General features: G+C 42.7%; 3 protein-coding genes across 11 annotated transcripts; all 3 read right to left on the bottom strand.

Annotated features, from left to right (window-relative positions):
- MTCH2 (mitochondrial carrier 2) lies at positions 11,725 to 33,948 on the bottom strand. The gene is made up of 13 exons (XM_003353877.5): positions 33,693 to 33,948; positions 30,751 to 30,835; positions 30,481 to 30,587; positions 25,329 to 25,355; positions 25,097 to 25,159; positions 23,187 to 23,244; positions 22,655 to 22,706; positions 22,169 to 22,228; positions 20,767 to 20,860; positions 19,363 to 19,410; positions 17,771 to 17,838; positions 15,603 to 15,678; positions 11,725 to 13,232 (listed from the first exon to the last, which is right to left on the bottom strand). The coding sequence occupies exons 1-13, from the start codon at positions 33,777 to 33,779 to the stop codon at positions 13,146 to 13,148; spliced, it is 912 nt and encodes a 303-aa protein (XP_003353925.2). The 5' UTR covers positions 33,780 to 33,948; the 3' UTR covers positions 11,725 to 13,145.
- AGBL2 (ATP/GTP binding protein like 2) lies at positions 45,523 to 83,751 on the bottom strand. 9 transcript variants are annotated; one of them, XM_021083064.1, is made up of 18 exons: positions 83,255 to 83,751; positions 82,977 to 83,091; positions 82,364 to 82,427; positions 81,022 to 81,156; positions 77,159 to 77,209; positions 75,870 to 76,055; positions 75,160 to 75,267; positions 67,994 to 68,147; positions 64,572 to 65,354; positions 62,545 to 62,701; positions 59,877 to 60,003; positions 57,962 to 58,062; positions 55,203 to 55,333; positions 50,995 to 51,061; positions 49,834 to 49,959; positions 49,232 to 49,339; positions 48,189 to 48,278; positions 45,523 to 46,215 (listed from the first exon to the last, which is right to left on the bottom strand). In XM_021083064.1, exons 2-18 carry the CDS (start codon positions 83,010 to 83,012, stop codon positions 46,042 to 46,044), a joined length of 2,598 nt encoding a protein of 865 aa, XP_020938723.1. In that variant the 5' UTR covers positions 83,013 to 83,091; positions 83,255 to 83,751; the 3' UTR covers positions 45,523 to 46,041. The 9 variants fall into 9 exon arrangements, with proteins under 9 accessions (XP_020938723.1, XP_020938725.1, XP_020938726.1 ...); XM_021083066.1 differs by having other exon boundaries at positions 81,022 to 81,151; XM_021083067.1 differs by lacking the exon at positions 48,189 to 48,278.
- Positions 84,752 to 121,406, bottom strand: FNBP4 (formin binding protein 4). The gene is made up of 17 exons (XM_021083063.1): positions 120,441 to 121,406; positions 119,358 to 119,450; positions 115,576 to 115,712; positions 115,092 to 115,275; positions 113,256 to 113,403; positions 113,019 to 113,139; positions 111,202 to 111,537; positions 108,443 to 108,653; positions 105,212 to 105,336; positions 104,225 to 104,329; positions 102,763 to 102,896; positions 101,595 to 101,779; positions 95,792 to 96,102; positions 95,525 to 95,669; positions 94,781 to 95,124; positions 87,094 to 87,251; positions 84,752 to 85,817 (listed from the first exon to the last, which is right to left on the bottom strand). Exons 1-17 carry the CDS (start codon positions 120,670 to 120,672, stop codon positions 85,727 to 85,729), a joined length of 3,060 nt encoding a protein of 1,019 aa, XP_020938722.1. The 5' UTR covers positions 120,673 to 121,406; the 3' UTR covers positions 84,752 to 85,726.

The raw sequence follows: 125,106 nt of genomic DNA, 5'->3' as shown, positions 1-125,106 counted from the left end.
CCCCAGTCAGGACCAGTTATTTAATTTGTAAGGTCCAGCATGAAAAGGCAGATGAAAAGGCAGGGCCTCTTTAATTTAGATGGTGACAAAGAGCATTAACTCAAACACAGAGCCCTTCCAAGTGTGGGACCTTGAGTAGTTGCACAAGCTCATCCCACGAAGCTGGGCCTGACCCAGCTGAGGTTCCAGTGTCAACTGCTGGCAGTATGGGTGAGGAAACCACCCAGATGGCTCTGGGCCCAGACACCATCCGACTCCTACTGTACACAGGCCTCTGAACGAGAATCACCTGGCTGAACCCAGCGCGCCTCCAGCCCCACAAGGGATAAAATTGATTTTGGTTGATTTAAACCAGAACCTTTTGGGTTACTGCAGCAATAGAGTTGGAACACTGAACCAGAATTTATCAAAACTGGAGTGAAGGGAGTTCCCGTTGTGGCTCAGTGGAAACGAAGCTGACTTAACCTGACTAGTCTCCGTGAGGGTGCAGGTTTGATCCCTGGCCTTGCTCAGTGGGTTAAGGATCCTATTTTGCCCTAAAAAAGCAAACAAACAAAACTCCTCCTAAACCAACAACAACAACAACTAAAGCTGGAGTGAAATGCAGTACAGTTATGGAGTTTCTCCCCAAAACCAGGCTCTTTACCTGAGCTATTGTTGTAGGTCTTTTTTTTTTTCTTTGCATTTTTAGGGTCCCACCCGCTGCATGTGGAAGTTCCCAGGCTAGGGGTCGAATCAGAGCTGTAGTGGCCGGCCTATACCACAGCCACAGCAATGCAGGATCCAAGCCCCTTCTTTGACCTACACCACAGCTCAGGAAACGCCGGAGTCTTAACCCATTTAGCAAGGCAAGGGATTGAACCTGCATCCTCATGGATCCTAAGCAGGTTCGCTAACCACTGAGCCACGATGGGAACTCCAGTATCTAGCACATTTTAAAATGTGTGTGCCAGAGTTCCCTTGTGGTTCAGTGGAAATGAACCTAACATCCATGAGGTCGCAGGTTCGATCCCTGGCCTCGCTCAGTGGGTTAAAGATACGGTATTGCTGTGAGCTGTGATGTAGGTTGCAAATGTGGCTCAGATCTGGTGTTGCTGAGGCGTAGGCTACAGCTCCAATTCGACCCCTAGCCTGGGAACCTCAATAGGCCGGGGGGTGCCGCCCTAAAAAAAAAAAGACAGAAAATGTGCCTGCCCTTCAACTCAGGGATTCTACCACCTGAAAAGCTGTTCTTCAGATAGAAGTCCACTTGTTTGAAATGACATATTCTTAATTGCAGCATTGTTCGTAACAGCAAAATACTGGAAACAATCTACATGTCCAGCAACAGAGGACCCATTCAATAAATTCTGATACATAGAATACTATGCAGGCACCCTTTGCAAAAAAAATGAGGGGTCATTTTGTAATGTGAAATAATGTCTTAAGATTTACTGTTAAGTGAAAAAAAAGTGTACAGTATGCTACCATTTCTGTTAAAAAAAAAAAAGTATGCATTTGCCTTTTTTTTTTTTTTTTTTTTTTGGGCTGCAACCACGGCATGTGGAAGTTTCCAGGCCGGGGATACAGGGATAGAAACTGAGCCGCAGTTGCAGCCTGCACCACAGTTCCAGCAATGCAGCCACAAGGGAAGTTTCTGCATTTGCTTTTATGTGCACAGAATACCTCTGAGAGGATCTTCTAGAAACTGTTAACAGCAGTTGCCTCCTGGGAAGAGAAATGGTTCTGGTAGAGAGACATACTTTTCACTGTTTCACCCTTTTGCACTTAAAACTTTAAAAGGCGGGGAGAACGACTATCTTTCAAAGCAGCTGCTCGGTTCCTGCTGGCTTCTATTCAACCTGAGTTCGGCTGAAAGCCCTTAGCCTTTTCACATGCACCACTGTCAAGTCAAACTACTTTCACCCAGTGCTAGTGCAGGTGATTTTTAAAAATATTTATAAATGCAGGTCTTTCCACTTCTTTTAAATCCATCCTGTTGGTTTCAGCCCACTGTTTCAAGATACTTAAAATCTTGCTTCTGACATCCAAATATTAGCTTTTCCTCCCAATAGGGGTGCCTTCTGCACTGTGAGTGTGGCAGACACGAAAACCACTGAGCTGACCAAACGCAGAGTCCAGAAGCATTAATGGTAAGACCTGTCCCCAGATTTACATCAACTCAATCACCAACTTGGGTGGAGGAGTACATTGGTTAAATGGGCTAGAAATCCACCTGAAAGGGCAACCCTGAGGTCACTGTTTCATTGTGAGCCTGGCCAGGGAGGCATTCAATGTCTAACTGGAAGTGACCAAGGAAATTTTCCTAGTGGACTTTCAAATAAATAACAGCAAGTGAGATTATTGTTGGTATTATTATTTACTGTATCTTGTTCTTGGTGGATGTACCGATTCTTTTCCTAGGTATTCTCAAACCCACAGTGTAATATATTCCAAAATAAATTTTGGAATTCACCTGAAACGTACCCACTTAGAATTTCCAGAATCTACCTTTTCCTCTTTTCTGATACTAGGACACTTGCAGCCATCAGGCACTGGGGCCCCCTTCCCTTCCTCCATGGCTTTCTCAGTTACACTGGCAAGGGTTCCAGGATCTTCTCTGCAAAGGTTTTTGAATACCTTGGGATTTGCAACTCATTTAAAATGGCTGGGTGCTTAGGTGTGCTTATTATCTTCCATTTGGAGTTGCAATTTCCTTGAAACTATTTTGCTTGACTCATTCCAGCTTAGAAATGCTTTCCTTTGGGGGAGAGTAAAGAAAACCGAGGTTGAGTATTCTGCTTTCCAGTTGCTAACGTGACACCTTCAACTCCAAGTGGAACTCTAGCCTCTAATAATTCCTCTTGCTCTAAAAGTAACAAATGATGTCTCTTATTGTCTGCACTTTTTCCTAGTCTCAACTTCAAGATGAATCTCAAGTCCTTACAAGGACTTCCATCTTCCTTTTTCTTTTTTGCTTTTTAGGGCCACACCTGAGGCATATGGAGGTTCCCAGGCTAGGGGTCCAATCGGAGCTACAGCGGCCAGCCTACACCAGGCCACAGCAACGCCAGATCCAAGCCGCGTCTGCAACTTATATCACAGCTCACAGCAACACCAGATCCCTAACCCACTGAGTGAGGCCAGGGATCAAACCCGCAACCTCATGGGTTCCTAGTCGGATTCATTTCTCCGCTGCACCACAACAGGAACTCCCCATCTTCCTTTTACTTACTTTTTTTTTTCTTTTTAGGGGTGCATCACGAATATGGAAGTTTGCAAGCTTGGGGTTGAATCGGAGCTGCAGCAGCCAGCCTACAGCACAGCCACAGCAACACCAGACCCGAGCTGAGTATGCAACCTACACCACACCTCATGGCAACACTGGATCCTCAACCCACTGAGTGAGGCCAGGGATCAAACCCAAGTCCTCATGGATACTAATTGTGTTTGTTACTGCTGAGCGACAACGGGAACTCCTCCCTCCTTTTCTTATACAATTTTTTTTTTTTTTTTTTTTTTTTTTTTTTTGGGCTGTGCCTGTGGCATGAAAAAGTTCCAGCCAGGGATCAAACCTGCCCACCACAGCAGTGACCCAAGCCGCTGCAGTGACAATGCTGGATCCTAACCTGCTGTGCCAAAAGGTAACTCCATACCTGCTTTTTCAGTTGTGAGCCTGTCAGAGTGCCCTCTTAGAGCCACGCTGGTTTCTTCAGCTCCCCTTTTTCTGTCTGAGGACTTCCTATGAATGGGCTGTCCTCATTTTCTGATGCCAGAGCCTCCCCCCTTTCTTATGCCACACTCCCATGTAAATCTCTAAATGTGAGATAGTAACTTTTCTCTAATTCCTTCAAAGTATGTTTCTAGGACTGTTTATTTACTTGCTCACTCACTCATTCCATGGCCAGCATGCCCTTCTCTCTTGATTCAACTTCCTCCTGTGGTTCCTGTACCACCGTCAGCACCAAGTAATTCTTTTCCATGGTCAAAATTAAGGTTGAAGTTGCAGCTCCCGGGTAGATGTGTCTTCCCACTGAGAGGGACTGGTTGCTGATGCATGTGGAGAGTTGCTCGCCTGCTCAGCTGGTGGCTATGCAGGGTTATGGTTGCCAGGGCAGGGGAGTGGTCCCCCAGCCTGTGGTCATCCTGCCCTCAGAGCATCACTGGGCAGGCAGAAGGGGACTCTCGCCAGGACATGGCTTCCAGGCGCTCACCTGTCAGTCTCACCCAAAGGCTTCTTCCAGGCCAGCAGTGCGCTGTAGTGGAAAGCGTGCAGGATTCAGATTCAAGAATATCTGGGTTTGAAATCCAGCTCTGCTCCTTCCTAGCAAGTTGTCAAATCTCTGAGCTTCCGTTTTTCTCACTTGAAAAATGGAAAAACTGGAGTTCCTGCTGGGGTGCTATGGTTAAGGAACTAACGTCTCTGCAGCAGTGTGGGTTTGATCCCCTGCCAGGTGCAGTTGGTTAAGGATCCAGCGTTGCTGCAGTTGGCCCAGGGACTTTCTTATGCCATGGGTACCGCAGGAAAAAAAATGGGGATAGTATATGGTTGATGGGGTGACTGATAAACACCCCCCACACACACACCCCCATCAACCCCCGTGCTCATCTCAGGTTCAAGAATTTTCACAGGTTATATTCTTGGTGGACTGTACTGTTTTCTTTCCCTTTCTGGATAAGGTACTTCTTTTGGACACATTGCAGTATGTGTCTTTGCCTGGTGAACCTTCCTTCGATGAGCCACGCCCCTCCAGCCCAAGTACAAAGACCCTTGAATCTGGTTGGTTGACCCTGAAGATATGGAGGGCCAGCTGCATAGTTTCAGTGGGGCTGACCCTGGATCCTGGCACCTTCAGGTTGGGCCTGTGACTCAGGTCTGGCTAGTAGAGCATTCCATCCCCCAGACACACTGAACAGAATGGTTTACAGATGGGACATGTGTTTCAAGCCAGAGCCCTTCAGGGGTTTCTTGCTGGAACTTCCCTAAGAGATATTTACTCATCCTCTGAAATTACAAGCTCTAAGAAACCATGTGAGTAAAGCTGCCATTTATCATCTTGGTGCCAAGTGGAGTGAGGGAAACCAGGCAGAGGTGGGCCCAAGGGACACTGCCTTTGTTTGCACCATCAGATTAACCACTGGCCATTTCTGTCGCTTGAGCCAATAAATTCTTTTTCTAAATTAAGCCAATTTGTTGGGCTACTGAGTATGCAGCCATAACACACAGCTTGACCCTTTTGTTGTTGTAAAATCACAAGCTCCCCGTCATCAAGGTTCATTTTCAACTCCTTGTTTAAATCTGTTCCCCTATTTGTATGTACAAAAACAGAACTCAGTCCATGTGCATGACATACTAGAAGCTCACCAGACTTATAGACCCAGGTCTGAATTCTGGCTTTGTCATTTATCAGTCTTGGGCCAATCACTTAACCCTTCTGAAATTCACTTTTCTATCAGTAAAATGCAGCTGTATTTTATTTAGTTGGCTGTTCTATGGGTTGGAGCTAATGCATATATGGGCAGGTCATATAGGAGACCACCAATAGTCCGTTATTAGGTGGTGAGTACATTTATGTTACCCTGATAGCTTTTACTCTGCAGTCTATAGATGCACTTTTTAATTTTTTTCTTTTTTTGCTACCCCTGTGGCATATGGAAGTTCCTGGCCCAGGGACTGAATCTGAGCTGAAGGTGCCACCTACACCACAGCTGCAGTAACCCTGGATCCTTAACCCACAGTGCTGGACCAGGATCAAACCTGTGCCTCCACAGAGACAAGCCGGATCATTAACCCACCGTGCCACAAGGGGAACTCCTACATGCACTTCTTTCCAGGTCACATCCATCTCTTAGCTGTCATGGTTTCCAGGTTTATCATGGACTTGACCAAGGAGAGAGCAGGAATGCACAGGCTTTTGGAAAAGATGGAAGATGAGGGGGTGGACAGGAATTTCAAAAATCAAATGGAGAAGAGATGGAATTAGTCTTTTTAAAAACATGCAACTGCAGAACTTTACACCCACTTTCTATTTATATATATCCTTGTCTCTCAGCTTGGCTCCTCCTGCACAAGGCTCCAGTGGAAGATAACAGACACAAAGAGCAGCTGCTATTGAGGTACAAATATGAAGTGCAGAGGAGGCTGTAGGAGAATTGGGACTGTGGGCTTAGGGTGTTATGGATTTAGGGATGCTAGGGCAAGAAGTCTTAAGAAACGTAGGTCAGAAAGTATTTTGTCCCTTGCCGGAAGCCTGTATAGGCAGAGGAAAGTTGGAGCCATCCTCCATATCCACGTCGTACCCTAGAGCTCCAGCTTTATCTACTGCCTACCGTCCTGCACTGGTGGCAGGAAGAGAAGATAGAAGGCTGCCGAAACAGCTGGGCAGAGATGATGTACGTGGCAGTGGGGATGGAGGAAGGATGACAAATTCAAGAGGAATTTCTGAGAATCTAGCAGTGACTTCTTAGAAGAGGGAAGGGCAGAGAGGAAAGTCATTTCCAGGGTTTTAGATTGGGAAACAGGGTGATCAGGAAGTGTTTAATGAAGTTTGAGAATCCAAGTACCACTGCAGGCTTGGCTCAGAGAAGGGCTGAGATGTAACTAATTGAATTTGAGGATCCTGAAGGACATCCATTCATTCGACAAACATTTGTTGAGTACTAGGTGTTAGGTACTTTTCTCGGTGCTCATTATATGGCAGAAATACAGCTCTGAAGAAATGTTAGGACTGTCATTTGAGAGGCAGTGCCACTTTCTCTCAATTCTTGGCTTTTATTAGCTCCATGACTTTGCCTATATTATCTATACTTATAAAGTAGCCCTTCTCTCTCTTTTTGTCTTTATAGGGCCACACCCGTGGTATACGGAGGTTCCCAGGCTAGGGGTCGAATTGGCCTATGCCATAGCCACAGCAATGCCAGATCCTTAACCCACTGAGCGAGGCCAGGGATCGAAACCTTATGGATCGAGTCCTTATGGATGCTAGTCAGATTCATTTCTGCTGAGCCATGATGGGAACTCCTCTAATTCTCAAATAACCATGACAGCTACCACATACCAAATATTTACTGTGACACTGTACTCAGTTTAATGTGCCAATAAAAGAATTATCTTCCTGAGGCTTAATATGATCAAATAACTAGTCTGAGGTCACACGGCTAAGTGACAGAGCTGGAAGTTGCTCCCATTCCACCATCCTGCCTCCCAGTACCCTAGCCTTAAAAAAAAAAAACTGCTCAAGGCCACTCCTTCATGAAGTCTCCCCTGAGTTCCCCCAACCTGATGTGAGCTTTTCCTCTTGTGGATGCCAGGGATGTGGTTTCAACCTCTCCTGGCACACCCTGCCTGTCCAAGAGCCATCACAGCAAGTGTTCAGGAGACGCAGCGAGGATGCTTTCATGCACCAGGCTTTTTGCTGTTTTACATGCTTCTCAATTTACTCCTCTCCAAATTCCTAGCTTTTACCTTCTCATCAGACCGCATCTCCTTCCCCAGAGCACAGGAATGCCACAGGGGCCAGGGAGAGAGTTCTTGCACCCTCACCGCCTGGAGCACAGGGCTCTGCACACTTAGTAACTGAGGGCTGTACTTACAGACTCTAAATGTGGGCCCCTCAGGGGAGGAAGGGCCTGAGATGCTGAGTTCCAGGGTGAGGTGAGCAGTCCCAAGCAAGCTGCGGCTCTGTTCTGTTTTCACTCTCCTTTTCTGTTTCCAGCCAAAGGACATTCTCAACAATCTTGGTGATGCCAGGAGGCCCAGACGGGATGGAAAACCAGTAGGCACACTTCTGCTTCTTGTCCTTATCTCCCCTCTGGCTCTTCATGCGACTCCATTTGGAAATAAACTGCAAAACCTAATAGATTTTCCATGGAAATGTGGCACATACCAGGGAACAGTCCATTCTCCTGGCTGCCTTAGTGAGGCCAAAATCGGTGCTAGAGAAGGTTCTCTCAGCCACGGTGTCATCCTGGAGACTTTGAGGGGGTGGGGGTGGGCAGGGTTTCTTTCATTATCTGCTCTCCCTCTCAGCAAGTTGGTGTGTCTTGAATAGCTCCTCCAGGTCACAGCTTTGTTCCCTCCCCGCTTTTCCTTGACACTCTCCAAAGCACTGTTCTCCAGCCATATTTTGGTGTTTGGAACTAATAACTATGTATCTGAAAACACTCTTTTTCTGGGTGGCAGTAAGTTGATTCCAGAACAATTGTGGTGCTTTTCTGTTTTGGTTTGTTTGTGTTTGAGAGGGCCTAAAAAGCTCCTGGGCCTTGGATTTTTTTCTTTCTTTTTCTTTTTAGGGCCACACCTGAGGCATATGGAGGTTCCCAGGCTAGGGGTCCAGTCGGAGCTACAGCTGCCGGCCTATGCCACAGCCACAGCCACATCAGATCTGAGCCACATCTATGACCTATGCCACACAGCTCACAGCAACACCAGATCCTTAACCCACTAAGCAAGGCCAGGGATTGAACCCGCAACCTCACAGTTCCTAATCAGATTCATTTCCACTGTGCCACGATGGGAAATCCTGAGGCCAGGGATTGAACCTGCACCTCAGCAGCGACCTGAGCTGCAGCAGTGACAATGGTGGATCCTTAACCTAATGCGCCACAAGGGAATTTCAGAATAACTGTGGTTTTAATACAAAATCTGCCCGATTGGTCCCAGACAGGAGATTTGGGGCCTGGACTGCAGAGGAACCCTTTTAGGAGAGCATGACAAATGGGTATTTCAACATTTTGTCTCAGGGCCATGGAATCATGGCAGCGTTAGACCCGCCTCCCCACCAAAGCTTGGGGAAGCAGCACACAGACGAAGAGGCTGAGTCATATGGACAAAGCTGGCTGTAAGGGAAACACTTTCAGTTGCTTTAGAAATCAATTTGTTACCATCTAAGATGTTCTCCAGAAAAGTTGTTTTTTGATTGATGGCAAAAAACCCCCTTCCATTTGCAACTTTTTCCTTCTAAGACAAAAATCAGAGGCCAAGATCCTGACTCTCTCAAGTCTGAAGACTTAAGATGAAGGATTAATAGAGGTGGAAAAAGTTAAATGAGAGTTTACATGTGACATCCTTAAAGAAGCCTTAAAAAAAAAAAAAAAAAAAAAAAGTCTCTCCAGAGGAGATAAAATACACATCTTTATATTTAAAAAATAAACCAAAAGGACTTCCCTTGTGGCACAAGAGATTAAGGATCTGGCCTTGTAGCAGTGTGGGTTGCTGCTGTGGCACAGGTTCCATCCCTGCCCCTGGGAACTTCCATATGCCACAGGTAGAGCCAAAACCAAAAAAACCCCTCCCAACCAAAATCCCAAAGATAGAGTATTCTGGCACTTAGGGAGGCAGCCTGAATGAACCTGTTCAACATGCAAGGCTTTTCTAGAAGAATCCACAGAGAAGCTGACATGTACATCACTGTCAAATGTTATCCTTCAAATGTAGCACAGGTTCCAATGCATTGGACTGATGGCACTCCTGGGAATAAATCCTTTGCTTTCCACATCTGCATAAACCATAATAGTCCAGAAAAGTAAGAGTGATCATTTCTTTTCAGTTGCTTTACTTATTTTTCATTCTGAAGAGGCAAAAACTATGTCTTTCCTGATTTAAGACGATTCTACTCTATTGTGAGGGAGGTTAGTTCTTTAGTTTACTGATTTGATTAGAACACACAGCATTGCTCCTGAGATAGACCAATCACTTATCATTTGGTTCACTGGCTACTTCTTTCTCAGCATTTCATTGCTTCTATGAAGCAGTAAACATGTCTTGGAATTCAAGTCAGGTTTGAATCCTGCTCTGAAACTCACTAGCTCTGTAATTTTGAATGAGTTACTTACTCTGAGTCTCATTTTATTTTTCAAGTAGGACTACTCACTCTACCAAAGACTGTGAGAATTAGCACTTACACCTCAGGCCTGGTAGTCATTACTCACCATTATTCTCTCTTCTGGCTTCCTCACCTGCCATAACACCTTAAACTGACCAACTTTATGTACTGCTACTTCCCCAGCTACAGTTTTTCTATACAGCCCATGAGGCTAATGTTTTAGGGGTCTGTTTTTTTTTTTTTTTTGTCTTTTTGCCATTTCTTGGGCTGCTCCTGCGGCATATGGAGGTTCCCAGGCTAGGGGTCTAATCGGAGCTGCAGCCACCAGCCTACGCCAGAGTCGCAGCAACGCAGGATCCGAGCCACGTCTGCAACCTACACCACAGCTCACGGCAACGCCGGATCGTTAACCCACTGAGCAAGGCAGGGATCAAACCTGCAACCTCATGGTTCCTAGTCGGATTCGTTAACCACTGCACCACAACTCCCAGGGGCCTGTTTTTTTGGTCTCTTTAGGGCTGCACCCGAGGCATATGGAGAGTCCCAGGCTAAGGGTCAAATCGGAGCTGCAGCTGCCAGCCTACACCAGAGCCATAGCAACGCTGGATCTGAGCCACTTCTGTGACCTGCACCACGGCTCACGGCAACCTCAGATCCTAAATCCACTGAGCGAGGCCAGGGATCAACTGTGTCCTCATGGATACTAGTCGGGTTCATTAACCGCTGAGCCACAAATGGAACTCTTTAGGGGGCCTGTTTTAAAGGGCTAAATATAGTAATTTTTTTCCCACAGACACCAGAGAGAAGTAATGCCACTGTGTAGGCCTTGAACTCGGTGCTGGATGTAGTCCCCCACCCCCTTTTACTTTTTGCTTTAGGGCCACACTTGAGGCACATGGAAGTTCCCAGGCTAGGGGTCACATCAGAGCTACAGCTGCTGGCCTAGGCCATGGCCAAAGCAACTTGGGATCCAAGCCACGTCTGCAACTCACAGTAACGCCGGACCCTCAACCCACTAAGTGAGGCCAGGGATCAAACCTGCATCCTCATGGATACTAGTCAGATTCATTTCCGCTGCACCAATACGGGAAGCCCTTGTAGTTTCCCTTTTCAGTTTAGTGCGCAGTATTATTAGCAGCCTTGGGGGAGGAAGAGTTTGAAAGCAAAGATCTCATCAGGTTGGGAGGACTATGAGACTTCACTAAAAGATGGCACTAGAACTGAATTTTACTGTACAGGAAAACTTCAATGGGAAGAGGGGAGGGAGGATATTTCTAAAGTAGGAGATCACTGCAAGGCGAGGGTATGTTTAGGTAACAGTAAGAAGCTGGGAAATAGGACTCTGTTTAAAGTTTCCTTTATCCTATGGTTGCTTACCTACTCTGGCACTTCTACAAGTACCCCAAAATTCCAGAACACCCCCCCACATTCCTTTCTTCAATCAAGCTTCAATGACCATCACTGCCCAGACGGAATATTTCCTGGCAACTTAGCTCGGTACTGCCGAGGCAAATCACTCGCCCAGTTTCTCAAGTGCAGCTTACTAGATAATTTGCATTATGCTTACATTATTTACACATATAATGGGACAGTTCATTATTTCTTGCAAGTGTATCTTAAGAGTACCTACCTGCATTTGCCAGCCCCTCAATAAACTTCAGATTTCTGAATATGTTAATGGCTTATAGAATTTTATGTAGGACCACAGGTATAGTACCTTTAATGGACGTATAGCTTGGATGCAGTGAGATTCATTAGCTAGTACTTTGAATAATCCCAGGCCTTGTTTTTGAGCCCAACTTTCATAGGCAAAAGCGAAGCCTTGGCGCCCTCTAGGGGAAGACTGGTTCTCACAGTCAGACAAGCTTCTCAACAAGGCAGGCGTGTGTGAGAACAGAAGCCACAGGATAATAAACATGGCACATTTTCCTAGATCATCTTTACTTGGAGATTTTTTTGGGGAAAAGAAGTAGGTAATGCAAAACATTTTTATATTAAAACAAATGCAGATAAAATTGAATAGAATATAAAATTTACATTACTTTTTGAGACAGAGACATCAAAGACATTTCAAGGTAAGCTACCCATGAGCTTCAGGCTATATTCCTAAACCTGGGGGAAGGAGGAGACCCTGCATGCTCTAATGTTGTGGGTGCTGTTGCTTTGATAGGGAAGTAGCAAATTCTTCTGAGAAACAGCAAATTAAATGCTTACTCATTTGGCAACATCCCAGCGGATTACTTAAATAAATGAAACCAAATGCTTTCTCATTTTTGAGCATTTTAACCTGCTTTTAAAAGGCCTGAGTAAATAAGAGCTTTATGCTTGAGTGGAAATTTATTTCCATCAAGAGTGATTTTTTTCCCCCTCCTGCAAATGTTAACATGCCTAACAGAGGGTATGACATGCGAGGAGGTCAAATATCCTAAAACCCTGTGGACTTAAGTCTGTCTGCATTACCAGATATGAAGTTACAAGAACACCTTCCAAGGGTGTCATCAGGAATGAAAAACAAACTACTCACCTTCTGCAACAAAAAAGGAAACAAAATAAAAAACTGAAGATTATATACAATTAGAACTGTATAATGATGTAATTTACGGACTGACAAAGACTTAGCTCTTAGAGAAGGGGGCTAATGCTATAGTATTACGACAATAAGAATTGCTTTTGGAAAAAAAAAGTCATTATGCTTCTTTCCCAAATCTTACTTATTCTCTATAATTGTACTTTTTGCTGTTGTTGGTGACAATTTCCTGCTTTGCAATAAATAGACGACCAAAGGCATGGGTGCCTCATGCGGAGATTTTCTAAGGTAAGTCAGCAGTGTATTGTCCATTTTTGAAGTTTGAGAGACAAGGTTAATCAAATAAGCATAGAATGGGAGGCAGATCCTGGTGGATTCTGCTGAGTTTTTAGGATCTACAAAAGAAAAGGGAATTTATAACCTCCCATATCGTTTGCCTTATTAATTTTCTTAAGTTTTACAGAACCATTTCTCTTTCTTCTTGGGACTATACTTTTCATTTTAAAAAGCCTTAAATTATGGCTCAAATCACAGGACGACCTGCCTATAACTTTAGGTAAATGCAACATTTTTCTTGAAGTAAAATAGTCTGGAGCAAAAAGGTCCCATCTCAGAATAGTTAAAGGGGGAATCTCAGTAGTTAATTATGTTGTACTGGAAAAAAAGAACAAAAAAGGCAGACAACAAACACCTCCATTTTCCCAAGATTAAATGATTATTAAAAAAGCGCACCACACTGTATAGAAATCAACATTCTCTCCCATAATTCTGTGCATCTGGGACTATAGAAATGTCACTGTCCCTGCCCCACATCTTCAAATTAACATTCTCAGGTCACAACAATAAGTCTTCCCAAAGGGGACCTTCCGGAAAAACAAGCTATTTCCTCGGCTCATATTTCCCTGGAAAAAAAAAATAAAATAAATACAAATAAAGTCTAGTGTGAAAATGAGGTCAGCCAGTCCAAATCAGCAGAGACATCCAACTGGACATGTTTCTGGGAGACGTGACTAAAATGACCCGGATAAAACTGGGACCATCACCAGAGTAGCAATTTCTATTCTCCGACACAAGCTGAGTTTGCATGGAACTAACTGCTTTTACCACACAGATTAAGGCAAGAATTTCTTTTTTTTTTTTTTTTTTTTTTGTCTTTTTGCTATTTCTTGGGCCGCTCCCGCGGCATATGGAGGTTCCCAGGCTAGGGGTCGAATCGGAGCTGTAGCCACCGGCCTACGCCAGAGCCACAGCAACTTGGGATCCGAGCCGCGTCTGCAACCTACACCACAGCTCACGGCAACGCCGGATCGTTAACCCACTGAGCAAGGGCAGGGATCGAACCCGCAACCTCATGGTTCCTAGTCGGATTCGTTAACCACTGCGCCACAGCAGGAACTCCAAGGCAAGAATTTCTTACTTATCTAAACAGAATTCCCAGTTTGGATTCTGGCTCTGCCGCTTGCTATCTGGGTTATCAAACTGGTCAATACATACAAAGTGTGGAGAACAGTGCTAACACACAGGAAGTGCCAGTTTTTATTTGTTTTGAATGGAACGGTCTGGTTCCTAGGGAATACTTAAAAACTTGTAAAATTAAAGCAGTAATGTTGTGAGCTTAAGGGAGGAGACTCTCAAGTCAGAGAGCCTGCATGTAGATCCTACTCTCCCAAAGACAGGCTGTGTAACCCTGGGTTACTCAATGGGCATTATATAACCGTTCAAAGTCCCAGTTTCTTCATAAGTGAAGTGGGCTCATCAAGAACGGTATCATCCCTCACATGGTTATTCTGACGGTTACCTGAGCTGATACATGAAAAGCTCTTAGCATGATGCCTGATATACAGCAGATGCTCAAACTATGCTGTTGTCTTAATCACTTCAAGGACCAACTGTTCCCTAGGTAAGGTATCAGATACTCTAGTAATTTTCTATCTGCTTTCTTTCCACAGCGAGGGATTAGTTAGAAAGTTGGGAAAGAAGGACCACTTTACTTTTAAAGGGGGACCACAAAAGGAGACTGTCCAACAGAGAGTGTAAAACTCAGAAGGAAACCCAGAGTGTTGCTGTTAGGTGTGTCCAGCACCCATTTAAATGTCCTTCCTGTGTACAGAGAGGGGCTTGCTGGGCATGATGAGCAAAAGTCCCTCCAGCTGCTGGCAGGCCTTTCCATTCAAAGTTCAGGCTGGGAAGCCTGAGCCCTGTGAACAAAGGCCTTTGTCATATGTGTCATTAGTGGTATAATACAATGTAACAAAGAGCTTCCTCATACACTTTCTTCTACCTACAGTCCTTTAAAAAGTGCTTCCCACTCAAAAACCGCTTTCAACTGAGGGCCATTTTAGGTGATTCCATATTAAATTTAGCATACAGCCATTCATCGTTTTGGTTCCTGATAAAGCTTTGCCTAGACCGATCAAGAATTGTGGGTTGTAGATGACTTACTTCATAGCAATGACAAACAATAAATTGGAGCCTGAAGAAAGTCATTTACTATTAAGACTCTAGAAGTAAGAGATCAGCTCTATCAACATCATTGTGATAAATAATGTCATAAATAACTTCTTATTCCTCAGTTTCTCTATATACTACAGGAAAATGCTTGAATATATTAGGAGATTCTGAAGTTATAAAAAAGTGAGGCTGGAAAAAATAATCTGAAATCGAGGATGTCTTTTTTTGTGTGTGTCTTTTTGCCTTTTCTTGGGCCGCTCCCGTGGCATATGGAGGTTCCCAGGCTAGGGGTCTAATCAGAGCTGTAGCCACCAGCCTACGCCAGAGCCACAGCAACACGGGATCCGAGCCACGTCTGCGACCTACACCACAGCTCACGGCAATGCCGGATCCTTAACCCACTTAGCGAGGCCAGGGATGACACCCGCAACTTAATGGTTCCTAGTCGGATTCATTAACCACTGTGCCACGACGGGAACTCCAAGGGCATCATTTTAACATCAGGATAACCGATTCCTCAGAACTTATTTGTAATTTGAATGTGATCTATGCTGAACCGTCTAAATCGAATAGTTTCTAGATCACATCTAGGGATTTCTTATTTCTTTATTATCCCTTCTGATGATTTCTAAGCAACACATTTTACTACTACGCCAGAGGGACACATGGAACACTGTAAAAGATACATTAATTGGTAACCACAGGATGACCTACAAGAATTAACCTGGGGTTCCAGAGACATTTAAGAAAACAAACAAAACCAAAATAAAATAAGAGGAGCAGGGAGAGAGAGCGGGAGGGAGAGAGAAACAGAGAAGTACCTCTTTTTGTAGCATGCACCAGCAATCTATCCAAGAAGTATATATTGGGGAATAAGGAGGGGATCCACCAGCAAGCCTGGAATAGAAAAAAAGATTAGCTATTGAAGGTAATAGTTACAAAACATTCTCTCAAGAGTTCAATAAATTTTTGTCAAAATATTCTACCTAGAAGGTTCCCTGAGAGGCAATTTAACTTCTAACGAAACAAATTCTATTGGAGCAAGGGAAAGACTGAGCATCCAAAAGGCTTCTCCCCTGTATACATATACGACGTTATATGTTCCGACACACTACATGATTTATAGTGCCTGTCTCTGCAGTGTTGAATAAAAATATTATCATTTTCTTCTCTTTTCTGTATTTTCTAAATTTTCAGCCATGATTATGTGTTACTTGAATAATAAAATAAATCAATATTTAAAACAAAACCAAAAAACCCAAAAAGGTTCTCCCTCCCTTATATTTAGGTTTTGAATCAATACATAAACAGAACTTTCAATCCAGCATGTATTTTTAAAAACATCTACGTTTTAATTTGTGGACAAATGAAGTTCTAAAACACAGAAATTATAGGATGAAAGAGCAGGGAAAAATGATTTAAAAACTAAGTGGTATTCAAAAGATCCAAACGTGACCATGGATATAAGCGGGCTCCAAGCTCTTACTCAGGTATAACCCATAATCAGTTCCTCTCTATAAGACTGTAAACAGCAGTAATACATCTAACTTATCCTTCAAGTCTGCTCTGGGCTAAAATGTGGCAGGTGTTCCACAAATCACCAAACCAACAGAATATAACGTGGTATGTGCTCAAAACTCTATCCAGCTACCTATTTGGCATCTTGTTTGAAAACTGTCACATGTCTAATGGTATACTGTGTCAGTCACTGTATTGGAACAGACTTTTGAATTAAATCAAGAGGCAAGGAGTTCCCGTCATGGCTCAGTGGTTAACGAATCCAACTAGGAACCACAGGTTGCAGGTTCGATCCCTGGCCTCGCTCAGAGGGTTAAGGATCTGGCGTTGCTGTGAGCTGTGGTGTAGGTCGCAGACGTGGCTCAGTTCTGGCGTTGCTGTGGCTCTGGCGTAGGCTGGTGGCTACAGCTCCGATTGGACCCCTAGCCTGGAAAACTCTACCTGGCCCAGGAACTTCAGCATGCCACAAGCACAGCCAAAAAAACAAAAGAAAACAAAAAAAAGCCAAAACTTTCTCCATGAAGCCCCTGTAAAAAACTGGTATGGGCTGTTGTTCAATCCCTGACATGCTTTTTGACACTTTCACAAAAGAGAAAATAAAGATTTAAAATAAGGGGTGGGGGGAGAAGGGAGTGGGATGGACTAGGAGTCTGGGGCTAATAGATGCAAACTATTGCATTTGGAGTAAATAAGCGATGAGATCCTGCTGAACAGCACAGGGAACTATAACCAGTCACTTATGATGGAACATGATGGAGGATAATGTGAGAACAAGAACACACACACACACACACACACACACACACACGTATGTATGTATGACTGGATCACTTTGCTGTACAGTAGAAATTGAGAGAACACTGTAATCAACTATAATGAAAAAAATAAAAATCATTAAAAAAAAAGATTGAAAATAAAAGAAAAATGTGAAGGGAGTTCCCGTCATGGCTCAGTGATAACAAACCCCACTGGTATCCAGGAGGACGCGGGTTCGATCCCTGGCCTTGCTCAGTGGGTTAAGGATCTGTGTTGTCATGAGCTGTGATGTAGGTTGCAGACGTGGCTCAGATCTGGTGTGGCTGTGACTGTGGCTGTTCCAATTCAACCCATAGCCTGGGAACTTCCATGTGCAGCAGGTGCAACCATAAAAAGCAAAAAAAAGATATAAAATAAAAATAAAGTAATTCAATAATTATCCTATCCTTTTCAGAAAAGAATCTATACAACTGGCAAGTGCACATTATTTACAAGCACTAGGAGAAATATTATTTATGCCCTTCTTTATTCCAAAAAAGGATATGAAGTAACTGTTTATAATGTAAATTGATGGCACTGCTGATACATGGGACAGAGAAAAAAAATCAGGAAATCTAATCAACTGTACTTTTCTTACCCAAATTCCTAGGACGACTGTTTGGCCTGTCAGGCACACAGACAGCCAACTACAAAGTAAGAAATCCAAGGCACTTACCCACAGTTGTTGACAGCCATAAGGTTAGAGACAAGCACAAAAGGATATGTCAACATACTGGCAAAAAACTGTAAAAGAGTAAAAAAGACAGCTGAGTTACTAGGTCATCTCTAATCTCTTCTCTCCTCTCCCTTAGACCTAGTGCCACTGTGGTCAAATACTCCCACAGTGGCTTGCTTTCTCAGTATTCCAGGAAAGACTAAATTATCAATGCTCCCTCCTCTTAACATACCGTTGCATGCAACCTTTTCTTTTTGTCTTTTGCCTTTTCTAAGGCCGCTCCCGCGGCACATGGAGGTTCCCAGGCTAGGGGTCTAATCGGAGTTGCAGCCATCAGCCTACGCCAGAGCCACAGCAACACAGGATCCGAGCCGCGTCTGCAACCTACACCACAGCTCACGGCAACACCAGATCCCTAACCCACTGAGCAAGGCCAGGGATTGAACCTGCACCTCATGGTTCCTAGTCGGATTCGTTAATCGCTGAGTCACGACGGGAACTCCTGCATGCAACCTTTTATCCAAAGACCAGAAGACTTCTTTCTCTGTGATTGAGCCCTAATTCAAGTAAGACTGACGGAGTTCCCGTTGTGGCACAGTGGTTAACGAATCTGACTAGGAACCATGAGGTTGCGGGTTCAATCCCTGGCCTTGCTCATTGGGTTAGGGATCCGGTGTTGCCGTGAGCTGTGGTGTAGGTCGCAGACGTGGCTCGGATCCCGCGTTGCTGTGACTCTGGCGTAGGCTGGTGGCTACAGCTCCGATTGGACCCCGAGCCTGGGAACCTCCATGTGCCAAGGGAGCGGCCCTAGAAATGGCAAAAAGCCAAAAAAAAAAAAAAAAAAAAAAAAAAAAAAAAAAAAAAAAGACTGAACTTCATCACTTAAGAGAAAAAAGTAAATACAACTAACTACAATAAGCATTTCAAAATACCCCCGAAGAAAATAAAACACACGAGTATGTTTCCAAAGACAATGGAAACTACTTTAGAAGTCCACTACTGGAAGATTCCACATGATTAAAGAGGGTGAAGAGGAGTTCCCATTGTGGCTGTGGTTAACGAATCCGACTAGGAACCATGAGGTTGCTCATTGGGTTAACGATCCAGCGTTGCCGTGAGCTGTGGTGTAGGTCACAGACACGGCTCGGATCCCACATTGCTGTGGCTCTGGCGTAGGCTGGCGGCTATAGCTCCGATTAGACTCCTAGCCTGGAAACCTCCACATGCCAAGGGAGCAGCCCTAGGAATGGCAAAAAAAAAAAAAAAAGACAACAACAACAAAAAAAGACTAAATAAATAAATAAAAACAAAGAGGGCGAAGAGTCCAGTACAGGATCATCGGGATACAGGGAGAAGGGGTAGAGCTGTGATAAGAAATGCCCACACACTCCCCTGGAAGCTGAACAGCACCAAACCACATGGGCTTGTTATTACTGTTACTGTGACGCAGGGGATTCTGGGTGATTCTTACCTCTGACAAACAGTAACAAATTTGAGAGACTCCTGAGACTTTAAAGCAGTGATGACACAGACTGAATTTAAAACAAAACCAAACTCCTAAAAAGTTTAAAAAGACCTGAAAAAAAACTCACTCCTGTGACAGCTTGGGAATAACTCTTCATTTCATTCATGGTGGAAACCTAAAATTGGAAGAAAGCCTTTATGAGAACGAGTAAGAAAATGAAACAGCTAACTGTTCCCAACTATACCAATATATTCTATTTCTAAATTACAAGTTTTTTTGACAACCTGAAAGTTAATTTAGAGAATGAAAACATAAGATACTGATTATGAACATAAAAAGGCAGTGGCCCAAAATGATCAATCTGATTCAATACACATATATTGCTAACCCGGTTCAATATTAACAGACAAGTTAGTGTTAGGTTAAGATGGCTTAGGAACAAATGTAATAGCCCCAGGATTTCAAAAACAAAGGGACGTGAAATTGGTAAGCTCTTTCCATGTCCTAGGAATATGATCCCTGGAAACCACATTCACTGCATATACTCAGGGACAAGTCATCACCTCCATATACCCCGAGCTGCGTACCAGATACTGTGGAGACCAGTCTCCACACTCAAGAAACCCAGCACATGGATTTAGTCCCACCCCTGGATGTGTTCTATTCTCCACCAGGCTATGGGGATGCCTGTGCACAGAGAGGCCGAGGCTGGAGAAAGATTACTTGTAGGGAAGGCTAATTCTCAAAACTGTCCAGGAATCCCCTTAACACTTCAGATTAAACGAAATACCTGAATATACTATAAAACTGTCCTGCTTCACAGTGTCCTCTAAAATAAGTTATCAATAAAGAAGTCATCTCCTTGCAGCATGGAGACAAGGTAGAGCTCTTGGGCTCACCCTGCCACACCCTAGGGACTTTCTAGGTACACTTCTCCACGGAAAACAGTACAGGCCATTCTCTTAGCCTTTAAAAACTTGACTATTAGGAGTTCCCGTTGTGGCACAGGAGGAAACGAATCCAGCTAGGAACCATGAGGTTTCAGGTTCGATCCCTGGCCTTGCTCAGGGGGTTAAGGATGTGGTGTTGCCTCGACCTGTGGTGTAGGCCAGCAGTTATAGCTCTGATTAGACCCTTAGCCTGGGAACCTCCATATGCTGCGGGTGAGGCCCTAAAAAACACAAGACAGACAAAGAAAAAACACCAAAAACCAAAACCCAAAAAACTTGGCTATTAATATTTAGCTATAGGAGGTCCCACTGTGGTGTAGTAGGTTCGATCCCAGGCCCCGTGCAGTGGGTTAAGGACCTGGCACTGCCACAGCTGTGGCGGAGGTTGCAGTTATGCCTTGGATTTGATCTCTGGCCTGGGAATTTTCATATACCACAGGCTCAGCCAGGAAAAAAAAAATTAGCTATATAATGATGAGTCTGGCACGTATCCAACTACTATCTTACTTTACAGCTCATCTAGCTGCCGGGTGAATACAATGCAGTTAGCACCAGAACATTTCATCAAGGAGACAACCTACCCCACTGTCCAGTGCATAGGTATTGACGAGGTAGGCCAGTGAGTTACAGAGCCACAAAGAAATGATGTCACCTAGGAGGCGAGGAATAAGACCCCTACATGAAGAAACAATAAAAATAAGAAGAACCAAGAAATGTGATCAGTAAAAAGATATTTCACTTAATATGATCACTTCTCAAAAAATTAATTTCAATTTACTCTAGAGAACTGAAAGGAAGTCAAATACCAGAATCTAACTAGTTCATTCTAGTTAATATTAATTATACTTGAGGCTAATCTCTAATGACTCTCATTCTCTTTTTAAAAATGCAGGTCAGCTACACCCCTCTAAGCTAAGGCTAATGACTCACTTTACCAGTCATAACTCTAAGCAGGACGTTGAAAAATTTGCCTAACTTTGGAGAAGAGAGTTAACAATGATTTTTGCTAAACTACTTAATATTCCAATTTGGCGGTAAAATGATGAGAAAGATTACAAAATGAGAATGGCCCCAATACAGATACACGTGAGAGGCATCAAAATCATGTTTCCAGGGCCTGGGCACCTTCGGGGAGGCCACGAGGAATAGTGGGACGAATATTACCGCACAGACTGAGGACCAGGGTGCAAAGGCCACTTCTACCACCCATCAGCTATGTGACGGGCAGCAAATGGACTTCCCAGAGTATGTATGTTTTTTTAAAATCTCTAAAATGAAAATAATAATAGCTGCCCTGTCTATATCTCAGAGTATTCAACGGTACTCAAAAATAAAATCAATTATGTGGAAACACTCAGAAAATTAAAAAGAACCATTTAGTTAATAACGTGGTTTTTGCAATTTACAGAAGAACAAGGGTAGTAGCCTAAGGTCTTTCTTCCAAAGAAAACTCAAGAGAATGAATATAGTGCAAAAATGTATTCTCTCAGGAGTTCGCATCGTGGCGCAGCAGAAAGGAATCCGACTAGGAACCATGAGGTTGAGGGCTCGATCCCTGGCCTCGTTCAGCGGGTTAAGGATCTGGCATTGCTGAGAGCTGTGCTGTAGGCCAGCGGCTGTAGCTCCAATTCAACCCCTAGCCTGGGAACTTCCATGTGCCACACTCGAGGATCTAAAAAAAGGCCAAAAACCAAAAAACTTTCTCATTTTATCAGCTATACATAATTGAGAACCTATTATAAGGGTAGAAACTTGGAATGACTTAAATTGTCAAAACCCCCATTTCAAACATTTTAGATATCCAGGGCGAACATCTGGGACCTTTACAAGAGAATTTAAGTCAGAGGGGCCTAAACAGAGCTTAATATCAAGTAAACCCAAGAGTACATTTTCCCCAAGGATTAGTGAGGAATGAGTCATGTCCTCATTCTCATTAAAGCTTTCCACTCTCTCAAAAATCACACAAATAAGTCATTTACTCACGCAAAAAATCCTAGGATGCCCTCTTCCCGATAGATAGTTACTATGGAGTCACAAAGTCCACTAGGTTTAGAAGGAGGAAAGGTAAAAATACATTAAGATTATTTTGCAGCTATTAAAAAAAAACCAACAACGTTCAATTACCATTTTTGACAAGTCAAATTTATATCCCTCCTGCCCCTGTTTCTACCACCCTCACGCTGCAAGGAGAGTTGAATTTGGAGATAGAGGTGGACACATTACTTCTAAGGGTGTAGTCACAGGGAGTTAGGGTAAATTCTGGCTTCAGTGGCTCTGTGACGTTGAGATCCTGGGAAGCCTTCTAAACCTGTCTGGGCCCTTTTCTTCTATTATGCTTTTTTGTGTGGACCAAACAATATAAGATATACAAATGTGTTTTGTAAGCTCCAGGGCATCATAAAAACGTAAAATATATTATTCTAATACTTTGGCTCCTTGATCTTAATACGTGAGAACAAAAACACTTACCAGTACTTGGACTCTCTGCCAATGAACTGTACCATAGATCTCAAAGTGATCACTACAGAACACAGAGAAAAAGATTTGTAAAGCCACCTCAAGATAAATTTTGATAGCTCTTGGGTAGGGGGGAGACTTTTCCACCCTAAGACATTTTGCTATCTGGATAAATTGGACAAAAGCCAAAACACGGAGTTCCTGTCATGGCTCAGTGGTTAACAAACCCAACTAGCATACAAGAGGACGTGGGTTTGATCCCTGGCCTCGCTCAATGGGTTAAGGATCCAGCCTTGCCATGAGCTATGGTGTAGGTCACAGATGAGGCTCAGATCCCGAGTTGCTGTGGCTGTGGCATAGGCGGGCAGCTGCAGCTCCAATTTGAGCCCTAACCTGGGAACCTCCATATGCCACGGGTATGGCCCTAAAAGACAAAAAGACAAACAAAAGCAAAAGATAGGCAAAGGACTTTAATGAATTTTCATGTCAACATATCTAAGTAATTAGGAGAGATTATGATACAAAACAACAACTGCAAACATACCGTGGAAGGGATGTGTGATGAGAGTAGCAGCAGAACGAGCCATCATCTCTCGAGTTGTCTAAAAACAATCAACACACACTTCTGAAATCTAAATAAATGACACTCAAATTCCTGTGGGAAGTAATGTGGGTGGATATTGCAGAATAAGAAAGTGAGCGACACAGCACTCCTACCCTTCCTGGAGTCAGGAAGAGTAGCCTGAATGGGATATAATACAATACACTGTCATTCTGGCAGACCTTTCACTTACGGATTTCAATGTTGTTACAGTTACTTCTCACAATTTCTCTGCAAAGCAGATTTCTGTTATCCCCTCAAATTTACAGATAAGAAAAACAAAAGCAAAGAAACAGGGAAAGTCATCAGCAGATAGAACCTAACTGGGGAGTTCCCATCATGGCGCAGTGGTTAAAGAATCCGACTAGGAACCATTAGGTTGCGGGTTCCATCCCTGGCCTCGCTAAGTGGGTTAAGGATCCGGCGTTGCCTTGAGCTGTGGTGTAGGTTGCAGACGCGGCTCGGATCCCAAGTTGCTGTGGCTCTGGCGTAGGCCGGTGGCTATAGCTCCGATTCAACCCTTAGCCTGGGAACCTCCATATGCCGTGTGAGCAGCCCAAGAAATGGCAAAAAGACAAAAGAACCTAACTGGGATAAAACTATGAGGCTTGTATTCAGATTATTAAGGTGCTCTCTCATTGTGAGTGATTTCAGAGACTCTGATATCGACACTGGACAAATTTCAGGCTCTATTTAATCTGTACCAATATCTCCAGGAGAATAGAATGATTTTGTTTTTCCACTACAACCCCATAACTACAGTATCTTATAGCTGCTATATTTACCGTAGCTTATCTTCCCTGACAAGGACTCTGTAAAGAGGTTAGTTTAAAAAAAAAAAACAAACCAATGCTGCAATCATAATACTAGGAGGTAGTTTGTAAATAGATCAAGTCTGTGATTCATTTTTGCATTTAAACATTATCTTTAGTCATTTAGTTAAGAGATCCCTCACCCCTACCCCAATAGCAGTTCTAAGAGCCTGAAGGACAGGATGGACTAAATAAAGTTAAAAATATATAAAATGGGAGTTCCTTCGTGGCTCAGCAGTTAATGAGTCTGATTAGCATCCATGAAGACGCAGTTTCAATCCCTGGCCTTGCTCAAGGGGCTAAAGGATCCAGTGCTGCCGTGAGCTGTGGTGTACGTTGCAGATGTGGCTCGGATCCTGTGGCTCGGATCCTATGTTGCTGTGGCTGTAGGCCAGCAGCAGCTACAGCTCTGATTCGACCCCTAGCCTGGGAACCTCCATGTGCTGCGGAGCAGCCCAAGAAATGGCAAAAAGACAAGACAAAAGACAAAAAAAAAAAAAAAAAGAAAAAGAAAAAGAAAAGAAAAAAAAAGATCAGCCTCTTCAATTTTAAACATGAAATGAATGGGCAAAATATATTTTCTTTCCTTCTTTTTTTTTTTTTTGTCTTTAGGGCTGCACCCTCGGCATATGAAGTTCGCAGGGTAGGGGTCAAATCGGAGCTATAATTACTGGCCTACACCACAGCCACAGCAACACAGTATCTGAGCCACACCTGAGACCTACACCATAGTTCACGGCAACACCAGATCCTTAGCCCACTGAGGGAGGCCAGGGATCAAACCTGTATCCTTATGGATGCTATTCAGATTCATTTCCGCTGAGCCACGATGCGAACTACCCAAAATACATTTTCTTGAAATGCACCTATTCCAAACAATAAGCAATGCTTTTTTCTCTATGTTCTATATACAGTAAAGCCCAGATTACAGTGATGATTCAATTTCATTTGGAAAAGACACTGAACATACAGGCCTGATGATCCTGATTCCAAAACTGCCACCCAGCTCTGATTTAGGGAAATCATAAGCATCTATCTTACCTCCTTGATAACTCGGTCAAAGGAAGAGGAAACTTCTTTCTGTACATTTCCAGATCCCGTCTCCTGGAAATTAAAATGAAAGAAGACACATATCTTAATGGTTCCCTGAATAGCAACACTTTGAGATAAAAGGGAAACTGACTGACTGTCCCTTCTCCTAAAGGGGACCCCAAAGAACAACAGCAGCTTGCAGGGGAATTGGGCTCATGCATAGAAATCAGCTCCAACATACCTCAACCTTGTCACACTCCTGGTAATGCTACAAAGGAAGAGAAAAGAAAAGAAAGGACGATTAGGACTATCATAGTGTCACTGAGATAGGACGTAAAAACTCTACTGACTGGCAGAAATTAAAATAGTTGATTTTTTTTTAAACTACAAATCTTTAATTAACTTCTACTTCTAATTAATCAACCAGAAATATGTGCCTCTGAGATGATCTTGTTAAGATATTAACATATTGATTGGTCAGCTCATAAAAATCTTATCTAAAAGAAAAAGGAAAAAAATAAAAATAAAAACCCGAGAACATTATTTACTAAACACATGCCTGTAACAGAAAATAAATTGGTAAAAATACAGCCTAGCACTAAGACTATGGGAAAAAACCTCAGGGCTTTTTCATGGAAAAAGCAGGTCCAATACCAAATTAGGTCAAAACGCTTTTCTTCACTATACAAAGAAGAGAGAAATGGTGCTTGGTCTGAGTAGCTGAAATTGCCTCACTTTCTCTTTTGTATCTCTGTTTCTAACCAAGCCAGAGAGTAGATGATGTTTTCTTCTAGAGAAGAGAACGCAAATACTGCCAGAGCTCAGAATACTGCATTAGGAGAGGAAAATATCTTTGGGATATTTCAGAAACAGAAGACATGCTGGCTGAAATACTTGCACCAGACAATTGACTGCCTAGCCATAACCAGATTTTAAAAATAGACATCACTGTCTTTTGCGAAAAGATTTACATTTTATAAAAAATCATCAGAGGCAAGAGAACAAACATGATTAAACTGAATGATAGCTTTTGGTCAAATTCCAGGTCTTTGGACAGAATTAATTCTAGCAGTTTCAGGCATCTTTAAAAACAGTCATTCATTTCTAGACTTTGATTTCTCACTCTGTTAATAAGGTTTTCTTTTTTTTTTTTTTGCTTTTCAGGGCTAAACCTGTGGCATATGGAAATTCCCAAGGTAGGGGTTGAATCAGAGCTGCAGCTGCCGGCCTACAGCACAGCCACAGCAACACAGGATCCGAGCCCAGTCTTTGACCTACACCATAGCTCATGGCAACACCAGGTCCTTAACCCACTGAGTGAACCCAGGGATCGAACCTACATCCTCATGGATACTAGTTGGGTCCGTTACTGCTAAGCCACAGCAGGAACTCATGTTAATAAAATTTTCAACCTGTCTCTTCCACATTATTTTGAACAGATTTCAATTTATGTATTTATTTATTTTGGTCTTTTTTGTCTCTTTAGGGCCGTACCTGAGGCATATGGAGGTTCCCAGGCTAGGGGTCCAGTCGGAGCTGTAGCTGCCAGCCTACACCACCGCCACCACAGCAACGTCAGATCCAAGCCGTGTCTGTGACCAACACCACAGCTCACAGCAACGCTGGATCCTTAACCCCCTGAGCAAGGCCAGGGATCAAACCTGAGTCCTCATGGATGCTAGTCAGGTTTGTTAATCTCTGAGCCACGATGGGAACTCCTGAACAGACTTCAGTTTAATTCTTTTTCTTTTAGGGCCACACCCATGGCATATGGAAGTTCCCAGGCTAGGGACTGAATTGGAGCTGCAGCTGCTCGCCTACACCACAGCCACAACAGCACCAGATCTGAACCTTATCTGCAACCTAGGCCACAGCTCACAGCAACACCGAATCCTCAACCCACTGAGTGGGGCCAGGGATTGAACCTGAATCCTCATGGATACTAGTTGGGTTCATTAGCACTGAGCCACAATAGGAACTCCTCAATTTAATTTTTGGTCAGATATACACAACACTTTCTTACAAAGGTTAACAGTTTTACCAACCCTGAATCAGTCTTTCTTCTTGACTGCATAAGCTACTTTTATTTATTTATTTATTTATTTGGTCTTTTTGCCTTTTCTAGGGCCGCACTGCGGCATATGGAGGTTCCCAGGCTAGGGGTCCAATCGGAGCTGTAGCTGCCAGCCTATGCCAGAGCCACAGCAATGCAGGATCCAAGCCGAGTCTGCAACCTACACCACAGCTCACAGCAATGCCAGATCCTTAACCACTAAGCAAGGCCAGGGATCGAACCTGCAACCTCATGGTTCCTAGTCAGATTCATTAACCACTGCTCCACGATGGGAACTCCTGCATAAGCTACTTTTAATACTAAAAGTAGTACCAGTCCCCTGTCCTATTTTATTCGGCTACATGTCAAATACATATTTGGGCATCTGTTTACGTCAAGTTTGTCTTAGTTTTCCTTTACATAAAGGAACTTGGTCTTGAACAGTAACTTTAATCTTGCTCTGACTCTAAATATAAACCTCCTTGAACTAGATGAGGACTGCTTTCCCAGATGACAATCCAAACCTCACTTGGGTAACAGCAACATTCTGAGCCAGAGTACTGTGTGGCCAGATAAGAGTTAGTAATCAACCCACAAAAAACATTGGCTCATTAACACTCCATCACTCTGACCCACAGGCCACTCAGAATGGTGCTTCTACATTCAGTCCACAGGCATGACACAAGGATAAATATAACGAATAAGAAAACAGCTTCCAGGGAGTTCCTGTCGTGGCGCAGTGGAAACTAATCCGACTAGGAACCATAAGGTTTCGGGTTCGATCCCTGGCCTCACTCAGTGGGTTAAGGATCCAGCGCTGCCATGAGCTGTGGTATAGGCCGCAGACAAGGCTCGGATCTGACATTGCTGTGGCTGTGGCTGTGGCGTAAGCCAGCGGCTACAGCTCCAATTAGACCCCTAGCCTGGGAACCTCCATATGCCACAAGTGCAGACCTGGGGAAAAAAAAAAGAAAGAAAAAAAAGAAGGAAAAAAAAGTTTGTAAACATTTGGAATTTAGTTTGAAAAGAATATACAGATTGGTTAGCATACTGCTATATTTTTGAGAGCCAAAGCACAAAAGATAACATATCCTTGATGCAGCAGGAGGCAGAATTATGAACTACACAACCAATTTGTTTGTATTCTCAACCATATTCATGCTGAACACCCTTCTCATGGACTGTTCTAAATGATACAGAATTTGTATTCACAACACTTTGTAATATAGCAAAGGGCAGTTCTGTTTGACCTACATGGCAACTGGTGCAACTGAGAAACCAGTACAGTCAAAGTAGTAGGCTTTAGCATTTGAAGTTAAAAGAAGCTGGCACAACAAAAAATTCACTAAGAAAGGTTTTTTTTGTTTTTTGCATTTTAGGGCCTCAGCCGCGGCATATGGAAGTTCCCAGGCTAGGGGTCCAACTGGAGCTACGGAGGCTGGCCTACGCCATAGCCACAGCAACACCAGATCTGGGCCGAATCTGCGACCTACACCACAGCTCAAGGCAATGCCAGATCCTTAACCCACTGATTGAGGCCAGGGATCGAACTCGCAACCTCATGACTTCTAGTCGGATTTGTTTATGCTGTGCCATGACGGGAACTCCAAAAAAGGATGTTTTGATTTTTTTTTTTGTAGTTGTTGTTATTTTTTGTCTTTTTGCCTTTTCCTAGGGCCGCTCCCTTGGCATATGGAGGTTCCCAGGCTAGGGGTCTAATCAGAGCTGTAGCCACTGGCTTACGCCAGAGCCACAGCAACTCGGGATCCGAGCTGCGTCTGCAACCTACACCACAGCTCAGGGCAACGCTGGATCCTCAACCCACTGAGCAAGGCCAGGGATCGAACCTGCACCTCATGGTTCCTAGTCGGATTCGTTAACCACTGAGCCACGACGGGAACTCCTGTCCTGATGTTTTTAAAAAACATTTTATAAAACATCTCAAACATACAAAAAATTAAGAAAACAATTCACTATGTATCTCCCATCAAGGTTGAAAACATGTTAACATTTTGACTTTTGCTTAAGATTTCTTGCCTTTGTAAAATAAAATGCCATGGATATAGCTAAAGTTCCACCCTTCATTTTGCCCCCCTTCTCAAATGTAACCACTACCCTACAGTCAAATGAACTCTTGGGTGAGGTTTTCTTAAAATACAAAAACTTTCAACTTTATTCACTATAACACATCAACCATACACAAAATACAGATGCACAATGGAATAAATAACTAAACAGCAAATATCCACATAACCGTGATGTAGATCAAGGAAAATCATTTCCATTGCCCTAGTAATGCACCGTCCCTCTTTCTCTTCTTGCGAATAAACACTGTCTTGACTTTTACGTTGATCTTGCTATGTTAAAAAAAAAAAGCTGGGAACAGAAACTACTTCACTAAGAGTAACACTAGAATAAGAGGAAAATAAAATAACTTCAGAAAGAAACATATATTTAACTAGCTTCAGTCCTCCTTCAAAGAAATAAAATGAGCTATACAAGAGCTCAAATAAGTGTATTTAATTTCTACTCAGAACTGATCCAGAGGAAGAAGCTTGTGTACATCAAAATCAGTTATTTCATTTTATACAAATTCTCCTTGCTTTCCAGGAAAGAATTAAGAATGGGTGTTTTGGAGTTCCCGTTGGGGCTCAGTGGTAATGAACTCAGCCAGTATCCATGAGAACTCGGGTTCAATCCCTGGCCTTGCTCAGTGGGTTAAGGATCCGGTGTTGCTGTGAGCTGTGGTGTAGGTCGAAGATGCTGCTTGGATCTGGTGTTGCTGTGGCTGTGGTGTAGGCTGGCAGCTGCAGATCCGATTCAACCCCTAGCCTGGAATTTCCGTATGCTGCATGTGTGGCACTAACAAGAAAAAAAAAAAGAAAAAGGAAAAAAAAGGGTGTTTTTCAATAAATGTTTTTCAAGAGGAAGAACGGTCATGGATAGATATCTGTATCTTTGAAATTGCTCTTCATCAGTAGAACAGACTGTACATAAAAGGTAATCTGGAGTTCCCGTCGTGGCGCAGTGGTTAACGAATCCGACTAGGAACCATGAGGTTGCGGGTTCGATCCCTGCCCTTGCTCAGTGGGTTAACGATCCGGCGTTGCCGTGAGCTGTGGTGTAGGTTGCAGACGCGGCTCGGATCCCGCGTTGCTGTGGCTCTGGCGTAGGCCGGTGGCTACAGCTCCCATTGGACCCCTAGCCTGGGAACCTCCATATGCCGGGGAGCGGCCCAAGAAATAGCAACAATAACAACAACAACAACAACAAAAAGACAAAAAAAAAAAAAAAAAAGGTAATCTAAATCTATGGGAAAGTGGATTGATTTCCTTCTTACCTGTAAAACTTTACCATGGACAACAGTTCCAAGGACCCCTGAACATAGTCTTGGAGTTAAGCCTGTGAACAATCCACGCTTCCCATCGATGCTGGCGATGTGCTGAGCTAAAAAAACAAGTCAGAGATTTACATTCTAGTTGGAAGAAATCGTTATGTAAAAATTTCAAGAAAACACGCTTCCTATTTATGTTCTTTCAGTAATTGTAATAGCAGGAGCCTATCACATTCCTCAGTGTCATCCAATTCCAATGAAATCCAAGACACCTACCATAACAAAAGAGGCCAGGAAGCTGACATACTTGCCGCCCAAAAATATTTCGTCCTATTGTTGGAGGAAGAGGCTCATATCCCACCTTTAAAAACAAGAGAATATATCAATACTAAGCAATATTTCCAGGAATGCCTGGGTTGCAAGTTCTTAAATAAAGAACAATATTAGGCTTTTAACACAAGTTAAAAATGAAATGTATGTTTTCCAGGACAGTGATGATATATGATACTTATAATTTTTTGGGGGGGTGTCACTTGATTAAGACTGGTTTCAAGTCTAGATACGCATGTTGCAACAGAACAAAGGGTGGGGGAAAAAATGTAATTGTAATGTATACATGTAAGGATAACCTGATCCCCTTGCTGTACAGTGGGAAAATTAAAAAAAAAAAAAAAAAAAAAAAAAGACTGGTTTCAAAAAACTCCAGGTTTTCTTTTGGCTCAAATTCTACAAAGTAAACCATATAGCTGCCGAGATACACTAATATCAAGCTGAAAACAGAATAGGGAATCTTCTGGGTTAGGAAAGCTACAGTTTACAGAGAAGGCTCAAAAAATTTTTTCTAAAGAAAATCTAGCACATTTTTTAGGCATTTCCATTGTGGCTCAGGAGGTTACCAACCCATCTAGTATCCATGAGGATGTGGGTTTGATCCCTGACCTCACTCAGTGGGTTAAGGATCTGGTGTTGCCATGAACTGTGGTGTAGGTTGAAGACATGGCCTGGATCCCGAGTTGCTCTGGCTGAGGTGTAGGCCCCTACCCTGAGAACTTCCATATGCTGCAGGTGTGGCCCTAAAAAGCAGAAAAAGAAAAAAATCTAGCATATTTTTAATATTTGGACAAAATGAAAAGACTAAGCCAGCGTCAACTTAATATTTGGCTAGCAAGACAAAACACTCAAAAGGCAAATGCAGTTAGAGCTGGATAATTCATAACTTGATAATTACAGGTCTTTGTTAAACCAACAGGGCCATTTTATTTATTTACTTTTTTCCTTTTTTAGGGCCGAACCTGCAGTATAAGGAAGCTCCAAGGCTAGGAGTCGAATCAGAGCTGCAGCTGCTGGCCTACACCACAGCCAGGGTAACTTGGGATCCAAGCTGCATCCTGAGCTACACTGCTGCTTATGGCAACACTGGATCCTTAATCTGCTGATTGAGGCCAGGGATCAAACCCGCATCCTCATGGATACTGGTCAGGTTCTTAACCTGTTGGAGACACGGTGGGAACTCCCAACAAGAACCATTTTAGAATTGATGTCATCATTTTACTTCTATGATATATTCAGACTCTAGTGCCATAGCAATACTTGAGAGAATGAACACAGTCAGACTTGGTTTTAACTTTCTATTGCTGTGATTCTTAACCTGTTCAACTAAGTAACTCCTGAATGAACTCCCTGAAAGTGTTACTATTTTTAAAACTGACTATTTGGGAATTTTACCAAAACCCCTGAGACACTTGGCAACACAGGATGTTGTACAGCAGGGACTAAGGATATTCAAGTTTTTGAGGCAGGAGCTCTGAATGTCACTAGAAAAACTTGCCTCCTGGATAAGGACTAAGTAATGGGCTTATTTACTGCAAAAAGCTGTCATCTCAGAAGTTCCCGTTATAGTGCAACAGAATCAGCAGCGCCTCTCTATCACTAGGATGCAGGTTTAATCCCTGGGCCTGGCACAGTGGGTTAAAGATTTTCACAGCTGCGGTAGAGGTTGCAACCGAGGCTCAGATCTGATCCCTTGCCCAGGAACTCCATATGCCTCGAGGAGGCAAAAAAAGAAAAAAAAAAAGAAAAGAAAAGAAAAGCCATCATCTTCAGATATTATCTAGCTACAAATATGCCAACTCTAGACGTCATGATACATTTCAAAGATTTTGTTGTTAATTTAAATAACTTAAGAATAGACTTTTACACATAGATTCTGAATCTACACAAATCAAATCATCAATATTTAATAAATGGAGTCCTCCCTAGTGTGTTGCTTCTTTTTAACAGAAAAGTAGAGGACAGGGGTTCTAAAAACTGCTCCCATCCTTGGTACTATGCATGATGTAATTCCATCAACTCTCTACAAAAAGTGAAAAAAATGAATGACCTGCCTATCACAGGGAAACTTTGAAAGGCAATTGAAAATACTATCTAACAGTTGATATCTGCTGAAACCTGGCATACTTGACTGAGAATATAAAATACCATTTAAGAACTATTGCACAGTAGATTAGAAACTAACATACATACTTAAACTTGCTAAAACTCTTTTAGCTGAACTGATTTCCAGCTCTGACAGATGTGAATTTCACTGTCATGAGCCATATGGGCTGCTGTTGGATCCTTCAGAAATTTGACTCAGCAACCACTTCATTATCACTTCTGAATGAGCTCCTTGTTTCTCTAGGTATCTGGTGCTAAAATCTCAGAAGAGAATAGCAGCAGCTACAGCAGCAAAAAAAAGAAAAGAAAAGCTAACAAAACGTTGGCTCCCCTCTAATTTCAGATTTGTCTTCAAGAGATTTTAAGTCTTGCATTTGGGGCCCAGGAGGAGAGATGAATTCTAATTTCAGAGATGCGGAGAGGGGAGGGTTGGGAAGTCCTTGGCGATGCCCGGCCTGGATCAACCTCAGGTTAGAAAAAACAAAGTTCAGAGAAGCCACTGGGCAGGGCAGGGAAGGACAGGGCAAGGCGGCAGTTGGCTACCGGGAACGGAGAGGGCCTCCCCACTTGACCGCGAGGCGAGATCTCGGGAAGGCCCAGGGCCAGTGGAAGCTCCGCGCGCGGTGGAAGTTGTCCCTGCGGGGAAGGAAGAGGCGGGCAGCAAAGGAGCAGCATCTCGGGAGATTGAAGGCCTGGGATGGTTGAAGCCGGTCCTCAGGCACCGTGGGCAGCGGCGCCTGAATAAGGCGCCTATCGGGGAAGGGAATGGCGAGGACTCATACCTGGATGAGCACCTTCACGTACATGAGCGGCTGGGACAGGATGGTGAGACCGGAGCCCAGGAGCACCTGACTGGCCGCGTCCGCCATGATGGCACCCGCGGACGGACAGACAGACGCAGCCACCAAGCGACCGAGCCGGTCCCAGATCACGTGCCAGGGCCGCCGGCTTCACTGGCCTGCCCGCGGCGCGCGCGCGCACGCACGCAGCGGCGCGCGCCTCTCCGCCCAGTCCCCGCCCACCGCCACGCCCCAAGAAACGGCAGGCGCTCGCGAGCGGGAGCAGGGGTCGGGGCGGGGCTTATGCCCTCCACTAGGAATGGCAGTTTCTCTTGCGCTTGCGCGGGCTGGAAGGGCCCAGGCGAAGAAGAATGGGCGTGGCAATGGGGAGTGACCCTGGCCGCATGGGCAAGGTCAGAGTAATAAAAATAATTGAAAAGGGATCTTCGATATTCTTCGCCTCTGCACTTGCTTTTTTGGCATCAGCAAAGTAAACTCTAAGGACTACTCAGCATCAGAATCATAATCTAGTGGCCAAGAAAAACTAGATAGAATAATGACTCCATCAGGGGGTTGCTATTGGTGCATTCATTCATTCATTCATTCAGTTAATGTTAAAACTTCTCGGAAACACATTTTCTGACCTATATTTAAATTCCCCTCCCCTTTGGGAGTTCCCGTAGTGGCGCAGTGGTTAACGAATCCGACTAGGAACTATGAGGTTACGGGTTCGGTCCCTGCCCTTGCTCGGTGGGTTAACGATCCGGCGTTGCCCTTGCCGTGAGCTGTGGTGTAGGTTGCAGACGTGGCTTGGATTCTGCGTTGCTGTGGCTCTGGCGTAGGCTGGTGGCTACAGCTCCCTAGCCTGGGAACCTCCATAGGCTGCGGGAGCGGCGCAAAAAAAGACAAAAAAAAAATAATAATAATAATAAATTTACCTCCCCTTTATTTCCTACCACATTGTCTTTTAACACTTATCATTGTCTGAAATTTATCTTTTTGTCTCCTCCACCGGAATGTAAACCTCGTGAATTCAGGAGCAGGAACTGCCTTTGTTTCTTACTCAACGCCTGGCACATACTAAATGCTCAATAAATATTTATTGCCTATGTGAGCAATTACTTCAGTGCCTACCAGGCTACATGTTACAGACGCAAAAAGGAAAAGGCATTGTCCTTACTCCTTCAGCTCCAGCACACACATTCTATATCAAACAGCACTTAGGCACTTAGGCAGAGCCTGGCACAGAGAATGAAGCAGGAAAGAAAACTTGCATTTTAGATTCTGGTTCTCCTTTGTATACAAATGATTTGGAAGTCGTTTTATCTTTTGTTTTCAGTTTTTGTGTCTAAATCTAAGGATAACACTACTACCTTCCTCTTGATGTTATTGTTAAGTGAAATCATGCATAGGATAAGATTTTTTTAAACAGTGTATTAAAGGAGTTCCTGTCGTGGTGCAGTGGTTAATGAATCCGACTAGGAACCATGAGGTTCCTGGTTCGATCCCCGGCCTCGCTAAGTGGGTTAGGATCCGCCGTGGCTGTGAGCTGTGGTGTTGGTCACAGACACTGCTTGGATCCCCCTTGCTGTGGCTCTGGCATAGGCTAGTGGTCTGGCATAGGCTAGTGGGTACAGCTCCAATTGGACCCCTAGCCTGGGAACCTCCATATGCCGAGGGAGCGGCCCAAGAAAAGGCAAACAACAACAGTGTATTAAAATACAAATGTGGAGTTCCCCTCGTGGTGCAGCAGAAACAAATCCGATTAGGAACCATGAGGTTTGGGGTTCCATCCCTCGCCTAGCTCAGTGGGTTAGGGATCCGGTGTTGCCCTGAGCTGCAGTGTAGGTCCCAGACGTGGCTCGGATCTGCCGTTGCTGTGGCTCTGGCATAGGCCGGCGGCAACAGCTCCGATTATACCCCTAGCCTGGGAACCTCCATATGCTGCAGTTGCGGCCCTAAAATGACAAAAGACCAAAATAAAATAAAATATAAGTGTTAGGTTTTTCTTGGGGGCCGGTGAGGGAGAAAAAGACAGTTTTATTGCTTTGCCAGGCAAAGGGGGTCACAGCAGGCTAATGCCTTAAAGACTGGAAGGGATTAGGAGGTGGTTTTATAGTTTGGGGAGTGAAAAATAGGGCCACAGATAAGGATCAGGGTCAAGGCAAGCTTGCAAAGTTTTTCAAAGCTGGGGGTTAGTGGCCCCAGGACTGGTTCTGGTGGTCCTCCTTCCTCCTGGAATAAAGAATGCTTCATCAAGTAGTTCTTCCATTTGTTGGGGGTTTTGGTTCTATTTGTGTGATTATTTAGTTACGGTCCATTCTCCTTTTGGAAGTTCAGTGAGGCCAAATACTATTTTTCTTACTCACCACTGTATCCATAGAACCGGGAACAGTATGAGGTTCAGGTTCTTTGTGCCTCTGAGCAGAAGGAATTCAGTGAGAGACAAAGTGATAGGCAAGAAATAGATTTATTAAGATAGGACGCTTGTGGAGTTCCCATTATGGCTCAGTGGAAACGAATCTGACTAGATCCAAGAGGACGTATATTCGATCCCTGGCTTTGCTCAGTGGGTTAAGGATCCGGCGTTGGCATGAGCTGTGGTATAGGTAGCAGATGCTGCTCAGATCTGGCATTGCTGGGTTTGTGGTGCAGGCCAGTGGCTACAGCTCTGATTAGACCCCTAGCCTGGGACCTCAATATGCTACAGGTGCAGCCCTAAAAAAAAAAAAAAAAGAAAAAAGATAGGACGCTTGTGAGAGACACAAACGGGCACGCAAGGAGGCTCTGCTCAAATGTTAGTTTTATTAATATTGTCCCATATTCAGCACAGTGCTACATGATATTAGGAGGCAGTTTACAGAGTAGAAGGGAGGATGGCCTTTGAACCCCAGTGGACCTAGTGCAAATCTCACCTCTAGCAATTATTAACTATGTGACTTCAGGCAGATCACCCAACCTCTTTGAACTTTAGACAAAAGAGTATAGTAATATCTACTTCATACAGTTGTGAGGGTTGAATGAAATAACATGCCTACCCAGCTTGGCACATAAAAATATAATATCAAATTGTAGCTTTTAGAGTAATCAGAAACTTACAAGTTCATTCTAACTAAATCCAGAGATGTTTTAGACATCAAAACAATTGATGTCTTACAGCACTAACCAGAAAATGCTTAATGGCTAAACATAGTGACCATTTAGCAAGAGAACTTCTTTTTCTGATTTTTTGAGGTTGATGCAAAATATCATATGTGGTGTTCCCGTCGTGGCGCAGCGGAAAAGAATCCGACTAGGAACCATGAGATTACAGGTTCAATCCCTGTCCTCACTCAGTGGGTTAAGGATCCAGTGTTGCCTTGAGCTGTGGTGTAGTTTGCAGATGCGGCTCGGATCTGGTGTTGCTTCGGCTGTGAGGTAGGCCAGTGGCTACAGCTCTGATTAGACCCCTAGCTTGGGAACCTCCATATGCCGTGGGTGCAGCCCTAAAAGGACAAGACAAAAAAAAAAAAAGTTACAAATGTACAACATAGTGATTCAAAAATTTTAAGGGTTACACTTCATTTATAGTTATTATTATTATGTTTTTGTCTTTTCATGGCTGCACCAGCAGCATATGGAAGTTCTCAGGCTAGGGGTCAAATCGGAGCTGCAGCTGCCAGCTATGCCACAGCCACAGCAATGCCAGATCCCAGCCATGTCTGTGGCCTACACCACAGCCCATGGCAATGCTGGATCCTTAATCCACTGAGTGAGGGCAGGGATTGAACTCGCATCTTCATGGATACTAGTCAAGTTCATTACTGATGAGCCACAATGAGAACTCCACCCTAATTCCATCTTTATAGTCAGCAATGATGGGTCAAGTCTTATGTTTCAAATATCTCTGATTTCATGTCTTGTAATCTCTTCTGCTTCTTCCACCCCATCTCTCTGATGAGCTCTTCTGCCTTCCTCTTCTGCTTTTCAGATTTCACATGATTACACTTCATCTACCTGGATAATCCAGAATCATCTCCCTATTCTAATGTCACATGATTACTAAATGATTCCATCTGCAGAATCCATTTTTTTGTTTGTTTTGGGGGCTTTTTTTGGCCAAGCCTGCAGCATATGGAAGTTCCCAGGACCAGTGCCACAGCAGCAACCTGAGCCACTGAAGTGACAATGCTTGATCCTTAACCCACTGAGCCAACAGGGAACTCCTGCAGAATCCTTTTGTAGCAGTACCTAGATTAGTGTTTGATTGAATAAGCAGAAGATGCGAATCTTGGGGAGATCTTCAGATTGCCATCTACCAAGATGAGTACTTCTTTCCTTGTTAACCCCTTCATGCTTATTACTATAAGCATTTAAGTATGAATTTCCTTTTGAGCATCTCTTTAGCTCCTCAAAACTGTCAAAATCATGAAAAATATGGGAAGACTGGGAAATGGAAACAGACTAGAGGAGACCGAGAAGACAGGACAGTGAAAGGCAGTGTGATGTTTTGGATTGGGTCCTGGGACAGAAAAAGGACGTTAAAGGGAAAATTTGTGAAATCTGAATGAAATCTGGAGTTCAGTTCACAGCAATGTATCAACATTTTGTAGGTTTTGTTGGCTGTGATGTATAAGATGATAACATCAGGGGAAACTGAAACTGAGTGAGGGGCATTTTGGGAACACTATCATCACAATTTTCTGTAAATCAAACATTACTCCAAAACAGGAGTTCCTGTTGTGGCTCAGCAGAAACAAACTTGACTAGTATCCTTGAGGGTGTGGGTTCGATCCCAGGCCTTGCTCAGTAGGTTAAGGATCCGGTGTTGTCACAAGCTGCAGCTTGGATCCTGCATTGCTGTGATTGCCTTGTAGACTGGCAGCTATAGACTGATTTGACCTCTAGCCTGGAAACTTCTACATGCCTTGGTTGCAGCCTTGAAAAAACAAAACACACACACACACACACACACACACACACACACACACACAAAGAGGAACAGATGTTCTTTCACTGGGTGTTGTTGGGTCTTGGTGGTTTGCCTGGATCTGCTGCAAACACACACACACACACACACACACACACACACAGAACAGATGTTCTTTCACTGGGTGTTGTTGGGTCTTGGTGGTTTGCCTGGATCTGCTGCAAACACACACACACACACACACACACACACACACACACACACAGGAACAGATGTTCTTTCACTGGGTGTTGTTGGGTCTTGGTGGTTTGCCTGGATCTGCTGCAAACACACACACACACACACACACACACACACACACACAGGAACAGATGTTCTTTCACTGGGTGTTGTTGGGTCTTGGTGGTTTGCCTGGATCTGCTGCAGTCTGTAGCCAACAGGGCAGAGTTAACTTGGAGGGCAAAGTTGGCACTGAAGGTGGCAGAGCCAGAAGATGGGAAAGCCTGGATCTTTGACAATGCCTGAGTCCTAAGCAGTCCTGGAGCTGCCCTGCATCTGGCCTTCTTGTTTGTATGAAGCAATAACTGTTTCATTTGAATTTTGTTTCCTTGTGTAGACTGTGGTTGATATCAGTCTAGTTAGGAAAGGCAGATGACTACACAATTTGGTGCACAGAGGTCAAAGTCTCTAGGAGCCAAAGGAAGGACTGGTGAGTTTTCCAGGGGGAAATGGCATCAACGGCAGTTTTGCAGAGTGGCCAGATTCTCAGGGAAGCAGAGTTGGAGACTGAGGGCACAACAGGGCCATATCAGAGACGGACCCCTGTATGGGGACCAACATAATCAGATTGGACTTGAATGGGCTCATTTTGGCTGCTCTGCCAAAGAACAGTCAGCTGGGAGACCAGATTTAATTTAGGAGAACGATGATGCCCTGAACTAAGGGGTGAAGTTTATGGATTTACTTAGCAAGTAAAGTCGCTAGTACCTGACTGAATGTGGAGAAACAGGGTTACAAGCATGGCAATGATGGTGGGACTGTTTCCTGGGGGAAACAGCAATGGGAGGCTCTGGTTTCAGGAAAAGGTAACAGAGCATTTCCATTTTGGACACACTGCCTCTGAGGTGCAGAGGGAAATGAGGTGGACATGGAGGGAGACAGTGGATCTAGTGGTCTGGGATACAGGGGAGCCTGACCCAGGACAGGTGCCAAGGGTGGGTGGAACGCCCAGGGCATATTCAGAGAGTTAAGATAAGTGGTGCCTCAGAAGACAAGAGGCCGTATCACATTGTGAATTTTTTTTTTTTTTTTTTTTTTTTTAGGGCCCCACCTGTGGCATACAGACATTCTCAGGGTAGAGGTCTAATGGGAGCTGCAGCTGACAGCCTACATCTCAGCCATAGCAATGCTAGATTCGAGCTGTATCTGTGACCTACACCACAGCTCACAGCAACACTGGATTCTTTTTTTTTTTTTTTTTGTCTTTTTGGTCTGTTGTTGTTGTTGTTGTTGTTGCTATTTCTTGGGCCGCTCCCCGGCATATGGAGGTTCCCAGGCTAGGGGTCCAATCGGAACTGCTGTAGCCACCGGCCTACGCCAGAGCCACAGCAACGTGGGATCCGAGCCGCGTCTGCAACCTACACCACAGCTCACGGCAACGCCGGATCGTTAACCCACTGAGCAAGGGCAGGGACCGAACCCGCAACCTCATGGTTCCTAGTCGGATTCGTTAACCACTGCGCCACGACGGGAACTCCAACGCTGGATTCTTAACCCACCGAGTGAGGCCAGGGATCGAACCTGCATCCTCATGGGTGCTAGTCCGATTCATGTCTGCAGAGCCACGATGGGAACTCCTATATTGTGATACTTTAACATTTTATTTAGTTCAAGTATAGTTGGTTTACAATGTTGGTGGTTCTGTGCATAGCAAAGTGATTCAGTTATACATATCTATACATATTCTTTTCCATTATGGTTTATTACAAGGACATAGTGCCCTGGGCTATATAGTAAGTCTTTATCGGTTATCTATTTTATGTATAGCAGTTTGTATCTACTAATATCAAACTCCTATTTCATCCCTCCCCAACCCCTTTCCCCTTGGGTAACCATAAGTTTGTTTTCTATGTTTGTAAGTCTGTTTCTGTTTCATAAATAAGTTTGTGTCATACTTTAATTTTTTATGGCCACATATAGACCCAGGCTAGGGCTCAAATCAGAGCTGCAGTTGTGCCACAGCCATGGCAACAATGGATCTGAACAGCATCTACAAACTACACTGAAGCTTGTAGCAATGCTGGATCCTTAGTTGATTTCATTAACCGATGAGCCACAAAGGGAATTCTTGTTTGCAGTTTTCTCCCTACCCCTACGTGACCAGAGCCTAGCTGCTTTTATTTATTTATTTATTTATTTATTTATTTATTTATTTATTTATTTTGCTTGTTAGGGACACACATGTGGCACATGGAAGTTCCCAGGCTAGTGGTAGAATTGGAGCTACGCTGCCAGCCTACACCACAACCACAGCAACACAGGATTCAAGCCACGTCTGTGACCTACACCACAGCTCACAGCAACACCAGATCCTTAACCCACTGAGCAATGCCAGGGCTTGAACCCTCATCCTCATGGATACTACTTGGGTTCTTTACCACTGAGCCCCAAAGTGAACTCCCAGAGCCTAGCTTCTTCTTCTTTTTTTCTTTTTTTTTTGTCCTCCCTGACCCCAGAGCCTAGCTTCTTAACCACTGCTTCCTAGTGAGACTGCTTGCTGGAAGAGAGTAGCAGGGAGTGAGTAGGGGATTTGAGGAAAGGGAGGTGTAAATAGCCATGGAGGAAGGGTGAGAGAAATTCAGTTTCAGAAGCAGAAGATAGATTTCCAAGGCTAGAGGAGACACGTGGGCACTGGTCTGATTCACTCAATGACATGTTTTCCTGCAGCCATCTCAGCAGCCTGGGTGTAGCATAGAGAAGACAGATGGTTGGGTTGGCTGGAAGGATCCAAAGTTGGGGAACTACCAGGTGGATGTGGCAGAAGGACAGAGGGTGAGGAGTCGGGGGGTGGGGTGGGGGATGCTGGCAAGAAAGAGGTTGATGTAATGCACCCTGGAGTCTGGGCTGAATGGGGGAGGAAGTGAAGCCGAGGGAGGGAGAGAGAGGAGTCGCTGGAGTTTGAGCTCAGCTGAGAAGGGGTTTACTAAAGTGATTTTTGGTCACTGAATCCAACCAATTCCGGGAGCTACAGGGAGCGATAACTTGCCAAGTTTGGAGGGAGCAAGATGGGGGTGGGGGTCTGTACTTAGAGCAAACAAAGTGTCTCTGTTTCCCCAAGGACCAGAGGCTGAGAGAAGACTCAGCTGGCCTGGGCCAAACAGGGAAGTTGTTTAAGGCACATTATTGCAATCTGTGATCAACAGCTGGAAGATGTGTTCAAACAAATGTGATGTGGTGAAAATGAAGGGACCTTAGAGATCATTTCAGTGGCAGTCACTTTACTTTTAAGGTCAGGGAACAAAGGTCCAGAGCTGTTAAGCAACTGCACCCCTCACCCCTGAGCCTGGGTGGGATTCAAACCCAGGTATTTTAATTTTTGGCTGGTAGCTTTCTTTAACTCAGGACAAAGATCTACAGCTACAGCAGCATGTCTTACTGACGGGTTTGTTTTGGTTCACTAGTCTGTTCTCCACCTGGGCTTTAAGCACAGGGGCAGGCCTCCTGAATCTGAGCTGCAGCTGCGGCAACGGCAGAGCCTTTAACCCACTACACTGGGTTAGGCTGGGGAATCTAACAGGAGCCACATCAGTGACCAGAAAAACTGTAGTCAGATTCTTTTTTTTTTTTTTTTAGGGCCACATTTGCGGCATATGGAGGTTCCCAGGCTAGGGGTCCAATCGGAGCTACAGCTGCCAGCCTATGCCACAGCCACATCAGCACAGGATCCAAGCCAAGTCTGTGACCTACACCACAGCTCATGGCAACGCCGGATCCTTAACGCCGGAGTGAGGACAGGGATTGAACCCGCCTCCTCATGGTGCCTAGTCAGATTCATTGCCTCTGCGCCACGATGGGAATTCCCCTGTAGTCGGATTCTTAACCTTGAGTGCATTCTTTTTTTTTTTTTTTTTTGTCCTTTTAGGGCCACACCCTCGGCCTATGGAGGTTCCCAGGCTAGGGGTCCAGGCGGAGCTGTAGCCACCAGCCTATGCCACAGCCACAGCAACACCAGATCCGAGCCACATCTGCGATCTACACCACAGTTCGTGGCAACGCCAGATCCTTAACCCACTGAGCAAGGCCAGGGATCAAATCTGAAACCTCATGGTTCATAGTCAGATTCGTTAACCACTGAGCCACGACAGGAACTCTCATGCGTCATTTTTAAAATGCAAGAATTTTGTAGATCTTGCATTTTAAAAATGGTACCCAACCATTATGCAACTACCATCACTGGTTTAGCTGTGTTGTCACCAAATTCCATCCCAGCTATTGGCAAAAATCCCACACAAAAGGCTCTGCTTTGCAGAAACAGAACTGCCAACTTCTGGTTTTCCAGACTATTCTCAGACCTAGTTCTAATTTAATTACCTAGAATAGCGAAGATGTTTCCAAAGCACAGAGGCTTGTCACCTTCTGTACAGGATGCCTTTGAAGCTACTAAGCCGACTCTGTTCTTTTATAAAAGACAAACGGTATGGCCTGGCTGGGTCTAGTTGAACTACATCCCACCAGTGACATTTCCGTCCATTTCTCAGTGGAATATTCCTGGGGAGGATGAGCATCTCTGAATGCTTGCTGAGGTCCAACAAATGTATCCCCCTTTCCTTACCTTAATGCCACCTGATGAACTAAAAAGAAGCTTGGAATGTATTTTCCCTTTTAAATGGGCTCCATGTGGTCATGTGGTCTACGAGAAACAAGCTTTCTTGTGAAATTGAGTTCAGGAAGGTATCATCATTTTAATTAGTACATTAATAGACAAAGCTGTAGTGACAAAGTATACACCGCATGTCCAGAGTAATGCTTTCTTAGTTAGGGTCAAAAGAAAGGAAGATCCCTAAAAATAGAAAGAGAAATGATGCTATGTGAAAATTCCAGCTCCTTGCTGATACTCCCACCCTAAGCCATGGGCTTTTCCCTTGAATTCATCAATCAAAAAGAATGCACTCAGGGGAGTTCCCGTCGTGGCGCAGTGGAAACAAATCTGACTAGGAACCATGAGGCTGCGGGTTCAATCCCTGGCCTCACTCAGTGGGTTAAGGATCCGGCGTTGCCGTGAGCTGTGGTGTAGGTTGCAGACACGGCTCGGATCCCGCGTTGCTGTGGCTCTGGCATAGGCTGGTGGCTACAGCTCCGATTGGACCCCTAGCCTGGGAACCTCCATATGCCGCGGGAGCAGCCCAAGAAATAGCAAAAAGACAAAAAAAAAAAAAAAAAAAAGACGAATGGAAAAAAACACCTAAAGTTTTTGTTTTCAAGGAAACATATTTGTACAGAGTGCCTATATTTAATGTTCCATCAAAAACTTTCAAAGAGGAGTTCTTGCTGCGGTACAATGGGATCAGCAGCGTCTTGGGAGTGCTGGGACACAGGTTCGATCCCTGGCCTGGTACAGTGGGTTAAGGATCCGGTGTCACCACAGCTTCAGCTTGGGTCGCACCTGTGGCCCAGATCCGATCCTCGGCCTGGAAACTCCACATGCCCTGGCGTGGCCAAAAAAGATAAAAACAAACAAACAAAAACTAAAAAAAAAAACAAAGAGTAATTACTGTGATCACCTTACCTGTTTAGACTTCTATCAGTGTTAGCCCCTTTCGAAGGCACAAAGGGGTATACTGCCACCAGATGGTAACAGGACTTCAGTTATGACCACATGGTCCAAAAGAAAATGTGTCCACCTGAAATCCATTTTGAATCTCAAAAAAAATCCCTTTTTTTTTGCTTGTAACAGCAGAAATTTATTTCTCACAGTTCCAGAGGATAGAAGTCCAAAGTCAAGGCACCAGTATGGTTGAACCCTCTTCCTGGTTCAAAGTCAGTAGCTTCTCACGAGTCCTCACTTGGAGGAACCCCCAAAAATTACTTCTATTAGTGAGTATGCATTTAGTTTATAAAGAAAACAAACACACAAAGAATGAATGAAATTCCCTAAAAAAAAGAAAACAAAGTATAAAGTACATTATTACTTCCCCCCATATCTTTAAACTTGTTGACAATTCTTCAGTGTAAAGTTGGTCTTGTCCCTTGACCGAACTGAAGTGCTGTTTTTCTACTTTTCCCTGATTTCATTCTCACAGTTCACTCTTGATTTAGTGGTCAAGATGCTTTGGGTGGTTTCTCCTGCCGCCTGAGATTTGTCACGTATGCACAGTTAAATTAATTATCTTCATTTGTCTTTTTTCTTTTAGGGCCGCACCCATGGCATACGGAGATTCCCAGGCTAGCGGTAGAATCAGGGCTACAGCTGCTGGTCTACACCACAGCCATAGCAATGCCAGCTCCGAGCCTTATCCATGGCCTACGTCACAGCTCACGGCAACGCCGGATCCTTAACCCACTGAGTGAGGCCAGGGGTCGAACCCACAACGTCATGGTTCCTAGTCGGATTCATTTCCACTGTGCCATGATGGGAACTCAGTCAGTTAAGGATCTGATGTTGCCATGAGCTGTGGTGTAGGTCACAGACACGGCTTGGATCCCGTGCTGCTCTCTGGCATAGGCCGGCAGCTGTAGCTCTGATTTGACCCCTAGCCTGGGAACCTCCATATGCTGGGCATGGCCCTAAAAAACAAACACGACTCTAGCATGTTGAAATGACAGGCTGAAGCTGGCAGGTGGTGCTTGGTGTTTGCGAGGGATATAAAATCTAAAATATCTATCCACACAAGATTACACAGTTAATCAATCAAAGGGAACAATCTGTTGGAGAGAAAGAATTTTAATCAGTGGGTTACAAAACTTACATACTGTGTTGAACATAATAGATGGAACACTGACCTCCAGGATATACATATGAGAACACCACACCCTGAGCAAAGCTAAAGAGCTTTGAGGCAAGACCTTTTAATTTAGCAAACTACCACAGTATGTTTAAAATAGAATCTGCTCTTTTAAAATTGACTTGCACATAATTTTAGAGAGAATATCTATTGGTTAAACTGAGGTGTGTCTGTGTTGTAATTTCATGAGCGCACTTCAATTTCTGATAAGGGAAGGTTTTGGATACATCACAATAAAATTTCACTTTATGAAAAAATAATTTGCACGAACAAATAATGCATCTTGAGAGCATGCACATAGCGTGAGGACAGTGCATGATGAACACACAACATAGAATACCACGAACGAACACAGTTCCCTAGCATCCAACTCCCTTTGTTACACAGCGTGTCTAACCCAAAACACAGCAGGGAATCGCCTGTGTGGCATGGCCCAGACACCTTAGGGGTAGGTGTATATGTGCAAGGACGGGCATACCGTTGTGGCCGTGCGGCCTCTCTTTGTGGCAGGATATCTGTCCCTGGCCCAGTTTGGCTTCATATCTGGAGCTGGCTCTTGGCTGGGGTTTGTGCTTCTTTTTGGAGAGTATGATACTGTAAATCCTGGCTTCTCTCTCTGTGCAAACAAGATACAGAAGTTGATACAATGGGAAAAAAAAAAGATATAGAAGTTGAATCATTTTATGCTGAAATTCCTAAAGTTATAGTTAAGGATGGGCCTGGTTTTACAAGGAGTTAGCAAGAAATATTTGCATTTCCCCCCAAATACCAAAGCGGCTGACGTTGTTATAGGGGAGAGGTGAATCAAGCATTTGCACTAGTCCCTGAGAGAGCCAAAGAAAGGTCTGCGGACAATTTTTTTTTCTTTTTTCTTTTTAGGGATACACCCATGGCATATGGAGGTTTCCAGGGTAGGGGTGGAACAGGATCTACAGCTGCCAGCCTACACCATAGCCACATCAATGCCACATCCAAGCCATGTCTGTGACCTATACCACAGCTCATGGCAACGCTGGATCCTTAACCCACTGATCGAGGCCAGGGATCAACACTGCATCCTCATGGATGCTAGTCAGATTTGTTTATGCTGAGCCACGATGGGAATTTCTAAAACTCTACTCTTTAAAAAATGGAAGTTAAATGCCTACATCTCTGTTACAAGAATATTAAACTAGAAATTTTAAGAAAATGCAGTAAAACAAGAGGTTTGGATGGCATTTATCTACTACACTGGGTTTCACTGAATCCCTAGTTACATGTTGCAGCCTAACTCGCACGTTTCAGTTGTGGGACATGGTTTTAGCCACACACAGACAACTTGCAATGGGATGCTGAACAAGGATAGGGGACAGTCATGGCTTATCCGTGTGTCAGGACGGAATCCCCTTTCATTTGACTTTACGCTTCTCTTCACTGCTCTCAGTCTTTGTTGCATCGTGGTGACTGGACTGTCTACCTTGTTACCCCTCCCAGGGGATCATGGAGGGCTCATATCGTAGAGTCCTCCCTCAAAGGGCCCCACACAGTCAGTTCTCTGTAAGGAACTGACGGGTAAATGAGAGCATCATCCTACAAATTCCCCGGCAGCAGGCTTGGGAAGACGGCAGGGCCTTCCCTTGGAGAGAACTGTCCATTCTATACCTAGTGCACCTACGCTGACCTCGTGGTCCTCAACCTTTGCTGCACCCAGACATGCATGAGCAGCGCTTTCCCACAGACACACCCAGGGCTACTCGAAACCACAGCTTTCCAGCTGTTTCTCTATTTTCACTCCCTTTCGGGGAAAAAATATTCAAGTGCAAATGAGCAAGAGAGATGTTTTGACAGGGATAAACATGAATTCATTCTAACTTAATTCTTTTAAAAAGCAAATCATGGAGTTCCTGTCATGGCTTGGCAGAAATGAATCTGACTGGCATCCATGAGGATGCAGTTTTGATCCCTGGCCTTGCTCAGGGGTAAGGATCCAGTGCTGCCGTGAGCTGTGGTGTAGGTCACAGACATGGCTCGGATCTGATGTTGCGGTGGCTGTGGCATAGGGCAGTGGCTACAGCTCTGATTTGACTCCTAGTCTGGGAACCTCCATATGCCACAGGTGCGGCCCTAAAAAGACAATAAAATTAAAATAAAATAAAATAAAATATAAAAGCAAAGCATTCAAAAACCTCGGTGATCACTGTAACACTGGACGCAAGGCACACCTCACAAGTGACAGTGGCACCTGTTTGTTGTTAACGTCTCCTAGGGTGGAGAACCGCTGGATTCACTACCGCTTTTTACCTGACATGCTGCCATGGAATCACAGAGTAATAGCTGCCTAACAGATGTTTGTTGAAATAAAACTAAATTCCCCAAGGGAATTTTTCAGCCCTGAGTGGGCCTCCTCTGTTCTGCGGTACCTTGTAGTCTGTGGCCCAGGCTGGTCAGGAGGTTTGTAACCTGAGGTTGCAGACTACCTCAGATGTTCACTGGAGCAGAATAAATCCAAGAAGGTGGCCTTCGGCTCACCACCCCTCCAAATCATATAATACATTTGAAAACCAAATAAAAATGCTACACATTTGTATATGTATATATAAGGTGAAATACCTGCATTCTCTCCTTATTCTTAGTCAAAATCAAGGTGGTCATATTTGATGAGTCCAAAGAGGTGCCTCTGTCTCTTCCATTTAACTGTGACTAAAATAAATGAACAGATTCTCACTAAATTTTCCACATTCACAAATGTGATTATATAGAGCACATGCTGAGTGCTTTTTATTCCTGCATGTTGATTCACTATGCTACCTCTGGCATGAAAAAAGAGGCAGAACACAAACAGAGAGTAATTCAAAAAAAAGAAGAAACTAGTATTTATTGAATGACTACCATATTTCAGGCATTTTCACATGGGTGAACATGGATGGAGGGCGTTAAGCTAAGTGAAATTAGCCAGACAGACAAATAACTGCGTGGCATCACTTATAAGTGGAATAAAAAAAAAAAAAAAGTAGTTCCCATCGTGGCTCAGTGGAAACAAATCTGACTAGCATCCATGAGGACACAGGTTCGGTCCCTGGCCTCTCTCAGTGGGTTAAGGATCTGGTGTTGCCATGAGCTGTGGTGTAGGCTGCAGATGCGGCTCGGAACTGCTGTTGCTGTGGCTGTGGTGTAGGTCGGTGGCTACAGCTCCGATTTGACCCCTCGCCTGGGAATCTCCATAAGCTGCAGGGGCCGCACAAAAAAACAAAAAAAAAAAAAAATATATATATATCAAACAGAGAGTACAAAGGTGGTTGGCAGGTGCTTGGGGTTGGGGAAAATAGGGGGAGGGCAGTAAAAGGATATAAACTTTCAGTTATAAGATGAATGAGGTGTGAAGATCTAATGTATAGCATGGTGACTATAGCCGATAATACTGTTGTATAATTTAAATTTGCTAACAGGGCAGGACTTAGTTCTTACCAAAAGAAAAAAAAAAAGACGTAAATATTTATTTGAGGTGATGGATGTGTTAATTAACTAAATGGTGACAATCCTTTCTCGATGTATACGTATATCAAATCATCATGTTAAAATATATTACCAAAAAAAGTTTAAATAATTTTTCCATAAGTGAGTTAAAAAAAAAAAGAGTCAAGCAAAAACACTACCTCATTCACCCTTTGTTTTTCATTTTTCATCATTGAAGAACTGGCATTCTCTGAATTTTTGAAAAAAGCAGGCTGTTTTTGCAGAGTAGAAGCAAAGCCTGCCCTTTCCTAGAAGGAATGCAAAGAGAATGTTTTTCGATTGACCTATTGCAATTAATCTCTCATAATCAGCCCAATTCACCCAACAGTAAAACTCCCACCTCTGAAAGCATTTTCATCTTTAGAAAGCAGGGGGTATGGTGTGGGTGTGGCAGCTAGGAAGGAGGTATCCAAGTGTTCTTGGCCTGGACCAGGCCTGGTCCCTCAGCCACCCAGCACCTCTGAACCAGTGCCAGCCACCACTTTTCCAGTACCACCTCTTTCCTCTGGAGACCCAGACTTGCTGTGCTAGAGGGTAGTGGAGGACTAGCGGGCCAAGCTGAGATCTGCTCAGGGATGTCCAGAGGACCCATGGAAGAGCCCTGAAACCCAAATAGAAAGCTTCCCCTGGGCCCATTTCCCACTCCCTTTCTGGTTTAGACTAAACCTTGACCCCCGGTCCTGCACCCTCTGTGGAATACTCTTTAACCAGACAGTAGACGCAGGTAGCAGAGCTTTCTTACTGGGGCATCTTCTGCTAACTTTGACTCCTTCATCAAATTATTTTTTTGATACTGTTTATTTCTCTGCTTTCTAGACTGAAGTGGCTTCCTTTTTTTCTTCTTATACATCTTCTTCTTCTGACTCAACTGTTCCAGAAAGTAAAGAGAAATTAGTCATTGAAGGTGCTAGAGGTAAGCCCAGCCATATGTAGCACTCTTTACACACACCACTCAAGACACAATGGCTAACCCAGGATGTGGGCCCTCAGTGTTGAATTGTTGGTTTGGAGAACAAAAAAACAGTTCAGTTACCTCATTACCAGAGACCCTTCCCTACTTAACACCCCCCAAATCCCACTATTATAGACACACTGCTAAAGGGGCACCTATACCAATAACTAAATATCTGTGATATAAAATATGAAACCAGATTACTTATGGTAATATTGTCAGGTACAGATAATGCTGATTATTAGATGTGTGGTTAATAGATACAGTTTGGTTGCTACCACAAGGTGGCTTTAATAATTAAACAAGTGAAGCTCAGGGCTAATTTTCCAGGTATCTATTGTCTGGTGAAGCTTATACTGATGTTGCTGCAAATCCAGCTGAAGAAATTGTAGGGTCCAGTCTGCTTTGACTGCCTCCTCCTGACACAGCCTTAAACTCACCCTATGATGAAGATATTTCCTAATACAACTAATAAATCAGGTGTATAGTGAACCAAAACAAGTATTTTGCTATTTCTAAAGCTCTTATATCATCTGTGTAAGAAAAAGTCTGTGAATAGATGGTGCAAAAAAGCAAATTACTTAATATACGGAAGCATAAAAAACTATCTAAGAGAACATGAACAAAGAAACACTTTTGTAAAAAAGTATGGGTCATTTTTCAAAACCTCCATCTCTTAACATGAGAATGTTAAACTTTTTAACCTTCTCCCAACCCCCACTTTTAGGTAACTTCGTAATAAAAATGGAGTCCTCACTCCCCCGCCCCAGATTTAAAAAACAAAGTTATAAAGGACAAAATGAACAACCCAAGGCAAGGCAGCCAGTTAGGATGCTACTGTTACATTTTCTATAGATCTGAAGATGATTGAAAATTCCCCCGTATTAGCCAGCAGTGCCAAGCTTTTTAAAGGCTGCTCCTTCCTGGATGTAAGAGTCTCTGTAATCTCACCTCATTTGCTATGTTCAGCAGGTGGACAGGAAGCCCATCGGACAGGGAGCTGTCAGAACCACTGGTGCTGTTTCCCAAAGGAAAGGAAAAAGGGAAATACCTGTTATTAATGTTGAGGATGTATAACATTTGCCAGACCAGTTGCATGGGATTAGGAGTTCCAGTTTGGTGTTTTTCCTGTATTGTTAAGTTGTTTGTTTGTTTGGTCTTTTTAGGGCCACACCTGCAGCATATGGAAGTTCCCAGGCTAAGGGTTGAATCAGAGCTACAACAATGCCAGATCCAAGCTGTGTCTGCAACCTACCCTGCAGCTCAAGGCACTGCTGGATACTTTAACCCACTGATGGAGGCCAGGGATCGAACCCTCATCCTCATGAATGCTAGTCGGGTTCTTAATCCCTTTGACAAGCAAATCCATTCATTCATTCTGAACACCTACTGCATGCCAGGCAGTGCACCAGGCACAGGAAATGGAGATGAAGCATGTGGCAAAATAAATACTGGACAGATGGGCAAAGCTGCCCTTGGCAGTGATTGTGAGAGGCTGCAGGAATCTTAATGAGCAGCCCAGAAGAGCAGAGGACTGTGATTTGTTTGAAATCAGGGGCTTGGTCTCATTCATACCTGTTCACCAATACCAGTTCAGAGAGCAAGGATCTGGGTAGGTAATCTAAAAATGTGTTGAATATACAAATAAATATATTTGATAACAAAGAATCTATAGGGCAGAGATTAGGAGTATTACTTTTATCACCTCAATTCCCCCTTCAAAAGTTTTGGATGCACATCTACACTGATCTAAAGTCCTCCCCACAAACTGTCCCCTCCCCCTTTCTTCAAAGACAAGGACGAATGAGGACTCAGATAATCCACCCTTTCTTCTTTTTCGTCACGTCTCTTGCTCATGTCACCTTGTGTTTTCCCCTTTCCTGGGGTGCGTTATGACATGTCCTCCATCTATAAAAAATGTCTTAGGCACAAAACTCAAATCTCCTGGGAAAAGACAGCACTTCCAACCATTCTCTTGCTCAGCCCTTTCATTCTGTTCATGTCTGCCCCCTCCCCTCAGCATGCAATGAGAAGCCCCACAGCAGGACAGCAAGAAGAAAGCCGCCTCTTCTCTGATCTAATTCCTAAACCCCTGTTCTCGCAAGGCTTTTCTAGTCTGAGGAGCAGCCTTTTAGGCCACTAGATAATAGCCTCCACAGTCTCTTTTGGGGATCACAGAAAACTCACAAAAGGGATAAAAGCATTAGATGCAGTACGCCCCAGAAAATGTTGAAAACCATGTATGTGCGCACACAAAGCAAACTCAAACTGGGCTTGCACACGCGCAGTCTGCTCTTCTGTATGACGGTGAGAAGGGACAGGCTGGAGCCCCATGGAAGCTCGTGACAGCCAGCTTGCCAAGGCAGAGGCTGGAAAACGGGGTTCACAATTCCCTTTTTTTTTTTTTTTCCAGCCACCTCACAGCCTATGGAGTTCCTGGGCCAGGGTTCAGAATCGAGCTACAGTTGTGACCTATACCACAGCTGCAGGAATGCCAGATCCTTAATACACTGTGCGGAGCCAGGGATTGAACCTGCATCCCAGGGCTCTAGAGATGCTGCCACAGCCGAACTCCTGGGTTCACAATTCTTTTTTTTTTTTTTTTTTTTGGTCTTTTTGCCTTTTCTAGGGTCGCTCCCATGGCATATGGAGATTCCCAGCCTAGGGGTCTAATCGGAGCTGTAGCCGCCAGCCTACACTAGAGCCACAGCAATGGCGGGATCCGAGCCACGTCTGTGACCTCCACCACAGCTCATGGCAACGCCGGATCCTTAATCCACTGAGCAAGGCCAGGGATGGAACCCGCAACCTTGTGATTCCTAGTTGGATTTGGTAACCACTGAGCCACGACGGGAACTCCCACAATTCTTAACAACAATCGTTTCAGAGTATCCCTGCTGAGCCAGTCAGAATGCAGGCAGGCTGCTTCTGAGTTGATTCCCCCAAGCCCTCTATGTCTGAGTTGATATGCAGAGTGCATTTTGTTTTTGAGGCCGAAAGTGAAGAGGGGTTGGTACAGTGGTCCTGGGGGTTAGGCAAAGGATTCTGGGAGAGTGCAAGAGGCAGCATGGTGAAGAGGGCACCCTTCCTGGCCTGAGGGTCTGTTTAAGGTTCCTAAGGAGACATTTGGGAGACTCAGCCAGCAGAACTACCTTAGTCCAGAATCAGTGTGCCTCACAAGAGTGGGTGGAGAGCCATCCCCTTCCCACTGCCCATCACAGATACAGTGCAACCTCTAGCAGAAGGCCCGCATGCCCAGCCCAGAAACCTTCTGACCGGGGACAGCTGGTTTAGGAGGCTGGAGTGGAAGGTGTTCGGGCATACCTGTGAAATATCCCCGACCTGGGTCTTCCTAAAACATCTGTGGAGACTATGAGAGTGGACCTGAGATCCTTCATACTAAGTGAATTCAACCAATATTTATTGAACTCTCCCTATGTGCCAGGTCCTGCTCTAAGTGAATGAGATACAGAGATGAAAAAAATAAAGATCTCTGACCTTCTGGAACCTACATCCTAGTAGGGGGAGATGGACAAAAATAATAGACACAACAAAGACATAGGTGATACAGAAGGTGGTAAAATGCTACGGTAAAAAGCAGAACATATAAAGAGGTTGTGGAATGGCAGGAGGGTGAAGGCAGTGCAACAGTGCAGTATGAGAGTGACGAGGGTTGGCCACACCGAGAAAGCTGACATTAAAGCAAAGACTTGGAGGAGGTGAAGGAATTAGCCATGGGACTATCTGGGGGAAGAGCATTACAAGCAGCTGGAACTGCTAGTGCAAAGGCCCTGAGGTAGAAGAGGGCCTGGTGAGTCGGGGGAAGAGAGGGGAGGCCAGTGCAGCTGTAGAATGTGAGGGTGGAGGTCACAGAGCTATCAGACCGCTAAATCTGTAGCCTTGGAGGCGATTGTAAGGTCCTTGACTTTGTGTCTGAATGAAGTGGGGCAGCCACTGAGATATTTTAAACAGAGGAATGACATGATCTGATTTCCTTTAAAAGAATCACTCCCCTGGTTTTCTTTTGGCCACGCTAGTTCCATCTTAGTCTCGTTTGCCAGCTCTTCCCTGTCTCTTTAACAGCTTGAGGCTGTGGTATGCAGCTCAGACTTGGTCCTCTTCTTTACTCTACCTGCACTCACTCCCTTGGATCTTATCCACTCTTAAGGTTTGTTTGTTTGTTTGTTTGCTTTTGCTTTTTAGGGCCACACCTGTGGCACATGGAAGCTCCCAGGCTAGGGGGTGAATCTGAGCTGTAGCTGTCAGCCTACAACCACAGCCGCAGCAATGCCCACGTCTGTGACTTACACCACAGCTCACAGCAATGCCAGATCCCTAACCCACTGAGTGAGGCCAGGGATTGAACCCACATCCTCATGGATACTAGTCGGTTCAATGGGAACTCCCCACTCTTAAGGTTTAAATGCCATCCATCCCATGATGACTCTGTTAGACCTCTCTCCGCTGAACTCCACACTCACATACCCAATGCCTATTCAATATCTCCATGTAGATGTCTAGTAAACATCTCAAACTAACACGCCCAACACTAGATTTCTGATCGTCACCACCCCCCAACTTTCTTCACACCCTTCATCTTCCCCATCTCCATCAAAGGCAACTCCAGCCAACCAATTATGGAGTCATTCTCTTTCTCTCCTGTCTCAGATCCTACCTGTAAGCAAATCTCAATGTCTGAAACTTCAAAATATATCTAGAATCCAAGCAACTCCCACACCCCAAGCACTGCTCCTCAGGTCTAAGCCACCCACACATTTCTCCTGTATTATTGCAAGAGTCTCCAAATGAGGGTCCCGCTTAGACCTTTCCTCTTTACAGCCCCAGTGTTCCTACTGAAGCTAAAACCAAAGTCAGAACGTGATACCTCTCCACTTAAAACCCTCCAAAGGCTTTCCTACAAGGCTCTACAAAAACTGCCTGCCCATCTCTCTAAACCCTTTCTAGCACCTAGAAAAGAGGCTTCAAAGAACAGGTACTCAATACGTAGTTGCTGAGGGAATGAAATGTATTTAAGTGTCCACGATTTATTCAATATTTTGCACCTGAGGTTCAAAGCCAACGAAATAACAGGGCAAGCAAAATGATAATTAAAAAAAAAATAGATATTTTTGCTTTTTCTTTGAAATGAAGTTTTTTACCTGGATTCGATGTCAGACAAAGAGATGTCACTCCAACTTCCTTCTAAATCCATATCTTGTCCAAATTCTTTGAATTTCTTATGGATTTCCTGTTGTAAGAGCTCTTTAAGCTCTGCTAGACACTGCATGAACTGTGGAAGTGAAAAAAAGAACTACTAAAAAAAATTTGGGGGGGCTACAACTGTGGCAAACAGAAGTTCCTGGGCCAGGGATCAAACCCACACTGTAGCAGCTACCTGAGCCACAGCAATGATTATGCCAGATCCTTAATCTGCTGAGCCAACAGGGAACTCTTAAAAAGAACTATTTTTGATTATCCATTTATTTTTTTTCATCAGATATTTACTAAGTATATGCTGAAAGGCACTTTATTTACTTACTGCTGAGGACATAAAGATTAGTAAACTGGGAGTTCCCGTCGTGGTGCAGTGGTTAATGAATCCGACTAGGAACCATGAGGTCGCGGGTTCGGTCCCTGCCCTTGCTCAGTGGGTTAACGATCCGGCGTTGCCTTGAGCTGTGGTGTAGGTTGCAGACGCGGCTCGGATCCCGCGTTGCTGTGGCTCTGGCGTAGGCCGGTGGCTACAGCTCCGATTCAACCCCTAGCCTGGGAACCTCCATATGCCGCAGAAGCGGCCCAAGAGATAGCAACAACAACAACAACAACAACAAAAAAAAGACAAAAAGACAAAAAAAAAAAAAAAAAGATTAGTAAACTGTAACCTCTGCTACTAAGGATGTGTTAACAATAAGTTACATGAGCTGTAGGAACAGATAGAAGAATTTTTAGAGCAGAACATCAATGAACACTGCTTCAGCCACTTTTCCCTGGCTATAATAAACTTCTTGAACAATGCAAAGATCAGATTCATTCTATCTCTTGGAGTAGCAAGGAAGGAAAAGGTAGAATGGTGTTGTGTTGTTCAGATTTTAGCCTGTGGCAAACATGATTTAACAGGCCTTATGCTGTGGTCAAATTTTCCTTTAAGAATTTTCCTTTTTTTTTTTAGGACTGCACCCTTGGCATATGGAAGTTCCCAGGCTAGAGGTTGAATCAGAGGTACAGCTGGCAGCCTAACCCACAGCCACAGCAATGCCAGATCTGAGCTGCGTCTGCAACCTATACAACAGCTCGTGGCAACACCGGATCCTTAACCCACTAAGTGACCAGGGATTGAACCCGCATCTTTATGGATATTAGGTTCATTACTGCTGAGTCACGACAGGAACTCCATTCTTTAAGAATTTCCTTTTTTTTTTTTTTTACTTTTTTTGTCTTTTTAGGGGTGCACCAGCGCATATAAAGGTTCCTGGGCCCAGGGTAAAATCAAAGCTGCAGCTACTGGCCTATGCCACAGCCACAGCAACACCAGATCTGAGCCCCATCTGCAACCTATACCACAGCTCACGGCAACGCCAGATCCTTAACCCACTGAGCAAGACCAGGGATCGAACCCCCATGCTCATGGATGAGAGTCAGATTTGTTTCCGCTGAACCACGATGGGAACTCCAAGAATTTTCTAATTGAACAGTTGCATCCAGAGTGGTACATGTCATGTGTTCCCAGGACTGCCATTCCAGAGAGGGTAGGAGAGAGGGGTTATAGACCATGAATATAGGCTCCCTTTTATGAAGGTGAGTGATGTAAATAAAACAAACAAACCACAAATAGAGTTCCCTGGTGGCTCGAAGGTTAAGAATCCGACATTGCCACTGCTGTGGCTCTGGTTACTGCTATGCTGTGAGTTCGATCCCTGGCCCTGCCATGGGTGCAGCCCAAATAAATAAACAAATAAAAGAAAATGAGTGATGAAAGGAAATAGAAATAATCTCCTGGTAAAGCAAGGCCAAAGGAAGTCTTTATGATTTAGGATGAGAGTACTTGAGAACATCTGCATTTGAGGGGATGAAGAAAAGGAAAAAACTGAGGGCACAGAAAAGAGAAGTTATAGGTAATTAATGGGGCAAAACCTCAGGGGGCCATAGGGGAGGTTGGCAGGTACACAAAGGACAGGGATGTTTCTTTCTTTCCTTTTTTTGGCCACACCTGTGATATGCTGGAGTTTCCAGGGCCAGGGATCAAACCCAAGCCACAGCAGTGACCTCAGCCACAGTAGTGACAACGCTGGATCCTTAACCCACTGAGTCACCAGGGAACTCTTTTTTTTTTAGGGATAGTTTTGAGAAGAGAAAGGACATGTAATTTTCTGAAACAGGAGGAAGGGAAGTAAGAATTGGAGGTGCCACAGGGAAACCTAGAAGTGAGGGAGAGGTGTGAAGGGAAGCTGACACACTCTTCTTGGGGAGTATGAGTCTTATCATTTGCTGAGAGCAGGCAGGCTGGGGCTTTCTTATTTTCTTTGATTATAAAAACTTCAGAAAAATAAAGATTGCCTATAATCTTACTAGGCTGACTTCAGACGCATGTGAAACTGGTCACAGTAACATCACTACGTTTCTCTCTCTCTTTTTTTTTTTTTTTTTGGATTTTTTTAGGGCCGCACCTGTGGCACGTGGAGGTTCCCAGGCTACGGGTCGAATCGGAGCTGTAGCCCCTGGCCTACACCACAGCCACAGCAACGCCAGATCCAAGCTGCCTCTGCGACATACACCACAGCCCATGGTAACACTGCATCCTTAACCCACTGAGTGAGGCCAGGGATCAAACCTGTGTCCTCATGGATACTAGTCAGATTCCTTTCCGCTGAGCCACGACAGGAACTCCCCACCATTACATTTCTTGAAACCCCATTTTCACCTTGGTTCGGTCAGGATCACAGAAATCCAGAAGGGTGTCACAGACATGATAACCTAGAGACGTCAGATCCTCAGTGGTAAAGTGAGTGTCTCTTTTATTGCCTGGGGAAAAAAAATCCATAACACTTCTTATTAAATCTTAATGAGCAAATGCAAATCTAATCTATGAATATCTCGGTAAAAACCCCACTTCTGAGTCTAGAATATTACGCTCCTGGATAGGGTCTCTCTCCTAGTTCTAGTCTGATGCAGGAGCATCCATCTTTGATGATGAATAAGTTTACAATCATGATGGCTATAATTACTGAGGTTTGTTTTGTTTTTGGCCATGCCCATGGCAAGCAGAAGTTCCCAGGCCAGGGATCAAACCTGCACCATAGCAATGACCCGAGCCACAGCAGTGACAACACTAGATTCTTAACCTGCTGACCAGGGAACCTCTATTTACTGAGGTTTTACTTTGCAGTAGCATGATGCCCAGTGCTTTACATGCACTATCTTATTAAGTAGTACCTGTAATGCAGGTGCTATTATTATTACTGCTTAAAAGAAATTCAAACCCAGATCCTCCTAATTTGGAGGACCGGAGCAACCTCTATGCTATACTTTCCCGTCAAATATTACATTTCACACTCATTCACAATAGCCAAGACATGGAGACAATCTAGATGTCCATCGACAGAGGAATGGATTAAGAAGATGTGGTATAGGAGTTCCCGTTGTGGCGCAGTGGTTAACGAATCCGACTAGGAACCATGAGGTTGCAGGTTCGGTCCCTGCCCCTGCTCAGTGGGTTAACGATCCGGCGTTGCCGTGAGCTGTGGTGTAGGTTGCAGACGCGGCTCGGATCCCGAGTTGCTGTGGCTCTGGCGTAGGCCAGTGGCTACAGCTCCGATTCGACCCCTGGCCTGGGGTCCATATACCGCGGGAGCGGCCCAAAGAAATAGCAAAAAGACAAAAAAAAAAAAAAAAAAAGAAGATGTGGTATATATACACAATGGAATACTATTCAGACATAAAAAAGAACAAAATACTGCCATTTGCAGCAACATGGATAGAACTAGAGACTCTCATAGTAAAGTAAGTCAAAAAGAGAAAGACAAATACTGTACGATATTACTTATATCTGAATATAATATATGGCACAGATGAACCTTTCCACAGAAAAGAAACTCATGGACTTGGAGAAGAGACTTGTGTTTGCCGAGGGGGAGGGGGAGGGAGTGGGATGGACTGGGAGTTTGGGGTTAATAGATGCAAACTATTGCAATTGGAGTGGATAACTGATGAGATCCTGCTGTATAGCACAGGAACTATATCTAGTCACTTGTTTTTTTGTTTTTTGTTTTTGTTTTTGTCTTTTTTCTAGGGCTGCACCTGTGGCATATGGAGGTTCCCAGGCTAGGGGTCCAATTCGAGGTGTAGCTACCAGCCTATGCTAGAGCCACAGCAACGGAGGATCCCAGCCGAGTCTGCGACCTACACCACAGCTCACAGCAATGCCGGATCCTTAACCAACTGAGCAAGGCCAGGGATTGAACCCACAACCTCATGGTTCCTAGTTGGATTTGTTAACCACTGAGCCACGATGGGAACTCCATATCTAGTCTCTTGTGATGGATCACGATGGAGGATAATGTGATAAAAAAATATATATATATGTATGTATGACTGAGTCACTTTGCTGTACAGTAGAAATTGACAGAACACTATAAACCAACTATAATGAAAAAAATAAAAATCATTAAAAAAATTTCACACTCATATTTTGGGTTCTCAAATTTAGAATTAAGGCACAGACAAGAAAATCTTCTAGGTCAATTATCTCCCCAACATTCAAAGGGATTTCATGTCCCCAACGCTTCGCTTGGCTTTCCCTTGCCATGCTGGCCTAGGATATGCAAAAGAGAGCTTACCCAGAGTGGACCCGCCAAAGGTAGACTCCATGGTATAGCTGTTCAGGATCCCCATCCGCCACATCACAACTCGCCCTGTTCCTTCTTTACACTTTTGGACTTTAAAATTACAACTATGAAAAGAGAACTAAAGAGAAATCCAAACCCTCAGTTAACTATAAACTGGCAAATATAAGATGTAGATGTCTAAAATTGACTAATATGATAAAAATGGTGCCCCTGGCCTCTGTATATTACTTCCTAACATATATTCCATAAGATACAAATTCTAGAAGTTCCCCTGTGGCGCAGCAGGTTAAGGGTCTAGCGTTGTCACTGCAGTGGCTCAGTTCACCGCTGTGGTGTGGTGGTGTGGGTTTAATCCCTTCCCAGGAACTTTCACACGATATGGGCACAGTCCAAAAAAAAAAAAAAAAGAGCATCTAAGAGATGTTGATAGATATTACAGAGGAAAAAATGAGTTCTTCAGTCATGTGGGTCAGGGAGATAAAGATTTAATGAAACTAAAGACATCCTCTGCAGGACCTCCCAGAGCATTTAATACGTAACTGTGGACTGTGATCCTCCAAAGGGGAGAGAGGATATGATTTTTATTGCCAATGAACCTTCCTTCCTTTCCTCAGGGACTAGGATTCCTTGAACGCCTCTTTGGGAATGCTGACTTAACTTTAGCATTCAAGGCACTAGGAAGTCTTTCTCGTATTTATTTTCAGTCCCTCCCCAACTTGGACCCTCGAAACTAGCTGAGTTGATTCTCTGTGATTTGCGTATGCCTCAACCCTATAACCTCTGCCTTCAACTCTCCCGCTCCCTCACACTGACGTTCTAGGCTTGGAGTTCAATATCCTCCACTGTCTTTCATGACCACCCCAGCTCTTTCTTCCCTTGGAGTCTGTAAACACATCCCTGGTACCCATCTCCACCTACCCTATCCTGCTGAAAATGCTTTACAGTTGCAAGGCATCTCACTACCAGTGATTTCTACATTGTGCTCTCTGGAATCCAGGGGTTCTATGAGAAGCCTCGGGGCACCCCTACTGCAAGGACTGAGAAGGAAGCAGGACAGGCAGGGTTCCAAGCCCCACCCCGCTTCCATGAGTGTAGCTCTGCTCTGAATTGCTTTAAGTACTGGGTTCTGGATGGGATTTCATTTGAAGAAAGAGATCCTTGGATAAAATTGGAAGTTTGAAAAAAGAAAAGAAACAAGAAAGGAAGGAAGGGAGGGAGGGAGAGAGACAGGAAGAAAGAAAAGCTTCCTCTTTCTTTCTTTCTTTCTTTTTCTTTCTTTCTTTTTCTTTCTTTCTTTTTCTTTCTTTCTTTTTCTTTCTTTCTTTTTCTTTCTTTCTTTCCTTTCTTTCTTCCTTCCCTTTTCCTTCCTTCCTTCCTTCTCTCTTTCTTTCATTCAACAAATAAGAGTAGCAGATACAAAACATTTGTCCTAAGAGTTCCCATAGTGGCTCAGAGGAAACGAATCTGACTAGCATCTATGAGGACACAGGTTCCATCCCTGGATTAAAGATCTGGCATTGCCATGAGCTGTGGTGTAGGCTAGGCTACAGCTCCTTTTTGACCTTTAGCCTGGAAACCTTCATATGCCTCGGGCTTGGCCCTAAAAAGACCAAAAAAAAAACCCCAAATTTTTGTCCTATATCTTTCTTTTTTCTGGCTTTTTTGGGCCCCACCTGTGGTATATGGAATTTCTCAGGCTAGGGTCGAACTGGAGCTGTAGCCGCAGGATCTGAGCCATGTCTGTGACCTACACCAGAGCTCACAGCAATGCCAAACCCTTAACCCACTAAGCGAGGCCAGGGATCGAACCCAAGTCCTCATGGATACTAGTTGGGTTTGTTAACACTGAGCCACAATGGGACTCCTTTCCCATATCTTATGTGAGAAAATTTGCACTATCATTTAAATACTTTTCTAAATCCAACTTAATTTCTTCTTTCCAATGACAGTTACATTTTGTGAGTCTAATTATGATACTGAACACCAGCTTCTAAATTAATGCAGATACACAGAGGTGACCCTTAGTTTGGGAACTGCCATATGCCACAGGTGCAGCTCTAAAAAGCAAACAAACAAACAAACAAAAGCCCCATCTTTGTTGAGATATAATTCACATACCATCAAACTCACACATTGAAAATACACAATGTAATGGTTTAATTATATTCATAGAGATGTGCGACCATCACCACAATTTAAGTTTAGAACATCTTCGTTACCCCCAAAGAAACCCAGAGCCCCTTAGCAGTCACGCCCCAAGCCACCAGCCCGAGGAAATCACTAAACTACTCTGTCTCTATAGATTTGCCTCTTCTGAACACTTCATAGGATGGAATCATATAACATGTGGCCTTTCGTGTCTGGCTTCTTTCACTTATATAATGTTTTCATTATGCTAATACTTCCTTAGTTCTTCTACTGACAAATAATACTCCATTGTATGGATACACTACATTTTAAGTTATCTTTTCACTGGTTGATGGACATGAGTAATTAATTCTTAAAGCCACACATGCTTCTAAATTCTTGAAGTCCAGGTTGCTGGAATTTACCCAAGATAATGAGAGATACAAAGTGGCCAATCAAGCCCTGCACATAGGAAGCAGTAAGTGATCCCTCTCCCTTAGTCAATGGACATAAAATTACCAAATGTGCTTACCTTATCTGGTGCATTTTTGCTTAACATTAAAGGAAAGACTCGCTCATGAAGCCAGAAATTGCGATCGTTGTTACTACAGCCATACAGGAAAATATTGTTCTTACGGCTGTGGCCATGGAAATCACAATACAAGAGAACCTCCCGTTCTTCAAGAAGTCTGTTTGGAGGGGAAAACAAAGGGCTCAGTGAGTACACAAAGGCATGAGAATATCAATGATCTTTTGGAGTCTCTTCCTTAAGAATGTCTGTTGAGGAGTCTTCTTGTGGCGCAGTGGGTTAAGGATCCGGCGTTCTCACCGAAGTGACTGAGGTTGCTGCTGTGGCTTGGGTTTGATCCCTGGCCCGGGAATTTTCACTGACCACCACCAAAAATAAACAACCCCCCCCAAAAACAAAAAAGAATGTCTGTTGATACTGCCCCCCTCCTAAGAAAATTTCAACTCCTAATGACCTTCAAACGACACTATCCCAACCTCAACCCCTTGCTGGGAACATGGCACCAGCATTGCTTGATGGCAGAGTCAGGGGGACATGAGGGAAAAGTCTGTGTGGAGAGGGATGATGGGTAGGCCTTGTGTAAGCTGACGAGGAAGAGGAGAGAAGGGACTAAAAGAAAGCCCACTCTGGTGTAGAACTGTGGAAAGAGGGAGAGCCGTAGAGTCTGTACCTGCAGGGAGGGAAAAGAGCCAAAGGAAGCCTTGGCTTCTGACATTCCGGGGCTGGTTCCTCTAAGACTCGGCTGGTCTTTGCCTCCCAATCACCAGGATGCCTATTCATTCAGTCTTCCAAACATCATCACCTTCTCCTTGACGGTGATGATGAGAACAAAAAGGTCGCACATGGACAGTGTGTGGGGTACCGTGCCAAAGAGATCACGTGGATTATCTCACTTAATCCTCACAGTAACCCCCCAAGGTGGGTATTATTATCCCCATTCTACAGATAAGAAAGCTGAAGGTTAATCACATCCCCGGGTCATAGAACCAGTCAGCAGTAAAACCAGGTCTCCAACCCCGGCCTGTGTGACTCCAATACGGGCTCTTAGCCATTGTGCCTGCCAACCCAACCAACACGGCTCCCAGCCGCTCACACAATAAGGTGAGAAGGTGCACGCGTCCACATAGCCTCATGTGCTGCAGTTTCATTTCCAGGGAAGTGGAATCTCCTTTAACATAGTCTTCAACTGCTTTTTAAAAGGCTTGGAAAATGAGGATTGATTCATTATTCTTTCCACATAAGAGGCAATATAAGACGGTAGTAAGGAACTCAGACTCTGTGACCAGAGAACTAGCTGTATGACCTTGGGCAAGTCATGCAACCTTTCTGGGCCTGCATTTCCCCAGCATATACAAATTGGAGATACTGACTGTGCCAGCCTCGCAGGGTGAACACGAGGATTACATGGGTCATGTGTAAGCACTGAGGATACTGCCTGTGCTACATAAACACTGACTGATGGTTAGGTACTATTGCTATTATCATTACACAAGCCTCATCATGAAGACCTATAACTCTCTGACTTCTGACCTTTTCCATTCAATCATTTCACTTCTAAGGGAAAGGGCTCTAGCTGAAATGTTACCTGTTTAGTTTCAATCCAAAGATAAGGAGTTCCTATTGTGGCTCAGCAGTTAACGAACCTGACTAGCATCCGTGAGGATGAGGGTTTGATCCCTGGCCTCAATTAGTGGGTTAGGGATCCGGCATTGCCATGAGCTGTGGTGTAGGTTGCAGATGCGGCTCCGGATCCTGAGTTGCTGTGGATGTGGCATAGGCCAGCAGCTGCAGCTCCAACTGGACCCCTAGCCTGGGAACCTCCATATGCCGCTGATATGGCCCTAAAAAAGGACAAAAAAAAAAAAATCCGAAGATAAGACATGATTTAAAAGTTTGAAAATGATTAGGCCCATGTGGCTGCAAAGACTGTGGCCAAAGCCACACCCAATTCCTATGCCACGAGAAGAGACCTCAAAGCATTAGATGGTGCTGACAGTATTCAGAAAAAGACCAACCAAAAAAGGCCTCACCTCTTGATCATGTTCCTGGTATGCCAGATGCATGGGAAAGACTCCTTCAGAATGGTTTTATAATGCCTGTTCAAGTCCCTTCCAGCCAGCGAACACCGGTAATTCCCCACGATCACGCCATCTGGATTTAACATGGGAACCACTTTGAAGATAAAGATATCTCTGAGGAGCTGAGCATCTGGGGAGTTGCTGAGGATGAAGTCCAAAAAGCCTTTCATAATCCAGGAGCCATTACTTTCCCCAGGGTGCACTCTGGCTGTCAAGACCACAGCTTTCTTTGCAGCTGCTTCTTGAGGGGTCCGGGCTGGGTTGGTGATGGTGAGCAGGTAGACAGTGTTTCCCGCTAGGCTCCTGCATAAAGTTCGGAGTTTGCAGAACTGAGATTGGACAGGGCTGTTTGCCACTGACAGGAGGAAGCACTGCAAGTCAGTGTAGGTATATGGGTAGAAGTGTGCAAAGAAGCAGGTGTCCTGGTCATGCGGAAACTGAATGGTCCACGTGAGACAGTACAAGGGTTGCTGCCCATCATCTGTGTTGTTCCGAAAGTACTTGATTTCCTTTCCTTCTCTCCTCCAGCCAATGCTGTGGGTGCTGGCATCCAACTGGGAATACATGAGAGGCTTCATCCCTAAAGTATAGAGGCTCTTGGATTTTAGCAAGTTGACAATGGTGAAGCGATAGGTGGCATCTTTTCTGGTGTTCTGAACTCGAAAATAAAACCATTGAGTGTGCTTACTCGTGTAGAGGTCAGTTCGCAAGGTGAGTTCATACTCATAGGTGTCTCTGTAATAGCGAACACAGAATAATATCTAACTTAGCACGACCATTAAAAAACAAATATGGGGAGTTCCTGTCATGGCGCAGTGGTTAGCGAATCCAACTAGGAACCATGAGGTTGTGGGTTCGATCCCTGGCCTTGCTCACTGGGTTAAGGATCCAGTGTTGCTGTGAGCTGTGGTGTAAGTCGAAGACGAGGCTTGGATCTAGCATTGCTGTGGCTGTGGTGTAGGCCGGTGGCTACAGCTTTGATTCGACCCCTAGCTTGGGAACCTCCATATGCCGTAGGAAGTGGCCCTAGAAAAGGCAAAAAGACAAAAAACAAAACAAAACAAAAAACAAAAGAAAAAAACAAATATGGGAAAATACTGTTTTCCCCTGATAAAAATAGAATTTTTTTTAAAAAAAAACAAAAGCCTGCTACATTAAACATTTATTTTCTAATTTCCCCAGTTTTTACATATTAGGCTGTCAGGAACATGAGGAAAGAAAGTTTACTTGGGGTGGGATAGGAAGAGTCTGAAAATTCATACTGCTGCACAGACTGCGTGGAAGTCCTGTGAGTTTCTTGGTATCTTCCTAGAGTATCCAATAGCAGTTTCTAAGCACTTCGACATATTTCTCTGAAACACGATGAACAGCAGTGAAGCCAGAGCCCTCCCTTGGCTGTTACCCATGTCCTGGATGTTGTCACTGTAGAGGAGACCTATAAGCCCTCTGTGTTATTTTTATTTTATTTTTTGTCTTTTTGTCTTTTTTTAGGGCTGCGGCATGTGGAGGTTCCAAGGCTAGGGGTCTAATGGGAGCTATAGCCGCCGGCCTACACCACAGCCACAGCAATGCAGGATCTGAGCCACATCTGTGACCTACACCACAGCTCACGGCAACACTGGACCCTTAACCCACTGAGCGAGACCAGAGATCGAACCCAAAACCTCATGGTTCCTAGTCAAATTCGTTTCTGATGCCCCATGACGGGAACTCCTGTGTTATTTTTACACCTGACCATTATTTGAAGATGAGGGGGCATCTCAGGAATGCCTTCACCTTGTTGAACTTGAAGAACACAAAACACACATGCCAAAAAACATGAAAAGGTATTCACCTACGTGTGTAATTAATGAAGTGCAAATTAAAATTGGAAGTCATTGGATTTCCCCAACGTGGCTCAGTGGAAATGAATCTGACTAGTATCCCTGAGGATGAAGGTTCGATCCCTGGCCTGGCTCAGTGGGTTGGGGATTCACTGTTGCTGTGAGCTGTGGTGTAGGTAAAAAATGAGGCTCAGGGAGTGCCTGTCGTGGCTCAGTGGTTAACGAATCTGACTAGGAAACATGACGTTGGGGGTTCGATTCCTGGCCTTGCTCGGTGGGTTGGGGATCTGGCGTTGCTGTGAGCTGTGGTGTGGGTTGCAGACGTGGCTTGGATCCCAAGCTGCTGTGGCTCTGGCGTAGACTGGCAGCTACAGCTCCAATTCGACCCCTAGCCTGGGAACCTCCATATGCCGCAGGAGTGGCCCTAAAAAGCAAAATAAATAAAATATAAAATAAAATAAAATAAAATAAAATGAGGTCATTTCCCCTCTATCTCAACATCATTCCAGTGCTGGGAAGCAGCACTCTCACAGGCTGCTGAAGGGGAATGCTGATGGCAATATGAAAACACCCAGCAATTCTCAAGAGATTAAATCCTGGCCCAACAATTTCATTTCTAGAATTTACCACATAAACCCACAAATGCTTAAAATATAAATTTATAAGGGTATTAATTCATTACGCAAAAAATTGTTAACATCTTAATTTTGCACCAGTTGGAGACAAGATAAATAAGGTATGGAGTATCTATACAATAGAACAACATGAACTATTAAAGATAAGGAGATACGCCTCTGATACCGCCATAGAAAAATACCTATTGTTCAGTGGGTTAAGGACCCAGCGTTGCCGTTGCCGTGAGCTGTGGTGTAGGTTGCAGACACGGCTCGGATCCCAAGTTGCTGTGGCTCTGGTGTAGGCCGATAGCTACGGCTCCAATTCGACCCCTAGCCTGGGAATCTCCATATGCTGCAGGAGCGGCCCTAGAAAAGGCAAAAAGACAAAAAAAGAAAAAGAAAGAAATTGGGAGACCAGAAGAGGAAGCTCTCATGCCCTGTAAGGATAGCAGAGCCCAACAGGAAGAAGAGACTTTTTCTTTCCTGGCAAGGGTTCGGCCAATGAAAACTCAGGGGCCTTTGTTTACTGGAGCCTCCCACTTCCTTTTCTCAGTGAAAGCCTCCTCCCTCTCTGCAGCACCGGACTTGCACGTGGCTTCCTTGGCTTCCCTGGTTGCATATCCCGAATTGCAATTCTCTGCTGATCCTGAATAAGCGCATCTTTGCTGGAAAAATAGCTCAGTCTGTTTGCTTCAGGTCAACAATACAGACTTCAAATGCGCACTAATTTCTTTTAGAAGTAGAAAAAACATTTTACATACATTTTTATTCTGGGGAAAAGTATGAGTCACAATTATTCCGTTCTTCAACGTCCTCACAATCATTTCTCATCACTTTACTCTTTTACAAAAATACTCCTGCCTCCTAACATGGTTCCTGAAGACACTTAGTCATTTCAGTCACCATCCCCTTGGGAAATCCCTCTGTTACTCACACTCTGACAGCTTTCTGCAGGTTCCCGCTCTCGAACCTTGATTCAAACAGTAGAGTATTATCTTCTGGGCCTTGCAAGGTGACAGCAAGTTCCTTGATAATTCCTCGTTTGCCTCCCACTCTGGAACTGATGAAACAGGAATCTCCAGTGGGCACTGCAGATGAGACCAACATATTTAGTCCAAGTTCCACTCAGAGTCGATTTATCCAGCAAATAAATATCCAGCCCCTCTGTGTTTACTACTATTCCAGGTTAACAACAATGAGCGTTCAAATTTTCTATTGTCTTTGCTGACACTTTTAATTTTTTAAAATGCACTGTTTCAAAGACCTTTAAGTGGCTTAGAGAACTTCCTTTTGCTACCTGGCCACCCTTGCATGGCATCTCAGATACTGCTTATACTCACTTAAAACAGCATTGGCAACAACAATATTCTAAGTGGAGAATCTGAAAACATTTTCAATCTTATTCTACAAAAAGAAAAAAAAAACAAATAGCATCTATTTATTTAAAAAAAAAAGAGAGAAGGGAGGTTCTCTCATGGTGCAGTTAGTTAAGGATTTGATGTTGTCACTGAAGTGGTTTGGGTCGATGCTGTGCTGTGGGTTTGATCCCTGGCCCGGGAACTTCCACATCCCAAAGGAGTGGGGGAAAAAAAAAAGAAAAAGAAAAGAAAGAGAGAAAAAGATAAAGGGAAAATAAATTACACTTGTTGTCATTTTTTGGGGTAAATCTTTCCAGATTTAAATATAACAAAACCAGAAACTTAAGAAGAATTGGCATGGGTACAGTTTGCCTACAAGGGGAAACACAATATCATATTAACTAGTGAAAAGGTCATGATGGAAATTTTACCTTTAACACAAAGCTAAAAAAAATTATGAAATTTATTTCATCTTCCTTAGGAAAATTTATAATCACAACCTCTTTTTCATCCTTGGAATAATAGAGCGGTAAAACAGGCTTATAATATCCAAGAATTTTAGGTTGCAGGAATACTACATCCCGTCTACCCATTTATGATCTCAGATTTTAATTTACTTATATTTATTTATTTTTGCCTTTTGTCTTTTTTTAGGGCTGCACCTGCAGCATATGGAGGTTCCCAGGCTAGAGGTTGAATTGGAGCTGTTGCTGCTGGCCTATGCCAGAGCCACAGCAACGCCGGATGTGAGCCGAGTCTGTGACCTACACCGCAGCTCACGGCAACGCTGGATCCTTAACCCACTGAGCTAGGCCAGGGATCAAACCCACAACCTCATGGTTCCTAGTTGGATTCGTTTCTGTCTCGCCAAGACGGGAACTCCTGATCTCGGATTTTATTTTTATTTTTTTGTCTTTTTGCCATTTCTTGGGCTGCTCCCGCAGCATATGGAGGTTCCCAGGCTAGGGGTCGAATCAATGCTGTAGCTGCTGGCCTACGCCAGAGCCACAGCAACTCGGGATCTGAACCACATCTTCGACCCACACCATGGCTCATGGCAACGTCGGATCCTTAACCTGCTGAGCAAGGCCAGAGATCGAACCCGCAACCTCATGGTTCCTAGTCGGATTCGTTAACCACTGCGCCACGACGGGAACTCCCCCGATCTCAGATTTTAAAGTCTCCCAAACTCCCCCTCAGATATTCCATAAGGAGGAACTAGGCAGACTGTGAATTGCTCCACTTTTCTACCTCATTGCATATAGTTTTTTCCAAAATATTACTAACACAAGAGCTCAAAATCAAGGCAACTGGGAGTGGAGCATGTGTAATTACATCTCAGTTGGGTCCTCTCTGCTAAATTTGGCTCATTTCCTTTTTCTACTTGTAGGAATGTTGCACTTCCTTCCTCTTTCTGGTTGTTTCCGTAAAAACCTCTCCGGATTTCAATAACTTAACACATTCCATTTCTAGTAATTATACTTGGTATGTGTTCCTCCTCCAGTGAAATAGATTTCTTTTCTGAATATTACTGTCTATTGGCTCACTGCTCTTTAACATGACATCTTAACGGTTACTTAAAGGTTACTATTACCATCTGCTTCGCATCATCCCCAGCACTTGTTATTGTCTATTGATTGATCGACCACACCACCAGCACATGGAAGTTCCTGGGCCAGGGATCCAATCTGAGCCACAGCTGTAGCCTACCACGTCTGTGGCAATGCTGGATACTTAACCCACTGTGCTGGGCCAAGAACCGAATGTGCACCTCAGCAGCGACCCAAGCTCTGTAGAGACAATGCTGGATCTTTAAACTGCTGTGCCACGGAGTTCCCGTCGTGGCGCAGTGGTTAACGAATCCGACTAGGAACCATGAGGTTGCGGGTTCGGTCCCTGCCCTTGCTCAGTGGGTTAACGATCCGGCGTTGCCGTGAGCTGTGGTGTAGGTTGCAGACACGGCTCGGATCCCAAGTTGCTGTGGCTCTGGTGTAGGCCGATAGCTACGGCTCCAATTAGACCCCTAGCCTGGGAACCTCCATATGCCGCAGGAGCGGCCCAAAGAAATAGCAAAAAAAAAAAGACAAAAAAAAAAAATTAAAAAAAAATAAACTGCTGTGCCACAGCGGACAGTTTATATATATAAACTTTTTTTTTTTTTCTTTTTTGGGCCGCACCCAAGCTAGGGGTTGAATCAGAGCTACGGCTGCTGTCCTACACCACAGCCACAGCAACGCAGGATCTGAGCCACATCTATGACCTACACCACAGCTCACGACAATGCTGGATCCTTAACCCATGGAGTGAGGCCAGGGATCGAACCTGCAACCTCATGGTTCCTAGCAGGGTTCGTTAACCCCTGAGCCACGACGGGAACTCCTTCCTGTCTATATTTTTATTTTAGAGATTTTTAGTAGGTGTGAAGTTGAGTCATCCTTTCCATAAATATCCTTTATTAAATGGAGTAAATTCTCTTCTATTTCTAGTTTTCAGAATGTTCTCATCATGAAAGGTTGGATTTTGTTAAATGATTTTTCTACATTGATTGAGATAATAGTGTGTTTTTTTCCTTTTGTTCTATTAATGTGGTGTGTTACATCAATTGCCTTACATTGAACTACCTTTGGACTCCTAGAACAAATCTTCCTTGCTCATGGTATGTAATCTTTTCAATATGTTATTGAATTTGGTTTGCTGGTATTTAGTTGAAGATTTCTGCATTATATTCACGAGGCATACCGATCTATAGTTTTATTGTGATGTCTTTGCCTGGCTTTAAAAACTGGCTTCATAAGAAGGGCTGGGAAAGGTTTCCTCCTCTGTTTTCAAAGTTTTTAAGAGTTAGTAATATTTCACTTTTAAATGTTTGGAACAATTTAAATAAATTCTGTTAACCCATCTGGACCAGGGATTTCTTTGCAGGAAGATTTTAAATTACAAATTCAATTCCTTTTTTTTTGCTTTTTAGATTTTAGTTTTTTTGTTTTTTGTCTTTTTGCCATTTCTTGGGTAGCTCCCTCGGCATATGGAGGTTCCCAGGCTAGGGGTCTAATCGGAGCTGGAGCCACCGGCCTATGCCAGAGCCACAGCAACGTGGATCCGAGCCACGTCTGCAACCTACACCACAGCTCACGGCAACGCTGGACCGTTAACCCACTGAACAAGGCTGGGGATTGAACCGGCAAACTTGTGGTTCCTAGTCGGATTCGTTAACCACTGAGACACGACGGGAACTCCCTTTTTTTGCTTTTTAGGGTCACACCCATGGCATATGCAGGTTCTCAGGCTAGGGGTCTAACCAGAGCTACAGGTACCAGCTTATGCCACAGCCACAGACATGCCAGATCCAAACCTTGTCTGTGACCTACACCACAGCTCATGGCAACGCCAGATCCTTAATCCACAGAGAAAGACCAGGGTTCGAACCTGAAACCCTAGTTGGGTTCGTTAACTGCTGAGCCACGATGGTTATAATCTGAATTTCTTTGTTATAATCTGAATTTCACACTTTTTATTTCTTCTTGAATAAGTTTTGATAGTGTTTTTCTAGCAATTTTTCCCATTTATCTAAGTTGTTTAATTTGCTGACATAGAAGTGTTAACAGCATTACCTCATAATTGTTTTGATTTCTGTAGAGTTCATGTTCATGTTCCCTTTCATTCCTGATTTTGATAATTTGTGTCTCTTCTCCTTTTTTCACGGGTGTTCTAGCTAAAGTTTTGTCAATTTTATTGATGTTCTCAAAGAACCAGCTTTTGGTTTGATTTTCTGTATTATTTTTCTATTTTGCAATTTCCATTTTTCATTTTTAGTTTCCTTCTGCTTTTCTTTTTTTTTTTTTCCTTCTGCTTTTCTTGTTTGTTTTTTTTTGGGGGGGGGTTGTTGTTGCTGTTGTTTTTGTCTTTTTAGGGCCAGACCTGAGGCATATGGAGGTTTCCAGGCAAGGGGTCTAATTGGAGCTGTTGCTGCCAGCCTACGCCAGAGCCACAGCAACGCCAGATCTGGACTGCATCTATGACATACACCACAGCTCATGGTAATGCTGGATTCTCAAACCACTGATTGAGTCCAGGGATCGAACCGGCAACCTCATGGTTCCTCGTCGGATTTGTTTCCTTTGCGCCAAGACAGGAACTCCAATTTCCTTCTGCTTTTAACATAGTTTGCTCTTATTTTTCTAATTTGTTAAGGTGGAAGCTTACGTAATTGATTTGAGATCTTTCTTCCTATATTATACAAATAATAAATGCTGGGGAGGGTGTGGAGAAAAGGGAACCCTCCTACACCATTGGTGGGGATGTAAATTGGTAGAACCACTATGGAAAACAGTATGGAGGTACTGCAGGAAACTAAATATGCAACTACTATATGATCGAGCAATCCCACTCCTGGGCATATACCCAGACAAAACTTTCCTTGAAGAAGATACATGCACCTGGATGTTCACTGCAGCACTCTTCACAGTAGCCAAGACACAAAAACAATCTAAATGTCCAATGACAGATGAATGGATTAAGGAGAAGTGTTACATATACACAATGGAATACTACTCAGCCATAAAAAAGAACAAAATAATGCCATTTGCAGCAACACAGATGGAACTAGAGACTCTCATACTAAGTAAGAAAGAGAAAGACAAATACATGATATCACTTATATCTGGAATTTAATATATAGCATAAATGAACCTATCTACAGGAAAGAAACAAACTCATGGACATGGAGAACAGACTTATGGTTGGCAAGGGGGAGGGGAGGGAGCAGGATGGACTGAGAGTTTGTTGTTAGTAGATGCAAATTTTGCATCTGCAGTGGATAAGCAAAGAGATCCTGCCGTATAACAGAGAGAACCATATCTAGTCACTTGTGATGGAACATGATGGAGGATAATGTGAAAAAAAGAATGTATATGGGAGTTCCCGTTTTGGCAAAGTGGAAAAGAATCTGACTAGTATCCATGAGAATGTGGGTTCGATCCCTGGCCTCAATCAGTGGATTGGAATCTTGTGTTGCTGTGGCTGTGGTGTAGGCTGACAGCTGTAGCTCCAACTGGATCCCTAGACTGGGAACTTCCACATGCCATGGGTGAGGCCCTAAAAAAAAGCAAAAAAGAAAAAAGAATGTATATAAATGCATAACTGAGTCACTTTGATGTATAGCAGAAATTGACAGAACACTGTAAATCAACTATAATTTAAATTTTTTTAATATAGCCATTTTAAGCCATAAATTTACTTTGCAGTGCTTTAGCTGCATCTCATAAATTTTTATATGTTGTTTTATTTTCAGGCAGTTCAAAACTTTTTTTTTTTTTCATATGCACCCGCAGCATATGAAAGTTCCCAGGTTATGGAGTTCCTGCTGTAGTGTGGCATAAATGAATCTGAGTAGGTTAGGATCCATGAGGACACAGGTTCAATCCCTGGCCTTGCTCAGTGGGTTAAGGATCCGGCATTGCTGTGGGCTGTGGGGTAGGTCATAGACATGGCTCAGATCTGGCATTGCTGTGGCTGTGGTATAGGCTGGCAGTTGTAGCTTTGATTCGACCCCTAGCCTGGGAACTTTCACATGCTGCAGGTGTGGCCCTAAAAAGCAAAAAAAAAAAAAAAAAAAAGAAGAAAAAGAAAAAGAAAATTCCCAGGTTACGGGTCATATCGGAGCTGCAGCTTCCGGCCTACGCCACAGCCACAGCAACGCAGGATCCTTAACCCATTTGAGGGAGGCCAGGGATGGTATCTACATCCTCATGGATACTAGTTGGGTTCATTACCACTCAACCCCAATGGGAACTCCCAGTTCAAAACACTTTTGAACTCTTCTTGTGATTTTTTTATCCCCTGGGCTACTTAGAAATGTGTCATTCAATTCCCAAATATTTGTAGATTTTCCAGATTTCATTCTGTTGTTGACTTCTAATTTAATTTTGCTGTGGTCTGAAAATACATTTTGTACGACTTCAATCCTTTAATTGTATAAGACTTGCTTTATAACCCAGTATAAGGTGCATCTGGGGAATTTACCATGTGCCTTTGAAAACAATTTTTATAAAGATGTGAATTATACCCATATGATGCCTGCAAATTACTGCAGGAAACCACATAGTATATGACAGTCAAATGCACATACTACAAAGTACTCACTACAGTACAAGACATAGAGAAAAGAAGAGCAAATTCCCCAAAGATCCAACATCTGATTTTCAGGAAGGGCAATAACAAGGAAGAAACAACAAAATGGACTAAGAACTATAAATAAAAGTTACTATAAAATTTTAAAAAATTGATTGAAAATATAAAACTGACAGTCATGAATACAGGGGTTCCTATTCAGGTTGTCCTGGAAATTCACGTATCACTAAACCGTGAATTTCTCTCTCTCTTTTTTTTTTTTTTTGTCTTTTTGCCTTTTCTTTGGGCCGCTCCCACGGCATATGGAGGTTCCCAGGCTAGGGGTCCAATTGGAGCTGTAGCCGCCGGACTACGCTAGAGCCACAGCAACACGGGTTCCGAGCCGCATCTGCAACCTACACCACAGCTCACGGCAATGCTGGATCCTTAACCCACTGAGCAAGGCCAGGGATCGAACCCACAACCTTATGGTTCCTAATCGGATTCGTTAACCACTGCGCCATGACGGGAACTCCTAAACCATGAATTTCTGAAAGTCACTTTTATTATAGAATGTATGTTTATTATAATTTGGTCATGATTAATCATTCGCTTTTCAGTATAATGACAATACCTGAATCTAATTGATAGACAACCGTGCCTTTTTCTTCTCCTACAATTTCTGGTATCTTTTCATTTCCTGTAGGTTGATAGAAATATTCTGGATGAGGTGGAACCCATTCTGAAAGGAGACATTAAAAAAGAACAAAATAAGAAATTATATAAATTATATATAATCATAGCTAGTTTGGTTGAGTCAAACCAAATCCCCACTCATTTCCAACATGTTTTTAATTTTGTCTTGCTTCTTTCTATAAAGACTATGGAAAGATTTTAACAAAAAGCATATACAACAGAAGTATAAACTTTAATTTTTTTTTTTTGCTTTTTAGGGCCACACCCATGGCACATGGGGGTTCCCAGGCTAGGGGTCCAATCAGAGCTGTAGCCACTGGCCTACACCACAGCCACAGCAATGTGGGATCCAGAGCTGTGTCTGTGACTTACACCACAGCTCACAGCAATGCCGGATCCTTAACCCACTGAGCGAGGCCAGGGATGGAACTTGCGTCCTCATGGATGCTAGTCAGATCGTTTCCACTGAGCCATGATGGGAACTCCCAGAAGTATTAACTTTAAATGGAAGACTTAAATCATTTCAGAATGAACTAAGAGATGTTGACTCTGTCCTGCCTTGTACGTCAGTATGTAGAACTTACAACTGTAAGGTTTTGTAATACAGTCTGTCAGAACAGCAAGACCATGACAGGTAAGTCACATTACCAATATGGTGGATGTTTTCCTTGATGACCTCACATTCTATTGGCCATCTCGGAGCCCCCAGTGGCCCGCTGCCAGAGAAAAAGGCAAAGAGATCTCGGGGTTCTCGAAGACGTGGGTTTACTTCACCAAGGTCATCATGAAGAAGCTGTCTGCTTTTAACAAGCGGTGAACTCAGCTTAAGGGAATCTGCCAAAAGGGAAGGGAATGAGTGAACAGTTTCCTTTTCCTCCTTGAAAACTTTACTGCTCAACTATAACAGGTGATTTTAAGGATTGTATTAAAATAGCACAGATATGCAATCCTCTGACATGGTTCACCTTTAAGGAGATTTAGTCCAGAAGGACAGCATTGAGATTATAAAGTGTTGAGTTAAAATTCTGCACAGTCTATTAAATATTTAAATGTGATACAAAATAAATAAATATTTAAATGTAAAAGCTTTAGGCTAAGTTAGAAAGATTCTTGTTTTTTAAATCAAAGTTAATGGATCAAAGACATCTCAACAGTAGGTTACAAATAAAAAGTGATTTAATGTACGTTACAATTTTTATCTAGAGAGAGGCAAAAAAAGAAAAATTTCAATTCACTCACTAGTATTTCAGGAAAAAAGAATACATTTTAAAAAACAAAAAAATAAAAAAATTAAAACTTTATTAACTACAGTGAAACAATTTACAAATTAAATTTCAAGTTCATGGAGTTCCCATCATGGCACAGCGGAAAGAATCTGATTAGGGACCTTGAGGTTGCGGGTTCGATCCCTGGCCTTGCTCAGTGGGTTTAGGATCTGGTGCTGCCGTGAGCTGTGGTGCAGGTTGCAGACATGGCTTGGATCCCTTGTTGCTGTGGCTCTGGCGTAGGCCAGCAGCAACAGTTCTGATTCAACCCCTAGCCTGAGAACCTTCATATGCCGTGGGTGCGGCCCTAAAAAAAAAAATTTTTTAAAATTTCAAGTTCTTAATATAACCACTCAAAAGACAGTGAGACTTATAAAACAAAGAGGATAGAAAGAGCAGTGGCAGAAGAGAGAGAGAGCTCTTGAGAAATAATGAGAAAAAAAAAAGAGAGGAAAAGAAAGGCTTTCCAGGAGAAAGGGAAGAAAGAAAAAAAAAAAAAAAAAGGAAATGAAGGAAATGAGAGGAAGAAGGAAAACAAAGGGAAGAGGGAAGGAAAGGCTGAAGGCCCCTGGGGTGGTAACTCTCAGCTCTGGGGGTGGGGGGAAAGAGCAGGGGGAAGAAGCATTCCCATAAAGGAGTTTCCCCTTCCTGGTTTGGAAGGACATGAAATACCTCGGCTCACAGCTTCTAGAGGTCTGCGCACAGTTGATAGACAGGTAGGCCCTAGAAAGAGGAAGGAAGAGGCATGGTTTGTCCTATGGATCTTTGCCTTTCTTCTTTCTGCCCCTTTCCTCCTATTCTTTCTCCCTTTCCATCCCTACCCCCACTTTGGGCTCTTGCATTTCTGTCTAAATATTTCCCCCACTGTTTAATATGGGGTGGCAGGGAGAAGGCAACAAACATGTGAAAAGATGGCAAAACTGCTCAGTCTCACTCATAAAGGAATGTAAATCAAAATGACAAGATATTAGTTTTTTATCCAAGAGACAGCAAAAACATGTATTCTCACACTCATCCTGGCAAAGTTAAGTAAGCAGGTACTCTTAAAACCTGCTGGCAAAAAGGCTAATGAATTAGTACAAACTTTCTAGAAAGCAATTTGGCATATCTAGTAAGACTCAAAATACTCAAAAAGACCATTGATCCAACAATGTCACCAGTAGGAACTGCTTTATAGATTTTTCTCACAAAAGCTACACATACAAGTCAAGACACATATACAAAGATGCTTACTCAGTCAGCAATGTTCAAATAATAAAAATGCACAAAAGGAATTCCTATGGTGGTGCAGCGGAAACGAATCCAAGTAGGAACCTGGCCCGGCTCAGTGGGTTAGGGATCCGGCGTTGCCATAAGCTGCGGTGTAGACTGCAGACACAGCTCGGATCCGAAGTTGCTGTGGCTGTGGTGGAGGCTGGCAGCTGTAGCTCTGATTGAACTCCTAGCCTGAGAACTACCGTAAGCTGCAGGTACCACCATAAAAAGAAAACGACATAAATGCTTTGCTATGAAGATAAAGAAAAAAGATCTTCCTCACTCCAATAATTCAAACAGGGGGGAAAAAAGGACCTCGGGTTATCAATTACACTTTTAACTAAAACTCATCTACATGTTGTGTTAGCTCTACCGGATGATTTTGCATTTTATGTTTTTCATTACATTAAGATTGGTGATTGTTTCTTATGAATGTTATTTCAGGTGACAGCAAATGTGGCAGGAGGAAACTGAAGGAGGGGTGGTGCTCAGCTGGCTCCTGAGCCATCCCACCCTAAAGGTCTCTTTTGCTCAGTCCTTGCCTTTCTCCTCCCTTCCAGGAGCTCTGGCACAGAGAACAGAAGAGCCTTCTGGGCACTGGGGGAGCAAATATATAAAATACACATCTGAAAATGGAATTGCTATGTCAAGGGTTAAGTACTATTTTTAATTTCCCAAGTATTGTCAAACTGCCTTCCTAAAATAATCTGTGTGTTCACATTCCTAACAACAGTGAGGAGAGTGTTTCTCCACCCCTGACCCAAACTAGGTATAATCTTAAAATGTCCTTGTCCAAGTCTTCTAATTTAAAAAACTGACATTTTGATTTGTATCTTTAATTAGAGGTGAAATTGAGCATCTTTTCATAAAGTTTATTGACTGTTTACTTTTCTATGAACTGCTTGCTCACATCCTTTGCCCATTTTTCTATCTAGTCATCCTTCACACATTGATTTATAAGCATTGCTATGTTAAGGAAATGAATTCTTTGACATACTTGCCACAAATATTTTTTTCAGTTATTTCCCTTTATTAATGGTACTTTTTTCTATACAGAAATTAAATTTTTTGCTATAAAAATTCTCAATTTTATGGTTTTCAGGTTTTGGGTCATCTGTGTAGGTTTTTAACTAGAAAAGGGGCACAATCAGATTTGCACATAAAAATGAACACTTCTGTGTGAAAAATGGATTGGAAGGGGGCATCATGGAACAAGAGAAGAAGTCAAAAGACTCATTATAAGGGTGTTTCAATAGTGAGATGATAGGAGCTTGGGGGGGTGCTCGGGGAAGGATGTGCAGTAAAGACAAGCAAGTTGATGTCTGGCTGGATGAGAACTGAGGGCGAAATTCAACTGCATTCCTGCCCTTAGATTACGGAAGAAACTTGTGGAATCTCTGTACAAATTATTTTTGCTTATACTAGCTGGAATTGGTTTCCACCACACTTACACAGAGTCTTAACAAATATATCCATCAAAACAGCATGAAAAAAAATCAATGTGTTACTCTTGACCAAACAGTTTTAACAAATTTTCCAACAATCTGGGGGAAGATCAACCAGAAGGCACTGTATTTTCTGTTTTCTTATCTTTTTTTTTATTTTTACTTAAATGTAACTGTTTACAATGCTGTGTTAATTTCTGCTGTACATCAAAGTGACTCAGTTATATATATATATATATAAATATATATATACACACACATTCTTTTTCAATATGGTTTATCACAGGATATGGAATATAGTTCCCTGTGCTATACAGTAGGCCTTGTTGTTTCTCCATCCTATATATAATAGTTTGCCTCTGCTAATCTTAACGCCCAATCCTTCCTTCCCCCACCCCTCCCCCTTGGCAACCACAAGTCTGTTCTTATATCTGCAGAATGCAACCGAAAATAGATCTAGTGAGAATAGTCTCCCTTTCCCCCTCTTGCCCTGTCCCCACAAGCCTGGAACTCTTTCTCTCTCTTTTTTTTTTTAATTGAAGTATAGTTGATTTAAAATGTTGTGTTAGTTTCAGGTGTACAGCAAAGTGATTCAGATATATACATATATGTATATATGTATATGTATATATGTGTATATATTTTGTATACATATATGTATATATTTTGTATATGTATATATGTATATATTTTGTAATGTATATGATATATGTATATATATGTATATATTTTGTCTTTTTAGGGCTGCACCCACGGCATACGGAAGTTCCCAGGCTGGGGGTCATATTGAAGCTGTAGCCCCTGGCCTACACCACAGCCACAGCAACGCCAGATGCAAGCTGCATCTGCGACCTACACAGCTCATGGCAAAGCCAGATCCTTAACCCACAAGTGGAGCGAGCGAGTGAACCTGCATCCACATAGATACTAGTTGGGTTCATTACCACTGAGCCAGGACGGAACTCTGACACGTACATACTCTTTTTCAGATTCTTTTTCCTTGTAGATTATTACAAGATACTGAGTATAGTTCCCTGTGTTATACAGTAGTTCCTTGCTGGTTATCTATTACATATAAAGTAGTGTATACAGGTTAACCCCCAACTTCTAATTTATCCCTCCCCACTAACATTTCTTTCTTTTTTTTTTTTTTTGTCTTTTTGCTATTTCTTTGGGCCACTCCCGCGGCATATGGAGGTTCCCAGGCTAGGGTCGAATCGGAGCTGTAGCCCCTGGCCTACGCCAGAGCCACAGCAACGCGGGATCCGAGCCGCATCTGCAACCTACACCACAGCTCACGGCAACGCCGGATCGTTAACCCACTGAGCAAGGGCAGGGACCGAACCCGCAACCTCATGGTTCCTAGTCGGATTCGTTAACCACTGCGCCACGACGGGAACTCCCCCACTAACATTTCTTTTTTTTTTTTTTTTTTTTTGTCTTTTTGTCTTTTCTAAGGCAGCTCCTGTGGCATATGGAGGTTCCAGGCTAGGGGTCCACTCTGAGCTATAGCCATCGGCCTATGCCAGAGCCACAGCAAGACCAGATCTGAGCCGTGTCTGCAACCTACACTATAGCTCATGGCAACACTGGATCCTTAACCCCCTGAGCAAGGCCAGGGATCAAACCTGCAACCTCATGGTTCCTAGTCGGTTTCATTAACCACTGAGCCACAATGGGAACTCCCCCGCAAACATTTCCGAGTGATGTCAGAAAAGTGGCCAAGGCTGCTCCCATGGCTTCTTCCACATAAGGCAATGTTCTCTGGAATACCAGGAGCCATAGCTCAAGGTAGTGAGGGTCCTGGGGGGTCATACAATATTGATTATTACTCACATAGACGTTTCTCCTTTTGCAAGGGGTCTGGCATCAAATCATCTCTTTTTCCAAAAGAGCCACTCAACAGGTATCCAGGATTATTCTTCCAAACATGCTGGTGTGCAGCAGAGTTCGGTAAACTGCCTCTCTGTGCTAAGAATAGGCAGTTTAATGAAAGGTGCTGGAAGGCTAATTCATCACCTCTAAACGTCTATGTCAACACCCAGACCATTACTAGCAAACTGCCTTCTATTCACCACCTGCTACCACAGGCCTCTCCAAAGAATACACCCCATTTTCCAAAGAGCTTTCACGTTTCAATTTATTTAAGTTAAACGCCATTTTCTCCATTTCATAGTGAGAAACTGGAGAAGCAGTATGGTCAAGTGGAAAGAGAAAGGGTTTGGGAGGCAGAAAGACTCAGCAGCTATGAGGCCTAGTGAAGGCCAGTACTCAGAGTGGAAGTGGGGCACTCAGAGTGGGAGCTGCTTTGTCCTGAGGGCTCTCCTGAATCTGGTAAACTGGAAACTCGGTTTTTAAATAAATTAGTAAGCACTTACAAAATAAAATCATTTAACAATGTTGCTAGAAATAAAATCAATATAAAAACTTAAATTTCATTTCTAGATACCAGGAACAAAGTTAGACAATCAAAAATTTTAAAAATACCATTTGCAACAGCATAAGAATATACATTTCTATGAAAAAGATTATTAATCTTTACTGGGAGACATTAAGGGAGACCTAAGTAAAGAGAGAATTAGGCTATATTAATAGATCAGAGAACCTGGTATTAGAAAATTCTCCTTTCTTGTCAAGTTTGATCTACAGACTCCATGAAATCCAGTAGCTTTTTAAACATCACAAGCCAATTCTAAAATTACATAAAATGGCAATAGCCGAGACACTTTTGAAGAACAATAATATGGGAGGACATGTCTTTCCAGATATCAAGACTATTTTAATGCCATGTGGTGTCATTAAGAAAGGGTGGTACTGGAGTTCCCACTGTGGCTCAGTGGTTAATGAAACCGACTAAGAACCATGAGGTTGTGGGTTCGATCCCTGGCCTTGCTCAGTGGGTTAAGGATCTGGCGTTGCTGCGAGCTGTGGTGTAGGTCGCAGATGAGGATCCTGTGTTGCTGGGCCGTAGGCCAGGGGCTGTAGCTCTGATTTGACCCCTAGCCTGGGAACCTCCATATATCACAGGTGCAGCCCTAAAAAGCCAAAAAAAAAAAGTACTTTTCACTAATGGTGATGGAAAAACTCATCATTAGTTGATTTAAGCATAACTCTCCCAGTTAAACAATTCACTTTATGAACCCGGGAAAGGTGATGCTAGATAAGAGTGAGCTATTACCTTTAAAGTAACCATAGTACTGGAGGTGATGGTACATAAAATCTTCATAGGGATCAGGAAGAGTCTGTAAAATGAAAGACCATCTCAATCAGGAAAGAGCTTTCATAATAACAAGCATAATAGTCTGTCATAAGAGTAATACTGACTCTTGGAGTTCCTGTCGTGGTGCAGTGGAAACGAATCTGACTGGGAACTGTGAGGTTGCAGGTTTGATCCCTGGCCTTGCTCAGTGGGTTAAGGATCTCGCGTTGCCATGAGCTGTGGTGTAGAGGTGGTTGAGATCTGGTATTGCTGTGGTTGTGGTGTAGGCTGGCAACTGCAGCTCTGATTAGACCCCTAGCCTGGGAACCTCCATATGCTGTAGGTTCGGCCCTAAAAAGACAAAAAATAAATAAAAAAAAATAATAATACTGGCTCTTAACCAAAGTACAGAAGCATTGTTACAGAGGACACTATACCTAGAATTTCTGTAAACAAACCAAGTGAAACACCTTTACGCATATTATTCCATCTTTGGGATCAAGATCTCCAGCCAGAAAAAGGTGCCACCAGGATATATTTTCTAATCTAGTACTGGATTTCTGTGGTGTTTCTGGAGAGGGGTATTACTAACCTTCGGCTTTGGCTCTTTTTCCAATGCTGGGAACATGTTACTTCTACATGGTATGCTGAAGACCAGTCAGTGACACGGCGTCCAGCCACACCCTTGCCCAATTTCCAAAAGGCACCTGATTATTAGACAGATGAAGCTAAAAAAACCACAGGAGGACAACCGAAAAAACTCGAAATACGTCCACGCCCCCTGTCGCCTTGCTCTCTTTTCTGCTAACCCACCCGCTCCTCAAACAAGGACCCAGCCGGTGGTGCCCACCGTGAGGCCTGAATGCGCACCTGATGAGGAAGGGCGGCTTGTCTTCAAGCCTCCTTCTCCCGAAGCCCCAGGACTCCTGCCGGCCCCATTGCTTTCTTCTCCCTAAGAAGGAGCTGCCTACCACCAGGACGCCGCAGGAAAGATTAAGAAAAAGGGATGGAGGGATCCGGCGGAGTCGTCTCTGTGGACATGGAAAAGAAAGATCAGGGGTCGGGAGAGTGGGCTCTTAAAACGAATTCAGGGTTTCAATGTTTCCTTATCTGGGAGAAGGTGGCGAAAGACAGTTTCCTGAAGAGGCGCGGGAGCGGGCGTAGAGATTTCCTAGGAGGGGACAGGGGAGACTGGCTACCCTAGCCAGTCGGGCTAGCAGGGATGGGCGCGGCGCCAACAGCAGCAGCAAAGGAGCCGGAGCGAGCCTGGAGGCACCGCAGCGCTCGGCGAAGACGAAGCGCTCGCCTTGCTCGCTTGCCACAACTTTCTGCAAGGGCCTGGGTAGCCTAGCAACCGCGAGGCGGAAGCGAGAGGGCGGGGCAGCTGGGCGCTTCCGGGGAGCGAGGCCCCAAGGAATAGGTGTGGAACCCGGATGAAGTCGATCACTTGGCGGGGGTACCAGTTTCAGCCTCATTCCTCGTTTCGCACAATATACTGCAGACCCGCTTCGGGGTATTCGAAGGTATATTAATGGGCAAACACAACGCCAGTAGTGCTCAACATACTCCAAACTTAGTTGCTATTACTTAGCTAGCTTTAGGGAAACTGTTAAGTATTGCTCAAAGAGAGCGGCTTCCTCTCTCCTTCCACCTTCCTAGGCTCTCCATCCCCTGGCTAGACTTGAAAAACAAGTTAATATGCTCCATTCTGGTAGGATAGAGACAAGTATGTACTCTGCAGCAATTCTTGGAAGTTTGGAAAACTGTTAGGCAAAGCAAAAGCTTTAATGGCTAGTTGATAGCCTTTATTTTCAGAAATTTGCTCTCTGCAAATTGCAAGAAAAACAATCTATATACAAAATGGTCACCCTAATATTTGCATAATGGTAAATAAAAAACAACACACTAGCATACACAACACTGATCCGACAACTGCATGCATATAAATATATTGGAATAAAATTCTAACTATTGTCTTTGGTTAACTTGGTATGACTATAACCATAAGTATTACTTTTGAAATCAGAGGAAAAAATATAAAGCACCTTTATTTTTTTTTCAAACTATTAGCCACATTACATCATTTCCAGGATTTAAGTAGGCCAAATATCAGTTAATATTACAGAGTACAAGATCCAAAATTGAAGTCATACAGTACCTTTTGGTACTAGAGGACTGTTTTTCTAATCCTGTCCCTAACTCCTGAACAAGATCTAGACATTCTTGACAAGATCTTGACATTCTTTTTTCATGACAGGACATGTCTGCCCATGTCTTATACTGTAGTTGATTATAAAAAAATTGACTTAAGTCTTGGTTAACATAATCATGGAGTAATAATCAAAACAGGAGCAAAAGGATAACCAATCAGAAGTATAAAAAAAGCTTTATTAGTGCATATGTACAAATTTACAAGGTCAGAAACTGGAGAAATACAAACAGCTTTAAAACACAATTTGCTTTTTCTTCAGTTTAAAGTGACTTTTACCTGATTGTGATACAATAGAAAGTACAGAAGAGTAAACTGCTTTTTAAATACTGGAATTTTATGGAGAATACATTCACACATAAAAGGGAGGTGAACTTTGGACCAAGTCAAGAAAATGGAAACACATTAATACATGGAGTGGCTCTTATTACGTTTACTGCCACATATGTAAGGGGGAAATTCTCATAATCAAGGACATGAACACCTGCTGCCGCTGCTGCCTATATTGAAATTTAAATGTCACCTAGTATGTGAAATGACTGAGCTATAAGTTCTAGAATCTGTGGGAAAGAATACTCTGAAGAGTGTGGCCATCTGTTAGTACCAGGTGAACAACCTGCTATACTCAGCACTTCAGGCATGGCAGACTAGAGGAAGAGGTCAGAAAGAGATTCCTATAATCCCAGTTAAGCAAGGTAGAATACAGAGCTGCCTTCTTAATTGCACTTGTTCTGAAGAAGTTAATGAGAGAGAGCGCCACACTAGGAAATACATTGCCTCTACTGGGCAGGAAAATCATTCTTCCTTAGTGGGTCCTCTACAGAGGTGTCATATTCATGAGCCATATGTTCAGACTGATGAGGTTAATGGCTCTAACGTGCTGAATTTGCCAGTGTAAGAATAAAGGCAGCCAGGTCAAAGCATTCAGTCACCTCACCTTTCAGCAAAATAGAGAAATTACACTTCACGAATGTGGGAATTTTGTATGTGTATGCTCTTACCCAGGAAATGCATATGCTCTCCCTCATAACATTTCTAGTTCACTGACAACAGTAAAACTGGTTAAGACTCTGAACTGAATATAGATATATAAAAAAAAATCAATAATAAAAATTTAAAAAGAAATTAAGAAACTATGTGTTTGGAGCCATTTTCCTCCTCTTCAGTCTTGCTCGCCAATCTTCAGGAAGGGCTTCAAAATTTGCATTTCTCTCTGCCATGCCACTGTGAAAACAATATACAAATTACTTCACTAGGAAAAAAAAGAATGGAACTATTCATTTCCTAGCAAATAAAAACTAACTGAAACCTAAAAGCTGACCTATCACATCTAAGCTTACGAAAATATCTCAAGATTCTCAGCTAGGTAGCAACATACTCTTCATCAAATATCTTAATTCAAACGGGTCAACCAAACACAAAACACTCTTTCTGTTTAGTTTCACTCATGTTAGTGCTTATTTACTTTTATACCTCCCCAGTAACAAAGCCATACTGAAGGAATACAACACATTCTTTTTTTCTTTCTTTTTAGGGCCTCGCCTGTGGCATATAGAAGTTTCTAGGCTAGGGGTCAAAGTGAAGCTGTAGCTATTGGTTAGAGCCACAGCTCTGATCCAAGCCCCATCTGTAACTGTGGCAACTCTGGATCCTTAACCCACTGAGTGAGGCCAGGGATCAAATCTGCATCCTCATGGATACTAGTAGGGTTCTTCACCTGCTGAGCCACATGAGAACTCCACATAACATTCTTGTAAAAGTCTTTCTTGGCCCCTAGGAGTTATGATTCTCTGTCACTGATACATTTTAACTCACAGGAAGATATATCTAACCTTCAACATACCTATCATAAATAACCCACTGTGCCAAGGTGGAAACTCCAGACCTAATGTTTTTCAGATTCTCTTTCGATCAGTTATAAATAGGACTGATCATTTATGGCTTATTCAATCATTTAAAAACTGAGTAAAACTCAGATTCTAAGAGGTCCCATTGTGTCCTCAAAGATGTGGGTTTGATCTTTGGCCTTACTCAGTGGGTTAAGGATCCTGTGTTGCTGCAAGCTGCAGCCTAAGTTGCAGATGTGGCCCAGATCTGGTGTTGCCATGGCTATGGCACAGGTGTGCAGCTACAGCTCCAATTTGGCTCCTGGCCTGGTAACTTCCATAGGCAGAACATGTGACCATAAAGAGAAAAAAAAAAAAGAAAAAGAAAAAACTGAACTCAGATTCTACCTTGCAGTTACCAGAATGGATACTTTGGACCCTTTTATAAATCTAAAATAACCTAAGGTAATGACAGGATCTTTGTAACTTCCCATCATCTTGAAATAGTTTTCTATTTCATCACTGTAGCCTGTGCCACACCTGCAGCAATGCCAGATCCTCAACCCACTGCCACACAAAGGGACCTCTATTTATTTTAAATGTCTGTAAATTTGTAAAATTTATCTAGCTACGACCACCACAACCTGCTCCATCTGTGGTCTCTTTTCTTTTACCTGACCAACTGCTGCTGTTTCCATTCTTCAATTCGCTTCTGTGCGGTTGATTCCCGGTCTTCCTCACTGGAGCTGGAGTTCTCCTCTTCATCTAACTCACGCTGGATACTCTGCCACTTCTTTACCAGAGATGGCATTTTGGTTTTACTCTTCTTTGACTGTAACAAAGGTTAAAGGTCAGATGGAATATAATAAATAAAACAATGCAATGAATCCTGCAAATGAGATCAGGAGATTTCCTTAGTTCTAAGGAATAACCGAACTTTAAAATCAAAGGAAGAGTGGAGTTCCCATTGTGGCTCAGTGGTTAACAAATCCGACTAGGAACCATGAGGTTGCGGGTTCGATCCCTGGCCTTGTTCAGTGCATTCAGGATCCAGTGTTGCTGTGGCTGTGGTGTAGGCCGGTGGCTACAGCTCCAATTAGACCCCTAGCCGAGAACCTCCATGTGCCGTTGGTGTGGCCCTAAAAAGCAAATAAAATAAAATAAAAAGAAATAGTAAATAGCACAGGGAACTATATCCAATCACTGAGATAGAACATGATGGAAAAGAAGGTGTGTGTGTGTTTTGTGTCTGTGTGAATACATGAATTACTGGGTCACTATGCTCTACAGCAGAAACTGATAAAACACTGTAAATTAACTATGCTTTAATAAAAAAAATTTAAAAAAAAATCAAAGGAACATAAACACCAGAAATAAATACCATTCCAAGTTCTTGCCAAAAATTCCTAAGGACTATACACTTAAAAACTGATTAAAAATTAAAAAGTGTAAATGTAGTATTTTATAAAATCAGGTTAGAAAAATTTCCTTTGGCCTCATTCTATGGAATTCAAAACTGTTGCCCTTATCTCCTCAGAATTAAGAGTGTACAATTCTGAATGGACAGTGTTCATATAAAATGAAAAACAGCACCGAAAAGAAATGACCAGCTCTTCTGAAAAGAGCAACAAAGTCAAAGACAACTATTAAATATGAAAAAAGCAAAGAGGCATATCAAAACATTAATGATGAAATTAGTTCTATGGAGATAGACTAAATTTTGTTTTTCTTTTGTTGGTTTACCTTCATTTTCTAAATTGCCTATAATAAACACATAATTTTGTAATATTTACTATATATCCAACATGGCTTGCTCTATCGCTATCTTCAGACTTCTGATCAACGGCCCTCTAGCAAAGACACCTTCCCTGACCACCTTATATGAAACAGTACTATCTTCCAAAGGCCACTTTCTGTCCTCTTTCACTGCTTTTTTTTTTTTTTTGGCTTTTTAGGGCTGCTCCTGTGGCATACGGAGGTTCCCAGGTTAGGGGTCGAATTGGAGCTAGAGCCGCCAGCCTACACCACAGCCACAGCAACACCAGATCTGAGCCTTGTCTGCAACCTACACCACAGCTCATGGCAACAATGGATCCTTACCACACTGAGCAAGGCCAGAGATCGAACACATTACCTCATGGTTCCTAGTCAGATCTGTTTCCGCTGACGAGAACTCCTCACTGCCTCCCCTTTTGTCTTTTGCCATTTCTTGAGCTACTCCTGCAGCATATGGAGGTTCGCAGACTAGGGTCTAATCGGAGCTGTAGCCACTGGTCTACGCCAGAGCCACAGCAATGTGGAACCTGAGCCACGTCTGTGACTCACACCACAGCTCATGGCAACGCCGGATCCTTAACGAACTGAGCAAGGGCAGGGATTGAACCTGCAACCTCATGGCTCCTAGCTGGATTTGTTAACCACTGCGTCACCACGGGAACTCCCTCACTGCTTTTTTTTAAAACTGCATTTTTAAACAATGAACATACACATATTTGTTTATCTGTATCTGTAACTGAGTTCCCCCTCCACTCTCTCCAGGCCCACCAGCAAAGCTCTACAAAAGCAGAGGTTGTGTTTCATTCACCATTAAATATGAATCACCTAGAGAGAATGCCTGACAAATAATATGTATTCAAAATATAGTTGCTGATATATCTGATTAGTTCTTTGAAATTAGAGAGCCACTGTATTAGACATTGATAAAAACCATTTTTTTGGAGTTCCCTTGTGGCACAGTGGATTAAGGAGCAAGCAATGTCACAGCAGCTCAGCTTCCATCTCTGACCCAGGAGTTCCACATGCCACGGATGTAGCCAAAAGAAAAAAAACCAACCACCCATTTGTAATCCCTGTATTCTGTTTTTGTTTTGTTTTGTTTTTGCTTTTTCAGGGCTGCACCTGTACTATATGGAAGTTCCCAGGCTAGGGAATCGGAGCTATAACTGCTGGCCTAGGCCACAGCCACAGCAATGTGGGATCCAAGCTGTGTCTGCAACCTACACCACAGCTCACTCATGGCAATGCCAGATCCCTGACCCACTTACTAAAGCTAGGGATCGAACCTGCATTCTCATGGATACTAGTCAGATTTGTTCCCACTGCGCCACAACAGTAACTCCTATCGCTGTGTTTTGAAGACCTGGTCAAGTCACACTATAATCATGACAAGCAGGCACTCAGGAGTCAGATGTGACTGAGTGCTGTGCTCCTATGAGGACTGAGTCTAGGGGCCCAAGCTGTTTTTCCCACTTGCACTTGAGACAAACACATTTCTTGAGTCTCAAGTTTAATATTTTCAGTCTTTTAAATTACTTGGGGAAGTTCCCTGGTGGTTCAGCGGGTTAAGGATATGGTGTTGTTACTGCTGTGGCGCAGCTTTGATCCCTGGCCCTGAACTTTCACATGCTGCAGGTGCAGCCAAAACAGAAACCAAAGTGTATTTGGCTCCCTGCTCAAAACCCTATTTTGACTGTCATTGTTGACAGTTTTTAACTTTCTGGGGAAATGAATATCCATCTACCATGCTTAGATCTTCTGCTCCATACACCTTCCCACATTCCATTCTGTCATTTCACCTGTGGTATACCTGACCCACTGCATACACACCCTTCCAAAAGGCTCCCAACACAACTTGCTCTGAGTTAGCAGGAACCAACTGAGTAAAAAGTAGCATGAATTAATAATGGTCACCTGTGCACAGAGGGCTTACTGAGGTTTAACCAAACTTTTGCAATTAGGAATAAAAAACACAGATCTAAGTAGAGTTACGATACTCCTGAATACATAATCCATTTTTTAATAGGGGAATACTTCAGTTGGAGGAATAAAGATTAAATGGCTAGATTTCTTTTTTCTGGTTTTGTTTTCCAAAAAACTGCACATAAAATCATTAGGAAATATATATGTTAAATGTAAATACTGGTCTCAAATATTCTTTTCCTTTTTATGGCCACAGCAGGGGTTGAACTGGAGCTGCAGCTGGGGTCCAAGCCACAGGAACAGTCGATTCAAGCTGCATCTACAACCTACACCGCAAGTTTATGGCAATGCCAGATCCTTACACACTGAGTGAGGCCAGGTATGGAACCCACATCTTCATAGCAACAACATAGGGTCCTTAATCCACTGATCCACAACGAGAACTCCCTCAAATATTCCTGAACATCAGAGGTATTAAGTATAAATTTACAGTCTTTAAAAATGGCCCTGGAGTTCCTGTTGTGGCTCAGCAGTAACAAACCTGACTAGTATCCGTGAGGATGCGGTTTGATCCCTGGCCTCGCTCAGCAGGTTAAGGATCCGGTGTTGCCGTGAGCTGTGGTACAGATTTCAGATGAAGCTCAGATTTCGCATCGCTATGGCTGTGGTGTAGGCCAGCAGCTATAGTTCCAATTGAACCCCTAGCCTGGGAACTTCTACATGCCTCAGGTGCGGCCCTAAAAAAAAAAAAAAAAAAAACAAAACCTCTGGGAATTCCCTTGTGGCACAGCAGGTTAAGGATCCACTGCTGTCACTGCAGTAGTCTGGGTTGCTGCTGTGGCCAGTGTTCGATCCTTGGACCAGGAATTTCCATCAGCTGCAGGTGTGTGAGAAGAAAAAAGAGGCCTGTAACAACAAAAAAACTGAGTCGCTGTTTTCAGATACTAGATATGTAAAACTGATATATTAACATAGAATCCTGGATTTCAAAATGATTATTTATGAGACTATAAATGCATGACTGGCTAAAAAATTACTTGTTTGAACATGAAGTTCCCATCATGACTCAGTGGTAATGAACCCAACTATTATCCATGAGTACATGGGTTTGATCCCTGGCCTTACTCAGTGGGTCAAGGATCTAGCATTGCTGTGGGTGTGGCATAGGCCGAAGGCTACAGCTCCGATTAGACTCCTAGCCTGGGAACCTCCATATGCCACAGGAGCAGCCCTAGTAAAGGCAAAAAAAAGACGAAAAAAGACAAAAAAAAAAAGACAACCCCCCAAAAATACAAAAAACCCCCCCAAGACATATTTCAAAAAAGGAATAGTAAACCTTCCCGTATCAGTAAGTACTACAGTAACTTATTAATTTATTAATGTAAATGGATTAAATTCTACAATTAAAAGACCCATAACAGAAGAATTAATTAAAAAAGCAGAATCCAACTGGTCATGTCTATAAGAAATTAATCTTATATCTAAGGACATATCCAAGTTTAAAGTGAAGGGACAGGAGTTTCCATTGTGGTTGAGTGGTTAATGAACCCAACTAGCATCCATGAGGACGCAGGTTTGATCCCTGGTCTTGCTCAATAGGTTAATGATCCAGCGTTGCTGTGGCTCTGGCATAGGCTGGCAGGTACAGCTTCGATTGGACCCCTAGCCTGGGAACCTCCATATGCTGCAGGTATGGCCCTAAAAAGTAAAAAACAAACAAACAAACAAACAAACAAAAAAAACCCCAAAAAAAGTGAAGGGACAAAAAACCCCCACATTCCATGAAAATAGTAACCAGGAGAAAGAAGGGATAAACAGATTAAATGAAGACAAAAATATATTTTATTTCTTGGGTTTTTTTTTTAGGCCGCACTGGTGGCACATGGAGGTTCCCAGGCTAGGGGTCAAATCGGAGCTGTAGCTGCTGGCCTACACCACAGCCATGGCAACGCCAGATCTGAGCCCTGTCTGCAACCTATACTGCAGCTCACAGAAATGCTGGCTACTTAACCCACTGAGCGAGGCTAGGGGTCGAGAACCTGCTTCCTCACGGATGCTAGTCAGATTTGTTTCTGCTGAGCCACGATGGGAACACCCCCAAAATATATTTTAAGTTAAAAAAACAAACAAACAAACAAACCAGTTAAAAGAGATAAAGAACATTACATAATGATACCACTTATAACAGCATGAAGAATAAAATACCTAAGAATAAATTTATCCAAAGGGGTGAGAGCTGCACAATGAAAAGTACAAAACATTGCTGAAAGAAATTAAAGACCTAAATAAACGGAAAGGAATCTTGTGCTAATAGACTGAAAGATTCAATATTGTTAAATAGGTAATATGGCTCAAACAATCTACAGATTAAATGTGATTAAAATTCCACTGGCCTTTTAATTTAGAAATGAAAAAACTGAACTATAAATTTATATGAAATCACAAGACAGCCTGAATAGCCAATACTGAAAAAGAAGCACTAAGTCAGAAACTCATACTTCTCAAATTCAAAACATAACACAAAGTTATAGTAATCAAAATGGTGTGGTGATGACATAAAGAACAATGCAATCAACCCACATGTCTATAGTGAATTGATTTTAGATAAGGTCTCCCATTCAGTGGGAAAGAAATGGTCTTTTCAACAAATGGTACTGGGATATGATATCCACACTCAAGAGAATGAAGCTTGATCTCTACCTGACACCATATAAAAATTACCTGAAAACGGACCAACATCTTAAATGCGAACAAGACTATAAAACTCTTATAAGAAAAAACAACTCACAGGATGGGAGAAAATCATTTACAGATCATGGATCTTATAATGGACTTGTATCTAGAATATATAGATGGAACTCTTAACAATTCAGCAACAAAAAAACCCAGTTGAAAAACAAGACAAATTGGGAACTATGTCTAGTCACTTATGATGGAGCATGATAATGTGTGAAAATAGAATGTGTACATGTATGTGTAACTGGGTCACCATGCTGTACAATAGGGAAAAAACTGTATTGGGGAAGTAACTATTAAAAAATAATAATAAAATGAAAAAAAAGTATAATAAAAAATAAAAGTAAAGAAGAAGAAGAAAAAAAAAGAAAAACAAGACAAATGGAGTTCCTGTTGAGGCCCAGTAGGTTAAGGATCTGACTGCAGAGGCACAGATTTGATACCTGGCCTGGTGAAGTGGGTTAAGGATTCAGTGCTGCCACAAGTGCAGCTCAGATTAGATCCCGGCCTGGGAACTTTTTTTTTTTTGTCTTTTGTTGTTGTTGTTGTTGTTGCTATTTCTTGGGCCGCTCCCGCGGCATATGGAGGTTCCCAGGCTAGGGGTTGAATCGGAGCTGTAGCCACCGGCCTACACCAGAGCCACAGCAACGCAGGATCCGACCTGCGTCTGTAACCTACACCACAGCTCACGGCAACGCCGGATCGTTAACCCACTGAGCAAGGCCAGGGACCGAACCCGCAACCTTATGGTTCCTAGTTGGATTCGTTAACCACTGCGCTACGACGCCGGCCTGGGAACTTCTATATGCTGCTGGTGCAGCCAAAAAACAAAACAAAAACAATTCCCTAAAACAGACCACAAAGACTTGAGGAGACATTTCTTCAAAGAAGATAAACATATGAGACAAAAAGCAAATGAAAAGGTACAACATTTTGACTCACTAGAGAAGGCTAAATGAGATACCACTCCATTCCTGCCAAGCCTGATATACTAATAATTTTGGGGGGGAGGCTGCATCTGTAGCATGCAGAAGCTCCTAGGACAAGGATCAAGCCCAAGCCACAGCATTGACAACCAGGCACCCCAATAATAATTTCTAAAAGAAAATGTACAACAACAATGGTTGGTGAGCATTTGGAAATATCAGAACCCTTGTACACGTCTGGTGGTAATATAAAATAGTTCAGCCACTGGGGAAAAACTTTGACAGTTTCTAAAAAAGTTACACAGAATTACCATATGAGCCAATAATTCCACTCTTAAAATATATACATACCCCAAAGAAATGAAAACAAGCACTCAATATGCATGTTCACATAGACTGTTCATAATAGCCAAAAGAAATAAAACAATACAAATGCCCATCAGCGGATGAATGGATAAACAAATTGTATATACACACATGGAAAATTATTCAGCCATAAAAAAGAAGGAGGTCCTGGTACACATTACAATATGGATGAACCTGGAGATTTAAGTGCTAAGTGAAAGAACGCAGATACAAAAATTCACATATACACGATTCCAGAGCAGGTATACTGGTGAAAACAGAAAGCTGACCAGTAGTTCCCAGGGACTAGGGGAAGGAGTTAATGAGGAGTGACTGATCTTTTGGAGTTAGGAAAATGTATGTAGCCAGAAAGAGGTGGTGGTTGCACCACACTATGATATATTAAATGCTACTGAATTGTCTACTTTAAATATTACTTTGATAACGCAAACCTTGTCTTTTTTTTTTTGGTCTTTTTAAGGTCTCACTTGTGTCATATGGAGGTTCCCAGGCTAGGGATAGAATTGGAACTGCAGCCGGAGGCCTACACCACTGCCACACCAGATCTGAGCCGCGTCTGAGCTCAGAGCAACGCCGGATTCTTAACCTAATAACACAAATTTTAAATAAAAATTTAAAGAGAGATTTACCATACCTTATCTTTCTTTCCTTTTTTGGTCTTCTCAGGTGGTGGCACTTTGGGGGCTGGTGGTGGTGGTGGAGGAGGAGGAGGAGGAGGAGGAGGTGGTGGTTCTATAATGGCAGTGGTAGGCACAGCACTCCGGGCCTGAACTGGCTGCAATGTGGGGGCAGTTACTGCCAATGGGACAGAACATTCAGCATAGCTCATAATTGCAGGAGCTGATGCCAGTCCTAGATAATTTGATTGTAGATTCATTCCCCTGGCCTGATGACCCATTCCTGTTGCTGGATGGCTAACTGCTATTGTTTGGTGTCCAATTCCTGTGGTCTGGTGTCCAATCCCTGTTGCCTGGTGACCTAACAGAAAATACGTGAAAAGGAACTATAAAAAGGACATTGTGAAAAAGCCAAAAACAAGGAAAAGAAAGAAAAGGAAATTGAGGGTTAGAACACCCACAAAATGACTCTAATACACCTTTTCCTCAAAAAACATAGCCACATATTCTGGTGGCAAACTATTAATTTCTGAACATTTTAACATTAAAATACTTAAACATCAAGATCACTGATGTTAGGTAAATGTACAGAAAACAACATAGAAGGATATATGCCAAGCTCTTAAGAGTGGTTTTTAGTAACTGAAAGAAACACACACACAGTCTTTGTAGTGAAACACATTGTGTTTCTTCAATGTCTATCTTATTCTGGAAACAAAGATAATGCACTGATGAAATTACCTTGTAAACACAATGCTTACCTGTAGCCATACTTGACTGGCTGTAGAGGACTGGAGAACTACCTATGGTAGCTGATCTCTGAACTACTGCAGTACTCATTTCTGTAGCTTTTCTCTTTATTGCTTTAGTGGAAGGAGAACTAGAGATGGTAGAATCAGCTGAACTCTGAAAAGGAGAGATTCTAGTTAGTGGCTCAAGATCTGGTTAAATACCTTCTAAAATAAAACATGGTGTCAGTCATCCCCAGGTCCCCAAGACTCTTCAGAATGCCACATGGCCTTTCTCACCTGGCTAGTGACAACTGGGGTTTGTGCTGAAGGTTTCAATGGCGTATCCTCCTCTGTTCCTGGGGCAGGAGGCTCCTCACTTCCCTCATCCTCCATCTCTACTTCCTGAATCTCACCATCTTCTACTGGAGGAGGAGGGGGAGGAGGGGGAGGAGGGGATTCTGGAGGTGGAGGTGGAGGTGGTGGCATTTCCAAAGGTAATGGAGGTTGAAGCACAGGCACATTTGACTGAAGGAGGGTCCAGAATGGAGTAAGTGGCATGAGTGACGAAGAAGAAACTTGACCAGAAAAGGATTCTTTACAAAGGGAACCTACGAAAACAAACAGGAGTCAGGGGAAAAAAAAACAAGCCTAAAACTTAAATGTTCAATTGGTGAGACACAATCTGTCCCACACACATGTATTCTACACTGACGTCACTGAAATATTAAACTCAGTTCAAAAATGACTTCCACGAAAGATAAATTTATAGAATTTACAGTTAGCACTGGCCTTAGCTGTGTTGTATCAGTTTGTTTTGGGGGGGGGTCCAGGTTTTATGGATGAGTAAATGAAGCACATCACATTAACTCAGTAAAAAATTCAGTCATTTGAACCTGAAGTTTTTTATTTCAAAGATATACAACCAGAAGGCAACACTTGGGATCTTTTCTGTCAAAAGTGAAGGAGTGAACGATGTGCATTTTCAATACTGATTCCATGAGTTTATTTTTCAGTGAGCTAGATAAGTGATTAGGGATGATCCAGAGAAGTACCCCTTCAAAATACTCCAGCAAATTCTACCCATTTAAATTAATTTGGGTTACTAAGTTAAAAAAATCCATTTGCAAGGTGATATTGTCAACTCTATCATTTCTTCACACCTTTGTGTGAATTATTCACTTGCTAAATCACAGTAACAAATTAAGGAGGGTAATTTTTTATTTCTGTGATGAGAAAAGGGAAACTCATTGAAGAGAATGAATCTTCAAGGTAAACGATAATGATAAATGGTAACACACCAAAGAGGTATTTGAAGATACAGAGGACTTGAAATCGCTGTTGAAGTTAAAAAATTAATAGTTAATTACTGTCCTTTCTTTGCTGGGAAAAGCTCTAAAAATTAGAGAAAATAGGAAGATATACTTACTTGTAGCCTTCCCCATCCCTCTTTATCGTCAATAGGGAAGTTTCACAATATCTGGGACTATTAGATATATATCCCAGGAATGTTGAAGGGGATTTTCTCCCTAAAATCATAGAATTTAGGAGTAGAAGAAACATGAGAAATCATCTAATTTAACCCTCTCATTTTTAAGGTAATGAAACCCAGGAGGGAAATGATTTGCCCAAGATCACACAGCTCTTAATGGCCAGTCTGACTCCTAGACTAGTGCTATTTTAACAAGATGTCCTCATGAAACATCAAGGAGTCCAAGAGCTTTAGAAATTTCAAATAAATTTAACTTCTCATGGAGAAGAGATCCAGATACAGTCACCAATCAAATTTCTTGGTCAAAGCAGGAAATTAATTAAGGTCTCTATTATAAAAGGCTCTAGGACAAGGATAAGGCTTTTCATCTTACTGTGCTCAAAATATATCATGCTGGAACTCAACAATGAAAAACCAAAGCAACCATGAACCATTTGGCTTTTACAACAGCTTTACTTTTTAGAAACAAATGAACGACACATTATGCAAAAGACTTTAAGAACATGATTCACATGGTTACTCTAATTTTTTGTTTTTTAAGGCCATACCTGCAGCACATGAAGTTCCTGGGCTAGAGGTTGAATCGGAGCTACAGCTACCGGCCTACGCCACCACCTCAGCAGCATGGGATCCGAGCTGCATCTGCAACCTACACCACACACAGCTCATGGCAACGCCAGATCCTTAACTAAAGCAAGGCCAGGGATCGAACCCGTGTTCTCATGGATACTAGTTGGGTTCGTTACCACTGAGCCACAACAGGAATCCCAACTCTAATTATTTTGAGAAATGCTTACTATCAAGTAAAAGAGCACTGAAAAAAAAAATTCATCAGAAAACAAGATTGCAATTTTCTAGCTAAAAGAATTCAAATATCTCATTAAACTTTTGTATTTGGTCATATCTAATATGAATCTATATATTAACTTTTAGACAGTCTGGGTATGGTAGGCAGTCTACTATATATATTATATACTAGTATGTCAAAATTATATCAGAATGAAGGTAACAAACATCAAAGATTAATAACTTATTAAACTTCCTTTTACTGAACCAACCACAATATACAGTAGGTAAATAAATTTGTCAGATTTTATATACTGGTAAGTTTCTTTATCTAGAAGCATAAAGCAATACTGGTATAGTTATGATGGTGAGAAATTGCTATGCAAAATAAAATCAAGGAAACAGAGTAGGTTTAGGTTAATAATGTGGTTTACAACCTTCCACAAAGTTAACCAAAATTAATACTTTAGATAAATTAGACTTGATAAATTTAGATCACACAGAGAATACTTTGAGTTAGTATCTGAATCCCAAACTAAATTTACTCAAAATATAAAAGCTGTGCCTTAACATTGATAATTATCTTCTTTAGCTTATTTTTCTCGTTTCTTTTTTTTTTAAGGGCTGCACCCACCGCACATGGAGGTTTCCAGGCTAGGGGTCAAAATGAATTGGAGCTGTAGCCTCTGACCTATGCCACAGCAGCGCCAGATGCGAGCCACATTTGCAAACTATGCCACAGCTCACAGCAACACCAGATCCTTAACCTACTGAACGAGGCCAGGGATCAAACCCGCGTCCTCATGTATACTAGTCAGATTGGTTTCCAATAAGCCACAACGGGAACTCCTCCTTTAGCTTAAATACTAAGAATTTTAAGAAATCTTAGCTTGAAGATCCATAGATGTCTATTAAACAGCATTTTTCTTAATTTCTAAATTTCATGCCACTTTTGTTCATTTCTAAATTTAATCCATTTGGTATATTTTGCCATTTAAGTCTGAAGTCTAAGGAAAGGTTAAAATGGTATATATATAGCTTTTATTACATGTTAATATTTTCTGTTTATTTTGGCCACACACACAGCATGCAGAAGTTCCTGGGCAGGGACTGAACCCATGCGACAGCAGCAACTCGAGCTGCTATAGTTACAACACTGGATCCTTAACTAGCTGAGCAACAAAAGAACTCCTACACTAATAAATTTTAAAAAGCACAAGCTTAAAGACAGAATATTGTGATGATATAAATTTTGAACTTTCCGAGAACATACTTTTTACATGCATCTTTATTTTATTTTAAATTTAGTGCCGCATTTACAGCAATATGGAAGTTCCCAGGCTAGAGATCGATTCAGAGCTGTAGCTGCAGGTATATACCACAGCACAGCAACTTGGGATCTGAGCCGTGTCTGAGACCTACACCACAACTCACAACAATGCTGGATCTTTTAACCCACTGAGTGAGGCTGGGGATCAAACCCTCATCCTCACAGATACTAGTTGGGCTCCCACCCCTCTGAGCCACAATGGGAAGTCCCTGGATCTTTATTTCTATATACACAGAAAAGCAGGCTTGCTTTCCCACAAGGGCAGGCTTTATTGTTTTCCTGTATTCTCCCCAAAAGTATTATTGCTTAGTATTTTGAGCCAAGAGGCCAGTTTATCAGTTTAAATTCAGAAGTTATTATACAAATGATAGTTCCACAGAAACCTGGAAAAGCAGCTAAATTTAACCTGACAGATGTCCAACAAGACAGATATGTTGGAAATCTTGAAATATCACTTATCTTTAGAGATACAATGTTAAATTCAAACACTGAACAATGATCAAAAATGAATGGAACTTTGAAACTTCCTTGTTCTTCAGTGTAGTTTTTCTTCTTTAAATGATGTTTTTTACCACTGTGGGACTGGTATACATCACAAACTGTCTTTTTTTTTTTTTAAATTATAGTTGATTTACAACATTCTGTCAATTTCACAAACTTTTTTTTTTGGCCGTACCCATGGGATGCAGAAGTTCCCAGGCCAGGGAGTGAACTTAAGCCACAGCAGTACCAACACTGAATCCTTAACTGCTAGGCCACCATGGGAACACCACAAACTTTCTTTATAGGCTTAAAATAGTGATTGGTATCGGTCTTCATTCCAAAGACCCTACTGCAAGATTCGGATTTTACTTGGATCAAGTTTATCACATGGTTTTAGTAGCTCTCAATAAAGAGGCTTATAAAAAGAATATGGCAATAAAGAGGATATAAGCTGGTTTACCAGTGGCTTTTTCCTTGACCAGATGGTACTAACTTACGTATCATGAACAAAGAGAGAAAACAGTATTTACTCTAAGGTGTTCACACAACACTTACAAAACCAACTTACTATACATATCTTCCAATGCTACCCAAAGAATGAGCAAGTAATCTAAAGAAAATCTCTTCATGAAAATGGTACATACAACCTGTAACTTAAGAAAACATTTTCCTGAAATATTAAGTAGAAAGCCACCTTTTTGCTATTTCCTAAAATTATCACTGTAGTCACTGTTGCTTTTTTATTTTGAGTGACGTGATAATGATTCCTAGGCTATTTAAGAGGTTAACAAAATAACTGCCACATAACCCATTTTATTTGGTACATTATCAAAACTTTACTATTGAGACTGGGGAGCCAGTAGAATATGAAACATCATTTTTGGTAACTAGAGGACGAAAAAAATTCAACTATTTCATATATTACAAAAAAAAATTTCATCTTTTTATCCTCAAAGATTTATGACTTCATTTTTTAAAATTTGAAATATTGTTGATTTACAATGTTGTGTTTGTTTCTGGTATACAGCAAAGTGATTCAGTTATACCTACATACCTATTCTTTTTCAGATTCTTTTCCTTATAGTATATTACAAGATACTGAATATATTTCACAAAAGTTTATGATGTTGCAGACTCTTACCTTCATATGCTATCATTTAAACAAATATCTACCAGGTTTTTTTAGATCAAAATGTTGTCTGTTCATCATAGTCTTGACTTTGCTTCACTATCCACTTATGTTTGTCACTTTGAGAAAGAGATGGGCTTGGGGGGTGGGAGATATCTTCTTCCATAATGTGGAAATCAAGCATGGCTCTTCAGATTCTCAGAGTAACTGAGGAGCTATGAATGCTTTTTGTTTCTTTTTTAAATTTATAAAACAAAACTGAAGTTCTCTAAGAATACTTTAACTAGATTGAGCCATCTTAATTGTTTTATACTAGAATATTGTTGGTGATTTGCAACTATCAATTATTTGCTTCTCTGAAACAAGTATGGTCTTAGTTTCACAGCATTTATTCAGGTCATTTTGGTTCATAATAATCATTCTTCTTATCACACTACTGGAATGGAAAAATGAGGTTGCAAAATCAAGACTACTAAGTGTTCTATACAAACGCAGAACAAATCTCCTATTACTCCACATAGATGTTGACAATTTAAGTCTCTGGTTCCTTAACATTAATTCCTGTTGTTAAAAAGCCACAGCTTTGTCTATGGCATGACATAGTGATTATAGGACAATCTTTTACAATTAAATATAACAGCTTTTCGTTTTATTTTTTAGCAGAGTCTGGTATCAACAGCATATTTATTTTCAACTAGCCATTGTTTTAGTTTTCTTCAACATAACCCCTGCATTCATTCTTTCTTTTTTATTAGGGCAAGCCCCTATTTTTCAGTTAGAAATTTATGTGATTAAGATTTAAATTCTTTTATATATCAATACAAGTTTTTTTCCTTCCTCTAAAATAACTTCTCTCCAAGTAACCCAGAGTAAATCGTCCCACCTGTGGAATTTTCAGAAGATTCTGTAGAATTTGAGTCAGTGCCAGTTTTGTCTTTTAAGGTCTGTTTCGACGTCTCGTCTCTACTCTCCTGTGCTTGGCTTTCTTCCTCTTCCTCCTCACCATCTGGGAACTCCCACTGAGACTCTCCCGACTGTTCGTTTACATAGAAATACCGTCTATGATCCCTAGATTACAAGAAAGAAAACACAAGTTTCAAGACCCATTCTCCTATAAAGACACTTGCATTTGGTCCTGTCCCAGGACAGCAGTCTGCTCTCACAGGGACGAACCTCTTCTTAATGGACTGCTATTCACAAAGGCAACAAAGAGCTTTGACAATTCAGGATAGAGAACCAAGGATAATTCAAAGCTATTTGCACTGCCAGCAGCTCTGTGAATACAGCCCTGAGCCCTCTTAGTACAACAGATGACTTAGAAAACACCTCTCACATCTTTTTTTTTGTGTGCCAATGCTTAACAGGGTTTCAAGTTTCATTAGCAAAGGGACTCGATCTCCTAGAACACTAATTTCCCTTCCAAAGAAGAGAACAACGAAGTTTGCGAAAGGTGACTCTTCCCCTCTTCAACCGTGGAATTCACATTTCATACTCTTGATATCAAACACAGTGAAAGCTAAAGAGAGGGAGAGGATCTGGGAGCTGAAAAATAAAAGAGCAAAGATTTCAAATAACGAAAAAAAAAAAAATCAAGAAAAGCCAAATATAAAAAGAAATATTTTCATCTGACCTGCTGGCAGAAGATAGTAATCTTGTTCTTCATTCACATCTTCAGCCACGAAGCTTTCCTTAACTTCACCGAGGTTAATCAGGAGTAGTTGCTTCCAGAGGTCCTGTAAAGCGCACAGAGCTCTCGCATGCGCTTAACCCCCAAGCCCGCCCTACTCCGTGCAACAACACTCTGGAGTAAAAACCAGCTTTGTCCAATCTTGGGAAAAAATCCGTTACATGGAACACTTTAAACATTGCTTTTTGTTTCTCCAACGAGTGGCTGGCTCAAACTCTGTGCGTGCGGTGCTCTGCCTGCCCAGCACCGCTAATGCAGCTGCTCTCAGTCTCCAGACAGGCTGTCAGGTCGTCAGGTGGTGGTGATCACAAATCATGTCTGAGATGTCAAAGGTGAAAGGTGAAAAGGGGAGAAGAGTGCGTACCTGTCCCAGTGGCAGGACCAGCCTTTGGGAGTGGCGTTTATTTCATACTGTTTTAGTTGTTCTGCTGCATCCTGAAGTTTTCGTTTAAGGTAGTTTCCATTAAGAGCCCCTTCCCGCCAATCTGCAATCCGTGTCTAAAATCAACAAAGCAGTAAGTTAAAGACTTATTATTATATCAACGACTTATTTATTATGTGCCTTTTATTCTGTGAAAAGGACATAAGTCTTCTGGTCCAAGACAGTATACTCTGGCAGGAAAGTAAGACCAAAGTGGAAAAGAAATTCTATCTTAAGTTCATAAAAACTCTTGCTTGCTCTTCAGAGTTCTGAAAAATGAAACTGCCATTACTGCCAAATCTCCAGTATCCGTGAAAATGAGCAGCAGTAGTTTTGGTTTTCCCTTTAGACTACATTAAGACATTTCCTCATTTATTTTACTTTTTAGGTTCATTCGATCTAGTACTGCTGTTAATCAATATTAAAGTTGTAGTTTTTAGGAAAATCAGTCAATTTCCTACAGGGATTCCTTACCTAATCCTACCCTGTTATTTGTCGTAAAATAAACAGGTTAAAAAGGATTCAGGATCACAAAAAGGATTTTTTTTTTAGGGCCGCAGGTGTGACATATGGAAGTTCCTAGGCTACAGGTCAAATCAGAGCTACGGCTGCCAGCCTACGCCACAGCAACGCCAGATCTGAGCTGTGTCTGTGACCTAAACCACAGCTCATGGCAATGCCAGATCCTTAACCCACTGAGTGGAGCCAGGGATCGAACCCGTAACCTCATGAATACTAGTCAGGTTCATTTCCGCTGAGCCACAGTGAGAATTCTTGATTCAGAACTTTTCAAACAGGTTTATAATGCTTTAATACTTACAAATTATTTTCAACACTATGTGGTATCATTATCATGAATAGAACTTTCATAGTTTTATTTCCTGAGTTGGTGGTTCAAGTATGTATCAAGATTAAAAATTAAAATTTTTTTCTTGTCTTTTTAGGGCCGCTCCCATAGCATATGGAGGTTCCCCGGGTAGGGGTATAGTTGGAGCTGTTGCCTCTGGCCTATACCAGAGCCACAGCAGCACTGGACCCGAGCTGCAACTGTGACCTACACCACAGCTCATGGCAACATCAGATCCTTAACCAACTAAGCAAGGCCAGGGATCGAACCCGCAACCTCATGGTTCCTAGTTGAATTCATTTCCGCTGTGCCTATACCAGAGCCACAGCAGCACTGGATCCGAGCCGCAACTGTGACCTACACCACAGCTCATGGCAATGTCAGATCCTTAAGCAAGGCCAGGGATCGAACCCGCAACCTCATGGTTCCTAGTTGAATTCATTTCCGCTGTGCCACAATGGGAACTCCCCAAAATTTAAATTTTAGATTAAAACATTCCTCACAGACACAGCATTTCAGTCAAACATTGACCGTTTACACTAAAAATGGCTAAATTACCTCAGTCTGTAAAAGCAGCACATGAAAGTTGGAGATGGACTGTCTATTAATGCCTAAGAATTCAAATTTACTTGTCAGGGTATTTGCCAGTTCTCCAATCTGAAACTGTAATTCAGGACAGAAAAAAGGAAAAATAAAAATAGAGTCAACAATATTTTCTTTATAATGTATTTATCGTTACAGATACAAAATGAGTCTGCCTATAAACAGCCTTTCCCAAATACTGCATCCAGTTATGGAGAAAATAAAATTCTAATTTATAGTAAAATAATTCACGTAATAAAGTGATATATAACTATGTCAAGTCTAGTAGATGCATTATCTACTCTAACACAACATGGAAGGTGAAAACAGATCCTAAATCACAAACTTCCAATACTGTCCAAACCATCATTTATCAATTACTAATTGCTTATACTAGCCACACATTGAACAAAATTAATTCTTCCAGTCCCACCCCTACATAGCTGTAGACTAGCTGGTGACCGGATAAACTCCTTCAAATCAAGAGAATATGCTAAGTGGTTTTTCCAACAGACCACACTTAAATGAAATTGGAACTAACTATGCCTTTGCCTAAGGACACATAGTTCATGGTGGAATTAAATTTTATTCTCATTAGTACTTCCGAACAAGAGAAGCCTCTATTTGATGAACTACTGCTTTACAATGGAGATTTATTTATAAAAAAGTAATTAAGCATTTAGAATTTATTTTTAGATAATTTCTCTACATCAAGGCAGTCTTGCGTGTTGGTTTTTTCTTTTGGCCACACACAAGGCATGCAAAAGTTCCCAGCCAGGGAAGTCAATCTTCTAACTCCTTATTTCAGCCTTAGATGTAACTTCCACCTAACCAAATAAATGATTTACATTTAGATAGTAAGGATTACTTCTTACTACTTGCTAAAAGAAAGAGAAGGTAGGTTAATGTTGGCCAATTTTAAAAAATAGTTATTTGTCAAGTTTCATTAGGTAATATACATACTTTCAAATCCTGTTCTTCTTCAGCTTTAGGTGCTGTTTGTACTTTTATCTTTTCTGGAGATTCTTCAACTTCCATTTCTTTGTCTGAATTTTCATCTACTTTTTCTGAATTTTCAGCACCAACTGCTGCAAAAGAAAACACATAAATTTAAATCAAAAGGACCAATATTAACAGAACACCAAATACATTTTCTTAGCCCTGTAGTGGGGATATCTGAAGGTTATTAGTGCTCTCCTTTGCCTGTGTTTCCCTACTTGTTAAGGAAGACCTAACAACTTGTCAACTTGTCTTTATAAGGCCAAAAAACCTAATCCTTTATAATTATGCTTCTCAAAAATGCATCTACATATATGCTTTACCCAAAAGTTTCTGCTTTCCCTTTCTCCTTCCTCTATTTTCTAATCCCTTCCAGAAAACCATGGCTTCAATTACCTACAAAAGCTAGGTATCAAACCTGGAACATGTAAGGGTTCTTTATCATGTGGGTTTTGGGGAAAAAAAAAGGCTTTCTTTTTTGTGTGTGTGTGTATTTTTGCCTTTTGCAGGGCTGCTCCCTTGGCATATGGAGGTTCCCAGGATAAGGGTCTAATCGGAGCTGTAGCCGCTGACCTACGTCACAGCCACAGCCATGCCAGATCCTTAACCCACTGAGCAAGGGCAGGGATCGAACCCCGAGCAACCTCATGGTTCCTAGTTGGATTCGTTAACCACTGAGTCACAATGGGAACTCCAAAAAAAAAAGGCTTTCAAAATCAAAGCAGCTCATCAAACTACCAAATAAGTTCCTTCCTGAGCTGGTTAAGATCTGTAGACAAACATTACTGGATCTGCCAACTCTTCTGGTTGGTGCTATCTGTTGGTAGTGGAAATCTCCAAAAGAATAGGTTTACCTCAAACTTAAATGGACTAAAAGATATGAACTCTGGGAGTTCCCGACATGGCTCAGTGGTTAACAAATTGGACTAGGAACCATGAGGTTGCAGGTTTGATCCCAGGCTTTGCTCAGTGGGTTAAGGATCCAGCATTGCTGTGAGCTGTGGTGTAGGCCAGTGGCAACAGCTCCAATTAGACCCCTAGCCTGGGAACCTCCATATGCTGTGGGTGTGGCCCAAGAAATGGCAAAAAAAGATATGAACTTTGTGTTATGTTTGCTTAATACTTGCTTACTCAACTAAAACATTTATATAATGTTAATCAATCTCTCAGGAGGATCACAGGTTAAAAAAAAAAAAAGTTTGAGCACCTTTCCTTAACTCTGGTTAATCTCTGATGTAAAGAAGAAATGTAACTTTAACATCACTTTAAATGGTTTTTCTTTTTTTTTCTTTTTCCACTATGCCCATGGCATAAAGAAGTTCCTACACCAGGGACTGAATCTGAGCCAAAGTTGTGACGAAATCCTTAACCCACTGACACACAATAGAAACTCCTCCTTAGCTTTTATTAGTCTAAAATCTTGTTTTGGGTTTTTTTTGGGGTGCTTTTTAGGGCCTCACCCGGGGCATATGGAGGTTCCCAGGTTAGGGGTCTAATCAGAGGTGTAGCCAATGGCCTACACCACAGCAATGCCGGATCCTTAACTCACTGAACGAGACCAGGGATCGAACCTGAAACCTCATGGTTCCTAGTGGGATTTGTTTCTGCTGCGCCATGACGGGAACTCCCTAAAATTCTGTATTAAGTATTCAGCCTTATAATAACTTTGATCTTTTTATTTGGTGATTAATATTCCTTTTGCATTTTCAAATTGTCTAAAACCAAATCTTTATTTTCTTACTTGTTTATAATTCATTTGGTTGTTAGCAGACTTTTTTTTTTTGCAGCTCCACTCAGAGGTTTCTGGGCCAGGGATTGAACCCACGCCACAGTAGTGGCAATGCCAGATCCTTAACTGCTAGGCCACCAGCAAATTCCTAGACATCTCACATTTGGTGCAAGGTTTAAGAATTAATAATTTTAGGAGTTCCCGTCGTGGCGCAGTGGTTAATGAATCCGACTAGGAACCATGAGGTTGCGGGTTCGGTCCGTGCCCTTGCTAAGTGGGTTAACAATCCGGCGTGGCCGTGAGCTGTGGTGTAGGTCACAGACTTGGCTTGGATCCCGCGTTGCTGTGGCTCTGGCGTAGGCTGGTGGCTCCAGCTCCGATTCGACCCCTAGCCTGGGAACCTCCATATGCCGTGGGAGCAGCCCAAGAAATAGCTAAAAAGACAAAAAAAAAAAAAAAAAAAAAAAAAAAAAGAATTAATAATTTTAGGCACTGCTAGAGCTCTAAGACTTGATTATTTTGGAGGACAATTAGGCAGGATCTATCAAATTAAAATGGGGTGTTCCCTGGTGGCTCAGTGGGTTAAGGATCTGTAATTGTCACTGCTATGGCTTGGGTCACTGCTGTGGAGTAAGATCAATCCCTGTAGGGGGGTGGAGAAAAGAGATCTTACACTGTTTGTGGGAAGAGAAACTGCTGGAGCCATAATGGAAAGAAAACAGTATGGAGTCTCCTCAAAAACTAAAAACTGAGAGTTCCCATTGTGGTGCAGCAGAAATGAATCTGACTAGTATCCATGATGATGCAGGTTTGATCCCTGGCTTCACTCAGTGGGTCGGGAATCCGGCATTGCCATGAGCTGTGGTTTAGGTCACAGCTGTGGCTCGGATCCCATGTTGCTGTGGCCATGGCTGGCAGGTAGAGCTCCGATTCGACCCCTAGCCTAGGAACCTCCATATGCCGTGGTGCAGCTAAGGAGAACCCACGGTCTTTACACAGATATCAAGACAATTATGGCCTCACTCAATGGGTTAAGGATCTGGCATTGCTGTTAGCCGTGGTGTAGGCTGGCATCTGTAGCTCCTATTTGATCCCTAGCCTGGGAACTTCCATATGCTGTGAGTGCAGCCCTAAAAGGCAAAAACTAAAAACAAAACAAAAAAAAATTATGGTGGCAAGTGACCAAAAATGGGAGAGAAAGGACCCAATCTCATTTTTATCTTTTTGAGGGAGAAGAAATCCCCAATCAGTAGTGAATACACAATCCAACAGATTCCAGCAGCCTCTCAGATTCTTTTTCCTCCACCAGAGTGGAGCAGGAATAGAAGCTTCTTTCCCAGAATTTCCCAAAAGAGTGAAAAAAAAAGAGTGCTGTCTCCCTCTATTTGCTGAAGAAGAAACAAAAAAAAAGTTAAGAAAGATTTCTCTTCTATCTATCTTTCAAGTATGATTAAAGCACAAATTACCAGTTTCTCCATTTTCTGGAGTCTCTCGTCCAGTTTTGCTAGAACTCCGGCTGGTAGATTCTGGACTGGTAGCGCGAACAAACATCTTCCACTTTCCTCTTTTAGACATAAGTCTACGCATTCCATCTTGAGATGTTGGCTGGCTAATATCAGAACGTGGACTAGACCCTGACATACTACCATCTCCTTCCTCCAAGGCTCGCAATTCTGCCTACATCAAACACGAAAATAAAGTTATCAACATTATTTTGTGAGTAGCAAGAATTATAACAATGTATTTTTGGAATTTAAATCCTTTAAGAACAAGTATTTCTTAATACACTTTTTAAGGGCTGCACCTGCAGCATATAGAGATTCTCAGTTAGGAGTCAAATCAGAGCTGTAACCTCAGCCACAGCAACATGAGATCTGAGCCTTGTCTGTGACCTATACCACAGCTCATGGCAATGCAAGATCCTTAACCCACTGAGTGAGGCCAGGGACCAAACCTGTATCCTCACCGATGCTAGTCAGATTCGCTTCCACTGAGCCACGATGGGAACTCCTCTTAATATATTTTCGGCCGTGCCCTCGGCATGCAAAAATTTTTGTGCAGGAAATCGAACCTGTGCCACAGCAAGCAACCCAAGCCACTGCAGTGACAATGCTAGATCTGTAAGCTGCTCCTCTTTATTTTTTTAATGGCCACACTTGCAGCATATGCAAGTTTCCAGGCTAGGGGCTGAATCAGAGCTACAGCTGCTGGCCTATGCCACAGCCATACAAGATTCGAGGCAATGCTAGATCCTGAACCCACTGAGGGAGGCCAGGGATCAAAGCCGCATCCTCATGGATACTAGTTATGTTCGTTTCTGTTGAGCAAACAATAGGAACTTCTTAATCCGCTCCTCTTAACACATTTTTCATCAAGACCAACTGAGCATTATTCTCCACATCCTATTGTTATTCAACAAATGCTTACGCACGACTATAGTTACTAAATATTTACTTGAGGAATAGGTTCTAAAGATCCACTAACACATTTGCCATTATAGGAGTTCCCCGTGCCATAGCAGGTTAAGGATCTGGCATTGTACTGCTGTGGTGTGATCCCTGGTCTGGGAACTTCTGCATGATGTGGAAATCATACCCCCGCCCCCGGGCACCCGTCAAATTTCCCATACATGTACACAAAAGAGGAAGCTTAACTCAGCTGGTCCCTTGCCATAGCTTCACATTTTTTAAACGGCAGAAGCTTCAAGGTGATACTAATTACTGTTATGACACCTGTTAAGACTTTGATTCAGGAGTTCCCACTGCGGCACAGTGAGTTATGAACCTTACTGCAGTGGTTTAGGTTGAGGCAAAGGCATGGGTCTGATCCCCAGCCAGTGCAGTGGTTGAAGGATCTGGTGTTGCCACAAATGAGACATAGGTTGTAGCAGTGGCTCAGATTCAATCCCTTATCCAGGAACTTCCATAGGCGGTGGGTGAGGCCATTAAAACAAACAAACAAACAAAAAGATTTTACTTCTACCCAGCAGCAGATAAAACTGTTTCAAGAAAAATCAGGGCAGGAGTTCCCGTCATGGTGCAGTGGAAATGAATCCGACTAGGAACCATAAGATTTTGAGTTCAATCCCTGGCCTTGCTCAGTGTGTTAAGGATCTGGCATTGCCGAGAGCTATGGTGTAGGTCACAGACGCAGCTCAGATCTGGTGTTGCTGTGGCTGTGGTGGAGGCCAGTGACTATAACTCTGATTAGACCCCTAACCTGGGAACCTCCATATGCTGTAGGTGCGGCCCTAAAAGGGACAAAAGACAAAAAAGACAAAAACAAAACAAAACAAAAAAACCAAAAAAACCCCAAAAAAACCAAAAAAACATCAGGGCCTAAAATAGGTGAAAATCAATTTCTCAACCATTTTTCTTATATGGAAAAGTACACAAGGAGTTCCCAACGTGGCTCAGCAGTAATGAACCCAACTAGTATCCATTAGGATGCGGATTCAATCCCTGGCCTCACTCAATGGGTTAAGGATCCAGTGTTACTGTGAGCTGTGGGGTAGATTGCAGACATGGTCAGGAACCAGCATGGCTGAGGCTGTGGCGTAGGCTGACAGCTACAGCTCTGATTCGACCCTAGCCTGGGAATCTCCATATGCCATGGGTTCGGCCCTAAAAAAAAAAAAAAGAGTACATAAAATAATGGGTTCCTCTTAATTCTTTTGTTATCTTACAAGGCCCACTAACTCTTCAAATAATGCCATAGCTGGTCACTAGAAGTCAACTTGTACTTTAATTGTTGGATTAAAAACCAAATTATCATAGGAATTTGCAATGCTTATTTGTTAAGAAGCTAAATACACTACTGTAACTATCCTTAAATCAGAACAATGTTAGCCTATGGGGGCGGGGGAGGCCTGCACCCATAGCATATGAAAGTTCCCAGGGCAGGGATAGAAGCCTTGCCACAGCTTCGGCCTGAGCTACAGCAATGACAAAACCAGATTCTTAAACTACTATGCTGCCAGAGAAGTCCGTAACATTAGTCTTTTTTGGGTGTCAACTACCAAAAGCAGCATCATCACAGCATCATCAGGGACCCAAAGAACTATAACTCCATAGTTCAAGTTTTGATTACATAGGTTTAAACATGTCTAGATGAAAGGATAAGAAAAACAAAAGTCCAATAACAGCTGTCAATTGAGCACAATGTTCCCAGCGTATGATAACATTGAAAGAAGAAAATACATTTAACAAAAACTTCAAATACTTACTTTTTTCCTTTCCAAAACCAACTCCAGCTCAAGGGTATCTTGTTCTTCTTCCTCTTCACTTTCTCCAGATTGAACAACACTGCAAAGATCCTCCTGAGTAGGGTCTTCCATATTGTCCAACAGAATTTCCTGTGGCTTTACTATTGTTGATTCTTCTGTTGTATTTGTTTCTTTCTCTTCTGAAACTGGCTCTACTTCTTTACAAATTACTTTTCTTCTCCATCTCTCTTCTTCCTCTTTTATTCCCTCAGGCAACAAAGGAGCAAGCAGTGATGCTGCCACTCCCTTTTTCTCTTCCTCATTATTTGAAAGAGCCTGAATTCCTTCATTTACTTCCTGTAAAGAATAAAATAACCTCAACTTTCAAAGAAATTTCATCTGAATATACAACATATTTAATTGTTCAGGTTAAAGATGAGCATAATTTTTAGTTACTGGATATTCTTAAAAAACCAGACTCCCATCGGATTAATATGTTTGCATCATCTCCTTATATATCTATAATGGAAACATTTCTAGTTTAAGAAGGAAGTCATTTGAATTAAAATGTAATTCTGGGTAGGACTCAAAATATCTTCCTCCTATTCTCTGTACATCAAAAGGCAGACCAGTAACATGCAGAGGCAGATTTAAATAAGATCAGAATTTTGTCAGTTCAACGTTAAGACTGGATAAATCGCCTTGGTCTTCTGTCTGATAACTTTATATATATGTTATGATGGTGATTTAGAGAAAAGTAATATATTTCTAAACTGAAATGTGTGATTATATAAGTGTTTATTTCCTCCATCTGGATATTTATTCTACCTCCTTTAGCATTGTAAAGATTAACTTACTCTATAAAAGCACTTTTCATATATCTCACCATGGTTTAAAAATTCAAGATAAGAGTTCCCTTCGTGGTGCAGTGGTTAACGAATCCGACTAGGAACCATGAGGTTGCGGGTTCGGTCCCTGCCCCTGCTCAGTGGGTTAACGATCCGGCGTTGCTGTGAGCTGTGGTGTAGGTCGCAGATGCGGCTCGGATCCCGAGTTGCTGTGGCTCTGGCATAGGCTGGTGGCTCCAGCTCCGATTCGACCCCTAGCCTGGGAACCTCCATATGCTGCGGGAACGGCCCAAGAAATAGCAAAGAGACAAAAAAAAAAAAAAAAAAAAAAAATCAAGATAAATTAAAATTCAACACACACACTCTGTAGAGGACAACTTACTTTTCTTACTGACCAGGCTATAAAAACGCTCAAGTTTCACTGTTACTTTACAATTTTTAAGGTGGCTAATTTTTTTATTAAAAAAAAAAATAAATAAATCCCCAAACCTAGAGTTCCCTTGTGGTACAGTAGGTCAAGGATCTGGCATTGTCACCACAGCAGCTAGGGCTGCAGCTGTGGCGCCATCCCTGGCCTGGGGGAACTTCCATGTGCCATGGGCGCAACCAAAACAAAACAAAACTCAAAACTCAAGTGGAACCTCAAAATACAATTCTGAGGGAGAGACAGGGATGTGACGCCTTGCCTGCTTGACTGTTCCCATGTACTTCACAATGAGTCACGATGTCTCTATGGTACCCTGATGCTTCAGAGAATCAATGAACTGGGTAACTGCTATAAATGCCACATAATAAACAGAAACAGTAAGTAAAATTTAAGAAACAAAATTTATTCTCTTTCACATCTACACTGTAAAATATTAACAGAAAAAAACAAGAAACCCCAAAAGAACAAAAATACTAACAGAAGCCCTTTACACCCCTGCCAGAATAACATTCAAAGTTGTTTAGATATGAAAATAAGCATATGAGGTAGGTTTTAACACTGACCTTTTTAACTTCTCGCTTGGCTATGACTGGTCCACTTTTACTACTGGAAACAGAAATATTTTTCTCCTTAGTATACATGTCTGTATTTACCACAAAACTAGCTTCAGTACCTGTAACAGAACTAAAAAAAAAAAAAAAAAAAAAAAGTACTTAGGAGAAACAGAAGGCAAACATTATTAGCAAAAGGCATGATTCTAATTTCCTTTTAGGTGATTTCTCTTCCTAGTCTATTCTTACCTGGGCTGGTAATGTTGCAATCCCTGTACCTGGGTGGCAAGATACTGGGGTAACTCCCAAGTCACTTCATTTGTTTGTGTATTCCAATAATAATAACAGCCTGTGTTCTCATCCCAGACCTCCTGCCAATCTCCCATCTCAATTCCAACTAGAAGAAAATAAAACAAACTTTAAGAAGCACATATTGCTGTACCAGTATGCTGATCTTATATCCCAAGTCAACTCCAAAGCCATAACAATCTAACACAGAGTTTCTCAACGTTAGCAGTTAACACTGGGCAGACAGTTTTTTGTTGAGGGGAGGCAGCAGTTCTATGCAGTGTTCAGAGGGGTCCTGGCCTCTACCCACCAATGCATAACAATCACCCTCTGTTGCAACAACCAAAAATCTCTCCAGGAGTTCCCGTCGTGGCGCAGTGGCTAACGAATCCGACTAGGAACCGTGAGGTTGCGGGTTCGGTCCCTGCCCTTGCTCAGTGGGTTAACGATCCGGCGTTGCCGTGAGCTGTGGTGTAGGTTGCAGACGCGGCTCGGATCCCGCGTTGCTGTGGCTCTGGCGTAGGCCGGTGGCTACAGCTCCGATTCAACCCCTAGCCTGGGAACCTCCATATGCCGCGGGAGCGGCCCAAGAAATAGCAACAACAACAACAACAAAAGACAAAAAGACAAAAAGACAAAAAAAAAAAAAAAAAAAAAAAAAAAAAAAAAAATCTCTCCAGACACTGTCAAACATCCCCTGGGGAGCCAACTCCACCCTCCTGAATCATGTTTGTAAACATGGTTTAAAAGCTGAAAAATGTATTTTGAACCTCCCCCCAATTTAAAATTAATGGCTTTTACTGTTTACTATGCAAAATCTACTACTGGTTAAAAAGCAAACAATTATCCTTCCATAGGTAAAAATATACTCCAGTAGTTCTCATTTTCCAAATATAGCATTAAAAAGTCAGAACCCTGGGGAGTTCCCGTTGTGGCGCAGTGGTTAATGAATCCGACTAGGAACCATGAGGTTGCAGGTTCGGTCCCTGGCCTTGCTAAGTGGGTTAAGGATCCAGCGTTGCCGTGAGCTGTGGTGTAGGTTTCAGACGCAGCTCGGATCCCGAGTTGCTGTGGCTACAGCTCCAATTCGACCCCTAGCCTGGGAACCTCCATATGCCGCGGGAGCGGCCCAAGAAATAGCAAAAAGACAAAAAAAAAAAAAAAAGTCAGAACCCTGGAGTTCCCATTGTGGCTCAGCAATAACAAACCAACTACTATCCATGAGGATGCATGTTTGAGCCCTGGCTCCAATCAGTGGGTTAAGGATCAGGCATTGCCGGGAGCTATGGTGTAGGTTGTAGATGCAGCTGGGATCCTGTATTGCCGTGGCTGTGGCGCAGGCCAGCGGTAGCTCCAACTCAACCCCTAGCCTGGGAACTTGCACACCCCACAGGTGCGGCCCTTAAAAGGAAAAAAAAAAAAAAAAAAAGGCCAGAATCCTAGAGTCTGGAACTAGAGCAGATGAGCTTTCATCTTTGGGACCCTCAATGCCTAGGTCACCTTTAAGAACTGCACTTTATTTATTTATCTTTTGAGGGCCGCACCCAGGACATATGGAGGTTCCCAGGCTAGGGGTCTAATCAGAGCTGTAGCCTCCGGCCTACACCACAGCCACAGCAACGAAGGATCTGAGTCATGTCTGCAACCTACCCACAGCTTATGGCAACCCGGATCCTTAATCCACTGAGGCCAGGGATCAAACCCGAAACCTCATAGTTCTTAGTTGGATTCACTTCTGCAGTGCCATGACAGGTCCTATACTTTGTAATTTTTTAAAATTCAAAGGACCCAGCTCACCTCCTGCCAGTGAACACTGAGTATCATACTGCCACCCTGCAGTCTGGGCTGAGTCTGTTCCATTTGGAGTAGTGGAAGAAAGGGCAGATGTTGATTCCTTTGGCTCTGGCCTAGGTGGAGTTGGAGGTGGAGCAGAAGCTCCCACGGGAGCTGTAGGCTGAGGAGCTGTTATAGCATCAATCTCCTTTAGAAGGAAAACAGTAACAAAAGAATTAATCTCATTAAACCAGAAAACTGAGAAAATGGTAATCACCTAAAAAATCCTACAAGCTCAGTTCTCAACTTCTCAAGTCAAAACTTTCCTCTTCCCCATTTTTCTCCTCATATAACTGTTACAAAAAAGTGAAAAGGGAGAGAGATGGGGAGGGAGAAAGGAAGAGAGGTAGGGAGGGAGACACAGATTGACAAGTTGACTAACCACCCGAAATTCAGGTCACAAAGTGCCTTCACTAACTGAAAACCCAAACAAAAGCACCACACTCACTGCTAGGAAGTTGGCTAATGTACTATCAATATCAGTTGACTGGTTTCCATTTGCTTCCTTAGATTGTGCTGGTTTTTCTGAAGCATCACTTTCTTCATCATCACTGTCAGCATATGCTCCAAGTAAGCACAGACCTCCTAGAAACAAAAAGGTAAACAATATAACAAAATGCCAACAAGTCCTAGGAAGTATCCATGAAAAAATGAGACTTTTCAGCCATTTAGTTTCCTTACAGAACATAACCTTAAAAAATCTTTAATGAGAAGTAAAAGAGGTATAAATTATGCACTTAGAGCTAATCAATCTGTGTAGTAATTTGATGTCCTTTTCAAACTATATGCACAATTATTTCACCTTATACTCCCCCTGTCAAAGTAACACATGGTATATCTCAATTTTAGAATTTGTTGATTTAGGTGTCCGTCTCAAACAAGCAAAACAGTCAGGGTTTAGTAAATGAAACAAGGAGATTTTCAAAGTGATAAACAAAGTTCCTTTCCCCCTCAAAAAGGAAGTAATGAATTAGGAATTCCCTGGTGTGGGAGCTCTGGTTGTGGCTCACTGGAAATGAATCTGACTTGCATCCATGAGGATACAGCCTCCACCCCTGGCCTCGCTCAGTGGGTTAATGATTTGGCATTGCCATGAGCTGGGTGTAGGCTGCAGATGTGGCTCGGATCTAGCATTGCTATGACTGTGGCACAGGCCAGTAGCTACAGCTCTGCTATGACCCCTAGCCGAGGGTTCAGCCCTTAAAAAAAAAGGAGTTCCCCAGTGGCCTAGAGATTAAGGATCCAGCAATGTCACTGCTATGGCAGAGGTCACATGCTGTGGCTGGGGTTTGATCTTTGGCTCAGGAACTTCCACATACCGTGGGCTTGTCAAAAACAGTAACAACAACAACCCCAGCTAAAACCAAAACTCACACTCAAGTGGTGTTAGGTATGTCATCTATAATGCTACAATGCCATTTCCTGTTTTTAAAAAACTGGAAATCACGTTTTATTACCTGATTAACATTTATGCCATTTCCTTTTGTAGCACTTGTGTCTGCACAGGTGTATCACAATTAAATTAGCAGATACACCCTCTTTATGCATCATTTTATTATAACAGGTACACAATTTAAATCTAGATAGACTTTTCAGCTATTAATATGAATTTCCCAGTGCCTAGCAAAATAAATTATTTGGTAACTGAACGGATTTATCAGGAGGTAAAATCTAGTTTTCTTCATAATTGCATATATGATTTCATGGATTCACCTAAAAGTAAACCTAAGTTGCTTTATTATACAAGAGTTCACATTAAACCCTTAGATAAATCTTCATTATTTTTTTAGTATATGGCTAAACTGTTAAACTATCAATGTCCAAAATATTAAGCTGATTAGATTTTCTGTTGTTGTTTTAAGGGCCACACATACAGCATATGGGAGTTCTCAGGCTAGGGGTTGAATCAGAACTGTAGCTGCAGGCCTATGCCACAGCCATAGCAATGCCAGACCCAAGCTGTGTCTGTGATCTACACCATAGCTCACAGCGAAGCCAGATCCTCAACCAACTGAGCAAGGATCGAACCCACATCCTTATGGATACCAGACGCATCCTCATGGATACTAGTCATATTAGTTGGTTCCTTACTGCTGAGGCACAACAGGAACTTCCTGATTAGATTTTAAGTGGATATTTATTTGACAGTGTTTTCATTTTCTAGTTACCAAATAAATCATATTTGAAGTGGGGGAGCATACCAGTCAATTTCCCACATTTTCTGAAAAAGATATAAGGGTAGAATGATATGACATTTCAGTACAGAAAAAAAATCTACACTTTAGTATTCAGCACTGATGGGTTTTTTTTTAGGGGGAGAAGAGGATGGGAAATTAGTTTTATTTCTACATAAAAACACTTCTTACTTTAGAGACCATCATAATCATTGGCCTTAAGTCTACACCCTTTGGTAAAATGTTCCAATTAGGTAAGCCACATGGAATTCTGATGACAAAATTCCCAAGCAAGGGTAATCCCCCAGGCTCAGAGTGGGTCTCACAAGCAAAAGGTTCAGACAAGGCACCACCTAGTCCTTTCCTCTTCAGCTCAGAGCTTTTCAGAGTACACACCTACAACTTCCTCCAAGCTCCTAAAAACCTGACGACTATTATACAGCAAAAGCAAATGAAAACAACTAAACCCAGAATTTGGAGGAAAGACATATACTTAATATTGTTAGAGACACCATAAATGAATTCAATATTTACTAAGAACAATCTGTAACATATACCAGCAACTATAAAACTCCAATTTTCTTTTAGCTAGATAATCTCATCTTTGCGAATATAACCGTAAGAAATGATTTAATAATTTTTTCATATAAAGCTTCTAGGAGTATTGTTTAAATAAATGACAATTGTAAACAATCAAATATTCTCAAACAGGCAAATTTCATCACAGTTTCAGATGCAGGATCACTTTACGATGAACTACATCATTTTGGGATTATATAAAATGATGTTAAAGAGGCAAAAAGAAATGCTAAAGGAAAAAAAGATAAAAAAATCAAGCCATAAAAGGATATAAGTTCTAATTACACCTCTGAAAATTTAGTCCATGCACATTAATAAAAACAGGTATGCATTTTGAATAACACTAAAAAAATTTCACAGTATTGCATAATCTTAGAAAAACAAAAAGCCTCATGTGACCAGGCTTCTACACTACTATTGAGGAGCTGTTACTACTTGAAACCAAAGGAAGCAAGGCCATTCTTCAGAGCCACGGACTCCTCAAACCTCGACAGGCTTACCTCTAATGGACGGTGCCACACCATTTGCAAATCAGCTAATGATATCTGGCAATAAAATATAGATAAACACCATACTTTCCTGATATGCTTCAAATGGTAACCGTCATACCTCTAGAATCTCTATCATTTCCTCACGACATTGTCTGAACATTGATTTTTAAATTCTTCTGGTCACAGTAACTTATCAAAATGACAAAAGCCATGGACCCTCTCCCAGGAAAACACAGTTGAGTGTGCAATTTCAGGGGATTCACAGTCCTCTAATACTCATCTATGGAACCACATTAAATTACTTTTTCGAGAATATGATTAAATACTGTTTACTATTACAGTGGTCTATTGACCTAATTTAATCTTTCAAGATACTAATAAAGAATAGAGAAAACTAGTATCTTGGCACATGCTGTGTGTCAGAAATTTATACATATTGTTCAATTTTATCAAAATAACTCAGGCATAAGATTCATTTCACAGATAAATGCTGTCCTGAGGTCTTAGTATGAGTGCTGGAGTGATGATTTGAACCTAGGTTTGTTTACAAAATCGTTGTTGCAAATATTCCTTCATGCTTGAAAAATAATGATTAAGAGTAAATTTCAGCTGTGCAAACATTTGCTAAACAAAAGTGTTAGGAAAGAAACATAATGAAAAAGTATTCGTTTGGTGCCCCCAGGAAGACCAAGATAGTGGGGGAAGCTAGAAAACTAGCTACAAAATAGCATTAGAAGAAAAAGCAGTACAAAATAACTTGGGTACAGAGAAAAAGGAACGACAAATTTTAGTTAAAGTGTATATACCAACAAGACCTCACAAAGACTTTAAAATTTCCATTTTATTCGAGAAATATAAATTAGCAACACTGAAGCATTTATCAAAACACTCTGTATACAAACCCAATTTGATCTTATTGAAAGATATTGTAGAAAAGATGGAAAAACCAACAACAATCCCCCCCCCCCCCCCCCCCCCCCCCGTACCTGTTGCTTTAACCGCAGTGGGCCTGGTGGTCATGACTGGTTTGGGAGGATTTTGAACAACTCTGGGCACCTCCACCACCACTTCCTGTTCATCTAGATTTTAAAAAACGAACAAAAAAAACTATAGTCAAACGATGGGTCAAAGAAAACACTGCAGGTGACAAAACAATCTTTGATTTGATCTTTCAAATCTAGATTTCACCAGTTTAAAAACAGGATGGCTATAATCTATCACTGACACAAATAAATGGGAGACTGGAGACGAGAAACAAGGATAGCTAGAATCTTCCATTTGCCGAGTGACTTAAACATTAAGAATCTGAACACTGTACATAAAAATTACATCTGAAATAATCCAACGTCCAAACACACAGACACACACTCTTCTCGCGGCTACCATAGGGCTTTCACAATAGGCATAACTAGAGCTTTTTTTTTCGCATGAGTTCCCCAATATGATTTTATTTTTTTTTTAACAGCCGAAGTGGAAGGGGCCGATAGTAGTATTGTCCGGCCCCGATAGTAGTATTGTCCGGTTACTCTTAACGCAGATAAACACAAGTAGTTGGGAACTCACAAGCTCCACTTCTCCAAAAATATGGAGGAAACCCGACAGCTGGCGATTACTTATGCTTTGGCTGGCATAAGGATGGTTCGCTCACTTCTAAAAGGTCTCTCCCACTTCCAACAAAAAGGAAAGGAAAAGTAACATGACATGTAGGGAAAGGGCAGGTTCCACCGTCACCAAGCCTGGGACGCGGAAACGCATACTCTCATATTTACCCGGTAAGTTATGCAAAACCGAGAGCAGACGTTGAGCAGACTGGGTGGCCGGGCCAAGCCCTGCACCAGAAATGGCGCCTCTGGGTCGGCTCCGGCCGGGCGCACACTGCTCTGCCGACCCTTCCGCCGCCTAGGGGCCCACAGCCGTCCTCCCCACAGGCCCCGTGCGGCAGGCCTCAGATACAAACGCCACCAGCCCGGGTTTCTCTTCCTCCTCAGGGACCTGCTCGAGAGGCCTAGGCCCCAAGCTCCGAGCTCGAGTTTCCGACGTTCCACCTAAGGGCCCTCGTGCACGCTTACCTTCCGAAGGCGAGTCGTCCGGGGCCGCGGCGGTAGTCACCACGGTCGTCGTCTGCGGCGTTGCCGCCGCCACCGCCGCCGGGGCTGGCTGGCTGGTCGCCGCAGCCGTCGTGTCCGGCTCGGTGTCGGGTTCCGGCTCCGGGTCCCGGCCAGGCGTGCTGCTCCGGGGACCCGGCGGAGAGAGCTGCAGGATGGGCCTACGGCCGGGTACCGCCCGGGACTTCTTCCCCATCGCGAGCCCTAGCGCGAGCCGCGAGCGTCGGGAAGCCGAGAGGGGCGGGCGTTCGGCGCGGCGCTGCGTAATCAATATTCATACACTGCGACACCGCCTCCTGCAAGGATCCGCTTTTAACCGGTGGAGGGCCTGCCCGCGCAAGCGCCTGGGGCCTCCTACGCTTTTCAGGCTCCTCCCCCCATGGATGGAGGGCGGGCTTTACCCACAGGGCTAGGCTATTGGCTGTTTTAACGCACAGAAGGAGCTGGTAGCCAATGGAAAAGGAAAAAGAATGAGCGTCAAGCCAATAGTGAGGAAGGGTCTCAGTTTAGAATCGCTTCCAATTACGTCAGGCTCCACCCATGCGTTTTTTGCAGTCTTTTCTCTACCGCCTTGTCCTCCATTTTGTGTCCGTTCTTGTGTATCAGTTTGTCGTTTGTTATGTAGGGAACTTGCTGTTTTCCAGGTCTTTAGCCAAGTTTCACCCAACTTATCGTGGCTTACTTTCGGTATAACACTGAATGTTAAGTAGAATAGTGAGTCTTTTAATGGTTTAGTAAATTTTTTCCTAGAGCATAAAGATGACCTCGTTGTTTATTGGCTGGAAAAAAATGACTAGATTTACTAGCATTGGAGGAAAGAACCTAAATTGTGGGGATGGGATAAGGGAGCCATCCTAATCTGGCCTTCCCAACCTGCTTTATTTATCTTCTATTAGCACTGTCCTCTCCCCTGTCCCCTTCTGCAGCCAGCTGCTGGGAGCAGTTGTCTCACTTCCATCCTTTACACAAGCTGGAGTAACCATTGCACCACGTGGGAAAAATGTTTTTTTCAAGACCCATGCAAGCTTTACATCTCAACCTTTTATGTCAATGCTGAGCCCCTCCCCAGCACTTGATTTTCCATTGATAGCTGTCTCCTCCATTCTAGAGCTTAAGAAATCCAGTGATGGGAGTTTCCTGTGGCCCAGTAGGTTAAGGATCCCTGGTGGCCTAGGAACGTCTATATGCCAAGGGGTGGGAAGCTCTTTACATTATTTTTTTTTAATTTTTTTTATTTTTAATTTAATTTTTTTATTTTCCCACTGTACAGCAAGGGGGTCAGGTGATCCTTATATGTATGCATTACATTTTCCCCCCCACTCTTTACATTATTTTTAATGCTTAAGCCAAGGTGCCAGCCTACACCACAGACACAGCAATGTGGGATCCGAGCTGTGTTGGTGACCTACATCACAGCTCACAACAATGCCAGATCCTTAACCCACTAGTCGAGGCCAGGGATTGAACCCATGTCCTCATAGATATAGTTGGTTGGTTACCCACTGAGCCAGGATGGGAATGCAAGAAATCTTACTTTAATAGAATTGGAAAGTTCTCTGGTGGCTCAGCAGGTGAAAGATCCAGTGTTGTCACTGCTATGGTACAGGTTCAATCCTTGGCCTTAGAACTTATGCATGTGTGGGCGTGACCCCCCACCCCCAAAAAAGTTGGGAAACCAGAGCGGGCCAGGCAGCTCTCCCGCCCTGTGAAGATAGCAGAGCCCAATAGGAAGAGATTCCTCTTCTTTCCTGGGAAGGACTCAGCCAATGAAAAGCCACGTGCTGTTTACTACAGCTCTTCCAACTTCCTCTTCCTTTCTGTAAAAGCAGTTCCTTTCTTTGCCATGTGGGTACTTGTACCTGGTTTGCCTTGGTAGCCAACCTTGAATTGCAATTCTTTGATGATTCCGAATAAACCCACCTCTGCTGGAGAAATAACTGGCAGTTCATTTGTTTTAGGTCACAATCATTTATCGTCTCATGCCCAACTGAGTATACTTTGATCAATTCAATTCTGACCATAACCCCCAGGAGCTGACATCAGACACTTTAAGTTCAAGGGCTCAGTCTCCCACAGAACTGTCTTTACTTCATTAGCCAGCTCCCAAGTGAGGACCCCACCCCATTCACACTTCTGGCTATGAAATCAGGGGTCCCTGGAGTTCCCTTTTGTTATTGTGGGTTAAGGCTCTGATGTCGACACTGTAGTTAGTGGCTTGGGCCACTGCTGTAGCTTGGACTTGACCTCTAGCCCAGGAACTTCCACATATCATGGGTGAAGCCAAAAAAAAAAGGGGGTTCCCACCTCCTCAAATTTTATAATTCTCTAGAACCATTCACAGAACCCAGGAAAGCACTATTCTTAGGATTCCAGCTTTATCATAAAGGATACAAGGTGAGGTCTAGGAGGGAGCACTGAGCTCACACTGCCTGTGGAGTTGGCATGGGTCCTCCCAACACATCCATGTGTGTTCTCCAGCCAAAAGCTCTCTTCAGCCCTGGTCTTTTTTTACTGGACTTCATTACATAGGTGTGGTTGATGGACTCACTGGCCACTGTGACTATGATTGGGCTCAGTCTCAAGGCCCTTGCCAGATCCTCCCAGAGGTTGGACTGGCGCAAAGGTCTAACTCTAACATTCACCACCCCAAGGTGAGTCTTCCTAGAGAGACTGCCCCATTCAGAAGCTGTCGAAGGCCCTGGCCAAGAGCCACCTCTTTAGCATACAAAGACTTACTTCACTCAGGAAATCACCCGGGTTTTATGAGCTCTGTCAGTAAATCAGGGAAAAGACCATATGTATTCTTTATTATACCATATAATTTGACTTTGTGTGTTTTATAGAAGTTCATTTAAATAATGAGCCCCCATTTACTAGAAGAAATACCGACTTTTTTTTGCTGTGTCTGCAGCATGAAGAAATTCCTGGGTCAGGAATTAAACCTGTGTCACAGCAGTAACCAGAGCCACAGTAGTGACAATGCTGGATCCTTAACCTGCTACGGTATCAAGGAACTCCAGAAATACCCACTCTTATTCCATAGAGACTGGCATAGGTCATTTGAACAATAAATTGGAACAATAAATTGGTTTTTGGACGATGGAGTTCTATGTAGACACATAAATGGCTTGGGGAGTTCCCATCATGGCTCAGTGGTTAATGAATCTGACTAGGAACCATGAGGTTGCAGGTTCGATCCCTGGCCTTATTCAGTGGGTTAAGGATCCGGTGCTGCTGTAAGCTGTGGTGTAGGTTACAGATGTGGTTTGGATCCCACGTTGCTGTGGCTTTGGCGTAGGCTGGCGGCTACAACTTCAATTAGACCCCTAGCCTGGGAACCTCCATGTGCTGCGGGAGTGGCCCTAGAAAAGATGAAAAGACCAACCAAAAAAAAAAAAAAAAAAAAAAAAAAGAAATGGCTTGTGGTTAATGATAAGCTACTGATTATATTTAAAAAATAATCCAGGACTATCTTTGTTTTTAGGTAACAAAATTGGAAAGAGCTGTGAAAATCAAAATAAACTTTAGAAATTTCTGTAATATATATACTATGTACTAGTAGAGAAAAAGTATCAGGTTGAGTAAATTAGGTTAATTCTGACACCTACGATGTGTTCACTAATAGCTTTGAAGAACAAATAAGCTTTCTTAGATCACAAAAATCATAACCTTAGTAAGAATTGTCAATATGAGACTCTTTATGCCATAAATTCTATTATTAATAGAAATGATACCGACTTTTATTGTCACAGGCTAGTAAGGTAGGAACCTTATCAGTTACATTTTGTTAAATTATTTAAGAGCTGGGAAGTTTTCCTCTAATAAAAGTCACACCTTATTTTAATGGTTAAGTACTAAAAAAGAAGGGAGCCATTTTTAATAACAATTTATAATAAAAAAACTGCCAGAGTTGGGGGGAAAAAAAAAGATGTTGCTATTATGGACTATTAAAATATCACATGGTCCAGAAAACAAAAATACAGACCCAAAGTGGTGAGAAAAGTGAAAGAATATGGGCACCTTCTGCTCTGGTTGGAAATCAAAAGTGAGGAAGGTGGAAAAAATGGATCGAAAACCTGGGTTAGGTTTGAAGTCTTGAACCAAAACAGTGAGGACAGGAAAAGCTGTTCCGTGTCTTAAGAACTGCCACCATGAAAATCTTTTTTTTTTTCTTTCTTTAGGGCTGAATCTATGGCATAGGGAAGTTCCCAGGTTAGGGGTTGAATCAGAGCTGCAGCTGAGCACTTAAGCCAGAGCCATAGCAATGTCAGATCTGAGCTGTGCTGCAACTTGGGCAGCTTGCAGCAACATTGGATCCTTAACACACTGAGTGAGGAGGCCAGAGATCGGACGGACCCATGCCCTTATGAATACTAGTTAGATTCTTAACCCACAATGGGAACTCTGAAAACCACTTCTTTGATCAACAATGCAAATGAATAGGTTTTTGGAACAGGGCCAGTTTTGAGCTATTTCTTGTCCTCCAGAAATAGCTGCAATAGGGTTTGACATTTTTCAGGTTATGATCCATTAGTCACTCATGAAAACACAGTAAGTGAGGATACACATTTTGTGAAAGCTTTCTCTTGGTTATACATGTGTATACAAGTCAAAGTCTATTTCTTGCTAT

This window comes from Sus scrofa, chromosome 2 (assembly GCF_000003025.6).
Source record: "Sus scrofa isolate TJ Tabasco breed Duroc chromosome 2, Sscrofa11.1, whole genome shotgun sequence".
NCBI classification, from domain to species: Eukaryota; Metazoa; Chordata; class Mammalia; order Artiodactyla; family Suidae; genus Sus; species Sus scrofa.
Note: the sequence above shows the minus strand (reverse complement) of the source record. Positions and strands in the feature narration are given on the sequence as shown.

Coding starts and splice junctions, on each gene's coding strand:
- MTCH2 (XM_003353877.5), bottom strand. CDS start 33,779: ATGGCGGACGCGGCCAGTCAGGTGCTCCTGGGCTCCGGTCTCACCATC. Junction 19,411..20,766: donor CCTATGCACTGGACAGTGGG/GTAGGTTGTCTC, acceptor TTCCAATTTTAG/GTTTCCACCATGAATGAAAT. Junction 13,233..15,602: donor GGTGCATGCTACAAAAAGAG/GTACTTCTCTGT, acceptor TTTTTTTTCCAG/GGAAATATGAGCCGAGGAAA.
- AGBL2 (XM_021083064.1), bottom strand. CDS start 83,012: ATGTTCCCAGCATTGGAAAAAGAGCCAAAGCCGAAG. Junction 62,702..64,571: donor ACCAGGAACATGATCAAGAG/GTGAGGCCTTTT, acceptor CCCTCCAAACAG/ACTTCTTGAAGAACGGGAGG. Junction 60,004..62,544: donor GCAAAAATGCACCAGATAAG/GTAAGCACATTT, acceptor ATTTCTCTTTAG/TTCTCTTTTCATAGTTGTAA.
- FNBP4 (XM_021083063.1), bottom strand. CDS start 120,672: ATGGGGAAGAAGTCCCGGGCGGTACCCGGCCGTAGGCCCATCCTGCAG. Junction 115,713..119,357: donor CACTGCGGTTAAAGCAACAG/GTACGGGGGGGG, acceptor TTTTGTTTCTAG/GAGGTCTGTGCTTACTTGGA. Junction 95,125..95,524: donor CCAGTCAAGTATGGCTACAG/GTAAGCATTGTG, acceptor ATTTTCTGTTAG/GTCACCAGGCAACAGGGATT.